At 48.6% G+C, this 121,896-nt stretch overlaps 2 protein-coding genes and 1 long non-coding RNA gene across 6 annotated transcripts; 2 read left to right on the top strand and 1 right to left on the bottom strand.

Moving 5' to 3' along the window:
• Positions 1-3,230: 3,230 nt before the first annotated feature.
• Positions 3,231-5,268, bottom strand: C1QL2 (complement C1q like 2). Its single transcript, XM_077151920.1, has 2 exons — positions 4,585-5,268; positions 3,231-3,960 (listed from the first exon to the last, which is right to left on the bottom strand). Exons 1-2 carry the CDS (start codon positions 5,266-5,268, stop codon positions 3,781-3,783), a joined length of 864 nt encoding a protein of 287 aa, XP_077008035.1. The 3' UTR covers positions 3,231-3,780.
• Positions 5,269-6,085: 817 nt separating this feature from the next.
• On the top strand, positions 6,086-13,710 carry LOC143676244 (uncharacterized). Its single transcript, XR_013171949.1, has 4 exons — positions 6,086-6,196; positions 6,998-7,060; positions 7,306-7,388; positions 13,510-13,710. It is a non-coding gene; the product is annotated as an uncharacterized LOC143676244 (long non-coding RNA).
• Positions 13,711-56,623: 42,913 nt separating this feature from the next.
• Positions 56,624-109,520, top strand: STEAP3 (STEAP3 metalloreductase). Of its 4 annotated transcripts, none has more exons than XR_013172655.1 (6): positions 56,624-56,780; positions 90,671-91,170; positions 92,778-93,305; positions 99,704-99,868; positions 103,810-104,024; positions 106,722-106,835. XR_013172655.1 is itself a non-coding variant. In XM_077153554.1 (6 exons), exons 2-6 carry the CDS (start codon positions 72,936-72,938, stop codon positions 107,001-107,003), a joined length of 1,497 nt encoding a protein of 498 aa, XP_077009669.1. In that variant the 5' UTR covers positions 66,997-67,086; positions 72,798-72,935; the 3' UTR covers positions 107,004-109,520. The 4 variants fall into 4 exon arrangements, 3 of the variants coding, with proteins under 3 accessions (XP_077009668.1, XP_077009670.1, XP_077009669.1); XM_077153554.1 differs by lacking the exons at positions 56,624-56,780; positions 103,810-104,024 and adding exons at positions 66,997-67,086; positions 72,798-72,957 and having other exon boundaries at positions 106,722-109,520; XM_077153553.1 differs by lacking the exon at positions 103,810-104,024 and having other exon boundaries at positions 56,625-56,780; positions 106,722-109,520.
• The last annotated feature ends 12,376 nt before the right edge of the window (positions 109,521-121,896 follow it).

The raw sequence follows: 121,896 nt of genomic DNA on the forward strand, positions 1-121,896 counted from the left end.
CACGTTCACTCTCCTGCTTGCTCCAAGGGTCCCCGGGAAAGAGCCTGCCCTCACCAGCCCATCCTGATTCCACAAGTTCAATGTCAAAATCAAAGTCTTCAAAATGGGGTATATGGAGAAAATACCAGGACATCATTTTTTTAATCTAAAAAAAATCTAATCTTAAAAATATATTGTCAAGCATTACTAACAAAAATATAGACCGAACTGTGAACTGTATACGCCAAGAATCAAAGTTCACAGGCTTCCCTGTGACTCATAAAAGGACAGGTTTCTGTGAAAAATTCTAGAAAAATGGCAAATTGAAGAGAAAAACATGAATTAACCCTTATTTCTTTCTTTCTTTTTTTTTTTGTTCCCAATGAGAGGAGGCCTATTTCCAAACTGTTGATCAACCAGCTGGAATAGAGCTTCTGACATGTTGGTGTAGATCCTTTGATGAATACAAATACAGAAAGATGGAAATTTTTTAAAGTATGGATCGGCGATAGTACACATAAATTATTCATAAATAAAATGCACTGATCGGGTGTGAGTGCTCAAAATGGTTAACCCACAGGACTGCGTGGTCAGGGAAGTTTGAGCAGCCACCCCCCCATGGGTTGTGTCACTATGGCCTGATGCAGAGGTGGGTTTTCTTCATGGGTGCCCAAGCGAACCATCCACTCGGATAACAGGGAAATGCAGCAGGGGGCAGACCTTCCATTCGAATTGCTGCAGCCAGGTGTATTTCATGCATTCACAGGGTCCTGCAAATATTCAGGCCTGCAGACACCCAACTAGGAAGGAGGAAAGATCCCTCCCACCATCCAGGGACAGCTAAAGCTCTGTGCCCTCTGCACCTGCAGACCCACTGCCCAAAGCGAGAAAGGGAGCTCTTGCAACAGAAGGCAGCCAGTGGGCTCTTAGAAATGGAGCCCAAAGCAATTAGGGAATTTAAGCAGTGCTTTATAATTACAACTGATGCGAATTCCCTACTCAACTAGAGACAAGAAGGATGAGGGTCTGGACCAAAGTATTTCTTGCAGCCCACACCCACCCCCAAACTTAAGGCATTGACACCCCAAAGGTGGTCATGGCAGAAAGCCTGGTTTCCCCATTCTGCCCTGATCCCCCCTTTTCAAGGAGTCCTCCAGAGAGAAAATGAGAACATGGGCCTGGGTGGAAGATGACGGCCTCCCTGGGACATGGAGAGTGCACGGACAGACAAGGAGATTGCTCCGGGGCTGGCGAGCTCCTGCCCAGGCCATGCCTCCCGCCCATCGCCTCATCCATCCATCATCCTCTTAGCAGCTGACAACTCCCTGCAGCCCGGGCACTAGAAGTGCAAGAAACCTGGCTGCAGTGGGGAATACAGATGGAGGAATCTCGGATTCAGGTTTGTGTAAGTACAGTGAACAGCCAGACCCCCAAGCCAGGCACCTACCTCTACTGCCCTTCTGCCATGGGGAGTGGCGGGGGTTTGGTTAGAAGTACAAATTGCTTCTTAATGCGGAGGATAAAGCCGGGCCGGGGCATCTCCTTAGAAATACCTCCCGCTCCCAGGAAGGCCACCGCTGCATGTCAATTTTAATTTTTGAAATTTAAACCGAGGGCTTTGTGTCTAAGCTCCATCTCATCGGAGGAAGGGGAGGAATAAGTCAAAAAGGATTACGGGCCTGCTGGGAATTGCGGATCCATAGCAATTAGACTTCATTTGGGTCTCAGACATTTGGTTTTAATTGCATTTCTGGATGATACAATCGACAAGGCATCAGAAATTGATACGTGGATAAGGGGGAACGGGTCCCACCTCTGCCCTCCCTGGCTCCTGGGCCCAGCTGGGTTTGGGCTCCATGATTAGCACCGGGATGGGGGGAGAGCACATGGGTTTGGTTTGGATCTGGCACAGGGGGAGGGTAATTTGAACATATATATATACTTTTTCCCTAGCTTTCTTTGAGCACAATACCCCTGGACTCAAAGCAAATGCAATCATTGCTTATATTAAAGCAAATGACAGTAAGCATTATTCAAATAAAATAAGAGCATAAAGAAGAAGAGCCATAGAATTGAGGCAGGGGGTATAATTGTCCTCCAAATGGGAATCGCAGCTTTCAGCACCCCTCAGGAACTACCGTCGAGCAGAAGGCAATTCGCCCGTAGACATGCAGCCATGAACATCGTCACACACAACCCTGGCATGTACCTATGCATTTGTGTGTGTGTGCACATGAGAATACACGCAATGACAACCACAAGAGGACATCTACATGGGGTGCATATATACCCAGCTTTACACACACATGTGCACACACACACACACATTTCTTTTCAAACTACGGGTCAAAATGAGCTCAGAAAGCACTAACAAGTTGCTAACTGGGGGTTCTGTAGATAATTCAGACTGTCGGAAGTCAGTGGTCTAACATCAAAAATAAACAAATAAAATGAAGAACATCAAAACCATTTTGGGGGATTCCTAGCTTGTGTGTGTACACCATGGAAGGAAAACCAAAGAGAGGAGACAGAATGAACACATGTTAAGTTCAGAGCAGGAACTCAAATCACAGGCAGGTAATACCCAAAGTGATCGGTGTCCCTCCTGGTGGAAGTGGGGGTAGGGCTAGGGTCTAACTCACTTATCTCATGCTCCTGGATGGATTCAAGAAGCTGGTTGAGCCACAGAATTGCCTCAGGTTACCTGCTCTTCTGAGAGATGTGGCTGGTGTGGGAGTGAGTGAGCATGTGCCTGACTGGCGAGGCGGGGGTGAGTTGAGAGAAAGCTTTGCAGGGCTTCTGTACTTTGTTTTAAAGCCAAACACCCACAGATCACCACTCTGCAAGGGCCTCCTGAAGCCTCTCATTTTGCAGAAATGTTCATTTCCCATTTCCTTTAAACTTTCCCCTTTGAACTGTTCTCACAGCTGGGAGGACAAAGTCACTCAATTTACCAAATTTCTCTCCTGTCACTCTCTAACACCCCCCACCCCCAAGGTTAAGGGTGCAACTCTGGGGAGACCCTCCTGGAAAGAGTGGGATGCTGCTTCCTCATCTCTCTACATCTTTTCACCCACCCCAGGTTGGCAGGGACAAGCCACAAGCCAATGGCTGGCAAGTGGGGCGTTGCTGGGGCTAGGTTAGGCCGGATTAAGGTCTTTAAGGGGGAATGTCTGGAGCCCCAGACCAGGGACCACCCAAGAGAGACATCTGAGCCAATGGTCTAAAAACATAATTTAATGCATCGCGGTGGAACTGAGTTAGGAGAGCAGTGTGGAGAGATGACCTTTCCAATGCCTGGGATTCTGCTGCGGGTGGGTTTTCTGTTTGTTTGTTTGTTTTGCAAGTGGACAGGGAAATTTGCACAAGTATTTCAGGTCACAAAGAAGGACGCCCCAGGGAACCCGTGCTTACTGCTGCCTACCTCCCTGGCCAGAGCCACGGCCCTGCCTGGGGCCCTGGGAGCAGGATAGCTGGAAGAGAGCAGGTGCCCCCTTCTTCCCCTCGCTCTGTCCAGTCCGATCAGGTTTGCGAAGTGTGTGCCGCCGCTGGGATCGGGTTCACGCTCAGCAAGTCACTTGGAGGTCGCGGTCTCCCTCCCCGGGATGGGGACAGGAGTGGGGGCATAGCCCAGGTCGCAGTGAACCGGGGGCAGGGCAGGGAGGACAGCAGGGATGTGTCTTTTCCAACAGAGATGTCAGGAAGTATGAAGCCAGAGTGGCCCTTGCCAAGGAGCCGTGCGCCCCCTCCCCCGGGGACCGGGTGGCCTACAGACAACCCACCCTCGCGGTCCCCGCGCCCCTAGTCCGGGTACAGAAGAAAGCCAGAGAATGTGCTGTACTTGTTGTTATTGCCTCCGTGCGCCTTGCCGCCGTCCAGCTTCACGTACACCTCGTCCCCTGAGTCGAGGTGCAGCACCACGCTGTTGCTGGCGTAGTCGTAGTTCTGGTCCGCGTCCTGAGCGATGGCGCTGGCTCGGACCTGGGGGCGAGCAGCGGGACCGGGTGGGCCGGGGCACCTCTGCCTGGGGCTTGCCCGGCCCCCACCTGGCAAGTCCCCGGCTGGCCATCTTCCCGCCCCGCCCGCCTGGACGCTCCCACCCCGGCTCCACGCCGTCTCTCTAAGTTGGTCCCCTCCTTCCCTTTCCCCTCCCCCTCCTCTCCGCAGCCGGCGAGTTTGGGGGGAGGGGGGAGGGTGATGCCGCTGATCCAGCGGAGAAGGGCACAGAGGAAAGGAGGCTGAAGGGCAAAGGGGCGACCAGGGCTCACAGGAGAAGGTAAAAAAAACAAGGTTTCCGAGGAAGCACGAGAGGTCGCGGACACGCTGGCGAGTTCCAGGTCGCTGGGTGTGTAGTTTAGATAGCAGGGTCTCAGGACTTTCGGGGCCCAGTTTCCGGCGCGGCGCTAGGCTACTGTGAGCGCGGCCACAGCGCTCTGGGAAGCGGTTTGCATGGGCACCGCGGCGCGCTGTTCAGGTCCGCGCCGGCTCAGGCGCTCGCGGTTGGGGAGAAAAGGGTCTGGGTTCCCCCCGCGAGGACAAGGGCGCGGGGCGGGAGAGAGGGTCTGCGAGGGTCTGCGGGAAACGGCGGGGCTGGGGGTCACTAACCTGTCCGTTCTTGCAGAGGTCTGCCCACATGCTGGTTCCGTCGCCGCCGCGCATGAGGATGTGGTAGGTGAAGAAGTAGATGCCGCGCACCTGGCAGGTGAACTTGCCCGTGGTGGGGTCGTAGTGATTGCCGAGGTTGGTGACCACGTCGTCGAACTTGAGTACCTCGTACCCTTCGTGGGGGCTCTTGAGACCCACGTAGAAGGCGATCTTGGGGCCGCTGAAGGCGGCGCTCAGCGCGCCGGTAACCTCGCCCTCGGAGTCGCCGCCGCCCCCAGCTCCACCGCCCGCCACCCCGACGCCGCCCGCCGCGCCTGCCGTCAACTGCAGCCCGGGCAGCCCAGGCCGCCCCGAGTCGCCCTTCTCCCCCGGGGGGCCCCGGGGCCCAGGGGGACCGGGCTCTCCAGGAGGCCCCCGAGGTCCCGGTTTGCCAGGTCGCCCCGGGTCTCCCTTGGGTCCCTGGATGAAAGGGGGTGGAGGGTTGGCGCTGAGGTCCTGCATGACTTCCAGGGCGGCCGTGCTGGGTCCCGGCGGCGGTGCCTTGGCGCCCGCGGGCACCCCGCCGGGTGCGGCGCTGTATGGATCGCAGATCATGCGGCAGGTGCCCATCATCTCATAGTGCGCGGCGCCGGGGGGTGCCGCCTGCAGCAGCAGCGGTACCGCGATGAGCAGCCCGAGAGCCATGGCCAGAAGCACGCCGACGGCCGCCAGGCAGGCGCGCCGCCGCCGCTGCCACAGCCTTGAGGCGACCGCCACCAGCTCCTCCTTGCCTCCCGGAGAGGTAATGGTGGTGCGGCGCGGGTCGTCCCGCTCTCCGTGCTCCGGAGACAACTCCGCGGGTCCTGGCCGCGTCCCCGACGTGGCGACCTCCTGCCCCAGCCGCCCGATTACTTCAGCTAGAGGCGCCCCGGCCGGGACTCTGGTGCCCGCCGCGCTGATGCTGCTCGGGGAAGCCGCGGAGCCCGGCGCGCATGGCTGGAAGCGCGCGGCACAAGCCCGGCGCCCCACGGGTGCTGGCGGCGGCAGTGGCCGGTAGACCCGTCCAGGTGCGGCGTCCGGCGCGGGCTCCGCGGCACTCGCTCCCTGTCCGCTCCGCACGCCGGCACTCGGCGGCGGCCCGCGCGCAATGAAGGCGCCCGGGCTCCGCCGCGCGCTCTGCGTTGCTCTCCCGGCTGCTCGCTGGCTCCCGAGCGGAGGGGGGACCCAGCTACCCTGACGTAAGGAGTCCGGGGCTGAGCGGCGGAGGCGGCGAGGCAGAGCGCGCTGCCATCACTCGGGAGACGGCGCCCTCATGTCATCAGCCTTCCGTCCTCCTATCCCGCGGCGTCCGGGGTAAAGGCGGCAAAGGCGCGGTTCCGCCTGGCGGCGCAGGGAAGCCACAAGTGGGCGCAGCGGGCGCATCCCTCGGTCCGGGCGCTTCAGACACACCCACCGGCTGCCTCTCTCACGCACCGCCCACTGACCGCGCGCACAAACGCCCTCGCGCGTACTAACCGGGCGCACTCGGACTCTTACGGCCACCAAGGCGCCCAGAATCCTGGTGGCAGCAAGGTCCTTCGGAGGTCACCTAGTCCACTCCGCTGCCTGCCACGCCAAGGAGAACCACTGTCCTGTAAGGATGCCCCCGGGAAGGACTTCCCGAAAGCTTCCTCGGATACTTTTTCAGAATTAAACACAGAAAGGAAGGCCTTTCTGTCACCTGGCCAAAGTACTCCGAGCTGTTAAATGGGCTCTTACATACAATCACAAACAACTCTGAAGATTTCTTATGAAGTCCAAAATTCCAGACACAAGAATCTATTAGTCTTAGGGTTGGCCCCTTTCCTCTGCTTAAAATCCATTTAGAGGGTAGGCTCCGGTGGCTCAGCAGGCAAGAATGCTTGCCTGCCATGCCAGAGGACCCGGGTTCGTTTCCCGGTGCCTGACCATGTTAAAAAAAAAAATCCGTTTAGAAACACAAATGCTTGACACCCAGCTCTCCCTGGCTTCCTGTGTGCACCCAACAGCCACTCAGACCCCTGCCCCTGCCAGGCAGATCCAAACTCAACCCCTTGGACATGCTTAGTGCCCTCCTCCTGTGAGGTGGGTTAAGTTATTTGAAAATAGATAATAATCCCAAAACATAGTGAACCGAAGTCTTGAATAAGCCAGGCCACCAGACTTGCAGAACTGTCTGTCTGCAAAGCAACACTGGAGGATAAAACAGGGATGGGAGATGCCCTCGGCTGTTAGGAAGACCTCCAGGTCAGAGTGTGCTGGTTCTGCCCTTGTCATAAGGGTCTGCGTGCCTCTGGGCAGGTCGATCCCCTCTCCCAAAGGCTGGCTACTGATCCAGAACTCTGATGTGGAAGAGGCCCCAGGCCTAGTGGGTAGGGAGGAGATTCTTTTAAGGACCGAGGTCACTGTTTTGCAGAGCACCCACGTCTTGGGAAAAATAATGCAGGCTATTGCTTTGAAGAGGATGTTCATTTCTCAGGTATCTTTTTTGTTGCCCTCTGGTCCCTGCAAACCATTTTCCCACCCCAGCTCTTCCTTCATCTCTTTGTTTCCCCGGGCATAGCAAAAGATCCAACCCACAGGAGGTCCTTATACATATTTGTGGAAAGAATGACCAGTCCTAGCCCAAAGCAGACTGTACCCAGGAGAGAAAGTTATATTTTTTGAACACTTTATTATGTATCAGGCACTTTACACAGTTCCTTTGTTCACTCTTCATGACAGCCCATCACCCAGATGGGGAAAAAAAGGCTTGGAACATGTAAAGTGCTTATCCAGTGGAATCTTCCTTCCCTCTCCAGACCAAGGTGGGTGAACTGGCAATGCAGACAGCATCGACAGCTAGCTCTTGGGTACATTCTTCCCTGGTTTCCTGGATGGGGGAACCCCTCCCCTCCTTTCCCAAGGGCATCCATAGAACACTGTACCATAGGGATTCCAGGAGCCACACTGCCTGGTTCCCATCCTAGCTCTGCTGTTTCCTGTTTGTGTGACCTTGTGTAAATGACTTCACCTCTCTGAGCCTCAGTCTCCACGTATGTAGAATGGGGCTGACGAAAGTACTCAGCTCAGAGTTATCATGAGGATTAAATGAATTAATTGATGCAAAGGCCCTAGGACAATATCTGCCCTATGATAAGTGCTCAGTAGAAGGTCACCTATTATTATTAAGTAATAACAATATAAGTTAATAATAATCACTAATTATTATTAAAGACTCTGCTTTAGGCCTCTGCCATCATTTACATATGACTGCTAAGGTGAGACCTATGGACAGAAGGCAGGGTGGGGGTGGCAGGAGTGTGACTGAAAAGAGAGGGAGATCCAAAGATCACCCTCACACTCTATCCTCCTACCTCTTCCATGTTCCCCTCAGACTGCCCTGCTGTGGCTTTCCATCCTCCAACAAAGCTCCAGACAAATGTCCAGAACATTTCTCATCACCAGTTCCACCTGGAGAAATATTTTTCAGGTGGACACGAACTCAGTTTGAATTCCCTAGCCCTGCAGACGGCATCCCAGAGTCCAGGTGGGTTTGCTGCTGTAGGATCTGGGCAAGGAAGAAATGAGAATGAGTTGGAAGCTGGCGACCCTGGTCTTTACCCACATAGACCTCAGGCAGAGAACACCTTTCCTGGGGCTCCATATTCCTCATTTCTTACAGCCTTGCAGGCAGGAGGGCTTCCTCCCAAGGCCAGTCCCCCATCAGGTGGTGGGGACAGCAGGACCTAGAGTGGGCAGAGAGAAGGCAGCCTCCTGCTCAGCAGCTGCATGGATCCCAAGGTCCTCCCCCTGTCCGCCTTCCCTCCCACGTTGACAGGACCAAACTGAGTGGCCCTGCTGGAGTGGTTGGCATATCTCTTCTTCTGCCTGGCTACTTCTTCCCCTGAGTGATCCACGTCATTGTTGACTGTCTTCTCATCAATATTAATTATGGCCTTTGTTAGCATCTTGCTTTCCATTCAGACTGTGATTTTACATTTTAAGACCCAGTCAAGACTTCGGTCTGCCCTAAACTGTCCTTAGTAACCCAGCTTGCGTTCCTACTTCCACCATCCATGGACCCCCTATTTACTAACTGGTCATCTCCACTTTCACAACTCAAAATGCCCTTGCTGTCCAGAATATATAGATTGACCACACGCTGCTTAGGCTGATTCTCTAACGGCTCCCCCATCAGCAATGGGCTTCACTCCCCCTTTTTCTGCACTGTGATTTCTTCATGTCCCACCACTCATGTCTAGGTGCTCATTCCTAATTGTCCTTCATAACCCAGCTAAGTGTCATCTCATCATCAAAAGTCTTTGCTGACCCTTCTCCCAGCAGCGTTCACTATTCCTGCCCATGATCTCTAGAGTCCCTTGTATGCAAACACCTCTGACATCATATATTATACATACAAGTATTTGGTTACTCGTCAGCCTGCCCCGTTAGGCTAAGAGCTTCAGAAAAGCAAGAATCATGTCATTCATTCATTCATGCATGCATTGTATCAGTCATTTGTTCAATAATTATTTACTGACCCCTATCGTATGCCAGACACCATGCTAAGCACCAATTATACAATGGTGAACTATATAGACACAGTCCAAGGCTTCCTCTACCTCTCTCTATCCAGATCTCTTGAGTTTGCACCTAAACATTTGTGTGATGAGTGAAGATAAGTAGAGAAGCAGAGACAGAGAGATCAGTTGGAAGGCAAAATATAATGGTGCCTTAGTTTTGGGATAGTCAAAGGGAAGTGTATTTTGAGCATAGAATCTATGAATTTTGCTGATAGATTCAAGATAGAAGTTAACAGAGGAGAGGAAATCAAGGTTATCTATTAAGATTTGGTTTCAGCAACTGAGTGAGTAAATATGCAAAGGGGAATATTGAGGGAGGAGCAATCTATTGTGGGAGGTGGAAGAAATCATGAGCTCAGTTTGGGGAATAAATTTGAAATGCCAGTAAAAGATCCAAATAAGACATTAGATGGGCATGAGTCTAGTACTTAGAAGTAAGGCAAAAAAAAAAAAAAAAAAAAAGGAAGGAGATAAACACAAGGGAGTCTTCAGGATACAGATGGAGTGTGTACTCATGGGACTGGAAAGAGAGAATAAGAGCAAGGAGAGAGACAGGAGAGAAAGAGGGGAGGGGACTCCTGATGAACACACACACATCAGCCATTTAGGGATTGGGTAGAGAAGGAGAAGGGGAGATCTGTGATGGAGACTGAGATGCAGCAGCCAGACTAAGGAAGAAATCCAGGAGATGGGATATTACAGAAAGGAAGAGAAGAGCGTTTCAAGGAGGACGATGTGGCCAATTCTTTGGAAACCTGCCAAGAGGCAGAATAAAATGAATAAGGTGTTCACTGGGTGTGTTATTCGGACTGAGGCACTGATAATTTTGTCTGTTTACAAGATCATTTCCTTTACCTCTTGGGCAGAGCCAAACTCTATTTCCCAGGTTCTCCTTCAGAATGGGGAGTTCATGTACCTGAGCTCACAGTGGAATGTGAGTAGAAGAAACATATGCCACTTTCAGGCTTGGACCTTAAAACTTGCCGTGTAGTCTTCCAAGCTCTCTATTCCTTCTTCTGGCAGCTAGACACAGAGGACTCTGAGGTCCCAGAGTCAAGGGAGCCTGTGGATAAGTAGCTCAGAGCCTGGGTCTCTGAATGGGGGTGGGGACAGCTGGAGTGCAGGGTGTTGAAGAGTGAAGAGGTGAGGAAATGGAGACATTGTATGTAGACAATTCTTGAGATGTTTGAGTAGGACAGAGACCAGGGGATCAAAGATGGGAGAGACTTGAGTGTGTTTACTTACTAACAAAAATGATACATTATGAAGGGGAAAGACCAATATCAAGAAATCTCAGATGATCCTGTACCTGAAGTTCTTAGTAGCTGATTCAAAATAAAAGTCCAATTGACATCTTTAGCCACAATTACCCTAATAGGTAATACTTATCAAGCCCTGACCGTGTCCCAGGCGCTATGCCAAGAGTTTTAGATACATTACTTCTTCAATACAACAACCTTATGAAGTACGGGTCCCTGTTGTACAGAGAAGAAAACCAGAAATAAATCTCTGTATTTGCGAATGCCTCTATTGTATGTAATTTCCCCAATTGTTGCTTCATGTGATCCCGGAATCTCAGAAGTGTGACTCTCCACATCTGGAGCTCCCTGCCCATGCCACTGAAAGCTTCCTTGTGTGTTACTCTTATCTCCCAATTCAACTCTAAACCTTTTGAGGGCAGGAACTCTCATGAGGGCCATAGGAAGAGCTCAATACATATTTTACAATGACTTGATTATTTTATATTGCTCAAAATTTTCACAACTATTAATCTTATAAGGTTAAACAAATAGTCTTTGTGGTGAAAGAGTGAGAAAGAAGGGCAAAGAAAGCGCACCAACCTTGCCAACTATGCAGATTCCTTGTTAGCCTTTGCAAAATCCATGTTGGTTTTCCTTTGTCCCTCTCTCTTTCCTACTTTCCCTCCTTCTTACTTTCCTTCCTTCCTTCCTTCCTGCCTGCCTTCTTTCCTTCCTTCCTTCCTATACTTTTATTTTTATGTTAGAATTTTCATCATGGTTATACATGTGTATGGTGTAGAAAACAACTAGTTTTATAAGGCTTGCTAGGAAAAACAGTAATCTTAGGCCCTTCAAAAGTTGGATGAAAACACCCATCTCCTCTTTTCTGGAGGATGTTCAAACTATTTAACTGTTATCAATTACCTCCCCTATCTCTAAATACCGTGCTTGGAGGGCTAGTTCTTTTTTTTTTAAGTGATGATTATGAGTTTATTAGGCTAACAGTTTAAAATTTGGGCTATGATGATAGAATCAAAATCTAAATTCCAGCACTATTTTTGAAGAATTAGAAAAGCCTATTCTCATATTCACACAGAATTGTAAAGTGCTCCAAATAGTATTAACAATTTTGAAAAAGTAACAAAGTCAGAGGACTCACACTTACTGATTTGGAAATGTACTACCAAGTACGGACAACCAAAGTGTGGGGTACTGGCATCAGGACAGATAAAAATATCAATAAATAGGATCGAAAGTCCAGAAATAGACCCGCGTCCATATCCCACTGATTTTTTTTTTTTTACTTTAACACTTAGGGCTAGTTCTTGATTTTTCAGTTCAACCGTTATCCATTAATTTCCTACCACAGAAGATGAAAGTTTACCTCACTTTCCTTTTTCTCTTGCCTGAGCGCACACACACACACACACACACACACACCACATGCACACTCACGGACACATATCCACCTCCATCCCCTGCCCTCCCTCTCCCTCCCTCCTTTCTTCTCTTCTCTTCCTTCCATCTTTCTTTCCCTTATTCATTCATTTATTTACTCACTCATTCCCTCAATAGGAATCTTCCTGGCACCTACCATGTGCTGTGCGAGGCACTGAGGTGGGCATGAGGGGAAGGATTCAAGGTGATGTTCTTTCTAAAGAGCTTAGGGTCTGGTTGGAGGAACAGGAGTGAACCAGAAAGCAGGTAAGCAACCATGTAAGGGATCTCTTTAGATGTTGTGGGTGTAGATACATGGTAAAGCAGCAAGGGGTTGCTCAAAGCAAGTCTTTCTGGCCACAGCACTTGAGGAAATGCATCCCAGGATGAAGAGCCGGAGCGCAGCCTTGGAAGGCTAGTGACAGGGCTGAGTGGAGGGCAGAAGGGGTGATGTGCAAGGTGTTGGGAGCACAGGAAGCAGTCAGCCTGCACAGACTGGTGTGGACAGTAGGCTGCACGGGCCACCTTCCCCACCCAACCTATCCCATGACCCCCATCCACAAATATTCATTCCCCTCTCCCCCAGCTCTGTTTTCCTTCTGCATCACTTTTGGATTTTGGGTAATGTTACGGGAAGCCTTGACCCATGCTTCTCTTCATATACCCATCCCCTGACCCCTCAGCCTTCCACAGGTATTTACTGAGTGATCACTTTGAAAGAAAAGCAAGGGAAATAATAGTCTCTGTTTTGCACTGCGTGTGAGGCTGGGTGCCCCTTCGGGCAGGAACAAGTAGCCTGAACTGCAGTTCAGAGGATGGGCCAGCTGAGCACACAGGCATCCGCTCTCCTGACAGTCTCGGCCACCGTGACCCAAGGGCCTGTTTGATGTGAGATGTTCCCAGCTGAAGGTGATGGGGGATGAATGTGCAATCCTCAGCCCCCAAAGATAATGCAGCTGGCCTGCTCATGGGCCAATGAGGAAGTGGCTGCTGGGCCCATTAGCCCAAAAGCAGCAGTCACACCTTGCAGTTGAGAGGGTCAGCGAGCCCCTGAAAATCCTCACCAGCCCTCTTGGAGCTGCAGTGGGAAGCCTTAATTATCTCTCCTCTGAGGAGCTGGCCCTGCCTGGGTCTGCACAAAGTCGCTGGTTTTCTTTCTGTCCCTGGGTCTCCTTCTCCCCAGGCCCAATTTCCCCTCACCACCCCCAAACCCAAAGCAAGAGTGATTAAAGCTGATCCTTCCCCACAAGCCAGCCTATTCCCTCATATGCTGGCCAGAAAGCCTGCCATTCAGGCCACGCTGCCCACCTCTGCTTTTCTCAGTTCTCTAGGAGGCAGGGTGGTATTTTATCAGTTCATCCAGGCAGCAAGTATTTATCAAGTGCCTACTACCTGCATGGGGGAACCAGCTGAAAGCAGAAGTACTCTGCTCCCCACTAGCTGAGCCAGGCTAGGCTGTTGACTCTTCCAACCTCCTCCTTTTCCCTTCCTGCGGAGAGCATCTTCTAAAACAGACTTTGCTTCACCCCAGCCACCTATGCCCCAGGGATGCGGTGTCGCAGGTGGCTTGTGGCAATTTCAGATGGCCTGAGCAGTACCCTGCCTTCTCTGAGGGGTTTTTCCCTCGAAGCCACTGTATATTCTCCTGGCAAAGACCCTGTCATTTTGTCTTCTCATCCCTGCAGGGCTGGCTCTGAGACTGGACACTCAATATGCATTTGTGGGATGGAGCAAAATGCGATGGGAAAGCCCAGTATTGGACATGTTACCCCCCCTAGGCAGCACAGCAAAGCCCCAGCATCCGGAGAGGCCACCAGAGGGGTGTATCTATCTTTTGCTTCTTCTTAGAAGACTTGTACCAACCATGGACTATTAGTAAAGCAAATTTCCACATCCTGAAAACAGACCTTTTGATTGCTGGGGGAAGCAGACTTTTGATTCAAAAGTTTATTCGAGAACCTGATGGATTTCCCTTGGAGTGAGACTCAGCCTCTGGTTCACACACATGTAGAACTTGGCCATAGAGGAGGGCTCATCCAACCCAGCACCCACATTAATTGGTCAGCTACTCTGAGCTAAGGAAGCCCTGCAGGGACACCGGGCCCTGAAGATGCTGCAATGGAAGTGAGGAAGCAGATGGCAGGGGTGGGGGTGGAAATCAAGTAGTACAGTGCCGCAGTGTTTCTGGGGACTGTGTCCCTGTGCATTCCTGGAGACATCTGCCAATATCACCACTCTCACCTTGTCGCCATCCCTGTGTCCATTTGATGGGACAGGGGAGGGATGAATGACAGTGAGCCCAGATAAAACCCCATCTACACAGTGTTAAAAAACAAAACAAACAAACAAACAACAAAACCCTGTGATCCTACTGAAACTGAGTCTCACCAGTTGCAGGGAATCCATGCAGCCACCGCACGTCTGTGTTTGCCCATTCCTTCCCCAGGGCCCTCTGGCCGGCCTGTCGCTGTCCATGGTGCTAATGGCCGTGGCTGGAGAACTTCCCTTGGCAGGAAGGGATTGAGTTTCAGGAATCCAAGAATTAGCTCCTGTTCCCGGGCTTTGATGGGAGGCCAGAGCTCTGGGTGGAAATGCTGAACACTCTTTATGTGGCCTCCCGCTCCTGACCCCACCCAACATAGAGGACATCCCGCCTGGCTGATCAGCAGAGCCAAAGGCTGGGTCTTTCCTCTCTGGTTCACTACTTTCCTGTCTCATGCTGCCTACCCACTCCGCCATGCTCACAGATGTGCAACCATCCCCCCCCACACACACAGACACTCCCTCACACGCTCATATATTCCCTCATTCATGCATACACACTCACACACTGCCTTTCTCTCCCTCCCTCCCTCTCTTTCTCTCTCTCTCTCACACACACAACATGCACACATGTCCTGGGTAACACAGCTGTAATGAGGCAACCACCAACCCTCTTCAACAGTCAGCTTTCTCCCTAGCAAAGAGAGAGAGAAATCAAGCGTGAGGCTAAAAATGGAGGCTGATAACTTCAAAAGTGCTTCCTCCAAACTCTAACCATAGTTTCTTATTGTCTTCGTTTTTGAAGTATGTGGAAGGAGCCCATGATCCCCACAGATTCAGCCGCTAGGACCTGCACTCCACGGGAAAGCAGCCACCTAGAAGGCCCAATTTTGGGGTCATTAGGATTCAGAAGGGTCGTCCAGCCCCCAACTCCCAGCCAGAGTCTGGCCTCCATTGGAGTCACTCTTGGGAACATGGCAGCCATTTCCAAAGACTTTCCATAAAATTCATTCTTGAAGGAAAAAAGCGTTCCTAGGTAATTTGGTTTGGAAAACTCTGAATCAAATTTTTTGCAGGTTTGTTTACTTTACTGATGCACTTCTCAGAACATTTACTATGCCAATAGTCACCTTGAACAAGTCACTTACACCTTAATCTGAATTAGCATACTAGACTAAACTATACTGTTCCCAAACAATATAAGATGCTCTGCATTGGCCAGAGCCAGGTACCAGGGATTACCAAGAATCATAATAGAGAAAAGTAGTAAATGACATGGACAGAGAATGGGTCTTGGTGCCAGAGGTAGGTTCAGATTCTGGTTGTGCTGGTGACAGCTCTGGGTGACAAAATCTGAGCAGGAACTTCTGCACCTGCCAACTTACTGTCATAGTAGCACTACCAGGTACTGGAGAGGCACAAATGAGAGTGTTCTAAGTGCCTGGCATGTAATAGGCACTTGGGATACTTTAGTTCCCTGTGTACTTCCTTCTTCAGTGAGGGAAGAGACAAGAAGGTGGGAAGGGAGCAGATAAGGGCATGAGGCTGAGCTTGAGATCCAGCTGCGGCTCTGGGAGATTTATTTTCTTCAGGGCTGGCCTCATATTGTTGTGGTGGGGAGGCTGCTGTGCTTGAGGCCCCCCTGAAGGCCCAATGGCAGGCACATCAGCCTACCTCTTGGGCCTGGCCCCCGCCAAGCTCTCCTGTCATCCTGGGAACCAGCAGGCAAAGCCACTCTATATGCAGGAAGGCGAGCCAGCTGGCGGAGCACATGGCCCATGTTGACACAAACACGGAGAGGGTCTGTGGGGAACACGAGGTGGCCTTGGCCTGTGTCCCCAAGAGGAACAGTGAGGGCACTGCAGGGACGGAGTCTAAATGACACTTCAGACGTGTGGGGAATGCCAGCAGGCTCAGGCCCAGAGCTGGCCGTCCCAGAGAGGGGCCGAGCAGTCAAAGGGTCGGGTGGCTGAGCGCTTCACCATCCCAACCGGGCTCGGGGCTGAGACAGGCCCAGGCACCCCTGCACCCATCACTGCTCTTGCTCACCTGAGTCTCAGGGTGGAGAGGGAAAAGGGTGATTGCTGTGTGCTGTGTGCATACTGAGCACCTTCTGTGCGCCCACTGTGTGCTTTCACTGTGCCTACTATGTGCCCTGTATACCTAATATATGCACTCTGAATGCTTCTGTGTGCTTTTCTGTAACTCTTGTGTAATAACTGTGTGCCTTTTGTGTGTCCTCTGTGTGTCTGCTGTGTGCCCTTTGTGCAACCTCTGTATGCCCACTGTGCGCCTGCTGTGTCCTCTGTGTGCCCACTGTGTGCCTTTTGTGTGCTGACTATGTGCCTACTGTGTGCCCTCTGTGTGTCCACTGTGTACCTGCTGTGTGCCTTCTGTGTGCCCACTGTGTGCTCACTGTGTGCTTGCTGTGTGCTCACTGTGTGCCTCCTGTGTGTTCACTGTGTGCCCGCTGTGTGCCCTCTGTGTGCCTCTGTTGGCCCATAGGCCTTAAGGATAGCTGAGAAGCTCCTCTACCTTCTCATTCCCTCAGTTCACAGTGCCCTTGGGATGACAGAGTTCCCAGCATCTTGGAGCTGAGATGGACCGCCCTCCTTGGGACAGTTGCCTTCACTGAATTTGAAGTCACAGCATCATGGCATTGTGTCATTGGCTCCTTCCTTCACTGCACAGCCAAATTCACCACGGGCCATGCCCACACAGTGCCTGGAGCCCAATGAGTGCCAGATCGAGACTGCTGTATCCCTCTGATTCTTCCTCCCCTCTCCAAGTGCAAAGGAGCTTTCTCAGCCCACCTGTGCCAGCCAGGCTTCCACCAAGGAACCAGAACCAGTAAGAGATAGGTCTTAAAAGATTTATTGAAAGGAGGAGGCTTATGAGATCATTGGAGCTGGCAGGGCCAGGGCATGAGCTGAACTTGTAGGCCACAGGCAGAATTTCTTCTTGAAGCCATCCTCAGCTCTGCCCCAAGGTCTTCCAACTGATTGGATCAGGCCGACCCAGGTGATGGAAGCTACTCTTCCTAAGAGTCAACCGATTATAGGCATTAATCACATCTACAAAATATCTTCAGAGCTCGCTTAGCGTTTAATTGAATAACTGGGAGCTAGAGCCCAGCCAAGTTGACACATAAAGCCGATGTCACATTTCATCCAAATGGGGAGACATTCAGGTCCTGGAGAGGTTCATGGAGAGAGGGGAGGGTCAACGTGGACCCCCAGCGCCCGTAATGACCAGCTCACCCTCTCATTCGGAGCCCGGCCCCCTCACCTCTCCTTCGTGGGGAACGGCCGTGTTCCTGCAGCATGCCCAGCCCTGTGCTCTGCACTGAGCAGACTCAGATGCAGTGGAAAGATGTGGACTGCTGGTTGAGGAGGCAAGACACTGAAACACAAGGCTCACAAGCACATCAAGGGAACAAGCGGTCTGTGGAAAGCGTGGGGAGTTCTGAGGGCCCTTGATGCAGCATTTCCAGGACACCCATTAATGTCAGTCCTCATCTGGGGACCCCAGGGCAAGCAAGATGCCATCTGTTCCCTAAGAGGGCGCCGCTGTTGAGAGTGGCAGGCAAAGGGGACAAGGGATCCTCAGAGGTACACACAAGGGTAGGGATCACGTAACAAAGGAGATCCAGTGGGATTCGGGGCTCCTGGGGAAGGAATCTTAGGAGCAGTCTGCTGGCTTCATCTGGCCCACTCTGGACCAGAATCTCAATTTTAATCGCCAAGAAGACTTTCCCCTATCAAGGTGTTCATGTGAATGTGGAAGGGCCCCTCAGCTGCTGACGTCACGAAGCCGCAAATGTGCGTTTTAAGCATCACTGGCCTCCTGTCTCTACTGAGAAATCAGGCTAAGACCCGACAGGCCACAGGTCCCCAGGAGGGCACTCCCAGGGGCAGCCGCCGCCTCCCATTCCTCTCGGGGAAGAACCCGTGTGAACCCACATATGGGGCTGCCAGGGTCCCAGCTGCTGTCTTGAGGGGTCTTTCTGGGATGCTGCTCCCCGCTCTGAACCTTGTCGTTAAGTCCACAGCTCTGCCTCGACCCAAAAGCCCCTAGCCTCTGCCTCTCTGCACGCGAGCCATGGCAACCCCTGGTGGTAGCAGCTGAGGGCAGCCTCTGTGGACACTCTGACTGCTGTCCCTGGGCTCCGAGGCTCCGTGCACGCTGAAGCAAGGGTCACTTGCTGCTTGGGGTGCAAACCGGCACCAGCCCCTACACCGCCTGCATAGCCTGCCCCCTGGTGGCAGCTGGCCGTTGTTGCTGGCTAAATCATCTTGCCCAAATTCACTGGGTCAGACACAGCGGGGAGGCACGGGGTGTGGGAGTGGTGTGACTGCCTGGGGAGGCCAGGTAGGAATTTCCCGAGAAAAGGGAACTCTTATCTGGATTTTATAAACTAGATGATAAAGAAAGGAAGGGCACACTGAGCCTCAGAAAACCACTTGCAGAAGCCTGAGGGCACAGAGAGGGCTCTTGAATCCCAAAGGATGGGAAAATATGGGGAGGCAGAAGGGAAAGGGGGGTGGGGGCATATTCCCAGCAGGTAGAAATAAAGTAGGAACAAGGTGGGGTGCAAGGCAGTGAGGCCAGCCAGTGCCCTGAGAGAGCCGGTCAGCACTGCTGAGTCTGGGCCCTCGTTAACTGGGAAAATGGAGAATTGGGTCCTCTAAAGACTGGAAGTTTTTCATCTAAAAGACCCGGTGCCAGGTCCCCATTTATCTGACCCATAAAGTCTTCCAGCAGAGGGAAATTTGCTCCCCAGGAACAGAAGGGCTCTGGTACCAGAAGACGACTGGGTTGCACCCCCCACCCCATCACCCAGGTCCATAAGGCAATTCCTTGATCCGCTTCTCACTGCTGCATCTCCCCATTTCACAGTTCAGAAAACTGAGCCTGGCCCGGGACCTCCTCCTCAGGGGTAGGGAGGAGGAGCGTGATGGGAAAGGCAGGAGGTGATAACCAAAAGGTGGTGGTGCAAATGGACCTTGCTTTAAGCACGTCCAGGTGATGAAAACACTCCGTTCTCCTTCTGCATGGACTCTCCATGCCTCTGGGCACATTTTTTCCTCTCCCTGCTCTGCTACATCATCTGTGAAACAAGAGAGTTGATGAGAAGACCTTTAAGATACCATCAAGCTCAAACGTTCTCTTTAAACTCAGCATGGGTATAACAGGTGACACTCCTTCCGTAACAGAATTCGTGGTCCCAGCCCCTTAACAATGAGCTCCCTGGTGCGTTTCAAAGACAATCCGATTCCCACCTTTTTTCCAGGTTCATACGAAGGACACCGATGAGGGCAATGATCTGACACTCCTGGGGACCGAGCCCGTCCCCAGCACGGACTGGGCACTGGCTGGGGGAGGGCGCTCCTGACCCATCCTTCAGTCCCTGTCCTCCACCCACCACCCTAGAAGGAGAATGAAACGTGCTTCCGGTTGGAGTAGAAAGTGCCTGAGATTGAAGTCGGAGCCTAGCGGGGCTCTGACCTGGGAAACCTTGGACAAGAGATGGCAGTGAAACTTCCTCTCTGCGCAGTCTGCCCAGCAGTCTGCAGCGGCCACGCCCTCCCCACCCAGGACCCACTGCCACCTTCCCTCCTTTCCTGAGCTGCAGCCAGTGCCCCCTGGAGGCCAGAGCCTGCTCTACACCCTTCTGTTGTGCACAGGGGGCCTGGGGTGGCTATTCCGCAGGAAGGGGCCTGGGATAGAAACACTCCCACTGCCACTCCCTTCCAAACCCACAGTTGAGACGTGTGTACCACCCCTTTCCCATCTCTGTCTCACTTCCCCCACTCCCTTACTGGTGTCTTCTGAAATTACCTCCTGTATCGGCTCCCCCACCCACCTACCCCCCAAATATATATATCCACACACTATTTCCTTGGAATCTGTGAATGTAACCTTATTTGGAAAAAGTGTCTTTGCAGATGTAATTTAGTTAAAGACCTTAGTTAAAGAACTTGCAATGAGGATTATCCAGATGGGCCCTAAATCCGATGGCAGTGGCCTTGTAAGTGACACTGACAGAAGAGGAGCAGGACGACCCCAGAGCCAGAGATGGGACCTGTGTGGGCTCAAGCCAAGGAACGCTGGCAGCTCGTGGAAGGTGGAAGAGGCAAGGAGTGATTCTCTCTAGGGCCTCCAGGGGACGCCTGCCCTGCCAACACTTTGATTTTTGGATTCTGGCCTCCAGGGCTGTGAGAGAACACATTTCTGTTGTTTGTGGTGATTCTTTTAGGGCAAATGAACCCTGTCCACTTGCATCCTTGTCTCAGGCTCTGTCTTCTATGGTGCAGGAGGATGGCATGAGATTGTGTGCGTGCATTCCCTGCTGATCGTGGTAAGCACCCCAAAACCTGACTGTTATTTGTGGGTCATGGTGAAGGGGATAGAAAATGTATGATGATTATTACAATTACTTTAAGGCCAGGAATTTGCATCTTCTCTGTCCTCTGAGATTCCCAGGAGAATGGGGAGACCCCAGCTCCCCCACGTCCCCTCTTTAAGTCCTCAGGAATGTCCCAGGCTCTCTGAGCACACTCAGAAGTGGAATTCAAGCCCTTACCCAGTTTCCCCACCCTGTCACTTCACCCCTGTGCTGAAGCGGGGTTGGGGGACAGGAGAGACGGCGGGCAATGGCCCCTGACTAGGACTCCATTAGCATACCAGCTGCCTGCCCCCGCCTCCCCCCGGACATCCCCAAAGACCCAGTGACTGAGCGCTTCCTTGTCTTGCTCCTTTAGACCCCATTCACAACCCAGATACAAGTGGTGGAGACATATCCCGGGATGCTAGGCTGAGCCTGCCTCCCTCTTCTATACAGCCATCTTCTGTCTGGCAGTACCACCCCACTGCCTCCTTCCACCCCAGGCCCCATTCACCTCCCCAGCCCAGGTGACCTCCATGGCCTGGGATCCTTTCTTGAGAAAAGGTCTTGGAGGCACTTTTGCAAGAATTGTGAATTTGCAATTTTTTTTCCCAAGAGGCTATAGAGAGCAAAACTCCAACCAGGGGGTGGGCCATTAATTGTGGCGTCCCAGCATTGTTACTCCAATGCCAAAGGGGCGGGGTTCTACCCCGTGACCCCTCCCCGCTATCTTGCACCCCCAGAACCCAAACTCAGGCCAATCTGATACCAAAGCATGCAGGCTTTTTTGTGAGAGTTGCAGCTCAACCTAAGAATAGGCATGGAAATGGGAGGAAACACAGGAGGCCCCCCTCTCTCAACTGTGCCTCAGGGCTGGGAACAGCTCAGAGACAGGAATCTCCTTTCTCCCTCTCCCCAGAGCTCTGGCTCTGTCCCTGGGGCTGAGCTCTGCCTGCAGGACCCAGGGCTCCAAGGGAGTGTGTCCTCCCCCCCACCAGCTGCAATAGCCAGAGAGCCCTAGCCAGCCGCCTGCCCATCCTGGGCCCTGCTCAGAGGACAGGGCTGAACTGATTCTGTCAGGAAGGGTTAGCCTTGTCTCCGGGGCTGGCTGGATGCAAGGGGATGAGACAAATGCATTCGGACAGGCTGGATCTGGAGTACTATCTGTCAAACATGCTGGCCACTCTCGAGCGGGCAGCACTCTCCCCAGGGAAACCATGCAGACTCCATTTGGTCCTTTTCTGAAAAGCCTGGTGTTGGGGGCCAAAGGCTAAGGGGAGGAGACAGGAAGAAGCCGGGTACCTGTAAGCTGAGCGCCTTCGGGAACTGAGTGTCAGGACCTGCCTTCTCTACCAACGTGGAAACCGATTGGCACCTGCTTCCTGGATATTCATGCAGCATAAGCACTCACCTGGCCTGACAATGGCTACATGGCCAGGCTTTCACCCTGCCCGAGACGTGGCTCAGTTGGACGGATGAAAGGGTGGTTGATCACAATAAAGGCCTTGCAGAGAGAAAGTTCTAGATTGTTTCCCAAGGAGGCTTTCCCGGGCCCCTCACATCCTACACGGACAAACTGGCATTGCAGCTGGTAGCAGGTATGGATGATGGAGGGCCGAGAATCAAATCCACAAGCCCAGTCCCAGCCTCAACCTCCACTTCACTGAGCTCTCCTGTCTGTCCTCCCCTCCTTTCAAGAAGCCTCTTAGGCAAGGCTGGGACAGGAATTTGGCTTGAGCACATGGTCTGGGCCAGGCACTGCCAGGAGCTTTCTGCCTAAGCTGGTTGAATCTGCCAAAAAAAAAAACCCGTGAAGCAGGTGTTCTTGCTACCTCAGCTTTTCGGAGGAAGAGACCAAGGCTCACAGAAGTGAAGGCACTTGCCTTAGTCCCTCTTGTCACACAGTGTTCGTGGAACCAACATCCATACCTGGGTGAGGGGACCCCGCCCTGTTCTGGATCTGGGGGCAGGTGAGGTTGCAGCCCTATACCCCAACCTCTCTCCCTTATGAAGCTGCCCAGAGCACCTGACACTGAGTCTCAAGGAACTCTCTAGACACAGTCGTGCCCACTGCAGATGGGTGAGGCTGAGGCACAGCATTCATAATAGCTGGCTGGCGTTCAGACATTTCTGACCTGCAGGTGTTTCCCAGGTGGGAGACAGGTCAGGTGTCCTGGGCAACCTGTGCAGGACCAGGGCCCCCGAATCCTACGGGGAGATGACCTTGCCCAATGCCATATGTTAACAGTGGCTGGAAATAAGATGCTAATATAAGAAGATTCAATGTAAAAAAAAAAAATCGATTCATCGTTAGGCGGGACCCTATTTGGAAAAAAATAATCTCTTCCATCTTAAATTGGGAGGGGAAGGGAGGTCATATGGAAAAACAAAGCAAAAGTCAGCAAGGCCATCGTGTAGCTCCTGATAGCAAGGACAGGAACTGGGTCTGCCAGATGAGCTTGAGACTGTCTCAATCAGAATGTGACTCCCCTGGGGACTGGCATGGCCAAGTAGACAGCACTAAAAGAGCTGCCATCTTCCTTGATAAGGTCCCTACAGAGAGAGAGAGAGAAATCTCTGTCTCTCCATTTGCTTTGGGGAAGAAAATAAGAAAAATCCCCTGCATCCGGGTGATTCTAATAAAATTCTTAGCACTCTCTGTACCAGGGATTCTGTGTCTCTTATGATGAGGTGCAGGGGCCTCTGAGCTGAAATCCAAATGTTGGCCCCTAGAACAAATTACCTATGGATGATTCATCTTTCTACACCCAGAACCAGGTCAGGAATTCGGGAAATATTGACCAAATTGAAAGAAACCCAGTAGCAAAAAACCCTGGCCGGCTTCCCCAAAGGGAGCCTGCTTGGCTCTCAAACTCCCTGGAAAATGCCCTCTTCTCCACTTGACTCTGGAAGCCCAGGCGTGGGTGGCCTGGAGGCTTGTCACTTCATTGGCACTTTATTCTGGTGCTGAAATCGAATTCTACAAAGATAATTCTTCTCCAGCACAATTAGAAATCTGGAGGCAAGTGACTCTGGGCAAGTGGCTTCCCTCCCCTGATTCCCGGTTGCCTCGATTCTAAAACACGTGAATTAGACGAGGTAAGGGGTTCTCTAACACTTTTTATTGTTAAGAAGCAGATCGTTCTTTGCCCAAAGATTTCAGCGACCACTGAAAAGTGACGGTGAGAGTCCATCGGACTCAGGCAGATGGATTCCAGGTTCTCCCCATCCTTGCAAGAAAGAAAAGACAGTACTCAGGAAGAGGTGGCCAAATTGACTTTTGTATCCTATGGACCCTCCTCAAGCCTTTGAGCCTACCCCCTCCCCATCCCACCCAGGGTGAGTTTGCGATGTGGAGCTCAGGTTGCTGAACAGCCCCCAGTAACCCTCAGCCTGTGGGCAGCTCCCACTCGGGAGGTCACCCCTTAGCACCAGCCTTCGGGCAGCTTCTCCTGCTCCCCTGCCAAATACAAGAATTGACAAGTCACTGTGATGATGGGAATCCATTGATAGGAATCTTCAGGCATTGGGCCCTCTCGAGGGAACAAAAGCTCTGTTCAGAAGAGGGCTGCATATTTCTTGTTTATTTGCTTGGTTGGGTGGAGGCTGCTGCTGTGAAAGTGGTGGCCATGGGGTCTGAAAAGCAGCGAGTTAGAGGAGGAACTTTTGCTTCCAGCCGTGGTTCCCGGCCCTGCCAGCCTCTAACTAGCTGTGTGGTTTTGGGCAAGCAACAGAGCCTCTCTGAGGCTCAGTTCCCCTGTTTGTCTATTTCGTCCCAAAAGACAACTTGGGAGAAGCTGGGGCCAGCTTTTGTTTCAGGAGCACCTGCTGTGGGCCCGGGTTTTTCTAGGTTCTTGGGCTACAGTGAACAAAGCAGACAAAATGCTGTGCCTTCTAAGAGTTCGTGTTTCCCGTGGGTGTGCAATAGACACATTTGTTTGACTCATGAATATAATCAGAATGCCTCTGGAACTTGCCACCTGTAGGTCCTTCTCGGGGTAGCAACTTCGATGAGCCGATACCTACTACAGAAGGTGGGCCTGCCTCAGCATGGATTTCTGACCATGAAGCATCAGGATAGCACAGGGCTGCGTGCTGGGCCTCACAGTGTAGACCCCTTAGGGCTGGCACCTGTCAGCTGTAGGCACTAGAGGGCCTTGGGGTTTTTCTTGGTCTTTTTAATCAAGTGCTTCCTTCAGATAGAGACCCTCCAAGGCCAGCATTGGCAGGAGACTCTGCTATATGGGGGCTGTGGAACAAAGGGCAAGGACCTCTGGTCACATTTTATCAACAGCCTCCTACCATGCTGGCCTTGGGGGGTGCTGCTCCCCCATAAAACTGGCCTAAGAGCAGACCCAAGACCCTTTCCTGAATCCCCACCCCCATGACACAAGATAGTAATACTAGGAGCTTCAGGCAAGACCTGATAAAAGCTGGGGAATAGGGCCGGCCACGGTGGCTCAGCAAGCAGAGTTCTTGCCTGCCATGCCAGAGATCCCGGTTCAATTCCTGGTGCCTGCCCATGCAAATAAAATAAAATTAAAATAAAAAAATTTAAAAGCTGGGGAACAGGAGAGGGTAAGGAATTAGCCCAGAAAGATCCCTGAGCCTTTATGGTCTTGCTTTCAAAAATGTGGCTCTCTCCTTGTCAACTTCTTGCCTATTGCAAGAGCTCTGCCTGGCCTAGGCCAGCCTCCCATGCACAGACTGAGCTCCTACCCCCGGACCACCAGACCCTACCAAGTCCAGGCTCAAGAAGACAAAGTCAGACGCTCTGTCCTCTTCCCACTATCTGAGGTCTATCCTCAGACGTAGCTCACTCAAGGAGGGCCCAGCCGCTATCAACAGATGGATGGCCCCACTGCCAGGACGCAGCAGGGAGAACATAGCTTGGCACAGTACAACGACTCCACTCCCAGGAGGAGTCCAACACAGCATCACAGGGCCTGGGGGGTGGGGGGAGGTGCAGCAAGGGGAACTCCTTCTGTGTTGTCTTGAAGTTATGTAGCCCAAGAAAACATGGTCTTAATCCTAATCCATCCCTGAGGGTGTGAACCCATTGTAAACAGGACCTTTTAGTGAAGCTACTTCAGTTAAGTCATGGCCCAGATGAATCAGGATGGGACTTGATTACTGGAGGCCTTATAGAGAAGGCCATAGAGAGAGAAGCAAGAAGCTGGGAGTCAACAGAACCCCAGGAGAAAGGAGACAGCACAGCCATGTGCACTGCTATGGGACAGAAAACTCAAGGGATCCCAAAGACTGCCAGCCAGGCAGAAGTTACTCATCCCAGGGGGAGCAAGCATTGCAGCCTCTGAAACCATGAGCCAATAAATTCCTGTTGTTAAGCCGACCCATTGTATGGTATTTGTTTTAGCAGCTGGGAAACTAAAACAGTTTTTGAGACCAGAAAGGGGGCGTCTGCTAGGACAAATTAAAAAAAAAAGAGGAAACGACTTCGGAATTGGATAATGGGTAGAAGCTGGAGGAATTGTGAGGTCCTTGATAGAAAAGGCCTAGATTGCTTTAAAGAGACTATTGGTAGAAATAGGTGCATTAAAGATACTTCTGATGAGACAAAGAAATAATGACTGCTTTATTGGAAATTGAAAGGATAGTGATCCTTGTTATAAGGTCGCAGAGAACTTGGCACAATGTCCAGAAATGAACTTGGACATTTAGCTGAGATTTTCAAGCTAAGTATAAAAGATGCAGCCTGGTTTTTCCTTGCAGCTTCTAGTAAAATGTGAGAGGAAAGGGACAAGCCAAGAGTTAACTCCCAAGCATGAAGAAATCAGAATTGATGACTTGGAAAATTCTCAGCCCGTCCAGGTGAGTGTGCTCTAAGGCCAGCCCCTGAAGCAGCTCTATCAGGGACCTCCCTGAGCTTCCAGGAAGTGAGTCCCAGAGGACAGAGTTCCATGTGTGTTGAACTGAACACCCTTTGCTGCAGACGTGTGGCTGAACATGGATCCAGTCAGCCATTCCCATGGAAGGCAGGATTGGAAGTGCAGTTAACCAGAAAGAATGTGTAGAAAGTTGTATCGTCTGATTTTTTCGACCCACTTGAACTACACCCAAAGCCATCAAAGTTTTTGCCAAATTTGTATGAGCAGAACCACCGTCATCCTGGACTAAAAAGAACAGAGACAGAGAAGAGATAAATTGAAGGAAGAATAACTTCAAAGGCAGAACTTTGGAAGCAAAGGTCTGGACCCAAAAGATCTCAGGCCAAGAGAGGGGGCCCACCCATGCATGTGGAAAGGGGGAACCCACCTCAGCACTAGGAGGGGATGGGTCGTCTACCCTGGCATTTGGAGGGGGTGGGCCTTGTGGCTCATTGTTTAGGGACAGTGGCATCACCCCAGCGCTCAGAGATGCTGGAACTTGTGCCTCAACTTTCATGGAAAGCCTGGCTGCCATTCTGATACTTGGAGAAGGCAGAACCTTCACCCAGAGTTAGAGAGAGCATGGCTGCTGGACAAGCACTTGGAAAAGATGAGGCTTACACTCCAGCAGGTCCTAAGGACAAAACATCCATCCACCAATGGCTCTCAGATCTTGAAATCTAATGGAGATTGCCCTGCTCGGTTTCAGACTTGTTTAGGACCCAGGACACCTGTTTTCCTTCCAATGTCACCCTTCCAGAATGAGAATGTTTATTCTATACCTGTCCCTCCATTGTATATTGTAAGCAGACAACTTATTTTCTACGTTTCACAGCTCCACAGAGAGAAAATTCTGCCTGAAGATGGACCATGCCCATAAATGATTTAGAAAAGACTGTACTTAGCATTGTTCTAAAATGGCTTAAAGGCTTTGGAGATGTTGTGATGGAATGAATTTTGCATGTGGGAAGCACCTATCTTAGAGGTCTGGAGGGTGGACTGTGGTGGCTTGGAGTTATGTATCCCACGATCAATGTCTTAATCCATTGCTGAGGGTGTAAATCCATTGTAAATAGAACATTTTGAGGAAGTTACTTCAGTTAAGGGATGGTTCAGCTGAATCAGGATGGGTCTTTGTGCCAGTTTGAAAGGATTTATGCACCCTAGAAAAGCCATGTTTTGATCCTGATCCAATCTTGTGGGAGCAAGTTTCTTTAATCCCTATTCAATAATGTTGGTTGGAATCTTTCAATTAGATTATCTCCATAGAGATGTGACTTGCCTAACTGTGGGTACTAATCTTGGATTAGAGGGAGATGTGACTCCACCCATCCATGTAGGTCTTGATTGGTTTGCTGGAATCCTTTAAAAGAAGCAAGCTTTTTTTTTTTGAGCCACCATTGCACTGCCCAACTGTCATTGCACCACCCTAAAAGAAGTAAGCAATTTTGAAAGAGCCACAAAACAGAGAGCCCATACCACCAGAGACCTTTGGAGACGGAGAAGGAATGTGTGCCTGACAGGGCTTCATGAAACAAGAAACCTGGAGAGAAAGCCAGCAGACATTGCCATGTTCGCCATGTGCCTTTCCAGTTGAGAGAGAAACCCTGAACTTCATCAGCGTTTCCTGAGTGAAGGTAATCACTTGTTGGTGCCTTAATTTGGACATTTTCATAGACTTGCTTTAACTGGAACATTTTCATGGCCTTAGAACTGTAAACTAGCATCTTGGTAAATTTCCCTTTTCAAAAGCTGTTCTGTTTCTAGTACATTGCATTTCGGCAGGTAGCAAACCAGAACAGTCTTCATCCTGTTACTGGAGAACCTATAGAGAAGGTCACAGAAAGAAAGCTGTGAGAAGAGCAAGAGACCAGAAGCCAATGGAACCCTGAGGAGAAAAGAGAACACACCACCATGTGCATTGCCATGTGATGGAAAAGCTAAGGAACCTCGAAGATTGCCAGCCGACCAGAAGATACACCAAGGAGAAAGCAAGCCTTCTGACCTCTGAAACCATGCACCAGCCAAGTGCATAGTATTTGTTTTAACAGCAGGCAATCTAAAAACCTTTCATCTGTACAGGTTTGACAGGAGTGGTGAACAAGATTAGTTAGATGGTTCTAACCTCTGCCCACAAGGCTGAATTGAAGCCTGGCCTGAAATTGTTCCACCTGCACTGCCTGGAAAGTTCTGCTTCCCCAGGACCCGCCAAGGACCTCAAGAGGATGATTTAGTAGCTGTTTCTTTATTAAACCAAATATGTTTGCCGTGTCTCCTAATAAAATGCAAAGACTGTCTGAGAAGTTCCAGCCCCCTCATTTAGCCCTGAGGTGTAATTAATACATAAATTAAGCTCCTGCAGACTCACAAATGCCCAGGAAAAAAAAAATGTAATTAGTTTGCACAAATGACTCCATCTGTCAGCTCTGAGCACCACACCGGAGCAGACCTGAGGGCTGGGGAAGGGGCTCTCTCTGGCACTGCAGGGGGCTGTGCTCTGGATGGAGAGTGGCGTCCTGACAGCGGGGGCAGGGGATGTCTCTGGATGATGCCCACTGTAGACAAGCAGTGGATTGGCCAGAGACCTGGGGGTGTGGTGAGGGCAGTGACATGGAATTTTCATATGCGTCTTCCAGTTTTGTCCTCTGTGGGAGGGAAGGGGGGTAGCAGGACAGAGAACTGCACTTCGATCTGAGACTCATCCTTCTCCGCCAAACGGTCACCTCTCAACAGAAGAAGAAAGCTGGAACGGGCGACGGAACTGGGGGTAAGGGGGAGGACGAGAAGGGCAGCGGTGGGAGGGAGGCCCCTGGCAAGGGTGAGGGCACTGAGGCCAATGTCAAGGGCAGGGCTGGAATTGACAAGTACATACTCTACGTGGGCACGGGATGGTTACGCACACCGTGTGCCTCTTCATTTTCAGCAATCTGTAGAACGGACAAACAAATGGGGATTTTTTTTGCCTTCCCCAAAGTGTTCTTATTGCAAAATCAATGCGTGCTTGTTTGCGTTTAAATAAGAAATGAGAGTACGAAGTGACAAGCCACCCCCAAATACTTCTTCCCACTGTTCCGTATGCCCAGGGAGTAATCATTACTCATGAATAATTTGGTGTGTGTCTTTACAGACTTTTTCAGTGCATTCATAATCCGTACAGTAATTATCAAAAAGGGGATTGTGCTGTGCATGCAGTTTGGCCACTTCTGAGTTCACTCCTGGTTATGCTACACACACCTTTCTATGTTTGTACACACATGGCTTATTCTTTTTAAGAGATGCATGCATAGAAAAGAGTTTATATATATATATATACTTTATTTATATTTACTCCATAATTCATGGAGCCAGTCCCCAGTTGATAGATATCTGACATTTCTAAACTTTTACTGTTATAAATAATGCTGAGGAAATATTTAGGGCTCATGCTATTTTTCTTCTTTTTACAGATGGGAATAAAACAAGATTTAGCCAGAGCAAGTGACTTCCTTGGGGGTCACACAACTCAAAGTGGCAAAAATAACCTTGGATCCCCATCTCTTAATCTCCATTTTCATCGAGCCATGCTGGAAGGTAGGGAAGGAGAGAGGAGAGAAAGGGGGGGAAAAGAAGGAGGAGGGGGAAAGGAGAGGAAGGTTCAGGAAAAGAGAAGCAAAGAAATCAAGGAGATGCTGGGGTGGATTAAGAGGGGCAGCAAAGAGTTATTTAAAAAAATGCCTTTAAAGGTATGAATCTTATACAAAGAGTGTATATTATCAGGGTATGGGGGAAACTGCTATTGCATGCTATAGGCTATGTTTTACAGGAAGATGTGAGCAGTGCCACAGCAATAGCAGGGGTAAATAATGGGGGAGGAACAAGAGATAAGCAGAGGCTTGGATATTCTGTTGGTGAGTGTGTGTTTATCGGTTATTTTTCTCCTGGGAGCAATGAAAATTGTCTAAAATTGAGAGTGTTGATGGACTGCTGACTTTGGCCATTATACATGGTGCCCAATGGATGGAGGTGACTGAAGGATGCATTGACCAGGAAGTCGACTGGCCAACGGTATGCACACGTGTAATTGAATATTGTGCTGCTACAGAAAGGCACGAAGTTGTGAGATATGCAACATTTATCCAGAACTTAGTGCATGAATTTGTGGGACATTTTGTGATGCAGAATAAATCAGGAACAAAAGAGCAAATATTGTATAGTCTCATCTAGAAAACACTTATAAGATAATCGGGGCCTTATTATAAATGTGAGCTCTTATAGCACTCACATTTAGTCTGGAGTGGTAATTGCTATTTCTAGATTTTGAGAGGCTGTGCTATGTGTGCATAACCTAGTATTTCCCTGGAACTTTCGGTACCTGTGTGACACCTAAGACTCAGAGTAAGAGTTCTGCAGTTCTGAGGGTCAGCATTGCCACATGCAATAACTGTTAAACAAATTGAAAAGGAGATCGGGATTTAGATAGAGATAAGAACAAAACCAATCAAGCTAGGATTAAGATAATTCCGAGAAGAGGGTAAAGGAAGACATATATTTTAGAACCTCCCCTAGTCTATGACACCAAAGGAAGAAGGTTTATTTTGTCCAGAACCTAAATTTTCTGTAGCACATAATCGAACTCAACCTGTCTGGATAGATCTTTTAAACAACCCAAAGTCAGGAAGCCCTGAATGGGAACGAGGGCCTGTAATTCTGTATAGCTTAATGTAATAAGATACATCCCAGAGTATCTTAAGCAGATAATTAAAAAAGTATTGGCACATGTAGGAGACCCGGATTTGATTCCTGGAATAGCACATGCCAAAAATAGAAAGAAAAAAAAAGTATTGGCAAAGTCTCTTGAAGGAGGGGAGAAAAAATATGGAACTATTAAACATTACCACCAGGGAAATCCTTGATACTGTGTCAAACATTAGGGACACCCAAGTAAATAGGCCAAGCCCTTGATTTTGAGGCTTACTCTTGTGAAGTTTATGTAGGTAGTGGTAGGTAGTTAGCTTACCTATAGGCATGCCTAAGAGTTACTTCTGGAGGACCTCTTTTGTTGCTCAGATGTGGCCTCACTCTCTCTAAGCCCAACTCTGCAAGTGATATCATTGCCCTCCCCCCTACATGGGACATGACATCCAGGGGTGAGAGTCTCCCTGGCAACATGGAAGATGACTCCTAGGTATGAGTCTGGTCTTGGCATTGTGGGATTGAAATGCCATCCTGACCAAAAGAGGGAAAATTGTAACAAAAAGGCATCAGAGGCTGAGAGAGTTCAAATAGAGTTGAGAGGCTTCTCTGGAGGTCACTCTATGCAAACTTCAGTTAGACCTTTCTACTACCATAACTCGCCAAAACCATTCCTGCCAACCCTAAAGAACACCTAGGGCTTTATCTGAGATTCTACAAAGGTTCCATGCTCTATGATTACTTTCCATAAAACCACAACCTCCAGTTGGGTTACTAAGCCAGATAAATCGTGAAACCCAGAGGGCCCAGCCTCTCCACGACATCAGCTAGCTCCATCCCCCTATCCCATATTATCAATAGCCCTTTCCAACATGAAAAAGTTAGAATGGGCATAGCCCAAATACTCCTAAAGAATGGGAGAAAGATGAAAGGTGGTGGTGAAATTATAAAGAGAAGATAGGGTTTAACAAATGAGTATGATTGCTGAATCACTATACCGTTATATCTTTTGGTCACCAGTGTCTTGGAGCATCTAGAAGTAAACACTTAAAATCGTAGAATTGTAACCCATGCCAAACTCTGAAATCTATTCTACAACTAATTGTTGTGGTGTGCTTTGAAAATTATTGCTTTTTTGTATATATATTACTTTTCACAATTAAAAAATGCCTCACAATTTTATTTTAATTTTTTTATTAGAGAAGTTGTAGGTTTACAGAAAAAACATGCAAAAAATATAGAGTTCCATATATCCCCCCCCGACATTAACACCTTGCATTAGCATGGTACATTTGTTACAATTCATGAAAGAATATTATTAAAATTATACTGTTTACTATAGTCCATGGATTACGTTAGTGTTCACTGATCATGTTATACAGTCATATGCTTTATTTTTAATCTTTATTCTGGTAACAGATATACAACCTAAAATTTCCCCTTTATACCATATTCAAATATATAACACAGTGTTGTTAATTACAGTCACAACAATGTGCTCCCATCACCAACATCCATTCCTTCAAACTTTTCCATCATCCCAAATAGAAACTGTGCAATTTAAGCATCAACTCTCTATTTCCTACAAAAAAATCCCTGCAAGCTCCATCCCTTAAGGCAGTCCCTTGCAATGTTGTGCATAATTATGAGCTCGAACCCATGTGAGCATCCAGAGAGGTCGGGGAGGTCAAGTTGTGAGTGTAGACAAGCCCCAGGTGTGCTGCAGGGAGTCTAATTGGATAAAATACTTTCAGATATGTGTATATGACTGGGCGAATGAACACGGTGGATGTATTTGTGAGATGAGCCTCCTAGCTGTGATTTTTTTGCTCCATCATAGTTTCCTTTTCTGTGGCCAGGAAGCATCTTTACATGCCCTCAGCACCCCCTGTAAGGACCCCTAACCACAACACCCCCGCCAGGGACAACTCTGGCAGGATTTGTAGAGCCCAGAGCAGAGGCTGAGGTGAGAAGGAAGAGACAGAAGCTTCTCCTCTCCAGGATCATCTGTGTAACTGGGAAAGGGGTGGGTGTTTAACTTACCTAGGCCATTGGGATTTACCCTTCCCTTGTGAATCGGCCCCCTTCCAACTCTCAGGTGAATGCAGGTGCGGGTCCTAGGGGCTCCCTTCACTGCCCACACAAACAACGAAGTCCAGTGGCCAGAATCCAAGGGAAATGGGTGAAGATAGAAGTGGCTGCACGTTCAGGGGCATAAGAGGAGTTCTGAAATGAAGCAGGGGACCCAGCCCTAGGTGTGCTGGTGGGAAGGGGCAGCCGGAGGACAGCACAGGACTCTTCCAGAAGGTTCCCGATTCTTGCCACTTGTACTAATTTTCACTTAATGTTTAAGTCAACTCCCTTTCTAATTAAAATGATTTTACTATTGAAAAGACCCCTGTGCTAGTCTGCAAACTGCTGGAAAGCGATATACCTGGACGGCAACGGCTTTTAGAAAGGAGAATTTAATAAGTTACAAGTTTATAGTTCTAAGCCTATGAAGATGTCCAAACTAAGGCACACAGGGAATGATACCCTAATTCAAGGAAGGCCAATGGGTCTAGAACACTTATGTCAGCTCGGTGGTCATGTACTGGCGTTTGTGGTCCCTTGTTCCTGGGCTCTGTTGCTTTCAGCCTCTGTTCCTGTGGGGGTGCCTCACTTTGCTTTTCAGGTCTGGTTTTCATCTCTTGGCTTCCCTTGGCTCTCTCCAGGTCCTGGCTTGCTTTACATCTCATGATATCATCTGCTCGGCTCCAAGCATCTCCAAACACTGTCTCTGGGCTCTGAAGTTTCTGTCGCCTCTGTCACTTCTGACTCTTTGCAAAGTGTTTCTTCTTTTAAAGGATTCCAGTAAACCAGTCAAGACCCACCTGGAATGAGTGGAGTCACATCTCCATCTATTCGAAGTTCACACCCACAATTGGGAGTGTTACATCTCCATGAAGATAATCCAGTCAAAGATTTCCAACCTATAGTTTTGAATCAGGATTAATACATGGCTTTTCTGGGGTACGTAATTCTTTCAAATCGGCACAATCCCCATCATACATGGAAAACTGATGCAAACGTGTTAAAAGGAAAAACATTCTCCCATAATCTCCTCATGCATCTCCAGCAACTTGGACACCATGCTTTGGGAATTACTGGTGAAATGAGAAGTATAGGGAGGGGGTTTGGAACCTGGGATGCCCGGGCTCAGGTTTCAATCCCGTGGTCTTGGAGCTGCATGCCTCGGGGCAGGTGCGGACATCTCTAGGGAGCATTTCAGTGTCATGAGCAAACCCATGGTTTTCTCTTTTTCCTTCATATCATTTCCAAACTATGCCCCACTTGTGATGGCTGCACCCATCATATTGGGGCACAGGCCCCATGAGTCTTTTGAAGTAAGGGTGGCCCCCCATTCCCTGCCCAGACCAGATCTGCTGCCCCCTGGCCTGACCTCCCCTCTAAGACAGGGAAGCTCAGATGCACCGAGTGCTTTCCCACAAGCACCAGCCGGCCCTGGGGCTCCTGACCCTTGACACCATGGAAACAGCTCCTACCAAGATCCTGTGGCCTCCAAGGAAACCAAACCCAGCACTGCGCCTCCAGCCCCCAGGCTCCCAGGAATGGTGCACCCCAACTTTTCCATCCCATGGCTCACTAGGATCAATGGACAGGGCCGCCCTCAATGGAGGTGACCTGCCCAGACTGTGAGTGTCCCAGCACCTCCTCCTAGGTTGGAGTGGATGAGCAGCTCAGCCCACTGGGTGCCTAAAAGAATCACCAGGTGGGACACTGGGTGGGGACCACATACCGGGGGCCAACTGCCACCCCCTTCTTGAAGCGCTTCCTTCTGGGATGCTGGCGGCCCCAGGCTTCCCTGCCTTTCCCAGCAAGGCAGGACCATGCCGTTAGGGCAGAGACGTCCAGCCTTTAGTCATCATAACCCTTCTCAGCACACCACCGATGTGTGCAAATTCACTTACTTTTCTATAAATCAGATACACAAACTGGGGCATGAATACATCACATACGTTATCAAGCAGTCACACAATTACGCATTAAAAGAGGAAGACGTAATGATGAAATAAATAGTATTTGCAAGATCGGGCTTTCATTATGTTGGTTAATGGTGCCCAAGAAAAGCCTTTGATGGTGTCACTAAAAGATATTAATACCGGTGTTGTTCGTGAGAGCAATGTGATTGAAAATGTCAGATCTGATTACTGAGTCACTTCTTTTTCCCCTTCGAGCATCTACAAAGAGCTCATCTCAGGAGCAGAATGTCAGCGCTCACGTGTGCACTCCCAATGGGTGTCTTCACGTCCTTGTGACTGTGTAGGATTCTCTCGAAGCCTCATGTCTACTTTGGAAGGTTTGTTTGGCTACGTCTCAATGGCATCAACGGTAAATATGCCTATTTGGGCTCCTGTAAACTGCATATGTCCCAAGCAGGCTGACAAGCGAGTGAGTGGGGGCTTCACTCGCCCCCCTGGACTAGGCAACCCCCTTCCTGGAGGACACCTCCCCGTGGGGATGTTTGTGGGCCCCCACGGTGGGGGGCTGGCTTCTCCCAGAGCAATTAATGCAAGACGCCAAGGCACAGCCCGCAACGCCTTTCCTGTCCCAGCCTCAGAAGTCACAGAGCCTCACCTCCGGCCTCTCTGTGGCTGCACAGGCTGGTCCTGATTTGCTGTGGGAGGGAACTGCACACACCTGCATGACCACCTGGAGGCAGGGGTCTCTGGGGCCACAGAGCCAGGCCACCACAGCCCTTACTAGCTGTGTAACCTCAGGCAGGCGTCTCAGCCGCTCTGTGCCTCGTGTTCCCTGTCTTTGAAAGGAGGGAAATGATATCTTGGAGCAAGTTTATTAAGCAGACTAAACCTCGCTGGGTTTATTTTCTCAGACTCCATGTCTTAAAGTCTCCTAGGGCTGCCATAACAAACTACCACAAGCTGGGTGACTTAAAACAACACAGGGCGTGGGTGCACGGGTCGTTCAGGGATAGAAGGCGCGCCTTCTATGCAATATCCGGACCATGCATCAAACAACAGCCCCAACAGAAAACACCGCGAGGGAGGCTGAGGTCCAAAATCAAGGTATCTGCAGGGCCCGGCTCCCTCGGAAACCTGGAAGGGAGGTTCCTTCCTGGCATCTTCTAGCTTCTGGTGGTTGCTGCTCTCCTAGGCTTATAGCTGCAGCACTCCATCTTCAGACTCTCTGCTGTCTGCCTGTAGGTCCAAACTTCCTCTTCTTCTAAGGGCACCAGTCATACTGGATTTGGGTCCACGGTCACCTTGTTCGGTCTCATCTCAACCAATCACTTCTTCAAAGACCCAGTTTCCAAATAAGGTCCCATTGCATGGAAGAGGGGGTTAGGACATGAACATGTCCTTTTGGGAGTCATAATTCAACCCATAACAGCTTGTCTTCAGTTGTCTGTCCCCCATCTCTTAATGGTATCCCAGACAGGCGTCCAGTCCAGTTTAAAGCATCAGTCTCAAATCCAATTATTCGCTCATTTCTTCCTGCCTTCCACAGACCCAAACAGGCCTCTGGGCCTTACAGAGGGATGGGACAGGGTCTGTCATTTCACCCCCTTTCCCCTCGTTCTGGTGAGTTCCGTGCTCTGTGAGGTGTTGAACTAGGAGGACGGGGTGGGGGCCGCCATGCCCTCTCTCAGCTATCACTGCCCTCTGGCAGCCTTCTGTGCAGCGAATGCCCTCCCCCCACTCTCTGAGACATGGCGGATCCTTTGCAGAGGTTTTGTGAGAGCTGGGTGGCTGCAGAGTTCCCTGGCAATACACACCATGAGCCCTCTTCCGCAGCCCCTGCTCAGCATTCCCTCCCAGCGTGGGCACCACCTGTCAACTCAAGCCCAGCTCCCTTCTGTGGCCTCCAGGCCAGGCCAAACACAGCAGGCTGCCCCCCACCCCATCACTCCCCCCGGCCAGCTCCCTTCCACCTGCCTCTCCTCCTACTCGGGCATGAGATGCCAGCCTCCCCTTCTCGCAGGCACCCCCAGTTGCTGAGAGGGCTTCTCTTGGGGCTCCTCCAAGGCACTCACCAGGTGGCTTCTCCCTATCTCCAGAACCTGCTTATATAGTTTGGAGACAGCTAACAAAACAAGTTTGGCCCTTGCAATTAAGCCCTGGAGGGGGTCTGGTGCCGCCCTTGTTTTCTGCTGTTTTTAGAATATGGAGCACCTGATGGCTCTTTGTCTTCAGCTCTGCTTTCCAGCAGCCTTTTCTAGGGTGAGCGTGCTGGAGAGACTAGCACGTGAGATGGCTGGGAACAGCGTGTCATCTGCAGTCGTCCCACCCGGGCCTTTCTTTGACCCTTAATATTGTGTTCCCCAGAGCCTGCGTGCCCTTCTCACTTTCTCACTCTGAACTTTCGCTCTCCAAACTCTCAATGTCTGAACCCGTCCTCTCCGATCCGTCTTCCAGGGTAACCTTTCCAAAATGGAAATCTGATCGTGCCACTCATCTGCTTCAAATGGTGCCCTTCAGGTTAAATGCAAGCCCCAAAGCGTGGATTTCCGGGGCCCCCACGTGTGGAGAGGGGACAGGGTTAGCGGCCGAATGACCCTGCTGGGCTGGCCTGGTGACGATCCAGCCGGTGCTGCTGGTCCCCCGACCCCAGCCGGAGGGCCTGCCTGTGACCTCAGCTTGCCTTTTGGTTGTTGGATGCTGAGCTGCTCTTAGGGAGCTCACCAAAAGGGAGAGCAGCGGGGGCCACGGGTCCCTCTCCGGGAACACAGCCTCTTCCCAGAGCAAGGGCACCGAGTCTTTGTTGGTTCCTCTGCCTGTGAGCCTAAGCATGCTGGAGATGCTGCTATGGTTTGCCCTTTTCTCACCTCCCCCCTCCCCCCCATTCTCTTACATTCTTCTCTGCACCCAACAGTCTTGCACACATGCTACCCCCCTGTCACAGCAAACTGCTATGAGCCACGCTCTTCCCCTGGGTGCAGAGTTTTCCCCATGGGTCCCTACAGTCATGGCTTCTGCTCCCTTGAGGATTCAAGTGCAGCTGCCACAGAGCACTCTCACCGGGTAGAGGGCACAGGACTGCAGAGAACACCTGGTCCCCCTCAAGGAGCCCCCAGGTTTGTAGAAGACACCAACGAGTAAAGGAGGCAGTGGGATGGTGCAAGCTAGGATTGCCGTAGGTCACTGCTGTGCAAGAACAGCTGGACCTGCTGTCCAGAAGCGGCCCTGGGTCTCTCCCCAACCAACCGGTGGTCCCTGCTGGCGTGGCCACGGTGGCCCCAGGGGATGCTGCTTTCCTCTTGCAGGGTGGCCTGGGCCATGTCCTGTGATCGCTGTGCACAGCTAAGGCTGGAGCATTCAAGTAAGTCTCTACTAAAGACGGCTGGAAGGAAGGCAGGAGGGACAAAATAACAATAATAATAAAAATAATAATACAAGTTTTATTAGGTGTCTACTGTGCTCCGGGCATTTCTACATTTACTTCGTAAATAGTAACTAATCAGTTGTCACTATTCACGCTCCCATGTTGTCATCCGCATTTTACAGATGAGAAAACTGAGGTTCAAAGAGATTAGGGAATTAGCCCAGAGTGTGGTATGAGTGAACCCAGTCAGTCTGGTCCTGTACCCCCACTTTTTAACTTTTTAAACTTTTTGTTGATTCAAACATATATAAAATAGGGTGGTGAAATGGTGGCTCAGTGGCAGAATTCTTGTCTACCATGCCAGAGACCCAGGTTCGATTCCCGGAGCCTGCCCAGGCAAAAAAAATAAAAAAATAAAACATATGTAAAATAGACAGAATAAATCACAAAACCTCCTGTGCCTTTCACCCAGCTTCAATAAATATCAACACATGGCCAATTCTGTTTTATACATACCTCCGCCCCTTTCACCCTTCCCTTGCTGTTTTGATGTAAATCCCAGATATTATATCCGTCATGAATATTTCAAAAACATATCGTAAAAGATAAAGACTGTTTTTTTGATATAACCGCAATATCCTTACCTTGCCCCCCAAATTAATAATAATTGCTTAATATCATCAAATATTTAGCCAAACTGTTCAAATTTCCCATTGTCTCACAAATTTCATGTTATCTTTACAGTCTGTTTGTTTGAATCAGGATCCGATTAAGATTCATGCACTACCACTGGATACTGTATTTTTTAAGCTTCTCTTTAACCGTTTAATTTGGAATAATTTCAAACTTACAGGGCATCTGCAAAAAGTAATACCAACCCAACAAGGAGAATTCCAGCAGATACCCAGATGCAACAACTTTTAATGTTTTGCTACATTTGCCTTATTCTACGCATCTACCCATCTAACTTTATCTAATTTATCTCAAGTTTCTTTTAAGCTGTGGGTTCTCCCAAACTTCTCTCTCCCAGTCCCGTGATTTAATTGTGGAACACACGGGGTTGGTTTCCTTTTAAATTTCCCAGAGTCTAGATTTTGCTGATTATAGCCCCATGGCATACATTACTCTCTCCTCTGTCCTCTGAATTTCCATAAATTAGTAGATGACTCTTGGTCAGATCTGGATTAGATGTTTTGACAAGACTATTTCAAAGGTGGTGTGGTAGTTTCCCTTGGGAAGGCATAGTATTCCTAATTGTCTTCTTCCATGATGATAGCAGTTGGTGGTACTCAATGTCTAATTCATCATTAGGGGTTAAAAGAGTGATATTTTGATTCTCTCATTCCTTCTTGCTTTTATGAAGAGACAGTTCCCTCACCTAATCATTGGTTACCCAGTGGTACAACTTATTTGGAAAGACAGATATGTGTTTTTTCCTTTCCCTTTATTCATCAGTTTTAAGAAGAATGAATTAGTTTAATAGCATCCTTTAAAGTGCTTAATTAGACTTGAGTTCCTTGGGAGTTATGTTTGTTTTCATAATATTTTTAACTCATGGATTTGAGTCTATCTGATGGTTTGCAATTCACTGTAGCTGTTGGGATGAATAATGCTCAAATTATTCCATCTTTGGGCCAGAGGGAGCCTCTTGAAGTTGCCTGTTGAGGTCTTGTGACAGGATCCTGGGAGCATTTGGGGGGCGCCCTTGCTCTCTGGCATGATGAGATGTTCCAGGCCCCCAGATCCCTCTCCTAATCATGGCTCACAAGGATCAGTGTCAGCCTCTCTACAGCTCTTGACATCTAAGGGGTTCATTCATCACATGTGTTCTCCTCTTGGCAGAGCACAAAGGTGAGTCATGCCCCGGGACACTGGCCATGTAGCATTTCCCAGGGCAGCACCCGATCTTCCATGCCTCGCTGTCCCCTTCCACTCTGACATTCCCTCCACCTGTAGAGCCAACCTCCACACCTCAGCCCCTCCTACATCCCATAATTATGGTTGTCTCTGTCAATCCTAAGAAAGCTCACCTGAACAGGGACTTCCTAAGTCCATTGGATCGGTGGCACCACAAGCCAGGTGGCAGACCTCCTTTCTCCTGAGTCCCAGCAAGGGTTTGGTCTCACTCAGAACTTCTGCCCCTGCCCTCACCACCTGCCTGCGCCTCCGTCAGCCTTCATTCTGCTCCTCACCCAAAGGTCCATCTATGCCTGTCCCCTACACTACTGACATACCTCTAGGTTGTCTACTTAGAGGGACTGTTCACCCTTGACCCCCACACTTGACCTGCCTGTGGGGTCTCCCTGTCGATGGCTCTGGATCTTGTCACCTCTTCATGGTAGAGTCTCAGTAGAGGTGGAGGTGGGGCTAACTCTGGTCTTTGATGACCCTTGGGGAGCCTGGCTTCCAGCCATCACCTCTCAGATGCCTTTAAGTCCTGACAACACCTGCCTGTCCCCTTTCTGTTTCATGCCTGCTCCCCTGCAGGGGACCCAGTGGCCTGCCGGGTATCTTAGGCTGCCATCTTGGTCAACCAGAATCTTGTTGTGTACAGACATATCTGCTTTGCAAGAAGTGGCTGAAGTGAGTACAAGTCTACCGACATCCATGAGACCTTGGGACTCTGTTTCTATCTAGAGATGGGAAAAGAGGGGGTCAGCCTCAGGTATGTGACTGACGTTTGAGAAGTTTCATTATTTAGGCTGCTCCTGATTTGTTTTTGGAGAAAGCTTTTTAAACACCAGTGGGTGCCTGCCACAGTGTTGGCTGACACAACATCACCCAGGAGATAGCACAGGTCCTGCTTGGGCACATTTTGCAGTGGAATGTGGGGAGGGGTCCAGGGTGGGAGTTTGGGTTGGATGCTCCTGAGTGCTGCAGGGCTGAGCAGTTAAGGCTGCAGACCAGCTCTGCAGCAGATTGTGCTATCTCAAAATTCACATGGGTATTTCGAGACAGCACGATGAGGGTGCTTTGTAAAGGATCTGGGGGGAGGGGGGATGCATGATGGGGAACAGGGAGGGGGTGTTTCCCACCCAACCACCCCACTCCCCCTTCACCAGAAAACTAGTTCTTTCTCCCAGGCTGCATCTTGAACAGTGATGACCTCAACTTCCTGCCCAGCAGGGCCCAAGGAGGAGGGCTGGTTTGATGGGTGTGCTGAGGTTGGAGTGTAAGGATGAAAATGACAGGGGGCAAGGGACAAATGGACTTGCAGGACAAAGCTCCGGCTCTTCACCCAAACACCTTCCCATCTCACAGCCTTAGTGTTCCTCTCCCAGTCCATGAGCAGCCAGTGATTGTCCTTCCCGCCCCCCTCCCATCTCCTCCACCCCCAGAGAATATGCAGGGTCTGATTTCTTCCGCCTCTGTTCTGCAGACAAAGGCTCTGCCACCTGCCACTGTCATGGGTAATTTCGGGCTCTTTTCAAGGCAGAGTTTCTCATCACATCTAAGCCTGACTTCCTTACTCGGCTGGCTCAGGCAGATTACTCAGAGAGCAGGGCACGGACAATAGCACTGGGAAAAATTCCACTCTTCCGTTCAGGGATCCATTTTCCAATTACTTCTTTATCCCATTTACTTAATGACCAAATCCAGTGTCATTCCGCATTTTACGACCATGATCAGAACCCATTTGGAGGGGACTGATGAAAAGGGGGCCTTATGTCCATTGAACTGGCTCCTCGGTCTATAGGGACCTGGGAGTGTTTCCAGGCTCTCCCCTCTATCTGCTCACCGGCTACCAACTCCAGGATCAGTTCCCGTTCCCATTTTGAATCTTCAGCTCTCCTCATGTCTGGGTCTTCCCCTTGGTCAGCAAACCCTAGCTGAGTGTCCCCAGCCCTACAAAGCCCTCCTTGGCCTTGCCCCCATTGCAGTTTGAAGCTGCACGTACCCCAGAAAAACATGTTCTTAAATCTAATCCACTCCTGTGGGTGTGGAGTCATTATAAGTAGAACCTTCTGATGAGGTTACTTCAGTTAACATGTGACCCATCTCATTTGGGATAGGACTTAATCCTGTTACTGGAGCCCTTTATAAATGGAATGAATATAAGAGAAAGCCATGGAAGCAAGCAGCTTAAATCAATGGAACCCAGAAGAGAAGGATGAGACCATATGCCCTGCCATGTGACAGAGGAGCTAAGATCGCTGGCAGCTAGTCTTCAGGAAGAAAGCATCGCTTTGACGATGCCTTGATTCAGACACTTCCCTGCTCTCAAACTGGAAGCTAATAAGTCCCCATAGTCGGAGCCAAGCCATGGTATTTGCTGGAGCAGCCGAGGAAGTTAAGTATCCCCATTCAAGCATCACTGCCCCTCTGTGAGGCAGCCTTTCCCTCACCTCCCACCCCCATAGTCTGCCTATCTATCTCCTACAAGGATGTCTGTTGATGTGGTCACCAGGTGTGCACCACAGCATGATGCTATACCTGGCATTTTTCCAGTGTGTCCTTTAACCCCTACCACCAACACATTTCACAGAGACCAGAGAGGTTAAATGATTTCCCCAAAGTTACACAGGCAACAGGTAAAAGGGCTGCAACTCTAACCCAGCTCTGATTCTAAAACCCATGCTCTCGTTCCTGCCCTGTTCAGACCCCCAAAGGCCAGAGGCCCCCTGAAAGCAAGCCCAGGCCTTCTCTTGGCCTTGGCCTATTTCTTCTCCAAGCAAGATGTGACCCCAGTGAGTGCTCCCTCCCTGTCCACACACAAACCCGAATTCTGCAACCTCCTGGCTCTCCCTCTCTGGGATTGCTCTTTCTTTTCTCTTTTGCCTTCCCTTGACCATCAGTGCCCCTGTCCCAGGACTGGTTTTCAGTCCTCTCCTCTCACTCTGTGTTATCCAGTTGGCTTCTCATAGTTTCAATTCTTGCCCTTACTCCCATGCTTGTCAAATCCGTGTGTCCAGCTCTCTCCAAACTTCTCCTCAGCTCCAGACCTGTGTTGCAAAGGCTTCACCCATCCTCCCTCCTCTACCCTCCTACAGAAAGTCAGTTCTTCCTACTGCAGCTGTGTCTTGAATAATTCTGCCCCAACCTTCCTGCCCACTCATGCTGAAGACTTCAGAGTCAGCTTTGCCTCCTTCCTCTCTGCCATACTCTGCAGGGACAGAATTGACTGTCCACACCTCACTCTCTGAGAATTATCATCCTTCATGCTGCAGCTCACGGGGTGTTCCCCTGTGGGATATTGGGAGCTTGTGATCACCATCTTCTTCAGGGACCTGCAGCCTCCTAATGGAAAGCATTCATTGAGCCTTACCCAAGAGCCGAGCCCTGGACATCAACTTAATACACACAGGGCCAGGATTAGCATCAGCCCAGTAGTCACCTCCACCCAAAGCTCCTCATATCTGCATGCTTTCTCCTCTAGGTTCCAACAGTACCTGGATTTACCTTAGTAGTCTGTGCTGTTCTGTTTTCGGTGCTGGAGACAAGGGTAAGGGGGACACATGTCTCATACTCCCAAGAAGTTTCCCAGTTGTATTGAAGGATCCAAAGTATTTAAATGCATAAGGTGTGTCTTAGATCACGTTCCCTGGAAACAGACTCCAACATGAAGATTTGCACACAAGAGGTTTTTTGGAGAGGAAGTTCAGGAACAACACTTGAAAGGAGTTTCAGAAGCAAGACTGGGGAGACAGAGAAGTTAAGCTGAGATGTAGTCACAAGAGGGAACTCAGCCAATTCCACAAGGAACTCTGGAACTGTCCCAAATTGAAGCCAGAGGACTGGCCTTTACCCTCCACCCACCCCCATCCACCATTGGACATGGGGTGCTACCAGAAAGGGCATGACCTTAGGCAATGCATCTGTCTTCAGCCACAGGCAATTCCCAGAGAGACATTCAGCTATGAACCATCAGCAGCCAAATACTCAGGGCAGCTGGAGTACCAGGCAGGTGGCTGGATCTGGGCAGTACACTTCAGTGTCCACTACAGAGTGCAGGGAGTCCCAAGGATGGGGCTGGAGAATTCTAGGTTGAGGGGAAAAGAAACAGGAGGAAAGCCAGGAGATCTCCTTTGGCTTGGATCTTGAAATACATTTAGATGTTTGTTAAGCAGACAATCCAAACAGCTTCAGATCTTCAAAGTCCAGCTCAAAAGTCACTGGCTCTATCAAATCTCTCCCTCATTTCCCTTTGAGAGACCAAGTACCCAATGTTTGTTCTCAAGAGAACAAGCAGCCCTGGGGCACACCTGCCAGGACAAGGTCCCCTTGGAGGTTCTAGCTCCAACTGAGCCCACAGCTTCAGGGACATGTGGCTGTGGATTAATCCTACGGATTAAGTGAGGTCACTTCCCTTACTTCAGACTTGGGTTTTGCTAGTACCTCAAGGTAGCATTAATTTAATCTAGGGCAGGTGAGACAAACCAGAACCTCCCTGCACTTGAGGTTGAACCACCAGTCTCTCTCACCTGTGCCCTGGAAAAAGGTCTTTCCTTCACCTGGGTTGGGGCAGTTGATCATTGGGTCAATTCAAATGAGACAAAGGCTGGATGAGTTGGGGGATCATTCTACTGTGAAACTCAGCTTTGAAATAAGAAGCTGAGTGGGTGCCTGGCAGGAGTGAATGGTCATTTGTCCTCAATGTCGTAAATGGATAAGGGAGTAGAGAGAGCAGGACAGGGAATGTGAGGAAGCCAAGCAGGCCAAGCCTCAGCTGGATAGCACTTAGAATGTCTTATCTAGAGGCAAGGCAGCTGGGCTTCCAGACCCAACCATAGTCAGCCCTTGTCTAAAGACTGCACCAGAAAAAGCTCCTCCCTTTACCCACAGCTAAAAGCGGCCTCTAGAATCACAGGTGCAAGCTGTTAGACATGAAGCGCTCAGAAACCACAGGACGGATGCTTAGGCACAGTGAAAGGGACCCAATTGGATTAGAAGGAATCAGTGGTGTCTCCTGCATGGGTATAGACTTTGGGTCCTCTGGGTTATTACCTGTTTTGTGCTGCTCAGCCAGCTACAATCAGAAGTTGCCAAGGCACCAGGAAGGTGATGCCCACCAAGGATTTTGTTATCAAAAACCTGGGCTCATGAAATTACAGAGCTGGGTTTCTCCAGAAGAAAAGGACTCCATGGTTTGGAAGTATTGGAACCCACGGAGGAAAGAAGCTTTGGAGTCTTTCCTGGGACCCAGAAAATAAAATTTAGAGATTTATGGTGTCTCAAAGATGGGAAGAACCTATATTTCCATCTGAACATCTTCTCAAGGAAATGGCAAACCTCATAAAGGAAGGTGCCTAGTGGGGTTGACCTTAAATCCTGAAGCTCCCAGTCTTGATAAAGACCCCTAACCTTCAGCCTGGCATGGAAGCAGAAGGAGTACACCTGCTAGGGAGAGGAATTTATCAGCATAACCAAGGACAAGACCAGAGGGCTTTTCCATGAACTTCACCAGGACGAGCCCTGCCCCAAACATGATAGACATGGATTCTCATCTATTTTGACAATTGGGGGCTTGCAGCCAGTTTAATTTTACTTAAAGCAAATAAAATAATGTGATACTCTGCCTCCACCTACAAGAACTAATCCCCTTCTTTGCTGCTCCTACTACATGGAATATGTTTCCCTGATGTTGGTTGTTGGCATGACTCTCCTTCCTCCTCATGAGACCTGATGTCCTTAGGCTAGAGATGGTGTTTCCTTTATTTCCACATTTGTCTTAGTTTCCCAACTCCTAAAACAAATACCATATAGTAGGTTGGCCTAAACAATGGGAATGTATTAGCTCACGGTTTTGAGCTGAGAGAGATCCAAAATTGAGGTGTCAGCAAGGCGAAGCTTTCTCCCTGTGGACTATGTCATTCTGGGGCTGGCTGCTGGTTGATCCTTGGGGTTCCTTGGCTTTTCTGTCATACGGTAATGCACACAGTGATGTCCTCTCTTTTCAAGTTCCTTCACCTTCTGACTTCTTCTGTGCGTTTCTCTCTCTGTCTGAATTTCATTGTGCTTATAAAGGACTCCAGTTGTCTGGATTAAAACCCAACCTGATACTGCTGGCCACAGTTTAACTAAAAATAACAGTGTCCAAAGGTCCTGTTTACAATGGGTTATCCACAGGAATGGATTAAGATTAAGCACATATTTTTCTGGGGTACATACTTCAATCTGCCAAAACATCCCTTGGGCCTAGCAAGGGCCCAGCATACTGTGGTTCTGCAATAAATGGTTTCATATTATTGTTCATTGTTTGCATTTCTGCATCCCCTCTTTCTCTCTCTACCCCACAAAATCCTCAGCTCTCCAAGCATGTAGGAGAGTGCCAAGTCCAGAGCATGTGCTCATGAATATTGCATGAAAGAAGGGATGGGTGGATGGAAGAATGGACTGACAGACAGATGGACAGATGGACGGGCAAATGGGACTAGTGAGCAAACGGAGGAATGCTTGTTCCAGAGTGATCTGTTTGGGCCACTGCCATTTCCTGTTGGCTGAGCAATGAGCATGCCACAGGGCTAATCAGCTCTAAATGCAAGAGAGTTTGTGGCCAGAGGAAAGACCCCTGCTGTCTCTCCTCCACCCTGACAGCTATCACCCCAAGGGCCAACAGTTACCCTGGAGACCAATTCTGCCATAAGAAAGGAAAAGCCTAGGCAAAACACTTTGCATTCAGAAAATTAACATTCATAACCAAGCCAGAGAACTACAAAAACATCTACCAGCCAAGCACTGGGCAACAGCCATCTTGGGAGGCTCTGATGAACACCAGCAAATGAGCTTGTACCTTTTCTATCTCCCCCACATTACAAGACCCCTACGTGGACGGAGCCTTCTCATTCTTGCTGTTGTGAGTACACATGATACAGCCTCTACTAGAGGTTAGCAAGGGGATCCTTGACATTCTTTCCAGCTCTGCCACCATCATGAACTGATAAGCAGTTGTGGAGCTGGGTTATGTAACTGTCCTATGAACTCACTGATATTTGGGGTCCTATCTATCTTTTCCTAGCCAGATCAGTATATGTCTGAGGGTAGGTATTGTGTCGATACTCCCCAGGTGTGAGTGAGTAAATGTCCATGGTGGTGTGTGTGGTGGGGATCTCCCTGCTAGCCCCTCGTGGTATCAGATGCTTCTAGTGCCCCACCTTACCCCCACCCTTGGCCACCCTGACACCTCCAGCTTGCCTCCTGCTCCAGATCTTCTCTGACACTGTGACATAAGTCACTTGGAGAGCCTGCCCTGCAAATGGGCAGAGCCCAGAAGCACAGGGCAGTGAGGGAGCTCTGGAGACCTTGTCATCAAGGGATGCCAGTGTATGCACTCCTCCAAGCACTCAGTAGATGGAGCCCAAGCAGCCCCGAGTGGGATCAACCCAACAAGGCAACCTGCACTTGACCGTTCCCCCTTCTCTTTTTCATGCTCCCAGTGCTTCACTCTGTTTCCTGAACTCCCCTCCCAAATAAACTACTGGCATGTATGCTCTGGTTTGGTCTTTGTTCTTGATGAAAATCTGGGCTGAGACATTTGACCCTGAGCCAGGAGAAAGGAGGAGGCTGCAGGGCTTGGCAGTGCGCCACAGCCAAAGAGTCAGAGAATTCTGAGATGCCAAGTGGGGTCCCTGGCAGGAAAGAGGGCATCTAACATGTGAGACGTTGAGAAAACACAAGGGCAAGAATCACCAAACAAGAGGATTTCTCTCCAACAGATTTAGAAATGGCTTGATTAATCTTGGGGTTCTCAATCTATCAACATTTTTGGCCAAATAATTCATCCTGGTGGGTACTGTCCTCTGCATTGCAGGATGCTGAGCAATCCCAGACTCTACTCACTGGGTGCCAGTAGCATGCTCCCCCAATTGTGGTAACCCAAAATGTCTCCAAATATTGACAAATATCCTTTGGGGGAGGAGGGTGGGGAATTGGCCCTGTTGGAACTGCATTAATCAGAGATGTTTCAGGAAACAAACCCCGTTGGGCAGTTTGAGAGCTGTTCACAAGAGAGAGCATACGGGAGTAGTTAATCCTGTGGCATTTAGAAGTGCCTCGGTTTCCTCATCCATAAAATGGGGGAGATGGCAATGGAACCCACCTTATAGATTTGCCTTAAGTACTTGCATGGGGTTGAATAGTGTCCCTCAAAATTCATGTCCACCTGGAACCTCAAAATGGGACCTTGTATGTTGAAATAAGGTCTTTACAGAGGTAAAGTTCAGGTCATCCTGGATTAGTGACCCTTCTAAGAAGAGAAGATCCACACAGAAAGAAGGCCACGTGATGATGGAGGCAGAGAATGGAGCATCATGTCTATAAGCCAAGGAACAGCCATCAGGACCCAGAAGAGAGGGATGGAACTGATTCTTCCTCAGAGACTCCAGAAAGAACTCACCTAGTCAACACCTTGATTTCAGACTTCTAGCCTCCAGGATGGCAAAAGAGTAAATACGTTGTTGGTGAAAGCCACCAAGTGCATGGTACTGTCACGGCAGCCCTGGAAAGCTAACACGGGACTCAGTGAGATCATACACATCAGGTACTTACAACAGAGCCCGGAATGGTATGGGTTTTGGAAATGCAATCTCCCATTATTTGTCTCTGGAGGGGAAGAAAGGACTAGAAGGGAAACTAGGAGAGTGGATGTTTCTTTTGGGGGACATCTTGGCTTTTCCTGCCTGGTTTCTCGGCCAAAAGAAAACCACGTGGGTAGAGCAAGCAAACACTCAACAAAGAGCAAGGCTGGGCTAGTCTGTGGGTGGCAGCTAGAGGCCCCTTCTGCAAGTCTGGCTGTGAAGCGCAGTGGTCTACCACCCACATGTTCCAGGACCAGCATCTCTGTGGGTGCTCGGGGGCCCACGTTTCCCTGGCCAGTCCACACTGCAGCCTGTGCCCAGCCTTTGTCAGCTTCATGGCTCAGTGTCCATATCTCCAGGCTCCTGGTGGGGACACAGGCCCACTTCCTTCTCCGAGGCCCTAAAGCAGGCTAACGACATTCAAGACAAGCGCTCACTCAGGGCTGTAAGCAAAGGACCCTGATTAGTGGGTCCATTGTGGGCTAAACAACTCCTAATGGCGTGTCCTACTGTTCTTTGGGAACTACCCCCTTCAGATCCTCGCTCCTACCTGGCTCTGAGCTCCAGCCCTCCTCACTGATCTCTCCCTCTCAGGCTGCCTGAAATTAAAAATTCCTGTCATTTTAAAATTCTGGACAATTTATGTCCCATGTATCCAGTCCTGCTGCCCCCCAAGTGTGGGTGAGGGATTCGAGGGGAGCATGCCTTTCATAGCTAAATGGATCCATAAAGGTGCTTTTCTAGAAGAGCAATTTTCTCTGCCGCCCTCTCCCCACCCCCCACCCCTGCACCACCATCTCCTCCTCTCTGTCCCTTTCTCTTTCTCTCTCTCCCAGAGGAATTCTGCCTTCTTCCCAGGCAAAGTGGCTCAAATGGCAGCCCGTCATTTTAAAATGGCATTGGTTTTCTCCTCATTAAAGAAATATCTGCAGGTACCAGTACAAAAGAGAGGGAATGATGGCTAAGTCAGGAAGGGCTGGGAGAGGAGCAGGCTCTGAGGCTGGGCTGCTGCTCGCAGCTGTGTCATCTCCAGGCTCTGCATTTCCATGCGCTGGATGCTGACACCGGAAGGGGTGGAGGAGGCCCGACCAGGTGGGGCTGGCTGGCGGTTCCCCGGCAGTGAGGCCCCATACCTACCAAGCCCCCACCGAGTCCCCAGGGCTCCAACACACCTACCTGTCCTGTTCCCCAGGCACCCTCTTTCCAAGCCCCTCTCCCTCTGCCCACAGGCCCTCCCTGACCTCTCTGCAGCACTGCCTGCTCCGGGAGCTTGCCCATCCCGGGCTCCGGTCTCTAACTGGGCAGGACTTTGCAGGCTCAGAAGAAGAGTGGGAAGCATTAAGAAAGAAGGACATTGAGTTCAAATTGGGGCAATCCTGGAATGTCCAAGCTGGAAAGGTCGTGGACCTTGTCTCGGTTTCTTAGGGCTGCCGGATTCAAGACCGGCAAACGGCGTGACTTAAACAACAGGAATTTAATCTCTTGCAGTTCTGGAGGCCAGAAGTCTGAGATCGAGGTGTGGGCAGGGCCGGGATCCCTCTGACCCGGTAGACACGAGTCTGATCGTGCCCCCTCCTGGCTTCTGGGTGGTGGCTGGCAACCCCTGGCTTCCTCAGCTGGCGGCGTCACGCAGGCTCTGCCTCTGTCACCATGTGGCTTCCCTGCGTCTGTCTGTGTCTCCTCTCCCCTCCTTGTAAGGACACCTGTCACTATGCATGAGGGCCCACCCAAATCCAGTTGGGCCACATCATAAAAAAATGACATATTCAAAGACCCTATTTCCAGTTAAGGGCACAGGTAGGGGTTAGGACTGGAACATTCATTCTTTGGCGGGGTGGGGGTGGGGGTGGGACACATGATTCAACCCATAACCTAGGTTACCAGCTACAATTTTTCAGTGCTCAGATTAAGAAAAGAGACCCTTGAGGGAATCCTCGTACCCTACAAGATGCAAAGTGGACGCTTCGGCCCTCAGCGGCACCCTCGGGGTACGCGCTCAACGAGGGTGGTGCCCCAGCTGAGTTTCTCACTTCCGTGGGCCTGAAGGGCTCCAGGCCAGCCCGAGGGCAAGCATGGTGCACTCGGCACTGCACTCTGACCCCGCACACCGCCCTGACCCTGTGTACAGGTCCTGACCCCACCCACACATCTTCCAGCCAGTGTTTGCAGACTCCAGTTTGTGCCTTTATTAGGTCACAACCACATTTTTCTGTAATGAAAGCGAATGAAATGAAGTAAAATGGTTAAATACATCAGATGTTATCACACGTGGGAAGGATAAGTTTTGTCTCCTAACCCTGATGTTTCGGTTACTGATGTAGCATTTGTTTGTGTGGGTCCTGGGGTAGGGTGCAACCATGGGAAAAAGTTTGTGCAACCAAGCCATGTGAAAAAGTTTGAAAGCCATTGCCTTCTGCCCGGTTCACAAATCAACCTCCTGACCAAGGATTTCAAATATGAACATGTGCCAACTGAAAGGAAAGACCCTAAACCCGAGAGAAAATCCAACACTGAGGGAAAGCCTGTCCCAGCCAGAAAGGAGCTGAGGCAGAACTCCTCATCCTTGCCCTCCGATTTGCTGTTCTTACCACACAATCTATGCCTCCCCTTTATATAGGTCACACTTCTAGGAAGATCCATATTCCCAGCTGACAAGTGGGTATGAGAAGAGGCTTCCTAGAAGGGAGGCTGAAGGTGCCACACATAATGAATAAGAAGAGTCCTGCTCCCAGGAGCTGCTTTATAAACAAATGGCCAGAGTCAGACAGGGCAGAAGCAGGGTCTTCTGTCCCCTCACCAAAGCTCACTCTCCTGCCTTTGCTCATGGAGAATCTCCACCCAGGAGTGTTTAAGGCCAGGCTTCTGCCTCAGTTGCAGAAGGCCAGCAAGTCTTTTTGGGCTAATGTGGAGAATGTGGCCCTGTTTTCAGAGGGTGCCAGGTGGGAGGTCCTAGAGGTGAGAGGGCCTTGGAGAAGAGTTAGGGATATTCTCCTAGACCTGAGGCTCAAGCACGGACTGCACAAGTGAGTCACTGCCTCGAACACACTCGACAATGTTCGGATTCTTGGAGCAGATGTTTTTCTCCTCTCTCTTCTTTTCCAAAAGACAGATGAGCCATTGTCCGCCTCGTGCCCAGCTCTCTGTCCACATCCAGCTATTTGAGTAACCAAAGGGTTGCTCCTCTCCAAAGTGCATTACTGAGGCCTGTGGTTAATTTTTCAGCAGCTGCTCGCCTCACTAATGGTCCCGGGAAACAGACTGGGCCTCCATCCCCGCCTAAGTGCTCAAGTGTCCCCCACCTCTGTCCTGCCTGGGCAAGGAGCCTGGTGCTGCCCCCGTGACTGGCTCACCACACAGCCATTGGCTTCTGTTTGTCCTCTGCCAAGGACTCGGGCCTCTGATGTGGGGGTTGGCATTGGCATCTTATTTTACCCATAATTGTCCCTGGTCATTGTGTGATGATCCTGGGGAAGTAAAAAGTTGTATCTTATTTCACTTTGGGGATCCAGTCAAATTCAGCAGTCACGGCTGCTTGGGAAGAAATTCCAGCCTCTGCTGTTGACAAGGGAAGAAGACTGATCCCTAGGAGTTACACGGTCTCTGGGATTCTCTGGCCCTGGCCTCCTGTGACCTTCCTCCTGTCACCACACACTGGTCTCAGTGAGTACTGCTCTGCCACCATTTTCCTGGCTGGTCCACAAGCCAGAGACCAGGCTGGGACATATGGGTCTCTGAAACCACCAGACTGCAGCTCCCAGAGAGAATATTCTTGCTTTTTAGACTGAAATCATTATAACACCATCCCCTACCACCAGTTACTGAGAAATTCACCCCCTCTCAAATTACATTGGCCTTTCTGCCTGCCCTTCCCCCTTCCCATTAGTTCTAAGTATTTCCCAGAAAACTGTCTCCAAGGGCTCCCGAATGAGGTCGTCCATACAGACCCCTGGTTTGGTCACCATGTTGCTGGCAATGATCACGTGAGCTGGCCTACTGGTAGGGCACTGGCCTCTCCACCGAGGACCTCTGGGCCCCACTTCCTTTGTCAAGGGAACATGGAATTAATCCAAAACCAGCACCCTTAGGTCACATGACCTCAGCCTGACCTTAGACCCCAGGGATTCCCTGGGAATCGAGGATAGACTGTGGATGGGGGTGGAAGGAGGAGACTGCAGCTTAACTTCTATCAGCAGGAATTTTACCCCCTCAACACTTGAATGCTCAAGCCAGCTCTTTCCCAGGCCCAAAAGGACCTCCTTCCCCAAGTCTGAGGTTAGCCCCATTTCCCACCCCAAGATGAATTACTCTCCCAGATGATAGGCTTATACTCTCTGCAGTAAGAAAACTCCATCCACCACCACCCATGGAGTTGTAGTTGGCCTGGACAAGGCTGACTTCCAAGAGCTGGAATGGACTTGGACTGTCTTAATGATGAGCTTTAACAAAAATGATTAGTGACCCCCTACCAAGCACCAGGCACCCAGGCCTGGGAAAGGAGAGGTGATCGATGCTACCATGTTAGGTTGGCTTGGATCCCACTGTAGAGGTGAGAAGCTGTTAAAGGGGCTTCAAGGCTCTATGCAACTCTATTTCCAAATGTATACACACATCCTGGACACATTATTTATTTACAGGGTGGCATGGTCTTGCAGCAACAGCCATCCTGAAGGGTATAGAATCAGAATCAGGCAATCTTGGATGGAATTCCAGTTCTCTCACCCCTAGCTGTGTGACCAAAGAACTCCACCATTCCATTCCAAGAACCACTTTTCTTTTCATTGGCCTGAACCAGACCATCTATGCCAAGCCAGAGAGGGGCCTATAATCTTCCTCTCTGGTGTTATGGTGCATTCATGCAAGGTGGGACCTACCTACAGATACTCGTTGTGTCCTGCTGGAGACTACAGAAAAGCAACCATTGGAGGGAAGGCCTAATAGACCTCTCCCTTGAAATTCTCATAGGCCTGTAAAGCAAAGTCAGAAATATAAAAGGGTGGGTACTCCATCCCCAGCCAGCTGCTATCCCAAGGTGCCAGCCAAAGGCCAATTATTTTTGCATGTATTTGCATACATTTGCATAAACATTGCATTCTAAGTGCATCCTACAGCGGATTATTTCATTCAGGCAGCATTGCCTTCCAGGAAGGGGCACAGTAAAGAAGTAGTCTCCTGGGCTTCCCGTCCAGAGGGCACCCAAAGCCACCCCCAGCAGAAAATGAATCCCCCTTGGCCTGCCCCAGGCTACTCTAAACCCCACTCAGCAGTTACTGTCCAACACCTTTGGCTGCTGTAAATAGAAACTCTAATGAACTAGAAGGTAGGGTATTGTACCTGCAAACCACTTCTGTCCAGCAGCCCTGATCCTGTCGAGATAACCTTGATGCTACCTTGCATGTGCGAGGTCAACTTCACCCCAATTTATGCCTCACCTGACCCCACTTTATGACCACAAACAGTTCAGTAGGGAATCCTCAGGTGCCACAGAGCGTTGAACACTTCTCCATTTTGTTTATGGAGGTCACAGCAGCTACAGCAGACCTGGAACCAGAGCTCAGACAAGCCAGTGTCCCGTTTGTCCCAACCTGTTTGGTGAAGATGTTGAGCTACACTGAGCAGCTTCTTGAAACAGAGTAGCCAGCTGGGAAGGGTCTTCCCCTACCTTGCCCCCCCAGGATGAGGGCTTCCTGGGCTTCTGGAAAGAGTGTGAGAGGGCTGGGCACAGAGGGAGAGGCAGGGGGCTATTGCGATAGAGATAAACACTCTGACCAAAAGATCAGCAAGTGTCGCAAGAGTTAGGCATTAGAGGATTTTCTTTTTCTAGAAAGCAAATAACTCAGTGTAGGGAGGTAGGATGAAAGGTTAACATGATCAGACAGTAGGTCTGAGAATAGTTTACACTGAAGCACCCTATTTTCTGGGAGGTTTGGAGGAAGGCAAAAAGCTTAACCAAAGTTTGATTGATCAGCGGGGACAAGCAGTTCAGCTACTCATTTATGAGGTAAAGAATAGGAATTTGGAGGGTCTGTGCCTGGCCTTGTCTTAGGGAAACCAGGGAGCATCCACAATGAGTCTTATCTGAGTCATATGAGGAGGGGTGTTTCTTAACAGTAAGCCTTTTTCCATAATGTAAAGCCGGAGGTGGGGTGACCGGGGATGCAATAAGTTTCTTAACCTTTGCTGTTTTCTAGACTCTCTTGGGGCTCAGGTCAAATTTAACATTGTCGCTATTACTATAACCTCCCCCTCTTAAATCTTCTTTGCTCCCCATGGTTGGTATGGTGAAGCCTGAAGGCAAACCAGCCCCTTTTTGTCTTCCCCCCAGCCCTCCCCTGCCCCATCTCCGGCAGTGCCTCTCAGGACCCCCATCCCACGCCCAGAGCAGGGCCCTTTCCCACCAACCCTCCCAGCCATGGGGGAGGTTTCTGGTACTGAGATCTCAGACACCTGGGGTGGGCAGGAGATAGAGACCCAGCAATAACAGACCTCACAAGCTGGTCAGCCAATGGGGCAGGGCAGGGCAGGGCAGGTTCCCTGATTTCAGATGAAGGTGCCCAAAGCACCCAGTGACCATGAGGGGCACGGAGAGATTGGGAGGCTGGACCACTGGCCTCCACTGCCCACCTAGGGCTCCTGGCGTCTGGGGTGTGTTCCCTGCAGACTTGTCTGAGGTTGGGGTTAGATGGCCACAGGGCACCCTTTCTGAGTGGGAGGAGAGGGGCCTGCCCTGCAGGTATATTTCCACTTGGAGCTGGTGTTTTTAATCACCGGGCTTCCTCTTCCTGTCTGACTGTCCTTTAATGAACACCTACCATGTGCCAGGCACTTTAATGCCAATATCTCACTTGACTCTCACAACTCATGGAGGTACATGCTGCTCTTACTGCGATAACTGAGGCTCAGTGGAGAGGCTGCATGTGAACCCAGGACCACACGGCACATTCTCACCCTTATCCTGACTGGCAGGAAAGCAGGGACTTGGTACCCTGCCCTCTCCAGTGGCCAGTTAATGGCTGAAGATTGCTCTGAGGATGATGATTCTCTGATGTGGGTGTTGATGAAATCAGGTGGCTGTCTAGTACACCATCTAGAAATCAGGCTGTCGACTTCTTACATGCCATACCACTGGCCTTGCACAGACCTCAGGTGGCCACAGAGCACCAAACTGTGCCTCTCTAGGAGGCCATGATGGCTGGAGGGGCTTCTCCCAGATGGGCCAGGAGGCATTGTGAGGAATGTTCAGGAGAGAAGCCCGCCACCTCTATCCCTGCCCTACCTCCACTCAGCTGGCCCCCGCCATCTGCACGCAGGGGCTCACCAAAGCTGCACAGAGCACGGCCGTGGGAACCCTCCTCCTAGCGAAGCAGAGGGAGTGGAATGATCTGAGGGGCATATGGGCCTGGTTTAGACCCCAGTCCTGCTCTACCCCTAAAAAGTCACTTTCCTCATATGAAACTGAGGCTGCTCCCACTTACCTTGGGAGGGGGGCTAAAGAGGGGCGACCTAACCAAAGCACAGGCAGGGACTTCTGCAATGTCACTTCCCTTCCAGGGCCTCCCTTGTGAGCCAAGATCTAGGAAGTTGAGAATGAGGTTGCAGTGCACACAGCCCTAGAGAGAGGGCTTATCTTGGCTGCTGGCCCTGAGGCCAGTGGCCTCTGCTCTGCTGGGCTGTGACCCTCCTACCCGCTTCCCTGGGTGGGGCTTTGGACCGCATCGTATCCACCACCCACACTGTGCTGACTGCACTCCAGCCAGTCCAGCCTGAGGTCCCAGCACGCAGGGAGATGGCAGCCAGAGCCTCTGCTGGCCAGAGCCCCCACCTCACCGGCCCTGATCTGGACTGTGGAGAACCCCCCAACACTGCGGGCTATGCATTGCACCCCACATCCGGTGAGATGGGTTCTGGTGGTCAGGAAGGAAGGAGGGGGCTACGTTTTGTCTGTCACTATTTCTTCCCAAGGGACCCCAGCTGGCTGAGTTTTCTTATCTCAGTGACACCTGGCAGAAGCCCAAGGACATGCTTCTCCCAACCCACGAAAGGGTGCCAGCAGTTAAGGGAAAAGGGAGGATTTGCCGCTGTAGCACAAAGGTGTTCTCTATTTATTTTCCAAGTTTGCTCCCACAATTGACTCTTTCCAAAGGTAACTTGGCATGGCTAACAATGAAAAGCTTAATAATAAGGCAGATAATAAACTGGGTACAGAAAATCATGGCCTGGGGAGAAATATATAGAACTTAATGATAATGTAGTTGTAAACAGGGTCTGAGCTTCCTAGCCACCATGGTAAAAAAGGAAATATGATGAGTCATGGGAAAGGAGTGGGCAGATGGGTCTTGTATTTTGTTCTTGGAGCTTTGTATAATAGACCTTGTTGGGCATTTACTCCATGTTTACAGAAACTCAAAAGCAGAATAAATAAGGCTCTTTGGTTCACAAAGGTCTTAGAGAAAGCAGAGAATATGATATTAAAGAACAGGCTGGTTAAGGTGAGTGATTAATCTACAGGTTTCTGAGGATCTGCCTTGCCCCAGGCACCGAGGAATTGTCGGTTACCTCTTTTGTACTGTAGATATGTGCTTCTGGAACGTTCTTGTGGGCAAAGACCTCCTGCGGGTCTTGTTATAATGAGAGTCTCTGAATCAAGTCTGGGGGGGCCTGCCTGTGAGACTCTGCAATTCTAAAATCTTCCCACAGGCTCTAAATGCGCCCAGTGAGGAGCAGCAAGGAGGAAAAACACAGACTTCTCTGGTTGTGTGCCTTTCCAAGCTCTGCCCCCACCCCCGCCGGAACAGCAATGCAATTTTATCAAAACACACACAGACCCGGCCCCTGGACTCCACACAAGGCATCCTGGCCATGCTGACCAGCTTCCCCACTCACCTGTTGGGCACCTAGAGTCTAGATCAGAAGCCAAGCCAAGACTCGGCATTCCCTCTAACACTAAGGTTTATTAGGTACCTACTAAGTGCCAGGGAGCTCCTTTAGAAACCTGATCAGTCCTGACTACCCCAACCCAGATCTCTAGCCACCCACCTCTTTCAGCACCTGCCTTTGGAATCTCCTTGGCTTTTTTGTGCCACCCTCTGTTAACCGCTCAGCCGGTACCCAGCTTCTCAGTACAGGGAGCTCAGAGAGCTTTCTTCTCTGGAGAGCTCAGCCTATAACAGAGGGCTGGAAGAAGCGCAATTTTATGCCAAAGTAGAGTACCAAGCCCTGGTGTTGCGGGGACAATGGGTTATAAGAGGAGACTTCCAATGCCCCACTAGTCAGGCCTTATAATGACATAGGATACCAGGTCATGCTAAGTGCCCTGTGAAAACTGAGTCTGTAAGCTGAAATTCCAGGTCCCAAGGGCAATTGTACCAGCTTGTCTCCCTCTCAGTGCAGGGCTCCCTTGGGGACCATTCCCAGTCCTCAGGGCTCTCTTAGATCCTCAAGATGACAGAGATTCTATTTGAATCACTCTCAGGACACCCCCAGCCCCAATTCCAGCCTCTTTCCCTCACTCCATTGCTCAGGAACTTGAAGGAGTCCCACCACTCTGAGAGGAGAGCTTGGTGAGAAAGAAAGATCCCCTGGGGCCACAGCAATTGGCCTATCTCATGGGCTGGGGCTGTTAGAGTATATCAGGCACATGGCTTCACCTGGCCATCTCATTTCTGTTGTTTTATTAGAGGAGTTGTGCATTTACAGAAATAACGTGCACAAAATACAGGGCTCCCCCCTATTATGAACATATTGCATTCGTGTGGAATATTTGTTACGATTGATGAACAAACCTTTTTATAACTATACTATTAACTATAGCCCATGGTTGAGCTTAGGGTTTATTGTTTGTATTGTATTGTACAGTTCCAAGGATGTTTTCTTCATTTTTTATTTTTTGTATCCTGTATGACAGGTTCACATTTCATTATTTTTCCAAGGATGCTTTTTAAATTTGTATTCTAGTAACATATATACAACCTAAAATTTCCCCTTTTTAACCACATTCAAATATATAATTCAGAGCTGTTAATTACACTCATAATGCTTGCTATCATCATCACTATCCATTACCAAAATTTTTCCATCATCCAAAATGCAGATTTTGTACATTTTAAACCCTCCCCATTTCCTACCCCTGATAACGTATATTCTAGATTCTGATTCTATGAGTTTACTTACTCTAATTTTTTCATATCAGTGAAATCATGCAATATTTGTCCTTTCGCTTATTTCACTCAACATGATGTCTTCAAGGTTGTTGTTGCATGTATCAGGACTTCATTTCTATTTAGAGCTGAATAATATTCCATCATATATATATACGCAGCATATTGTTTATCCATTCATCAGTGTATTGTTTATCCGCTCATCAGCGGATGGACACAGGTTGCTTCCATCTTTTGGCGATTGTGAATGCTGCTGCTGTAAATATCAGTGTGCGAATATCCATTCCAGTTCCTGCTTTCAATTCTTATGGGTCTATCTAGAAGTGGAATTGCTGGGTTGTAAGGGAATTCTATAATTAGCTTCCTGAGAAACTGCCGAACTGTTTTCCACAGTAGCTGTATCATTTTACATTCCCACCAACAATAACCAAGTGTTCCTATATCTCCACATCCTGTCCAACACTTATTTTTATTTTCCATTTTTTAAAATTAGTAGCCTTTCTAGTGGGTGTGAAATGGTACTTCACTATGGTTTTGATTTATATTTCCCTAATAGCTAATGATGTTGAGCATCTTTTTATGTGCTTTTTGGCCATTTGTATGTCTTCTTTGGAGAAATGTCTACTCAAGTCTTTTGCTCATTATTTTAATTGGGTGGCTTGTCTTTTTGCTATTGAGTTGAATATTCTAGATATTAAACCCTTATCAGATATGTAGCTTCCAAATATTTCCTCCAATTGCATAGGTTGTCACTTTACTTTCATGATAAAGGCATTTGATAAACAAAAGTTTTAAAATTGCATTTATCTACTTTTTCTTTACTTCATTGTGCTTTGGGTATAAAATCCAAGAAACTATTGCCTAACACAAGGCCTTGAAGATGCTTCCCTAGGTTTGCTTCTAGAAGTTTTATAGTTCTGGCCCTTATATTTAGGTCTTTGATCCATTTTGAGTAAATTATATGATGTGAGGTGGGGGTCTACCTTCATTCTTTTGCATACAAATATCCGGTTTTCCCAGCACCATTTGTTGAAGAGACTATTCCTTCCCAATCAAGTGGACTTGGCATGTGTTGTATTTGTTAGCTGCTGGAATGCAATATACCAGAAATGGAATGGCTTTTAAAAAGAGGAATTTAATAAGTTGCTAGTTTACGGTTCTAAAGCCATGAAAATGTCCAAATTAAAGCAAGGATATAGAAATGTCCAATCTAAGGCATCTAAGGAAAACTACCTTGGTTACAGAAGGCCGATGACATTCAGGGTTTCTCTCTTAACTGGAAAGGTACGTGCCAAACATGGCTACTTCTCCTAGTGTTCACTCCAGGCTTCTTGTTTCATGAAGTTCTCCCAGAGGCATTCTCCTTCCTCTCCAAAGGTCGCTGGGTGATGGACTCTGTAGTTTTCATGTCTTCTGCTGTTCTCATCATTCTCAAGCTTTCTCCAAAATGCTTCCTCTTTTAAAGGATCCCAGAAAGTAATCAAGACCCACCTAGAATGGATGGAGTCATATCTCCTTCAATTCAAAAGTGAGATTCACCCACAATTGGGTGAGTCACATCTCCATGGAGATAACCTAATCAAGTTTCCAATTTATGGTACTGAATGAGGATTAGAAGAAATGGTTGCTCCCACAAGACTGATTAGGATTAAAGCATGGCTTTTCTAGGGTTCATAAATCCTTTCAAACTGGCACAGCATGCTTGTCAAAAATTACTTAGCCATAGATGTGAAGGTATATTGCTGAACTCTCAGTTCCAAATAATCAGACTATGTGTCTGTGCTTGTGCCAGTACCATACTGTTTTGATTACTATAACGTTGTAAAAAGTTTTAAAATCCACGTGTGTGAGTCCTCCAATTCACGGAAAAAGAAAATTCATTTTTTTTCTACTTTGGCCATTCAGGGCCTTTCTCCCTTCTATATAATTTGAGATTGGAGTTTCCATTTCTGCACAGAAGGCTGTTAGAAGATTGATTGGATTGCATTGACCCTATATGACACTTTAGGTAGAACTGACATCTTAATATTTAGTCTTCAAATCCATTAACATAGTATGTCCTTCCATTATTTATATCTCCTTTGACTTCTTTTAGCAAAGGTTTGTAGTTTTGGTTAAATTTATTTCTAAATATCTGATTATTTTAGTTGCTGTTGTAAATGGAATTTTTTCTTGGTTTTCACTTCAGATTGTTGCTTACTAATTATGCCCATTTGAAAGGATTATGTACCCTAGAAAAGCCATGTTTTAATTCTGATCCATCTTGTGGAGGCAGCCATTTCTTTTAATTCCTATTCAGCAATGTTGGTTGGAAACTTGATTAGATTATCTCCACAGGGATGTGAAACACCCAATTGTGGGCATTAACCTTTGATTAGATGGAGATGTGACTTGACCTATTCCAGGTGGGTCTTGATTAGTTTAGTGGAAACTTTTAAAAGCAGAAACATTTTGGAAAAAACTTCAGAGCCAGGAATGCCACAGAGCCCAGGCAGCCAGAGACCTTTGGAGATAAAGACAGAATATGCCCCCAGGGGAACATCACGAAACCAGAAGCCTGGAGAGAAAGCTAACAGATGCTGTCATGTTTGCCATGTGCCTTTCCAGTTGAGAGAAAAACCCTGAACATCATTGGCTTTCTTGAACCAAGTTATCATTCCCTAGATGCTTAGACTGGACATTTTTATAGACTTGCTTTAATTTGGGCATGTTCACAGCCTTAAAACTGTAAACTTGCAACTTAATAAATTCCCCCTTTTAAAAGCCACTCTGTTTCTGGTATATCGCATTTCAGCAATCAGCTAACTAGAACAAACCTTGGTACCAGGAGTGGTGTTACTGTGGTTTGCAAATACCAAACATGTTGGAACAGCTTTTTAAATGGATAAGGGGAAGATTCTGGAAGAGTTGTGAGGAACTTGATAGAGGAGGCCTAAAATGCTTTGATGAGACTGTTCATAGAAATGTGGACTCTAAAGATACCTCTGACAAGTCTCGAGACAGAAATGAGGAGTGTATTATTGCAAACTGGAAGAAAGGTAATCCTTATTTTAAAATGGAAGAGAATCTGGCAAAATTGAGTAGTGGCTTTGGCTGGAAGGCAGATTTTTAAGAACCATGAACTTGGATATTTAGCAGAAGGGATTCCCAAGTTAAATGTGGAAAGTGCAGCCTGGTTTCTCCTTGCAGCTTATAGTGAAATGTGACAAGAAAGAGATAAGCTGAGAACTTGAATTCTTGGGTACAAAGAAACCAGAAGTTGGTGCTCTGAAAAATTCTGGGCCTCCAGGAATGGAGACCCCAGAGAATAGTGCCCCATGTGAGGATTTAACCAAATGTAGAACCAATCAGCCATTTCAGAAAAAGCCAGAATTTAGAGATGGAGATATCCAGGAAGGATTTGTGGAAACTCCTCCTATCTGATGGGCATGATCCTTACTTACTACATAAAAAGCCAACAAGAGTGCTGTGGGACTTGTATAAATGGAACCACTGCCAGTCTGGACTAAAAGACTCATGAGAGGGACAAAGTGAAAGTAGGATGTCTTCAGAGACAGAACCATGGAGGCTAAAGTCTGAGGTCAGGAGACCTTGGGCTAGGAGATCAGACCCACTCAAGTACTTGGAGAGAGTGAGTTTGTCCTGAAGGCAGAGGATGGGCCTTCCACCTTGTTGCAGTAGAAGAGTTGTGCTGCCTTGGGCCTTGGAGAGGGTGGAGCACATTCCTTGAGGATTGGGGAGAGCCATTGTTTTGGAAAGGTTGAGTGTGTGCCCTAGAGATGGCAGAGAGCACAGGTGCCCCACCAATGCTTGGAAAGGATAGAGCCGAGAAAAAGGTGGTCTCACCAATGTCCCCCAAGGTTACATTCAGAGAGAAGTGGGCCACTGCATAGGCCCTTGGAAAGGGTGGGACTACTGCTTTCTAAAGCCCCAAAGATAAATGACTCTCAGACTCTAAAATCTAATGGAGTTTGCCCTGCAGGTTTTTTAAACTGCTTGGGTCTGGTGACCCCTGTGTTCCTTCTAATTTCTCCCCACAGAAATGGAAACATGTATTCTATAACCGTCTTCCTTTGTATATTGGTAGAAGATAACTTGTTCTGAGTTTTTAAAGGTCCAGAGCCAGAGGAGAATTTTGCCTTAGAACAGACTATGCCTGTAGCTGACTTTGATGACACTTTGTACTAGTTTGAAACTTGTATTGTATTTGCATTGTTACTGAAATGGTTTAAGCCTTTCATGATATTGTGATGGAGTGAATTATTTTGGGTATGGGAAAAATAGCCTTTTTTAGGGTCCAGAGGGTAGAATGTGCCAGTTTGAAAGGACTATGTACCCTAGAAAGCCATGTTTTAATCCGGATCCATCTTGTGGAGGCAGCTGTTTCCTTTAATCCCTATTCAGTAGGTTGGACACTTGATTAGATTATCTCCACAGAGATGTGATGTGCCCAGCTGTGGGTATTATGTGATTCCACCCATTCCAGGTGGTTCTTGATTATTTTATTGGAATTGTTTAAAAGAGGAAACATTTTGGAAAAAGCTTCATAGCCATGAGAGCCACAAAGCCCACACAACCAGAGACTTTTGGAGATGAAGACAGAATACATCCCTGGGGGAGCGTCATGAAACAAGAATCTTGGAGAGAAAGCCAGCAGACATTGCCATGTTTGCCATGTGCCTTTCCATTTGAGAGAAAAACCTTAAATATTATTAGCCTTCTTGAATCCTGGATGTTTTAGACTGGACATTTTAATAGAGTTGTTTTAATTTGGACATTTCACAGCCTTAGAAATGCAAACTTGCAACTTAATAAATTCCTCCTTTTAAAAGCCATTCTGCTTCTGGTATATTGCATTCTGACAGCTAGCAAACTAGAATACTAATGTATACAAACACTGCTAAATTTTCTGTGGGGATCTTGTATCCCTGCCACTTCACTTATTTGTTTATTAGCTCTGGTAGCCTCTTTGTAAATTTTTATTTATTTATTTTTTATTACACGGGCAGGCACCGGGAAATAAACCTGGGTTACTGGCACGGCAGGCGAGAATTCTGCCCATGAGCCATCATCTCACTGCTCTTCTGATAGCATTTTTGTGGAATTTTCAGGATTTAATGTATGTAGGATCATGTCACCTGCAAATAGGGAAAGTTCTACTCCTTCCTTTTTCAATGTGGATGCCTTTTATTTCTTTTTCTTGACTGATTGCTCTGACTAGAACTTCTAGCAAAATGTTGAATAACAGTTGTAACAGAGGGCATCCTTGTCTTGTTCCTGATATCAGAGAGAAAGTTTCACTCTCTCCCATTGAGTATGATGTTAGCTGTGCATTTTCCTATATCCCCGTAGCAAGTTGAAGGATTTCCTTCTATTCCTAGTTCTTTAAGTATTTTAATCAGGAAATGGTGCTGGATTTTGTCAAATGCACTTTCTGCATCAACTGAGATGACCATGTATTTTTCCCTTCTCTTTGTTGATTTGGTGTATTACACTAACTGACTTTCTTATGTAGAAGCACCCTTGCTTACCTGTGATAAATCCTACAGATCATGGTGTATAATTACTTTAATGGCTATTGGATTCAGTTGCCTGGTATTTTGTTGAAAATTTTTGCATGTATATTCATAAGGGATATTGGATAGTACATTTATTTTCTCGTGGAAAGTTTACCAGGCTCTGGTATTAGGGTGATGATGACCCCCTTAAAATGAATTTGGAAGTTTCCTCTCTTCAATTTTTTGTAGTAAGAATTTATGCAGGATTGGTGTTAATTCTTGGAATTTTGGGTAAAATTCACCAGTGAAGCCATCTTTGTTGGCATTTTTAAATAAATGATTCAATCTCTGTACTTGTTATTGGTTTATTGAGATCTATTTTTTTCTTGAGTCAGTGTGGGTAGTTTGTGCATTTCTAGAAATTTGTCTATTCCACCTAGATTATCTAATTGTTGACGTAGAGTTGTTCAGTGTATTCTCTTATAGTTCTTTTTATTTCAGTGGGGTCAGTAGTAATGTCTCCCTTTTCATTTATATTTTAGCTATTTGCAACCACTCCCTTTTTTTCTCCGTCAGTCTAGCTAAAGGTTTGTGAATTTTACTGACCTTTTCAAAGCAAGCTCACACTCAAGGCACTCTCAGGCCAGGGGCAAACGGACATGCAAAGCATCACTGGCTAATAGCATGGGTAAATGCTGCCCACCAAGGTGTATGGCCTTTGCAGGAGATTCACTTTTACCTAACACCCTGTGCCTTCCAGACACCTCTGTTACTCCTGCAGAAGTTCTTGCTCCCTTCCAAACAGGCCTCTACAGGCCTCTACTGACTCATCCTCAGAGCTCTCTCTCTAACTCATTGGGACCCCCATGAGGAGGTGTACTGAGTCCCAAGGATGCTGGGAAACCTCCCAGAGCCCCATTTCCCAAACTTGATGTCAGGACACCCACTGAATTTGCAGGGAGAATGCTGAGATCCCATCAAGCCAGAGCAGATATTTAAAAAGAAGCTACTATGAGCAGGGTCTCATGCTCAGGCACTGAAGAGACTGAGAACCATTTACTATGCTCCCCAAATTTATATCATACAGCAGAAGCACCTTGCCAGAGCTAGCCTGGCACCGATGGGCTGTATGAGTATTGAGTGTTGAAGGATCATTAAGAACCGCCCAAAGACCCAGAGAGGGTGCTGCCCTAAGCAGAGTGGGTCAGGAGGGACCTTGAAGGAGGCAGGAGAAGGTCTTAGGTGAATCTAATGAGGGAGTAGGGGTGGAGATGACCCACCCAGCAGCATTCCCACCACAGGGTGGGGGACAGAACTCTGCCTCTTCACCTCTGCTCTGTCCTTCGTGTTCCAGTTGTGAGGTGATTCTTAAGACCCAGCACCACCTCCCGCCTCTGGTCTCACTCCCCAGATAACCTCTCCCTAGGGCTTTATCTTCCAATGCAGGTCAGGAGTCTGGGAAGTAAGATTTTTAGACTTCTGAAGGGCAATCTGAAGCTCCTTCGTGGGGAGGGGAGTCTGGTGGAATAGGTTCATCTCCCCCCCACCCCCTCTAGGAACATTCTAGAAAAAGTCTCAGAAGCTAAGTGGCCTCCAACATCCTCTTAACTTTGCCTGTAAACGGAAGGGAATAACTGAGAGCAGTAAGTTTGGCCATAGGGGAGAAAGGACTTCAGATGAGCACCCACCCATAAAGGGCAACTCAAAGAGATTCTCTCCTTATACCCCACCTAAGGACAGGGCTGTGATTCCATTGCACTGGGGGAGGGAAAGACTGTGGGCAGAGTCCCAGAGTACAGGCTGCCTTTCTCAGGGGCAGGGCAGCTTTCTGGAGCCTAGAAATTCTAGACAAGGAGGGGTGCTCTAGAGACCCCAGCACCTTCTGGAGCGCAAAGGGGAAGGCCCCATCAGTTCCCAGGCCTTGAAATCCTGCCTTAAAGGTGGGCAAGGGATATTGAGGTGATTGAAACACTAGGCTGCCTGGAAACCCCGTTGGGGGAGAGGCGGGTCTCTCCTGCTCTTATTTCCTTTGCACGGGAGAAAAGGGATCAGAATTCAATCTCGTGCCTGGGCCTGTTACCACCTGTACAGCCCTGGCCAGTCATCTAACCTCGATTATAAAATAGACGTGAATTTGAGACTTCCACAAGAGCCCACACAACCCCACAACTGGCATATCGGGGCGGCTCAAACTCCTGTCTCCTGCTAGAAGGCGGACACCGGGTTCGACTCCCTTTAACCGCGTGCCTGGGCGCAGCCCAGGAAGCCGCGACGTTGGCCCCGAACTTCGGGTCCCAGGGCCTCCTTTACTGTTGCCAGGGCTGCCGGTTCTGGTAGCAGCGAGGGCCCTGGGGCCGGGCGATTGTGACACCGCGAGAGGTGGCCGCGCCAGATAAGCGGCGGCGGGCTGGCGGGCGGCCACCTCCCCGCCCAGGTCTGCCCCCGCGGGCGGGGCGCGCGGGGAGGAGGAGCCTCCGGGCCAGCTACCGCGTCCGCCGCGGACCGTCAGTTGCCGCCGCTGCTCGGAGCGGCGGGCCAGAGAGGTAAGTGACCCTCTCCCGGGTCGCCGAGGGCTGTGGCTGCGCCCCGCCCTGGGACCCGCACCCCATGGCACATTGCGCCTTTGCCGCGCGGAGGCCGGGAGCCGTGACAGGTCCGGAGGCGACTCCCGTCCCGGGGCACTGAGCCACGTGCGCCTGGCAGCCGATAAGCCACCCCTGTTCCCTTCCTTCCCCCGCGCGCCTTCCTTCCCTAAGGACCCAAGACGCGTGCGCAGGGCCTGGGGCGGGGCTCGGGAGTATGATGGGTGGCGGGGCGGGGGGTCGTGAGCAAGAGAAGGGCGCCCGGGGTGCCGGTGGAGGCACCCTGCCCGCCGACCCTCCCCAGCCCACAGCTCCCGCGTGCGCCGCAGCTCTAGCCAGTCTGTCCCAGCGGAAGAGCGGGAGCCGGGGACGTCCGACCCCCGGCCTGAAAAGGCCAGGCTCTCCCAACGCCTGCCATTGCCGGTGGAGCTCCTGCCTGCCAAAGTTCCCCGTTCTTCCCACTTCCCGGAAATCTGAAGGCAGGCTGCCCAGAGAAGTGTGGTTGGAACTTTGGTCATTCTAGGCAAGGGGAGGGTGTGCCAGTTAAATGTTGTGGCGATTGATGGGGAAAATGCAGGCAGTTCCTTCTGGAGTGCAGCCAGAGGGCACCCAGAAGCCTCTCCAGAAAGTGGGCGTTCTGGAACTGCCCTAGGGAGGATATGTCTGCTCATCTGAGTGCACTGATGATATGATTAATAGCCAATTTTTATTGCCCCTTTATAGGGCCAGGTGTCTTGCTAAGGGTTTTGCACGCAGTATTCCAGCTAATCCTCACGACTGGAAGGCACCATTATCTTCTCGGTGTTACAGAAGGGGAAACAGCCTCAGAGAGCTTGGGTATTTTTCAAGGATATATGGGAGGCAAGTTGCAAAAGTAGGATTTGAACTCAGATGTATCTGACCTGGGGCCCAGAGGATCCTGTTCGTGGGCGAGCCAGGTCATGTCTTCAGGGGATTCAGGCAGCCCAGAAAATCCTCAGGGCCACAACACCAAAGCATCTCACCTAGGTGTGCCCCTCAGTTATCTGCAAGGTTTGTTAAAAAATACTGCTGCTCAGGTCCCACCCACAGCTGACCAAATCAGCTGAGAGGGTGCACTGCCCTGCCCACAGTTTATTCCAGTCTGTCCCCAGTGGCCTGCTACCAGAGGGACCAGCCAAGGGCTGGCATGGAGTACGTGCTTAATGTCTGCTGATTGAATGGACTTTGTGGGTGGAGGGTGGAGGTAAGCGAAGGCTTCTTGAAGGAGACCTTGAATGGTAGACAGGTAGCCTCAGCCAAACAACCTAGGAGGAGGCATGAAGTTGGCATGGGGCAGACAGAAGCTGTGAGCAGCCTTGCCGAGTGATGCTGACCTCAGAGCCAGCAGGGACACAGCAAGCCCAAAGTCTCCTCAGTTTCCCAGGTCCTGATCTGGGCACACTGGGGTCACAGGTGTGCCCTCCCCAGCCTGGAGATTCCAGACAAGTGGATTCCTCTCCCATTCAGCCTTCCTGTCCTGGTCCTGTGGCCCTTCCCTCCCTAGCCTTATCAGAGCAGAGTGCTGGGCAGGGCTCAGGCAGTTAGAGAGTAAAAGTTTTTTATGGAATTCCAAAGCCGCTCACCTGGGCTCTGGGGAGAGCCGTGTCCGGGAGGCAGTTGGGTGCAGGGGAGAGAGCACTAGCTTTGGAGGCAGAAGGGACCTGAGTTTGAATCTCAGCCCTTCACCATGTGATCCTGGCTAAGTCCTTAGCCCTTTTCATCTGTAAATTCTTGCTAAGGACATTGCACACACTTCCCATAGAATAGGGACAAGCTTACCCGCCTGGGGGGTTAAGCATGTAAATTGTTAAGCACATATTAGAAGTGCAGTAATATCAAATCCCTCTGCCTACCTCCAGGGTCAGTGAGGGGTCTTTGAGGCCCATTGCTCCTCTAGTCTGCCCCCTGAGTTCACTCGAGAAGGTAACCTGCAAAGTCACCTTCTCAGCGGTAGAGTCTGGTCCCTTTGGGGCTCCCCACTCAGGGTCTCCTCCAGTGCCTCCCAGACGTGGCATGTTCTGCTGCTTGTGCCATTCCCTGTCTTCCTCCCCTCCTGCAAATGACAGTCTCAGGGGACCTCAGGCAGGCAGGGGTGGACGCAGGGAGGCAGTGTGAGCAAGAATGGCCTGACCCACCCTTTCCTGCCCTCCAGACGGTACCTGGCAGCCATCTGGCCTTTCTGGGCTGGGCATTCCCCAGCTGAGTATGTCCAGTGTTCCATGCAATCCCTTTCTAGCATCCAGACCAGAAACGGGCCTCTTATTTAAAACGAGGAAATGTGTCGGCTTAAGCATTTATTAAAACCTAAGGCCGGGCTGGCTCTTTTCCTCCCTCCTGGGAAATGGGGGTGTATGTGCTTCCTTTTCAACTCCTGCCCCACCCCCACCAGTCCTGGCTGAATTCAGGAACGCGGAGAGATGAAGGCACAGGGTGAGCACAGGGCCGGCTAGGGGATCTGCAGACAGGCGGCTACAGAAGTCTTGGTCACTCCCATCCACCTTTTAAACCTTCCTCTCCCAGCCACCTTCTCCCGAGGCTCTGTACATCGTAATGAGTCAACCTTCCCCTTCCTTTTTTCTTAGCATGGGCAGGCACTGGGAATCGAACCCAGGTCTCTGGCATTGTAGGTGAGAACTGTGCCACTGAGCCACCATTGCCTGCCCCTTCCCCCTCCCTTTGAATGCCATCAGTACCATCTCTGTTACACCTGAAACAGCAATCCTCATTGGCACTGGACACCAGCTTCCCACGTGCCAGGCCCTGGCCCAAGGATATTGTGTGTATAAGTCCATGTGGGCCTCACAACCCTTCGGAGGCATGTAATATTAGTCTTCCAGCCCCGTAACTCCCCCAAGCTGGTAGTGGTGATCCAAGGAAGCCTGCTGTCAGGCCCTCATCAGCGGCTGCTGGTGAATCATAAACTTCTGCATCAACCCAGGGGAACGAAGTTTCCCTTCCCAAGTACGCCTGGCTCCCCGTAAGCGCAGATTACAGCAGACCAGGGTTCCGTTGCTTCAGAAACCTCTGAGCACATTTCTGGAGAACTGCCACATGCTGAACTCTTCCCAATCAGCCTGTCCTCATCAATCCCGGAAGCCACAATAGTCACCTGCCACAAAGTAGCAGCAGGTGAGCAGAATTGTTCAGCAATCAGGCAGTCCCTTGTGCTTCCGGAGAGCCAGGTGGGATCAACAGCACACTTTTAAGCCTTCATGAGCTGTCAAACTAGGAAATTGAACTGTAAAAAAAAAAAAAAAGTTTTTTAAAGCCCCAAGACGATAAAATTAATCACAGGTAAATGTACAGGAATTTGGGGATTTGTGGACGAGACTCCTCGGCCATGTGTTTTGAGATGGGCATTGCCCCCCATCCCAGGATGCAGGTAGACAGCGTTCCCAAAGTACGAGCATTGGAGTCTGTGACAAAATAACCGTCCCTTGTTGTAGGCGTGTGGCTCAGTTGTGGCGGACAGGCTGTGTGAAGTGGGGAGAGAGGGTTGTGATTTGGCTGCAGGGCCTGGGAAGGGGACAGCTTGCCTGCTGTCAGAATGAGGGGCTCACGTGAAGGGTGGAGGGTGTCCAGGAGGGAGCTCAGGTGGCTGTGAGATGGGTCCTTCCTGCAAGGACTGGCGCGAAAACAAGGATGGCCATCTATAGCACCTAGCGAGTGCTTTGAAACCTGGAGGCTTCTGGTGGGACTAGTCAGGTCTGCAGTGGGTAGGGTGCAGTGGACACGGCGGTTGGGGGTCAGTCACTACTTTCCAGCGAATCGGTGATGAGGTGGGTGTGAAGCCCAGGCGGCGAGCAGTAGGAGGGAGAGGGAGGCCATTTGTGGCTGGTCCCTGGGCCTGGCCTAAACTGGGAGGTGGGGACAGGCTCACATTTGGCTGGCAGCCAGGGCTTGTGATGGGAGTGGGGGTTCCCGTCCAGGAAAGCCCCACCCACCTCCCTGGGATCCTGAATGGGAAGGAAAGCTGGAAGTTGGGGACAGGACTGCACTCTGCTCTCGTGAGTTCTGGCACGGCTGCTCTTTGCCCTCCCATAACCTTTACTAAAACTTCTCCTGAACACTCTGATTTTCCTTGGCTGTGTGCCGAGTCCCCAGAGAAGAGGGGGTTCCCAAGATCAGGGGAAGCTAGAGGGTGCAGCTAAGGTCTTGGTGGGAACACCAGGGGAGAGGGAACCCCAGCTGGCTTGCCTGTCTCTAGGAGCCATGGGGGTTCTGGCAGGGCGCCCCTGTGCCTTCCTAAGGAAGTGTGGCTTCCTCACAGTAGGCTTCTACAAGATCTTGAGCCGTCCCTGAACAGAACCCCTGAGGGTGGGGCTGCCCAGAGACCTGCAGCTTAAGTCCAGGCTATTCTGGTGTTCACTGAAGTTTGAAACCATGGCAGTGGGCAGAGTGAATATTCGGGGCTGTGCACCCAGGGTGTGCAGCAACCTTCCCTAAGGGAACGGGCTGGCTAACAAGGAAGCTGAGAGTACACTGCAGAGGAAGAGGTGCTTGGGGAGTATGAGAAAGGAGAAGATGTGTGTTGGGGGCTGTGGAAGATTCCTTAAATGCTATAGGGGATTTGGATGGGCTGGGAGGAGGTCAGGACTTAAAGTGGAGGTCATGGGGCTGGGGTGGGGGGGGTGGCGGATGGGGAGGGAGGCAGTGGAGGCAGATAGTGGGAGATGCCCAGGCAGGGACACAGGAGCGAGTGTGTGCTGGCCTGCCGGACTCTGGGGAGACTAGAGTGCACCCTGCCCACAAGGAGGCTTCACCCCAGGAGAGCTGACAGTCAGAGAACCAGTTGGGAATGATAGAGTTGACCTGCCTGGAACCCGTGGTGTGTGCTCCAGTTATTCACATACCCCAGTTACTCAGCTACCATTTGCCAAGATCATCATTTTTCAAAGAAGTTGAAAGCAATTGAATATATTTGTCCCTAAGATTGAACTGGGTCGTCATTTACTTCAGTGATACAGAAACCTGTCATGGGACCTCCAGAGCCAACTGGAAAAGCCATCAGTGAGCGGGCAGGCAGGCAGATGTGTCCTCTTCAACTTGAGAGTGTGTCTGCCTGTGGCAGGGCCCTCTTTTATGTGTGGGTCTTTCTGTCTCTCCATCTTTCCACCTGGGGCACTGATCGGCAAGTTAAGAGAATAGCCAAGCCTTTGCAAGCACAAAATGCTAAGAGAATTATCACTGAGCCAGTGACAGCCCTGGAGATTGCAATAAATTTTACCCCTGTAGCAATTGATCAATTGCCACTTTCTGCAGCCATTATGTTTAGCTTTGTATCCTGAAGAGTAAGTGCCTTTCTTTCTCTCTCTCTCTCTCTCTCTCTCTCTCTCTCTCTCTCACACACACACACACACACACACACACACACATGCACACACACATTCTTACAGGGTGGCATCTCATTTGATGCATCCTGGGCTCTCCTGGCCATCCTGCCTCAGTTCCTGTAGCAGAGAGATGGAGTCTGAGCTGCTAATTATCACTAGTGAGGTTTCCTCCCCAAACAGGAAGCATCAGGCCAGGAGCCCTCTCCAGTGCAGTCCCTAACCGATCAGTCATGCCGGGAGCTGGAGTGCAGGCTGGGGTCGGGGGGTGGGGCAGCCTGGCTGCTCCATTCTTTCTGAGTCCTGACTTCAAACCCAAAGGCAGGCTGCAGACAAGTCAGAGATCTGCGAAGAAAGGGTGTGCAGCAACCTACCCTAAGGGAACAGACTGGCTAACACCAACCCTGCTCATGGTTGGTGTCAAGGCCCTGGGGTGCCCCGGACCCCCACCTCGGCCAGATGCCACATCAACCTGTTGGTGGTAAGTGTGATTGGGGGGCAGGCCTCTTCCACCAGCCCCTCGGGGAAGTCCAAAGAACTCCTCATCCTCTCGTAGAACTGCACTGTTTGGGAACTGGCAGCAGAGTTTGGTGTTCTGAGGTTCTTGCCAGAAGAAAGCGAGAAATATTATGATCTGCAAATTTTCGTGGCATCCTCTTTGAGTGAGGGGAGTCCAGGCTATAAAGTCAGGAGCCTTTTCGAAGTAAAAGATTCAAGGCTTCTCATTGACACTGAGATAGGGAGAGCAAGGGAGGTGTGGATTCTGGTGTGCTAAAAAAAATAAGATGTTAATGTTTGTGATGCGTTTCTGTGGAATGCAGGCCCATCAAGAATTGTAAATTCCACTTATTGGTAACCATTTCTGGGTTGGTTTGTCGTGGAACTGCAACTGCAAGTAATTGAACGGGATTTTTTCTAGAATGATTCTAAAGCCTCGATGTTTGTCTAAAGCCCTATAAATTATTCATTCCCTTTTATTTTGCAAAGTGGGATGACGATAAACTTCTCTTTTCTGTCAGACCAAACTTGCACGCATGCGTATATGTGTATTTGTGTGTGTGTCTGTGCCCAAGCTTTTTATATTTTCTTTTGTAGGAACTGCTCAGCCTTCCTTTAAAAAAATATAATGATTTTATTATGATGTCTAAATAATGATTCCGGGCAGTAATACAAGAAATATAATAGTAAAATGTTGGTAAGAGGCCATCAGAAAGTGAAAATGCCCACAAAAAAAAGAAGAAATGCACCAATTAAGATATGTGTGGCTATAAATCAGCTTTTAACCCTGATTTGAGATTGCTTATGGGTAGGGGTGGAAGCAGGGACAGCACCTAGAGGTGGAGGGAGAGGGCCTAGTGCCTCTGTCTTGCCTACTAGACCCCTGAGCCCATGAGGCAGGGAGGGACTGAGAAAGGCAGGTCCTGGAGACCACCCAGCCTGGGGTGGTTTGGTGTCTGGGGAAGCTGGCAGCCCTGGATTTGCAGAATCGGCCCCAGAATGGGAGGCTGGAAAGTGGGAGTGAGGGCAAGTCAGCAGGGAAAAGGAAGAGAGTGGACAACAACCCCAGCCCCCGATATCAACCGATGAGTGAGCAGCTGTTCCACATGGAAGCAGCTGGAAGGCAAGGATTGGATGGGCCAAAGACAACAGATGCAGGTCTGGCCAGAGCTAGCTCTGGGGCCTTGAGGAAGCCCCTGACCCTGCCCGGGCCTCAGTTTTCCCATCTGGGAAATGGATGTAGTAACAGTCACGGCCCAGGGAATGGTTAGGTTAAGCCCTTCTGCACAAACTGTTTGTACAAAGCACTGGCCACCATCTCTCCTCGGCATGTGAGTCTAGCCTTGCCCCACCGTGTGCCTTCTTGATCGACTTCTGATGGTTGTAGGAGCATTGTGTTCCAGGGGCCCAGGTACTGGGAAGTCGCTGCCCAGGCACCTCTGGTTGGGGAGGGCTGACCTTCCAGCCCCAGGGGAAGCCTGGAATTTCTACATATGTGTGACTTCAGGGCAGTCATGTGGCTGGAAAGGGGAAGTAAGGGACTTCCCGGGGAAACTGTTCCTATTTGCATGCCAAGTGTCCTGCTTTTTACTAGGGTTGTACATTACAGGTCCATACAAGTTGAATTAATTTGTTTCATTTTACCTAAGACTAGGAAAATGTAAATAATCTGCAACCAAGTGTATTGGTGTTAATATTAGCATTAGCATGTGGGGAGGGGTGGTGGAGATTCGGGAGGGCCAAGGGGTCCCACAACCATCCATGCCTTTGAACCACTAAGGAAAAGTACACGCCATCTGTAATAATGTGTTAAATGCTGCCGGAGTGCAATATACCAGAAATGCAATGGCTTTTATAAAGCGAATTTATTAAGTTACATGGTTATAGTTCTAAAGCCATAAACATGTCCAAACTAAGGCATCCAGATAATGATACCTTGACTCAATAAAGGCGGATGTGTCACTTGGGAAGGCATATGGCTAGTGTCTGCTGGTCCTTTGGCTTCTGGTTTCAAACAGCTTCCCCTGGGGCGTTTTCTTTCTGTATCTCCAAATGTCTGGGTCTCCTGTTGACTGTCAGATCTGAGGCTCTTTCCAAAATGGTTCCCCCTTCAGTTAGGACTCTAGTAAGCCGCCCACCTTGAATGAGTGGAGATACATCTCCATGGACACCACCTAATCAAAAGGTCCCTCCTACGACTGGTTGGGTCACATCTTTGTGGAAACAACTTAGTCAAAAGATTCCACCCTACGATATTGAATACGGATTAAAGAACATGGCTTTTCTGGGGTACACAGCGGTTTCAAACCAGCACACCTACGTATGCTACTTTGGCCCATGTTACCTTCTACACAGAGCCCAAGGGACCAGGAGGAGGTGGGATGAATTCTGCCTCAAAGAGGAGATGACATTTCTGCTGGACTCTGAAACTTGACAGTCAGAGGGAAGGGGAGTTCCAGGCTAAAAGGTTAAATATACGAGCTGAGCAGGAAAAAGCAGATACCTGTGTGAGGTGCCAGGTGGGGCATGGCCTGAGATGAGGCTGCAGGCCACGCAGGCCCTGTTGGCAGGGTCCCAGTAGGCGCCCAGTTTGCCAGTGACTACTGTTGGCCTTGCCAGCCCCTGGACATCTCCTTCACCCCTGCTTAATGGAGACTGACTGGGCAGACCCCCTCTAAATGGTCACTACCCCCTGGCCCTGGACCATTGACCCAGCAGCTCTGAAACCTGGTTTCCTGTACGTCCACATACTAACTACCCTCCAGTGCACACCACATCTGGGGTTTGATTTTTTATTTCCGCTAGAGCTGCAGGAGCCTATTGGTGTTTTATATTTACTTGCAGTGTTGATGCTAACCCATGCTGATGTCTTTCTGTGTTATTGAGTTTGTCAACTAGAGAGATGCTTGGCCAGGTCTAATGGTATCACCAGGCTGTAGTAAAGATTAGAAATTTGTGGTGTTAATTATTAGGGAATTAAATAATTCATGCTGTTGTTATTTAGTCAACACTGTTTGCAGGAGGGCCCTCCTGCTAGGTCCTGGGGAATCACAGGCACTCCCTGCCCTCAGGTACAGAAGCTGGTATTATGTCTTTGAAACTACAATTGAGCACCTGCTGGATGCCAGGGCCCTGAGTTGGGTGCTAGAGACACAGAGATAAGTAAGAGATGGCCCCAAATTTGGTGGGTGACAGATAAGCCACTGTGCACAGCCAGTGGTAACAGGGCAGCAGTGTATACAGAGAGAGCAAGTTCCCCTCTCTGCCTTAGGGACCCAGGGAGATGCCTGGTCTAGCCTTTTGAGTACTCGGGGACTCATGCAAAAGTTGGCACCCTGCACATGGCACTTGTGGCAGGCAGGTGGGACATGGTTGCAGGCAGAAGAGTGGAATCTGACTGCCTGTACCCTGGGAGTCTGGAAGCAGCTGAGGTTCGGGGAGGTCTCCAGAAGCTTCCTGGAACAGGCAGTGCTATGGCTGGGCAAGTTGGGGGAAGTACGTGTCCCCAGGCCTGGGAATTGCGCCACATGAGACAGGACCAGCTTCCTTGGCAGAAGCCCCTGGAGCTACTTCTGTGTGCTTTGGCTGCCTCTGCATCTTTCCCTCCCTCCTCCTGCTCAGGAATCCCTGATTCTGCAACCCCTACAACATGGAAAGGAGGGGGTGTGCAGCCACAGTCCATGCCACCCACTTGGCCCCAAGGTTTGTAGCTTCAGGTCTCCCTGTAGAGCCAGAAACCACCCAACCTCAGACGCTGAGGCTGCAGGCTTAATTGCTGCTGCCTGGTGGCCTCCTGCCTGGTTGGATTAACCAGCCCCGGGGAGCTGACTAGCCCTGCCTGCCATCTCCCTGACCTTGCTGGGCAAGGCAGGCCACGCTTCTCCGGCTCCCACAGCGCCTGAGCCATCATCTGAACCCCTTCTGCTTGCTGCAGTGTGTAGCAGCCTTTCTCCTAAGAACCCCAAGAGGGCAGGCCCCCTGGTCCCTGTCAGGGCCCTGTGGCCCTACTCCCTGCTGGGCACAGTTGGTACTCACAGAATAATGAATGGGAGGATTTCTTGGAGGAGGCTGGTATAAAACTGCACTGACTGTGCACAGCACAACTCTAGAGGGCACTATTCACATGGAGTTGTACAGCCTGGTGGCCCTGGGGCTGGAGCATCCCCCTCTGCTGTCCACCTAGCTTTCCTCCTTCCTCTCCCAGCCAGCGCCAATCACCATCCTGCTCGTCTACGGCGGGTGATAATGAAACACTCATGGGGCAGGTCTTCCAGGCAGGGCTGTCTAACACAACAGTGAAGGGGAGAGTCCTGAATGTGGAGTCAGCCATCTGGATTCTCAGCCAGCCAGGAAGTCCGCCTGCTGGGAAGATCTCCCCAGTCAAGGTGTCTGTGGGGGGCACCTGGGTCCCCAGGATCTGTAGTTGTACCCCAGTACTGCCTCCCATCCCCAGTCACAGTGGGCTTGGAGAGGGACACGTGGGGAGGGAAGGGGCCATGGGCTTGCTCCGTAGGCTCAGCTAATAAAGCCCCCGTGGCTCTAACTGCCTTCTCCTTGCAAGGAAGCCCTGCCCCGGGGTAGGTTAGGGCTCCTGCACCTGACCCTCCAGCCCAGAGGAGATGGGATACCCCGGGCGCCCTGATACCAGGGGTTACTGTGGTCAGAGTAGGCTCTGCGTACCAGGCGTTTGGAACTGGGCCTGCCTGCAAGAAACCCGGTAGCAGTGGATCTTGCATGCGAGTGCTTCGTTGATTCATGCAACCCTTGCACAAATTTTATTGGGTGCCTGCTGAGGTGGTTTTCAAAGTGTAGTCCTGGGAGCTGCGGCACAGAAATTCTAGGGATGCAGTCCGGCCATCTCCGCATCTCCCTTCGGGTTTCTGACGCTGCTTAGGCTTGAACATCACTGACCTAGAGTGTGCTGGACACAGGCCCAAGTGCTGGGCTGCGGAGAGCGCCATGCGGCTCCCGCCCCTGAGGAGCTTGGAGCCTGGGCGAGACACAGCCAGTAAAGGAAGAAATCTGTCCAGAAAAGAGGGGTGAGGAGACCGTGGGGCAGCCAGTGTGTAGGCAGCCAGGGGTCAGAGATTCTGGCCCAGGGACCCCAAGGCATGAGGCCCCACTCCGACCAGGGAGCCGATGTTGGGAGGAGCCGCCCCCTAGAGGGAGCCGGATATATTTTTGTACTTATAAGGGAACCTTATAAACATAACATTTTTCTCCGCTAAAACCCAGACTGAGAGGGAAACAGATGTTGGGGCTACCTTCCAGCCCTCCCAGGGGGAGCTGGATGTTGGGACTAGCCATTCCTAGAGGACACGGGGAGCACAACGCTCCTTCCCCTCCCACCCTGGCCCCTTGCCTCCCCATCAACCCTTCCCGACTCCACCCTCCAACCTCCCACCCCTTCTTTTCCAGACTCCCTGTATCCCAAACAGCAGCAGCTCCTTTCCTGCCATTGTCCTGGAGAGAAACGTGCCTAGCCAGGCCATTATCTCAGAGCACATTTTTAGAAAATCTTAGAGAAAGTTTTTCCATTCGGCAGAGAACAAGGTATATTGATTCAGGTGCATCTGTTTCTGCTCTACACAAACAAAAGGTTTTTAAAAAAAACATCCTAGAGAGAGGAGAGGGGGAAGAAAGGAAAACTGAGTGAATGAGTGAATGTGATGGGCTCAGAGCAGGGGGACTTTAGTTATCTCATAGAATCCTTACTGCAACCTCATTAGTCTCAATCACCACCCCATTTTATAGATGAGGATACTGGGGCCCCAGTTGCCCCCCAGCACTGTGCTGTGCCAGCCTGCCTTGTTGAAAGGACTGGTCCTGAATAAACCCAGACTATCTGTCCTGATGGCTGCATTTGGGGATGTTTTAGTTTGTTAAAGCTGCTGGAAATGCAATATACCAGAACTGGAATGGCTTTTATACAGGGAATTGATTGAGTTACAAGTTCACAGTTATAAAGCCATAAAAATGTCCAAACTAAGGCATCCAGAGAGGGATACTTTGACTCAAAAAAGGCCGTTGTGTCACATGAGAAGGCGCATGGCTGGTGTAGTCTCCTCCTTTGGTGTCTGGTTTCAAATAGCTTCCCCAGGGACTTTTTTTTTTAACTTTTTTTAATTGTGAAAAATAACTGCTCTAAATTAGTAGCTGCTGGAATGCAATATACCAGAAACAGAATGGCTTTTAAAAAGGGGAATATAATAAGTTGCTAGTTTACAGTTCTAAGGCCAAGAAATGTCCCGATTAAAACAAGTCTATAGAAATGTCCAATCTAAGGCCCCCAGAGAGAGATGCCTTGGTTCAAGAAGGCCAATGAAGTTCAGGGTTTCTCTGTCAAGTGAGAAGGTACACGGCGAACACAGTCGCAGTTTCTCTTTCAGCTGCACGGGCAATGGCGAGCATGGCGTCATCTGCTAGCTTTCTCTCCTGGCTTCCTGTTTCATGAAGCTCCCTGGAAGGCATCTTCCTTCTTCATCTCCAAAGCACTGGCTTGTGGACTCTCTGCTTCATGGTGCTGAAACATTCTCTGCTCTCTCTGAATCTCCAGCTTTCTCCAAAATGTTTCCTCTTTTATAGGATTCCAGTAAACTAATCAAGACCCACCCAAGTGGGTGGAGACACGTCTCTATCTAATCCAGTTTAACAACCACTCTTGATTGAGTCACATCTCCAGGGAGATGATCTAATTACAGATTCAAACATACAGTACTGAATAGGGATTAGAAGAAATGGCTGCCTGTAAAAAATGGGATTAAGATTAAAACATGGCTTTTCTAGGGTACATACATCCTTTCAAACCAGCACAATAACGTATATATATATAAAAGCAATACATTTCCAAGTATACTTTTTTTTAACTGTCAGATGATTTTTTTAATATGTAAACTCATCCAAAACTTGAAAATACCATAGGGAATCTTAGGGATCCCAATAATCAGTGAGTAGGATAACTATATCTCCATAACATTCATAGGCTAATTACATGTCCACTCAGAATTCTTCAAATGGGACCAAGTATATTTTAACGATTGTATAATTGTATAATGTATACATTGTAAACTGTGGTTACAGTTCCATGATTTTTCATTTTTTCTTCTAGCTGCTGCAAGACACTGGAGGCTAAAAGAAATATTAATCTGTTGATTCAGCAGTCATACTCATTTGTTAAATCCTGTCTTCTCTATTGTACTCTTCCTTCTCTCTTTTTTGTGAAAAATAATATATATACCAAAAAGCAGTAAATTTCAAAGTACATTGCAACGATTAGTTGTAGAACAAATTTCAGAGTTTGGTATGGGTTACAATTCCACAATTTTAGGTTTTTATTTCTAGCTGCTCTAAGGTACTGGAGACTAAAAGAAATATCGATATACTGATTCAGTACTCATACTCATTTGTTAAACCCTACCTTCTGAGTATAACTCCACCATCACCCTTGATCTTTTTTTCACTCTTTAGGGATATTTGGGCTACGGCCATTCTAACTTTTTCATATTGGAAGGGGCTGACGTTAATATGGGATAGGGGGAGGGAACTATGTTCTGGAGAGGCTGGCCCCTCCACATTTCAAGAATTATCTGGCCCAGGGACCCATCTGGAGGTTGTAGGTTTCAGGAAAGTTACATGGGACCTTTGTAGAATCTTACATATTGCCGTAGGTGTTCTTTAGGATTGGCAGGAATGGTTTTGGTTGGGGTTTGGCAAGTAATGATAGGTAGCAATGTCTAACTGAAGCATATGTAAGAGCAACCTCCAGAGTAGTCTCTTGACTCTACTTGAACTCTCTCAGCCACTGATACTTTATTTGTTACACTTCTTTTCCCCCTTTTGGTCAGAATGGCATTGTTGATCCCACTCCAGGGGCGTTTTCTTTCTGCATCTCCACATGTCTCTCTCTATGATGGCTCTGAAACTTTTCCCAAAATGGTTCCCTCTTGAAGGACTTCAGTAATGACCTACCTTGAGTGGGTGGAGACACGTCTCCAAGAAAACCACCTATCGATGGGTCCCACCCACAATTGGGTGGGTCACATCTCCATGGAAACAACTTAATCAGAAAGAAAGATCCCACCCAACAACATAGACTTGAGATTAAAGATGGCTTTACTGGGGAGCACAATAGCCTCAAGCGAGCACAGTGGGGAAGGGGGTGCAGACAGGCCCGGCAGGGGCCAGCTCCTGATGATGGATTGTTAAATCCTGTCTTCTCTATTATACTCTTCCTTCTCTCTTTTTTCTTTTTTGTGAAAAATAGTATATCTACCAAAAGGCAATAAATTTCAAAGTACATTCATGGGCAGGATGTGGCTTTATCCTCTCCCTAATGAGAGAAGGGACCAGGGTGGGGGCAGGGGAGACTAATAGGACTCAACAGTCCACCCTGGCAGATTTGCAGCTGGATGCCAATTTGCAGCTGCACCTCCTTTATGAACCCTTGAGCATTTGGGTGAATAGCAGAGTGTGCCTCTGTTGCCACCTAACCACGTCTGCCCTGCCACGGACCCAGCCTGGAGCTGGAGGGTGGGCTTCAGCCTGTGGCAGTCCTCCCACACCACCACCCCACATGGCCACAGACAGGCTATCTGCTTGCAGGGAGGAGGACAGAGAAGTAGCTGGGCAGGGAAAAGCCGTGGGGTCCCTGGAGACTGTTTCAGTTTGCTAAAGCTGCCAGAATGCCATGGACCAGAAATGGGTCGGCTTTTACAATGGGGGATTTATTAACTGACAATTTGCAGTTCTTGGGCCATGAAAGTTCCCAATTAGGACATCAACAGAATGATCCCTGGACTCTGAAGACAGGCTGCTGACATCTGAAACACCTCGTCACATGGGAAGGCACATGGCTGGCATCTGGTCCTTTGCTCCCAGTTCTGTTACTTCCAGCTTCTGGTTCCAGTGGTTTTCCCTCTGAGCATCTTTGGGTCCATTCTTAGCATCTTGGGGGCTTTTCTCCCTCTGTGTGCTCTCCTTCTGGGTATTTCCCTCTCCGAGCTCTCTTCTCTTTTCCTGTCATTTATCCTCTCATAAAGGACGCCAGTAAAAAAGGATTAAGACCCAGCTTGAACTGGGTGGGCCACATCTGAATTGAAATAACTTAATCAAAAGGTCCCACCCACAGTAGGTCTGCACCCACAGGAGTGGATTAAAAGAACATGGCCTTTTCTGGGGTACGTAACACAGAGACCAAGAGGGCTGTTGGGCTCGTGAGACCATATCCCCTGTGACATCAACAGTAACAGGTTTAATTACAGCCTTACTTACCTACAGGCCACAGGACTTAGAAAGCTCAACCAGAGGGTTTCAGAGCTGCCAGCAGTAATGTCACAAAACCCATGTGTTAAGCTCATGGGAGAGCCCTTAAGCTCTCACCAAAGCACACTGGCTGTTAGTTTATACACACTAATAACAGGCTGCAGTATCTGACATTTCTTTTTCTTTTTCTAATAACAGCTTTATGGAGATACAATTACATGCACTCCACCCACTTAAAGTATATGTACAAGTCACTGTTTTTTAATATGTTCATGAAGTTGTACAAGCATTATCACAACTTGAGGACATTTTCGTCACCCCAAATGAAAATGTGTATCCATTAGAACACACTCTCCATTTTCCCCCAGTGCCTGGGAACCATTCATCTATTTTCTGTCTCTATGAATTTGGCTATGTTGGACATTTCATATAAATGAAACCTTATAATATGTGACTTTTGTGACTTCAAGGTTCATCTGCTTTGTAGTGTGAATCTTTCTTCCTTTTTATTGCTGAATAATACTCCACTGTATGGATGTACCCTGTTTTGTTTATCCATTCATAAGTTTTGGACATCTGATTGTTTCCACTTTTGGGCTTCTATGGGCAATGCAGCTATGTATATTATGTATGAATTTCTTTGTGGAAATACATTTTCATTTATCTTGCAGTATATTATCTAGGAGTGAAATTGCTGGGTCATGTTGTAAACTCTATGTTTAACCTTTTAAGGAAATGCAAGAATCATTTTCACTCAAAAACTGTTTTCCCATTGTGTCTGCAGCATTTTACATTCCGTTCAGCAGTGTATAAAGGTTCCAGTTTCTCCACATCCTCACCAATACTCGTTATTTTCTGTTTTTGATTCTAGCCACCCTCGTGGGTATAAGGTGGTCTCTCATTGTGGTTTGATTTACAATTCTCTATTGACTAATGATGTTGAGCATCTTTTCATGGGCTAGTTGGCCTTTGGTATATTATCTTTGGTGGAGAAATGTCCATTTAGAGCCTTTGTCTATTTTTATATGGGTCTTTATATTTTATTATTGAGTAGTAATAGTTCATTATGTATTCTAGAAACAGGACCCTTATCAGATATACGATTTACAAATATTTTCTCCCATTCATTGGGTTGCTTTTCGCTTTCTTGTTGGTGTGATCCCTGGATTTCTTGTCCAAATTAGCGGCACCTGGGTAGAGGCAACCAGGCAGACAGACAGCTGTGACCATGAACGGACAACAAAGAAGGAGACCAAGAGCCTATAGAAAGGGGACATGAGGATGCCCAAGGCCAAGCCCTTTTGCAACTCAGGGTGATCCCTGGGGTCGTGGGTGAGGATCTGCCTCCTCTTAAAATGTGCATTGCAGTTGAGAAGGATTTATGCCCCCAAAGGATGAATAGATTTTAAGTTTTGCAGCCATGCGCTCCAGTGGTATGTGCGCTCGGTCAGACATAAGCCTGGAGCGCCTGCAATGTGTGGGGCAAAGCCAGGGGGAAGTGAGAAGAAGGGCCATGCGCCCTGGGACAGGAGACAAGCTCCCCCCTACCCCCAGGAGTCCCCAGCCACAGAGCAGTGCCCGTTCCCTCAGCCATCCCTGCCTGGTAGGGAAGCGGGGCAGCTGTGTGTTTCCATTTTACAGATGAAGACACTGAGACCCAGAGAGAGGAAGTGGTTCACCTAATATCTCCCAGTGAGGAAAGAGTCAAGATAGAACCCAAGGTTGTAGCCTCCTAGACCTGTCCTCTTTCCAGCTCTCTACTTTTTAGGTTTAAAAAGAGAATACTGTGCAAAAATGTGTATTTGTGCCTATGCCTCACTAAGCTTCTGGTGCTGGCTGTGGGCACAGGACTGGCGTTGTTGGAGGGTCTCTGCAAACTGTGCCATTTCGTGCCCACCCCCATCCCCCACTGCAGCCTGCCTTTCCTCACCCAAGCCCCTCTTTTTTCTGGGGACTCACTTTCTTCAAGGCTCAGCTCGGGCCACCTCCTGCAGGAAGCCTCCCAGCGAGTACTATGAGGTCACTGCCCTCTTCCAAGAAAGCCTGTCACTCCCTATGGGGCAGCGGTCTCCAGGATGGGCGTCCCGGGTGAGGTCCCCAGGACTGGCAAAGGATCCTTCATTGGCAGCAGGAAAAAAACTTAGAGGTCCTATTTGGATTTAATTTTTAGCCTTATCCCTTTAAATTTATATTTTTTATGTATATAACATTTCTTTATCTGTACATAATTTATCAGTAGTTAACGTTTATCATAATTTATCTGTGCATACCATTACTGTGCAGTGGTGCAAACATGTAAACCATTCTTAATGGATCTAACTTGGAAAGAAACATAGCGGCAGTAGGGATGCATCTCCCAAATTTACTTTGACTGATGGGTTAAAATTAGAAAATAAAAAGTTTGCAGATGACTGTGGGCCTCTTGAGGACAAGAACTGTGCCATGTCCATTTCACACCAAGGCTGGCCTGCGATCGAAATGTCTGCTCAGTCGCGCATGGGAGGGGGTGGGGGCACCCACAGTCTGTCTGCTGGCGCCCCTCCTCCACCCAGCCGCAGGTGGCCACTGCTGGCCTCTGACTACCGGATAGCTCAGGTGCCCACCTAATCCCACGGTGACCCCTGCGTGGCCCGCAGCCTTCCCGGGCCACCCCATGTCTGAGGTTTCCACAGAAGCTGTGGGGCCCCCCACGGTGCCGGGCCTGCCCGGGAGCAATAGGAGTTGCTGGCAGGCAGGCCTGTGGGCCGGGCGTGGCTCCTGGCCCCAAATTCCACCCAGGCCTGGCCCTGCGGGGAAGAGGGAGGGGGCCAAGAGCCTGGGTGGACCCTTAGGGCGCCGGGGCCCCCCCGGCCTGTGCCAGCTCCTGTGTGTCCCAGCTTCCATGCTATTTTGCAGCATGGTGGTGACAGCAGCCTGGGGTGGGGAGGAGGCAGTGGGTGGTCTGAAGGCAGCCTACAGCCTCAGCCCCCCGGGATTCTGTAATTTGAGCCTCTCCCTCCTCCCTCACCCTGAAACCTGCAAATAGGAACCACCGGGAGCCAGCCGCGAACTGGCTTCTGGAGGCGCAGTGGACCTGTCCCATCCTCCACCCTGCTGGCCTTAGACCAGCAGCAGACGGGTGCTCAGCGCTGGGAGGCCAGTAAGAATATTGAGACTTGGCCACTGCCCATAGGGAGCTTCGGAGAAAAGCGTGGACACCCACACTTAACACACTCACATACACACATGCACACACACTGATAAATGCACACATAGGCACCTACACAAAAAACATACACACACACATACAGACATATACACACATACATAATGCATTCAGACACATATATACACAACACACACACACTGATTTACACACACATACAGTTGTATATATGCATATGCAGGCATATATATGGATATACATAACACACATACAATCATATATACACACACATGTAACACATACACACCTTATCAGAAGACAAGTCTCGGAGCTCTAACACATGTTAACTCAATTAACCTCCGACAACGCTCGGACAGAGGGACAATTCGTGCTCTATTTTAAAGGAGAGGAGACGAAGCACAGAGAAGTTAAGTAACTTGCCCAAAGGCTCCCAGCTAGTAAGTGGGGAAGGGGAGACTAGGAGGCATTACAACGTGGCATTTCCTGCCCTGAGACCGAAGCACTTTAGAGCACTTTAGAGGTGCTTTATGCTTAGTTTCCATCCAGCCTGTGGTCAAAAGCAGAGTCGCTTAAAGGACGCCTGGATTGCCGGGACTGGACAGGGCTCGGAGGTGGCCGGTGCAGCCCAGAGAGGCCCAGGATGCCCCGGCATCCCAGGGCCCAGGGCCCAGCATCCGAGCCCTGGCCACGCGCTCTCCTCGGCTACAGCCACCTCCATCTCGGCTTCCCACGAGGGGAAGCAAGCAGTCAGGCCTGGAACGTGAGCCTCGAGAGCCACCCCCAAACCCTTCCGCCTCACCTTATGACTTGGGTCTCTGGTTAAAGCTTGGCACGATTCAAATTCCAAGTTTGGTTACCTTTTTATCCTTTTGGTAAGCCGTTTGGGATTCAGACCCTCAAATGCCTGCCCCTGGCTTCCCCATTGGAAATGGTGACTGCTCCCTGGGGCTCCATCCTGCTGCCCTGTGGCCAGTGCCATGGCGGGGGTGTTCTACCCACCCCCACCTCCTCCTGCTAGATTGTAAACCACCCGAGAGTGGGGCCTGTGTCTCTTTCGCCTTTGTACTCTTAAGATTGTTTTGCATAGAGCAGCTACACAGGAGATGGGAAGGAGACAGAAGAGGAGAGCAGAGATGGTGAAGAGGCCTTGGTCCAGGAAGGAATCATCCAAAACACTAGCAAATGTACAAACAGCCACCTGGAGTCCCCAGCGTAGCTACTCCGGGGCACAGTGGGCTGGGGTCTCCAGGTGGCTGAGAGCAGCCCCAGGGGTATCTGCCTTGAATGGCCCCCAGGAAAGCCTCCGGAACCCTGGAGCCCCTGAGGAGGGGGTTGCATTCACCTGTCCCCCCAAATCACGCAGAGGCTGCCTGCAGAGCTCCCGTCCCACTCACCTCTCCCCACCCTGGTAGGTCCTCCCCACCCCTTCCTTTGCCCTCTCCCTGCTGCCCCTATGGCCCCAGCATTTTTTTAACGCACTGAGCCACATTGTCCCTGAGCAGCTTTACACATATTAACTTATTCACTCCCACAGCAGTCGGTAAGGAAGCTACCGCTGATGTCTAAATATGACAGCTGTGGAAACTGAGGCACCCACAGGCCCACGGTCGCACAGCTAGCAAGTAGCAGTCAGAATGAGGGCCTGGCAGTTTGGCTTCAGAGCAGCCCTAAGTGAGGGGCCTAGCGTATGACCCCAGCCAAGGACAGACACCCCCAGAACCAAGCGAATAAATGCTTCCATCAGGTGGGAAGGGAGGGGCACCCCTTCAGGACCCATGATAGAGTCTAAGCACAGGCACGGGGTGCTGGCTGGTGCAGGGATGATGCATGGTCCTCAAAAAATGACCCCACATGGCTAAGCTCAGCCCTCGCCCGGTATTGTGTAAGAGAGACAGAGAGATGCTTCGGAATCTCGAGAAAGACCAGTGGGAGGTTAAGAGAGTTGCCAGCACCTTGGGGCAGGAATGTGTCCCCTTCCACGCCTCCTCTCAGCTCTGCCACTTGCTGGGGCATCTCCAGCAGGTCACTGTCCTTTGTCTGGACTATAAACCAGTGGTCATGTTAGCACTAGGTACATGCAGCATGCGGAGGCTGGCAGACCCGCGTTCCATCCTTCCCTCATTCACCTGCTGTGCCACATTAGCAAGTTACTCAACCTCTCTGAGCCCCCGTTGTTGTGAGGACTAGATGACAGTTATTGGTGTAATGATCTTAGACCATTAAGTTATGGGGCACAGGAAATACCCCATAAAAAAGGAGCTACTAATGCCTTTTAAAATGCCTGTGTTACAGTTTTTGAAACTTAAAGGTTGCATTATTTGTCATCTCAGAACAGAGCTTGTGATCTCTACTTACAAAGGTGGAAGTGGAGACTCAGAGAGGCAAAAGGACTAGTTTAAGGGCACACAGCTGGTTCTTGCCGAGCAAGCTCATGGCCTCCTGGTGGCCCCCTCCACCGTGTACCCTTCCCCATCCTAATCGGATGTTGAGACACTGGGACGGTGGGGCAAGGCAGCTTCTGTGCAGGCCTATTGGAAGCCATTGGTTTCCACTGGTTTGAGGAGGGGGTTCTTTAACCCTTCTGTGCCAAGGACCCCCACAAGTCCATGGGATGGTGAAGCCCATGGACTTCTGCTCAGAATACTGCTCTTCAAAGCATGAAATAAAATAACATGGGGTTATAGAGGAAGTCAACTGGAAACCAGTTACTAAACTATGTTTAAAACATGCTGTAGTGTGATACACGCATATGCCATAAAACATGCCGTAGTAATATACATTCAATAACAAGGTCTAGTGGGGGGGATCTAATACTTTAATTTTAAATTGGGGATGAATTTAAATAATATCTGGAAAACGTTTTCACAATTAAATTAGTGATGTGATATCCGATAGTGTCTCAATCTCCTAGAGCTGCCCTAGCAAAGTACCATGAACTGAGGGGCTGGAAAAAAAAAAACGAAACACACATACACACAGATGCTTATCCTGTGAATCATATTCACAGTTCTGGAGGCCAGAAGTTCAAAATCAAAGAGTGGGCAGTGCTGTAAGGAATGTGTTGCGTGCCCCTGTCTGGGCCCCTGGAGGTGGCCAGTCAGCAAGCCACGTGGTGCGTTGTGTAACCCCTTCTGTGTTCAAGGACCACAGTCATACTGGATTAAGGGCCCACCTACTCCGTATGATCTCACTTTTAACTTACCTCATTCTGTTTTATCTGTACCTGTAACAACCCCCCTTCTAAATGTGCTCATATTCTGAGGTTCTGGGGTGAGGCATTGAACCCATCTTTTGGGGAGCACAATTCAACCCATACTGGGGACAAACTCACAGGTCCTGTAAACATTACCGAGGTTAGTTGCTTACTTCATACTTGAAGGAAACAGCGATTTTAGTTACAGTCTGGTGAAAATTAGACTTTTCCCTTCTCCTTGTACCGTGGGCCCCCAGCCACACGTCCAGGGATTCCTTCCTGCCCACTCATGTGAAAGAGTCCATCTCAGGCCCCCACTTGCTTGTCAAGTCCCAATCCAGCTCTTCCCGGCAGGTCGGTGTCCATTCATTCATTCAGCAGACACTGAGCATCAGCTGTGGGGCCTGGGCCTGTGCACGGTGTGAGATTCCGAGTCAGATTAGATGAGGTCCCTGCCTTCAGCTGTTCAACATCTACTTGAGGAAGGGTCCAGAAACAGAATATAAACAAAAGCAGGGAGCATGCCTGCCCTTCCTGGTAATCAAAGAATGCAAATTAAAACCACTGGAATGCACATTTATGCCTTTAATATTATAATTGCAAAATGGCATGATAGCACCCAGCCAATGGTGAAGTTGGGGATAGATACATGGTCACTCCTGGCTGGTAACCCTGTCCATTGCAGAGTCCCTTTTTTTAGCCTTTTATTTTATTTTTTATCTTTAAACTTTTTTTTTAATTGTATAATATACTATATATACAAAGCAAAGACCAAAGAAAGAAAAAAGCAATAGTTTTCAAAGCACTGTTCAAAAAATCATTACAGGATCCCAGGGTTTGTCACAGGCTACCATACCATGCTCCAAAATATTGGAGGTTAAAAGGAATATATATATATCCAATATATATATATTGGCATGGGCAGGCTCCGGGAATCGAACCTGGGTCTCCGGCATGGGAGGTGAGAATTCTGCCACTGAACCGCCGTTGCACTGCCCTAGAAGGAATATATATATTTTTATCATCACTTTTTTTCTTTTTCTTTTTTTTGTGAAAAATATACAAAAAAGCAATAAATTTCAACACACAGTGGAACAATTAGTTGAATAACAGATTTCAGAGTTTGGTATGGATTACAATGCCACAATTTTAGCTTTTCACTTTTAGCTGCTCTAAGATACTGGAGATTAAAAGAAATATTAGTTTAATGATTCAGCAATCATATTTGTTTGTTAAACTCTATCTTCTCTGTATAATTCCACCATCACCTTTGATCTTTCTCTCACTCTTTAGGGGTATTTGGGCTATGACCATTCTAACTTTTTCATGTTGGAAGGGGCTGGCAATAATATGGGGTAGGGAGATGGAACTAGCTGGTGTTCTGGAAAAGCTGGCCCCTCTAGATTTCAGGACTTATCTGGTCCAGGGACATATCTGGAGGTTGTAGGTTTCTGAAAAATTAACCTCATGCATGGAACCTTTGTAAAATCTTATATATTGCCCTTGGTGTTCTTTAGGATTGGCTGGAATGGTTTTGGTTGGGGTTTGGGAAGTTAAGATAGGTAGCAATGTCCAACTGAAGTTTGCATTAGAGTGACCTCCAGAGTAGCCTCTGGACTCTATTTGAACTCTCTCAGCCACTGATACCTTATTTGTTACACTTCTTTTCCCCTTTTTGGTGAGGATGGCATTGTTGAACCCATGGTGACAGGTCCCATTGCAGAGTCCTTTAGAAAAGAGGTGTGGCACTGCAGAGCAGTGAGCATTGACATCTCATACCCTTCCTTCCCAGGACCCTCAGTCCTGGGAATTTGTCCCAAGGAAATAATTCTGCAAGAAGGACAAAGGGTAGAGGACAGAGAGGTTCTTCTCTCTCCTGAGTCTGAGCACTCCTCGGAGCAGGCACTGCCTCTTGCTCAGCTTGTCCTCTCAGTGCTGGCCCATGGTGGACATTCAGCAAACATGTTGGGGAACGTTTGCCCATTGTACAGTTAAACGACGAACAAGAGGAGCGGGTGTGGTGGGAGGGGCAGTCTGAGTACCCTCCCCTGACCAACATCCTGCCTTCTGTTTCAGCCACCAAAATGTCAGGAGAGATGGACAAGCCGCTGATCAGCCACCACCTGATGGAGAGTGACAGCAGCCTTGCCGAGATCCCCAGCCAGGCCTTCAAAGTGGGCATCCTGGGCAGTGGGGACTTTGCCCGCTCCCTGGCCACCCGGCTAGTGGGCTCTGGCTTCAGCGTGGTGGTGGGGAGCCGCCACCCCAAACGTGCAGCCGGGCTGTTCCCCTCGGGGGCCCAGGTAACCTTCCAGGAGGAGGCAGTGAGCTCCCCGGACATCATCTTCGTGGCCGTGTTCCGGGAGCACTACTCCTCTCTGTGTGGTCTCAGTGACCCGCTGGCCGGCAAGATTCTGGTGGACGTGAGCAACCCCACCGAGCAGGAGCACTTCCAGCATCGCAAGTCCAATGCGGAATACCTTGCTTCCCTCTTCCCTACCTGCACAGTGGTCAAGGCCTTCAATGTCATCTCCGCCTGGACCCTGCAGGCGGGCCCGAGGGACGGGAACAGGCAGGTAGGTTTGGGGTGGATAACAGCCATCATAACAATAAATATAAATGGCTAACTTTCACCGAGGGCCCTAACTGTGCCAGGCTCTTTATGGACATTCACTGTTAATCTCAGAACATGGCAAAGTTCCATTTTTACAGAGGAGGATACCGAGGCACAGAGAATTTAATGAACTTACTTAAAGTCCCACCACTGATGAGTTGGGATTTGAACCCAGTTCATAGGAGTCCAAAGTCCATACTCTTTCTACTTTGGGAATGGGGGTTTCTGCAGGACAAAAAGGAAAAGGTCGGTAACTTTCTTTTTGTTACTTTCAGTTGAGAAGGAAAGACTTTGCTTTCAGAATTGGATTCAGAAAGAAGGAAAGACCATACTGATGGGCCAGGCCCTGAGGATGGCAGGCATACTCCAAACTTTATTTCTTACGAGGGCTTCTAAGAACTGAGTGGATTTCTCAGAATAGCCACTGGCAGAATAGCCACTGGGAAAATGGATCCCCAGATCAGCCAGAGCCATATACATTTCTTGGCAGGAGGAGCTCTTACCAAGACAGGGTAGTTTTCCATTCAGGAGGTCACCAGCATGCCAACCTCTACATGCAAGTGAGAACACCCACCACTGAGTACAGCCAAAGGCTGCTCCCATTCCTGTGCACAGCTCCCTTATGGGAGAGCCCAAGGGTGTGCAGCCACCCCAACTGCAGGCCTTTTGTGCCAGCTGTTTGGTGGTGCTGCCATGTGTGGAGTGGCCAAACAGTGGAGGACATGTGGCTGGCAAGGCCTGGAGGGAGCAGAGGGGTGGGCTAGTGGGAGGAGACCCTGTGGTACGCCTTGACCTGTGGAGGAGGGGGCCATCCAGGCTAAGCAGACAGTTTGGCAAAGGCACAGAGATGGAAAATGAGGTGCCCATGTGAGAAATGGGGCTAATGCAACCCTCCTGCAGCAGGCTCAGGGTCAGGCTGAGGGGTTATGGCTATGAGGCTCAGCACATAGGAGGTTCTCAGTCAGTGCTGGTGGACATGACTCACTATAGCAACATCACACAGGTCCAGGGGGGTTGGGGGACCTGATGAACCAACGTACCGAGAGGGGGGTGTATGGTGGGGAGCAGTGGACTACAAGGCTGAGGGCCCTGGGGAAGCCAAGGGACATCATTGAAGGACCCTTCTGGATAGAGGGAGGCAGTGACAGCCACAGTTGCACATGTGGACCACATGCAAACCATTGCGGAAAGGGCAGGCCACAGGCCTCAAGCCTATTCTAAGGGCCTGGGGCCACCTAGAAGGGTGTTCTGTGCTCAGTGACCTGGGCGAACTTTCCATTCTTAGGTTAAGCCCAGACTGCTCTCTTGGTAGCGGTCATCTCTGGCAGGTGGGGCCAGAGGCCAGGAGGCTACCAGAGGCGGAGGACAGACCTGGGCCTGCAAGTCAGAGCTGCCTTGTGCTCTTGGCTCCCCATTAACTCCCAGTGCACTTGGACAAGGACCTGCCAGTCTGGGCCTCAGTTACGTTAGCTGCCCAGGGAAGAGTTCAGTCGAGATGTTCCCAAGGCCCTGCCCACTCTCAGGGCAAGTGCCCGGGTCTGATTGGCCTCCCGTCCCCACCTCCCACAGGTGCCCATCTGCAGCGACCAGCCTGAAGCCAAGCACACGGTCTCAGAGCTGGCACACGCCATGGGCTTCACACCGGTGGACATGGGCCCCCTGGCATCGGCCCGGGAGCTGGAGGCCATGCCCTTGCGCCTCTTCCCTAGCTGGAAGGTCCCCGCCCTCCTGGCCCTGGGGCTCTTCGTCTGCTTCTTCCTCTACAACTTCGTCCGAGACGTGCTTCAGCCCTACGTGCGGGAGGACAAGAACAAGTTCTACAAGCTGCCTGTGTCGGTGGTCAACACGACGCTGCCGTGCGTGGCCTACGTGCTGCTGTCGCTGGTGTACCTGCCCGGCGTGCTGGCTGCCGCCCTGCAGCTGCGGCGTGGCACCAAGTACCGCCGCTTCCCGGACTGGCTGGACCACTGGCTGCAGCACCGCAAGCAGATCGGCCTGCTCAGCTTCTTCTGCGCCGCCCTGCACGCGCTCTACAGCTTCTGCCTGCCGCTGCGCCGCTCCCACCGCTACGATCTGGTCAACCTCGCAGTGAAGCAGGTAGCCCCGCCCACACAGCCGTCTCCCTCCCCCAAGCAGGTGGCCCCGCCCCTTCCTCAAATTGGTAGCCCCGCCCACATCCTTTACCACCACGACCACCCCAGCAGGTACCCAACCACACCCACTTTCTTTCCTTGAGCAGGTAGCCCCACCCGCCCACCCCATCCCTACCCCTATCCCCCCACCCCCGCCTCCCTTCCTAGATCGCCTACTGTATGACCAGGTGCAGCTGGCACTGTTGGTCCAGCCTTGCCCCTGCATCTCTGCGGACTTGTCAGTGCCTGTGTCCTACTATCCAAGATTTTTAAAATCCGTGAACAGAACAGGGACAAGTCCCTGCCCTCAGGCGCAGCCTAATCGTGGACTTAAAGCAAAGAAGTACCTTATACAGGATATTTGGAGGTCATGAGTACAAAGGAGGAAAATAAAGCAGGGGAGAGGGATGGGGTGCAATTTTAAAGAAGGCGGGGGAAGGCCCTGCTGAGCAGGGGGGTGCCACATTGCATGCCCAGGAAGAAGCAGGAACAGAAGCCCCTAGGGTGTCTGGCATGTTGGAGGCACTGTACCCATGTGGCTGGAGCAAAGGGAGCCAGAGGAGGGTGTAGACAGAAGAGGAGATTAGAGAGAGTGAGGACAGTTCAGGGAGGGCCTTGAAGGCTGAAAAAAGACTTTAGCCTTTGACTCTGAGTGAAATGGAGAAAAATGAAAGGTTTTGCACAGAAGGGTAGTGGATCCAACTGAGGTTTTAACCAGCTCACTCCGGCTGCTAGGCAGAGATCAGACAATAGGGAGTCCAGTTAGGAGATTAGGAAGCTGTGCTGGAATGCAGAAGAGGGAAGATGGAAGCGTGATGGATGTGGGACCTGGGTTTGTGGGAGGATGGAGTTGCAATGGGCTGACATGGGAAACGCTGCAGGAAGAATTTGGAGGTGGGGTTGATTCATTTGTTTGGTAAACCACATGGTGCTCCTTTGCAGCAGAAGTCCTAGAATGTGGAGGGTCCAAGAGCCAGGCCAGGTGGGAACAGCATCAGCTGGCACCTGCACCCACAGAAACAGGCCCCCTGAGTCGCCACTCTGGGCTTACAGGCTGAGAGGCCTGATTCTTAGTCCCGAACTCAGGCGTGTGGGAAATACCGCCTTTCTTTATTTTCCCAAACAGACTTAATTTCACCTTCAGTACCCCAGCCCTGTGTGCATGGGGTCTCCTCATTCCAGGACATACCTAGCAGAGTCTGGCCCAGATGCCAGTGAGAACATTCTCATCCAGCCCTCATTCCAGGCCAGGTGGCCCCTACATGTTCCAGTTCTTGCTGGGGATGCAGGGACCTTGGTGAGGCAGGGCCATCCAAGGTGCTTTTACCAGGCAGTCTCCCTTTGAGGCTGGGCCACCTGCCAGAGCAGGACATGGAGGCAAGGCTGGGCTGCTGCCTGGGAACCAAAGACCTCAGCCCCAGCTCACTGTCAGGGTCCCTGCTTCCTTGCCAGCAGCTTCTCACAGGCCTTTGTCCTTCCCCTACCCACGGACACCTGGCATCATTGCGTCTGTGGGCTTAGGCTTTCACAAGAAAAAGGAAGAAACCTCAGGCTGCAGGCAAAGAAGTAGGCTGTTTGCTGGAAAAACAGAGGAAAGGAAAAAATAATAGTCACAGTTACAAATCCTTACAAAGAGCTTGCTTTGTTCCAGGTACTGTACTAAGGGTTTTACATGTGCGGTGTAAATTCATTTAACCCTTATCTCAGGCTTGTAAGGCAAATCTATGTCATTCTCATTTTACAAATAAGAAAACTGAGGTACAGAGAGGTTAAGTAACCTGGCCGAGGTCACACAGCCAGTAAGTAGGACAGAGTGGGATTCAGGTCCCATCGTTCTACTCCAGATCCATGCAGAGCTCCAGATTGAACAAAAACGACCTTGGCCTTGAGCAAGTCACAGCCCCTCTTATGTCCTCAGGGCTCTGATATATAAGATGAATGCCCCGCTTCATGCTCATGTTTCTGATGTGCTTTGATGCTATTTTCCTACCCACTTCTAAAAAAATGAGGCAGCCCACTTGGCAGGAGGCTCTGTGTGGCTCCCCAGGCGTCTTTTGGGACTGCAACAATGACTGCTGCCCAGGATGGGACGGAGCTGGGTGTCACAGGTCCCAGACTTGCTCCACCTACAGCTGGCAGGTGTTTTGGGCAGTGAGTGGGGAAGAAGGCCGCACACGTACACACACACACACACACACACACACACACGCACATGCACTCGTATACACCTTTCCAGGGCCAAGCAAATCACTGCTCCCTCCCATCCCCTGCCACCCTGGCTGCCTTTCTAAACGCTCTGCCCTACCAAGGTGCTTCTTGCTGTTTAGGTTAGTCCAATTTTGCCATAAAGCAAATACCAAGGCACAGAAAGGCACGTGCAAGGTAATTTTCCCTGAGTTGTGAAGCCCTTTAGGGATGCAGGCCCTCGTTGAGGTTGCTAGGCAACCATTACACCCAGGAGAAGAGATGACTCTCGGAGACACTAAACGGCTGTCACACAAAGGGGCTTAAACTTGTTCTGCAGGACCAGCGCTTGTGTGTGTTTATGTGTGTGTGTGTGTGTGTGTTGGGGTGGGATTAGAGCAGCCCATAAATGGGTTGGCAGCCTAGAAGGGGTGAGCGGCTCAAATCTGGAGGTGTTCAAGCAGACGCTGGATGGCTGCTGGCTGCCAGATAGTCTACAGGTCAGCCATGCCCTCGGGTTCTGAGTGTTTGGGCACCTGGGGCTGGTCAGAGTTCAGCCCCATCATAGCAGGGCCTTCGGTGGCAGTTCATGCCTGGTGTGACTTCCCCCACCTGCCCTTGGACTTCCACAGAGCTTTCAGGCAGGTGCCTGACACCCTGGTCAGTGTCCTGGACCTTCTCGGTAAAGTGAACTCGTGAGCCTGGGTGCAGGAAGTTCTTTCTCCAAAAGCTTCCTTAAAGCCCCCGAGTCTGCAGATTTAGAGCAAAAGCTATTTCCCAACTGCAGAGAAAACCTTTGAGACTGTTTATTAGCAATAATTATCACCAACAATAACTAATATTTGCCTGGCACTTTCTGATTTGCTTGTGTGGTTCTCTAGGAATACATTTCAGTTGGAAATCCAAGATCAAGATCAAAGGCGATGCCTAACTACATGCTAGTTTCCCTTCCCCTTGCCCCAAGCCTAATCTGCACGTGGCTGCCAGGGGAAATGATCTAAACCTTGCATCAGTCCACGTCTCTGCTTTGAAAAGTGTTGAGTGCCTCCCCATTGTCCCCAGGATAACAGACCCTTCACACCACTCTCCCCATCTCCTCTGTAACACACCACACTCGGCTCCCATGCTGGCCCCTGACTGAGTGAAAATCTCTGTTCAGGCTGTCCTGGGCCCGAATCCCCACCCTGGGACCCCTTGGCAGCCTGGCAAACTCTTCTTCCACCTTCAAAGCACAGCGTCTGCTAAGCGTCTCCTATTTGCCCCCCTCCCCTCCCCCACCTCCATCATCTGATGGATTCTGTTCGCACTCCTGTTATTTTTCTTAGACGCCAGTTCACAATCACTTATTGATATGTCTGTCTCCTCCTCCTGACTCAGTTCCGTGAAGGCAGGGAGGGGTTTCCCACACCTTGAGGTCTGTGGCTCCTGACGCAGTCTCCGTGCATGGCTAGTGCGGGACCAATTGTTAACTTGGCCCCCGCAGAGCTGACAGCTGTCACCTCTTAAGAGTACGCTTAGCCGTGCTCCAAACAGAGCTTGGGGTAAGAACTGGTCTAACTCCTCCTCCACCCCCTGCCCAGCTGCCACTGAGAACAACAGGAACGGCCATTTATTAAGCACCTGCTGTGTGCCAGGCGCATGTTACTGGTTTCCCTGACATCATCCTTTTAGTCCTTGTAGTAACACAGCAAGAGGGCAGTAGTGCCATTAGCTGGGGCAGGGGCTGCCCAGGGTCTCAGGGCTACCCCCCAGTGGCAGAGTGGGCATTGGAATCCAGCCTTGAGAGATACAAAGCTCTGTTCTCTCTACTCTTGTAGGCTGTCCCCTTCACTGGGTTTGGCTGGTGATCTGCATTGCTCTCTTCTCCCCTCTGCCTGCTCTGGGCTCATGCTGCAGCCACACTGGTCCCCCTGCCCCTGGTCCTGCAGCATCTAACCTGCAACTTAAAGAGAAAGGAAACGGCACACACCAAGGCCACCTTGCATGTCTTGTTGATGACTACTCGCCTCGTTGTTCCCGCAGGCGGCCAATATGATTAGCTCCAGATACAGGAGAATTACTAGAGGAAAGAGAGCTGTCCAGTTAACTGTGACACTGGTCACGGAGGTCCCTGGGCTCAGCACTGTCATTTGCTGAGTTGGTGAACAGCCCACAGATGGTCAGAAGATGGCAGGATCCAGACCCTTGGACAAGCTCCACACCATCCATGGCTCCCCTACCCACCTCGCCCCACCCCTTCCTGGAATCACTGCAGAGTGGAAGTATTAGCCGGGGAAAAAAGCCAAGACATTTTGCCAGCCAACGTGTGTATGTGTGTAATCAGCCAAACTCTGACATGTGACATTAACTGCCTGGTCTTACCAAAATACAGAAAGGATGACTAATGAAGTGTATTACAAGAACAAATAACTTGCAACAGGGAGCTGACTTGTTTGGCAGCAGTTGCTAACCCCACGAAGGTGTGAGTAAGGCTCCTTGGGCACAGTGATGGGGAAACTTTCTGCTCTTTGCAAAATAGTATCAGCCACCCCCACCCCCACCTTCCTGGCTAATAGGAACTTTGGTCCCAGCAGGTACATGGCAAAATCATAAAATTCTAGACATGACCTCATCCAGCTCTCGCAGGTGGAGAGACTGAGGCCCTAAAGAGTGAGTTGCCCAGAGTCATGCAGATGCATGGTCAGGTCGGAGAAGTTGGATCTCCTGATGCCTGGTCCTTTTCCAGCTTAAAGAGAGAGAGAGAGGACGGGAGTGAGCCGGCCTGCCCTAAAATAGAACAGAGGCAAGCTTTTCTCTCCAATTCAGGCAAAGTACCCAGTGGATGGCATTTTCTCAGTTTCTTTAAGTTTGCTCTTGTAAACTTTTCAACCGTTTTTGCTCAGCCTGCCAGAATTCACTGTTAATATTATATCTGGTAACAGGTTTCTGTTATTTGTTTTCGTGCTGAAAGAGTTTTTCAAAAGCCTGTATGAGTCACTGTTTTGTGAGGCAGGGACCAGCCTACCTCAGGCACAGTCACATTTTCTAGTGGAAACACTGTTCCTTGTTTCACTGGTAGAATTAAAGCATGAGTATTTGGTAGTGTTTCTCAGAGAACACTGTGACTTCCGGGTACTCTACTCCCTGTCTCCTTGGGAGATGATGGCTGTACCAGGACTTAGATGAAGCGTGAGTGAGTATCAGGCCAGAGCTAGGAGAAGGCATGGCTGCAAGGGGCTCGCTAGAGGGTACAGGTGTATGGTTCAGCCTTTGGGTCTACAAAGCCCCCTGATTTGAGTTCCTGGAGTTAAGGGGGTGGGGACGGGGGGAATGACAGAGTTCCACGAGGACAGGTATCCTTTCTGCAGCCTAGGCCTGCACACAATAGGTGCTTTATAAGTACTCATGGAGCTGATTGGTAAACAGAGGTCAGTCTCTGTTGTGTGGTGATGGTTGAGCCAAAGCTCTGTGCCTCCAGTGAGAAATGGGGACCTGGGCGGGGAAAGACCAGGATTCTGGGGCCCTCGAGTCAGGAAGCGTCGAGGGGTTGGCAGGCTATGTGCATTTGTGTGTGTGTGTCCTGAGTGGGAGCCTGTGATGGGGCAGCATGGGGGACTAGTAAGACAGAGGGTCCAGGCGGGACAGGCTGGAAGGTGAGCCAGCCGGCAGAGACCTCAGCCCACTCCCAAATTTGGGCTGAGGGGATTCAGAGTCAGGATAGCACTTTGCTTCTTTCCTGGGACTCAGGGACCAGGAAACTGTGTAATAGAGTCATGCTTGAAGGGTCTGTGTTGCTTGTTTATGTTTCTGAATCCTGCTCACAGTTCACATGAACACTCTGGGTTGCTTCTTCTCCTCCTACCCCCAGCAGATGCATGAAAGTCCTGGGGTGGGGGAGAGGAAAGAGCAGGATGTGTCTTTGGAGCCAGACTGCCTGGGTTCTAATCCTAGCTCCCCCAACTACCTGCTGTGTGATTTTGGGAAAGTGTCTTGATCTCTCTGTGCCTCATTTTCTCCATCTGTAAAATAGGATTTATAATGATCTCTACCTCCCAGGGTGGTTGTCAGGATTAAATGAGCTTACAATACAGCCAGGGGCAGTGAGTGTGGTGTTGCTGTAAGGTGCTGTTGATGTTCACAGTCCTAACACCCCAGGAGTACAGAGTTTGGTGTTCATGGTTTTCCTTCCATCTGTGTCAGGTCTTGGCCAACAAGAGTCACCTGTGGATTGAGGAGGAAGTCTGGCGAATGGAGATATACCTCTCCCTGGGAGTCCTGGCTCTCGGCACGCTGTCCCTGCTGGCCGTCACCTCACTGCCATCCATTGCAAACTCACTTAGCTGGCGGGAGTTCAGTTTCATTCAGGTAAGGCAGGCCCAGTCCTCTGCTAGGGAACACTCAGCCTGGTCCTGGCCAGGGACCAGATTATCAAGCCGCTCAGTTATTAGGCCAAGTGACTTGATGGCCTGTATGACAGGCTCAATCCAACACCAGGGCCTTCTTGGGCTCAAGGGCCAATCTGGGTTTCCTGATAAAGGTGTGGCTGGGAAGCAGCCTGTTGTCTTCATAGCTGGGTAAACAAGAGAGAGATATGTGAAGAAAGCAGAAAACAGAACACTGAACCCCTGGGTTAAGCATTTCAGTTTCTACAGTTCTTGAGCCTCCTGAACAAAGACCCCTGGCCCACGGGCACTGGATGTTGTGCAGGGAGTGGCTGAGCTACTGAGTGAGTCTGGCCATCAGCACCCTCATGTCAAGCCAGCTCTGCTGTCACCTCGAACCATGTGACTGACTCAGAGCAGATGTGAGGTGAGCACAAGGACAGCCAGTTTATTGGGGATGAACCCGAAGAAGCCATATCTGGTAGCACAGGATTCCATTCCCACCAGAAAATCCAGAAGAAAGGAGGTCTGTGATCAAATAAATCTGAGAAGTGGTCTACTTTCCCCTAAGAGACTGACAATGAACTTTGGCCCATCAAAGATTCTATTCAAGTTTTTGGCAAACAAATCTAATCACCAATCCCATCTCCCACCTCCTTTATATATATATATATATATGATAGTTATGAGAATCCCACAAAACAAGATTGGGCGAATGCTGCTAGGAACAAAATGTTTTTTATGCATTTGTTCATTCAACAAACATTTATTGAGCACTTAACTGCAGGCCAGGCACTGGCCTTTAAAGAGAGCTGAGACAGGGACATTGCTTGCCCGGCTTTGTCATCTCCCACTGTTCTCCACACCAAGAATGTGGCTGGCTCCTAAATGTTAGTGGATTAATTCATCCCCTCCCAGGGACGGGAGCTGACTAATACTGAATCCTGCCATCGTATTGTATCAGGGCAGAGAACAGCTATAATATCCACCCCCACTGTCAACAAAAATCTGTTGAGTCCTTTCTCTGGGCAGGAAGGGACCCAGCACAGGATACAAAAGGGGAGACTGATGATATAATGCTCTTATGCAATTGTATTAGTCAGGGTTCTCGAGAGAAACAGGATCAAAAGGATACATGTGTGTATGTGCATAACTATTAAGAGATTTATTATAGGAATTGGCAAGTCCAAATTCCGTAGGGCAAGTCGCAAGTTGGGAACTCAACGGTGACACTGAGTGACAGTTGGGAACTCTGATGAAGGTGATAATGAGAAGGAGAAGCTGGCTGAAGTAGAGATAGAAGTTCTTCTTCCTGACTGCTGAGATCCTCAGGTCTCCCTTTACGGTCTTCAACTGATTGGATGAACCATCTCTCACTGCTGAAGCCTGCTTCCTTAGTTGATTGTAGATGTCATCAGCTGACTGGATATGATCAACTGACTGATGACTTAAATCCATGAAATACCCTCACAGTAGCAGTCAGGTCAGTGCTTGCTTGACCAGACAAGGGGACACCAGAACCCAGCCAAGTTGACACATGAAATCAATCATCATTGTAATTCAAATGAATTGTTCCTGATTGGTGACACTGAGCATACCTTAGACCAAAACAGAGTTGCGGATTTTTCTTAAAAGAGTGTATCTGCTTTTGAAACTCTTTCATTCTGCTCATCTCAGAAGGTCCCTGGAGGACATCTAAGGCTGACATATACCGGCATCAGCACCAGAGGGGGAAAAAGACAGAGTTTTATTTATCTTCCACTAATCTTCCTGTGTCTCACACCCAAATCTAGGATTTTTCTGTTCCCGCCTGGAGTATCCTGGCATGCATGTTTATCCACAATTAAAACGGACTGCAGGCTGCTCCTCTCACCCAAAAGTTGCTCCGTTAAGCAGCCAAAGATTACATGGCCTGCCTCTGGCTGCTGGGGAAAGCCAGAGGATTTGATTTTGTTAGCAAAACCTCAGCAGCCGGCTCTGCTTTACATATTGAAAAGTCAAAATACAAATATGAAAGTCCTTCTGCCATGGCAAGAGCGGGGGAACTGCAGGTCAGCAAGATGGGGAGAAAGGCAGGATTTTACTTGTGGAAATCAAATGCCCACGATCCATCCACGCAAACCAGCTGCTCTCCCTCCTGGAAATGCTGATACGGGGGGAGGTGAGGGGAGAACTGTCAGCACCTGGGAAGCCCAGTTCCAAGCTCGACTCCAACAGGTCCCAGCTCAGTAAACTTGGGCAGATGGCAGCAGCTCCCTAAGCCTCAGTTAATACTCCTGTAAAATGGAATGAATGCTCTACAGAGACTTGGTGAGCCCTAGTGAGAGATTATGGTGCGAGAAATATAAAAGGCATTTTGCTGTTTCTATTAGGGTATTCGGCCATAATCCCATTATCTCTGACAAAGCTTCCCACCACCCATTTCTGAGCCTGGTAGGAAGCAGCGAGACAGAGGCCAGAGGCTCTAAACTCATTAGTGGGCCATGAAATCAATGCAGTGAGTGGCAACACGCATTTTTTAAATGAGACAGAATAGAATGAAAAAGAAAATAATAGAGTGCTTTTCGTGTTGTGTGGATGGATGATTTTTCGGGTGTTACATTGATTCAGAAGCCCATATACATATGTGGTACGCCTGGCTTGTATACTGAGCAGTAATGTAAACTGTGATTCTGACTGTGAGCCATCATCAAAATGTTTCAAGTTCCAGAGTACTCTTGGAAGAATACAGATTCCAGCCCTAACTCTGCCCCTGCAACCTCAGACCCAGCCTCTTTCCAGGCAGATCAGGAAGTCTGCATTTCGCCCACTCACTGGGTGACTCTTGAGTGTACACAGTGCAACACGCAGAGACCTCCTGCACGGTGGCAGGACCACAGGCTGTGGGGCCAGCACACCTGGGTTTGGGCCCCAAGACCACCACCTGCCAGCCCTGCACCATGAGATGAGTTTCTTGGCCCTCAGAGCTTGTATATCTCACCTGTATCTGGGGTGGCCTGGAGTTGAGATCATGTGAGATACACAACAAATGTGGTCAGTGATGGGATTAAGATCTGGGAGGTAAACTGCAACCTTCTGTAAAAACCAGACCTCGCTGCCTTCCCCGGCCACCCCAACCCCAAGGCCCCACTGCTATCCCCAAATGCCATAGGAAGGTGAGAACAGCCATAAATGGGCCCGGGCTGGCCCCTGGGTCTCTGTCTAATGAATTCTTTAATGAAAAGCCATTGAAATAGTGTGTTGATTCCATACAGAAAGGACCCTTTTGTTCCCTAGGCTGTTTTCAAAGTTTTTTTTTTTTTTCTAATTTTGTTTTGTTTGGGATTTTTCTGTTGATGTTTTGGTTTGGTTTGGGCTACATTGAGCGTTTCTAATTAAGCCAGCTAAACATCATTAGATTGCAAAATACCCAAGGAGGTGCAGCTCACCTGAACAGAGAAATTAGGGTTCAGTGCTTAGCACCTAAGTTCTGTCCCAAAGTTAGAGGAACTTCCAGCAACCTTGCCCACTCCAGCAACCTGCCTTAGATAATGACAGAGACCGGCTCTGACCCCAGATTCATGAGCGATTGTCCAAAGCCCCTTCAGGCCACTAATTGAGCACCAGCAGAAGCCACCCAACGACCCTAGGCTGTTTCTTCTTTGCTAACAAGCTTACAGATAATAAAAATGGTCTGAGTTTAGGGGTGTTATTAATTGCCCCATGACAATCCCTCCCTTCTTTTGGTCTTCGGCCATTCTGGGATTTTAAAATTGTTCCCAAGGAGAGAGGGTTTTAGGGCAACAAAATAGATGGAATCACCCCCTTTTCCCCTTGGGATTTGAAAGTCAAAAGGCCCTCTGTGATTGACTGGTCTTTGAGCATCAGACTTGGCTATGGAACCATTAGCCTGAGGCTGGGGCTTCCTGCCATCTGTCACTACAGGATTTGGGATGACAAAGGAACAGGAATGTGTGACTGGGAGAACCAGCCTGCTGCAAGTGGTCCTGGGAGCAGCGTCTGGGCACTCTCCTTGTGCAGCATCCACATGCTGGGCATAAGCCATCACTCTCCAAATTAGAGGCCTCTCGGATCAAATGCTCAGGAACTACAGGCGTACCACCAAGAAGAGATGCTGAGACCTCACTGGGGCCCCCAGGGTAGGTTGCTAGGCATGGGTGGACTGGCATATTCCTGCACCACTTGGGGAGGCCCCATGATACAGCAGCGTGGTCACATCCAAGGCCCTTAGCGGGTCTTTGTTGAAGGAACAGAAACGTTCAGGCCCCTCCCCAGTCAAATGGCCTTCTGGGTAAAGGGACCCTTGTGTTCTCAACCTGAATTACAAGGGCTTGGAAAAGGCATGTTGTAATTCTACATGTTGCTGACTGCACATAAGAATCGTCTACTTATAAAAACCACAGAGCCCCACCCCAAACCAGTTTCATCAGAATTTCACATTTGGTGTATGTGTGTATGGAATTAATATTTACTCCAAGCTCTCCAAGTGATTTTAACTTGCAGTCAGGCTTGAAAACTAGTTTCAGACTCATCAACTGTAGGGATAAAAAGGCACTTCCCAGCCATCTCAGCAAACACCAGCAACGCCGCAGCAAGTAGGGAAGCAGCGGACTGAGGCAGGGCACCAGGGTGGGCCTCTCGGGAGGCCTGTGCACTGTGTGCTGCAGTGCTGGGGACCCTTTTAACCCCAGTCTCCAGTAGCAGCCGATCGGGACTTAGAAAAAGGTTGGTGTGGGTCTGAAGTTGGTGCTGGTAAGGTATGGAGTTCTGGAAATGAAAGGGATTTGGTTCCATGTGACACCCAGCCTAAGGGCCTTCCATTTGGGGGCTGACCGTTTTTAAACGACATATGAATGAACAGTAGGTGAAAGCAGGGAGCCAACCACTGGCTTCCCAAAGAGCTGTGTGGAGCCAGGAAACTGGTGAGGATGGGAGAGGAGCCCTGGCATGGCCACAAAGCCCAGAAGAAACCAGAGATGGTTGGGAAGGATAGAGACTGGGGTGCTCTTGGCAGCAAAGAATTATATTTGGGGTCAAAATGCTGTACCTGGGAACCTGCCTATGAAATTATCATAGGGTACCACTAGATATTTAGTTATTTATCTTAATTAAAAGCAGTTCTTCCAAACCATATGCTTTCACTTACTGGATGAAATAAGGGTGTTTGTGCTGAACTGGTAAAATTCACACCAGGGAGGGACAAGAACGAGGCACAGGAGCAGCATCAGTCCACTTAGAAACGGGTCTGAGGGGAGCACAAACAGGACAGCACCTCTTCGCTGAGCTCAGATCGATCCTGATAAGCTGGGCTAAAAGGAAATCCAGGAGGCCCAATTGCACCTTCTCTGTGGACAGCTCAAAGCCACTCTATAAAGAACACCAAAGTTATCAGCATGCCGCCACGTCCTTAAATCCTTGCAGTGTTTTGGTGGAGAAGCTGTGTTTGTGTTAATTGCTTGATGGGTCACTGTTGTTTTCATTTCTAATGTAATAGCCCAGGTCTCCTGCCCCAAATCTCTCAGTGACTTGTTGCTTAGAGAATTTGGTCCAAAGGGCCCATAAACCTCACCTGCAGGCCCCATCTGAAGCCCTAATCCTAACCCTCCACTACTCTGAGACCAAAGAAACTGCATCTGCCAAGCTCTTAGGCTTGTTTGCGGGTTCCCCACACCTGCTCTGATTTTAGATGCTGGAATCACTTTTCACTGAGGCTGATTAAATGACTTGCCCAGGGACAACAGTAAAATCTGGAAGTTCTCATTGGTATTCCCTGAGAAACCTTCCATGCAGAAACTTCACAGAGCTGAGACTGGGGCTCTAGGGTAGCATTTCCCAACCATTTTCACATCACAGGTCATGCTGAAGATCAGGTGTGTAGCACTTGGGTAATGGAAGAGAAACTTCTCTCGCCTGGAAGTGACCTACAAAAACCACACCAGCTTCCCAGCGGGTGGGACTGTTTTAAGATGGCTCAGAACAGTGTCTATATGGATATGTGATGGGATTGGTCTCCCAAGGAGTTTCCACTTGGGTTGCTCATAATTCAGAGGGTGGGGGCATGCACTCAGGGGCCAGCAGGCTCAGAATGCAGTCATTGGGTCTCTATACAGTCAGGGTCTCCCAAAGGGCAAGCTCCCATGAGACACCTTCACCATTTGTGCCACCTGTAAATTAGTCACAACATATAGCTTTAAGTCAACTTCAAATCAATTCACTTTTTTATCTGGCCTCCTCTTCAGCCAAATAATACCTCTGAAATTGTGGTTTTGACACACACAAAACCACATTTGACCAGGTACATGCATAATGTATATAAGAATAATATTATTATTTTTTTTTTGCTTGGGCAGGCATCGAGAATCAAACCCGGGTCTCCGGCATGGCAGGCAAGGACTCCACCTGCTAAGCCACTGTGGCCCACCCAATATTATTCTTATATACATTAAAATATGCACGAAACTGGTAAAATGTTTTAAAACTTCTTTGAACTTAATTCTATCCAGACTCATGTGGCAGCCACCACAGAGGGCCATTATGATTTTTTTCCCTTTGGAAAAAGCATTGCTACTGAATCCTCATCAATCAGTCAACCCTTACACACCTTCAAGGCAGAAGCCATATCCCCATTCTTCTACTGGGAAAACTGAGGCTCACAGAGTTTAAGCTGTGATCGTGCAGCCTGTGAGCAAACAGGACTTGGATTTGAAACCCAGAGCCTGGATCAGTAAAGAGCCCGCCTCCCCCTTTTGCCCAGAAGGTGGGGGAGCAATTGGTGGATCACCCTGGCCCCCATTTCAGCCTCTAGCCACCTTCAAAGCCTTCTTTTCCCTCCGCAGTCCACGCTAGGCTTCGTGGCCCTGGTGCTAAGCACGGGGCACACCCTCACCTACGGCTGGACGCGCGCCTTCGAGGAGAGCTTCTACAAGTTCTACCTGCCTCCCACCTTCACGCTCACGCTGCTGGTGCCCTGCGTGGTCATCTTAGCCAAAGGCCTGTTCCTCCTGCCCTGCTTCAGCCGCAGACTCGCCCAAATCCGCAGGGGCTGGGAGAGGGAAGGCGCCTTCCAGCGCGTGCTGCCGGCCGACTGCGCCCTCACGGAGAAGACCAGCCACGTGTGAAAAGCGCCTGCGCGCTCGGGAACCCGGCGCCCCGCCTGGAGGGGGCGCTCCTGGTCTTGGTTAAAAGTATGTTGTGATTGTGTGCAGTTTGGTGGCGTGAGGTCCAGGTTTTACGCAGTAATATTCAGAAGAAGAGGCACACGTGTGTGTAATATATACATACATGTATTTCATATACAAAACAGGATTTGCCATTATAATGACTTAGGTTAAAAAGCTGAGTCCCTGAGAGTTCAACTTGGAGATTTTAAAGTTAGTGCAGGAGGGTGGGTCACATTGGCTCAGTGGCAGAGTTCTCGCCTGCCATGCTGGAGACCTGGGTTCGGTTCCCATGCGCCTGCCCATGTTTTTAAAAAAAAAAAAAGTAAGCGCGGGATATTAGAAGAGCAAACTGCCAACACTCTTGTGATGTTTGTAGGGATGTGCAGCACGCTTCTTGCACCGAAGAGGCAATTGATAGACCTGTACCTTGGTGAATTGGATTTGCACCCACTGCCCCCTACCCCCTCCACTTTTGTTACTTTCCGAAGGTACTTACAGCGCTGGGTTGTAAGGGGGTGTGTGTGGAAGGGACCACTTCTCCCCAGAGCAGATTCAAACTTTGAAGAGAAACCAGTGAGCAGGTGGCAGGCCCCTCCGGGCCCACATTCTGGCAGGGGGTGCCTCCTTCTGGAGGTCCCCAGCAGGAGTGAGCTCGCGGTCTGCACCCAGCCAGCTACCTGAATGTCCATCCTTTGCTGGGTGGGGGAGGGGTGGAAAGGGGGGCACTGAAGCTGCTTCAACTACTCCCTGAGTTGGGGAAAATTTTTGTTAAAAGTCAGAAGTGACCCCTGGTGGCTGCAAATTGATTCTCCTGCAGGAAGATAAGTTGCCTCCTTGCCAGAGGCTCTAATGAACCCCATCTTAAGAACAAGTGTAATTTCTTTCTTCCCTTTAAGTTGGTGATGACCGCTGTTTAAACCAGTGTACCTTCTCACCTTTGCCATCATTAGTTTGAATTTCCCCCAGGAAGGCCTTGAACAGACCCCTCTAGAAATCAGTCTGAGATTGAGAGGAACAAACACTTAAGAACTCACTCAACTCCAAAGTTGAACTCTTTCTTGGGACCCAGCCCAGGGGGCTGCAGGATTGTGTTTCTGACATTGGTCCTATGGGAAAAAATACAGGGGACCCCTTAAAATGGCCTCTGCTGCTGCTAGGTGGAGAACCTACTTTCTGAGCACTCAGGATACAACACTGTCTCCAAGGCCCTGCTGATAGAGTGTTTCACCCCAAAACAGCTGGGAGGGTCTCTTCCATCGAAGTTCCAAACTTGAAACGCTGCTGCCCTAAATCACAGGTGGCTAGACCAGGCTAGAGTCGCCAGCTGTTTGTCCTCAAGTCACACGCTGCCCCTCACCAGAACCGTTCTTACGTCCCCAGGAGAGAACAGGTGTTCTTGGATGAGTCCCCAACCCCGGGCAAAACCTGAGGGATCGCTTAGCTGCAAACAGAAAAAAATAATTGAAGACTTCAGGGAAACTGTATGGGGGATTCTTGGTCGTGCTTGTGTTTCTTGGGTCTCCTGGACCAGAAGGCATCTGGGAACAAGGAAAGTAGGGCCTGCAAGTCTGAACGGCTGGTACTGTAAGAGGAGACCCCTGCTGTCCCCAGGGAGGCATCATGAGCTCATGTCTGTGGAACACATTAGGGCCCTTTAGTGAAAAGGAAAAGAAGAAGCCAAGTGCAGGAATACCTCATTAGACCGGTGACTGATGGAGGGAGGGAGTGCAGGGGAAGCTGACTGCTTCCTGCCAAGGCAGAGTGGCAGGACCTTGGCTCATAAATTGGCCCTGATGGAACATCAGCTGTGGCCCGCTAAGAGGCTCACTGGAAAGGGGGCAGGCAAAGTGGAGATTTTTGCCCATGCTTGGCAAAATGAGCACCCAGCAATTTCCCACCAATGGGAAGCAGAAAGGACATGGAACACTGTAACTCAGCCATGGTCCCCAAATCCCACTCTGTCTCAGCTGCCTTCCTTCTTGGGCCTCCATGGGGCTAGGGATTATTCTTTCTCCCAAAGATGCTGGCACATAGCTAAGTCCAGTGTGCTCCATCCTCTTCCGCCTCCAACCTGCTGCGGGCAATCATTGGGAGTGAAATGCTTCCAGAGTGAGTGGCGGGAGGGGGCCAGTGAAGTAGAGGGTCTCGTGTCTGCCAACTGGATAATCAGTCTCTGAAAGACAGGGCAGGCCGTGGGCTGAGCCTTGATCTTGTGTCCCTGCTGCTCTTCCCTACCTCACCAGGCAGCTGGCAACAGCGTCCCCACGAAAGCGAGTCCCTTACAGCCTGGCCTATTCTATGTGCCTCTGGTACAAAAGTGCCTGAACCAGCGTGCTCTGGCAATCCTAAATGCCACAGGCTGAGGTTGATGTTCCAAATCTATGTCATTGAAAGAGTCCGTGTATTTTGATTGTACCTTGTACAGCTTGCCTAAGAAGCAGTGGTAATAAACAACTAACCTTCCGTGAATTTCAAGCTTTTATTTCTGTCCTGCTGATTGTCTATCTGCTCATTGGGTCATTGACTCAAGGAGCATTCTGATTGGAGATTGCTCTGAGTCAGGTGGCGTTTAAGTTTCTTGGCTCCTAAGGCAAATGCCATGCAATGGGTTGGCTTACACAATGGGAATTTACCACGAGGACGGTTTTGAGGACGAGGAGAAGTCCAAAATCAAGGCTCCAGCAAGATGATGCTTTCTCCCAGAGGACTGCAGCATTCCCAGGCTGGTTGCTGGCAATCCCTGGTGCTTGGTTCCTCTGTGACATGATAACTTACATAGTGGTCTCTCCTGGCTTCTCAGTTCCACTGACTTCCAGATTCTGGCTGCTCACTGTGGCTTTCTCACTGTCTCTAAACTCCCTTATAAGTTCTTCAGTAACAGCGTTAGGACCCATCCTGATGCAGCAGGGCCGCACCTTAACTCAAGTGCCTCACCAAAGGAAGGTTTATACAAGTTCACACCCACAGGGATGGATTAAGTTTAAGAACATGATTTTCTGGGGTACATAGCTCCAAGCCACCACAGGCAATGTGCAGGGTGTTGGGGCCACCAAGGGGAGCACAGCATAATCTGTGCAGGATTCTCCTCATAGAGGAAGGGCGGACACACAAAATTACAGGGATAGGCCAGTAAGGAAACAACCAGGCTGCAGGTGACAAGGTGGAAGATGCGGATTGGGGGTGGGGGCAGGCTGCCCGGAGGGACTAGGGTCTGCGCTGTGGTCTGGGGCTGAGGAACATGGGCCACAGATGTACTGCTTGAGCTACCATGTGCAAGTGGATTACACAGGGGTCTTGTTTCAAATGCAGGTTCTGATTCCTGGGTCTGGGGTGAAGCCCGGGAGTTGGCCTTTCTAGTGAGCTCCTGGATGACATGTTAGTGGTGTTCCCTGGACACTGAGTACCAAGGGCTGAGATGGCTTCCTTTGCTTCTGCTGTACTGTAGTCTGGGGCACAAAAACCCATGCCTGCAGGATTTCTCCACCATGGCTCTGGCTGTCCTGGGGAGAGATGTGCCTCTGCACACAGCTACTGCTGCCACCAAGCCCTTGTTCTCTTAGAGGCAGAGGGAAACCACGCCATCCCTAGGGCCTTGGCATTGCACTTTGTCTTCTGCATCTAGGATGGAGTTGTGCAATGCATTGGCTCTGGATCCATCAGGAAAACATTTCTCTTTAGATACCACCCACCTACGACGCCACCATGCTTTTCCACGAAGCTACCAGAATTGACTTAGTGTTTAGGGAGAAAAAAAAAGAAAGGCACATGCACAAAACATGTCTAGTGGTGAAAAAAACATTTTCTGGGAACAATAACCAAAAGATGACCTTGCTATTTTGAGTCCATAAGTATTTTCCAGAGAACCATGATCAGAAAACAATGTCCCTACAAATCATTTTTGAGGGAAGAAAAATCTGTGCTTAAATGTTTGCTTTGCTTCTCTATGTCCTCTCACACATAATGCTAGGAGAGTTATGTTTAAGAAGAAGTAATAAAAGAGATGAAAACTCTCCACTATTCAGGTAACTGACACAAAACTAAGGAACAACCAAAATAACTCATGAATTAAAGAAATCAGGTTCTCCTTCAGCTGTTTCAAAAGTGGAATCTTTTCCAAAAGCAATGAAGTTGGTCCTTCTGGGTATAGAAGTTCTGCTGCCCTAGGTCAATTCTAAGGTCTCCACAAAGAGAGGAAGTTGGCATTACTGGAGCAGAAAAATCTCAATCTCATCAGACTAGCACCAACATTTCTAACAAATATTTCAAAACTTCCTTTTAACTAACTGGAAGTGAAATTGAGAAATAATATAACCTACCTGTATATATAATTTTTAAAAAGTAATTTAAGACCTTAAATGAAATATAAAATAGAAGTAAGGACAAAGTAATTTACACTAAAATATTATACCTGTACTAGTTTTTATAGTACTTAAAATGAATTATTATTCCTAGCACATCTTATAATAAATAACTTGGTTTTAAAATGATTGCAATGATATTCAACTAAACATTGTTGACCCTCATTCTTTATACTGGACATTTGAAAATAAAGACTAAAGAAGGGTTTGCGTGTGTGTGTGCATGTGTGTGTGTGTGTGCATGCGTGTGTTCATTGTGAGTGTTTGACGCTGTGTTTAATGCTATGGGGACCTCAATTAGGGTGATGATCGATAAATGTCCAGAGGATTTCAAAATATGGGAACTTTAGTGTGAGAATTTCAATGGAATGTTTGGGCTAAAATTCAGATTGGGAATGAGTGAGAATGAAAGAAATGAAGACTGTAGTTCTTGGCAACTCTTCTGAGAAATCTGTGAAGTGGGAGGGTGGGAAGAGGACAATAAATGGGGGATATGGGAAGGTCAAAGGAGAGTTGGTTATTTTTATCTTGGTTCTGACCTGAACATGTTTAAATATCTCTGGAAAAGAGCTAGGCAAACAGGAGTGGTTGATGACACAGGAGAAAGCGAGAGAGAGAGAGAGAGAATATCACAGTCCTAGAGGGTATGGGTAGAGGGCACGGGAAGAAGGGAGGCCCAGAGCACAGGCGGCTTTACAGCAGAGGGGCAGTTTGTTCTTTAAAATTATGAGGGAAGGAGGAAAGGATTGGAACAGATGAAGGGAGGGTTTGGCTTTAGTGGTGGGCCAGGTGGAGAGTTAGTTCTCTATCTGATGGTGTTGATACCCAGTCGGTTCCTTCCGCAGAATGTGATAGAGAAGGAAGAGGGTGTAGCCCTCATGGTTGAAGAGTGAAGAGAAGGTTAAAAATAATTGTTGGGTAGCTCCACCCTGATCACGATGGCGGGGTGAGAAGCTTCAGGGCTCTGTCCCCCCACAGACGCTTTTAACAATCAGCAGGAACTGGCAGAAACATCTTTCTCAAAGTTCCAGAAGACAGTTAAAGGGCTGCACTAAGAGGGCAAGCACTGAATCAAGTAAAACCAACTTCAGTAAAAGCAGTCTGATCTTGTGGTACCCTGAGTGGTTCCTCCCCCCACTCCTCCCAGATCAGCGTGGAGTTGGCCTGTGCTCCCAGTGCCAGTCCAACCTGTGTTTCCTGGGAAGTGTGCAAAGTGGATTCACCCCACTAATTTCTGTAATAAAAGAAGCCCTAGCAAATGCAAAAGAATAAATAAATAAAAGATATATGGAACAGGAGAAGAAGACACAAAACTATCACTGTGTACAGATAACATCATTGCCTATATTGGAAACTCAAAAGAAACTACAAATTATTGTAAATAATGAGAGGTTAGCTAGAAAGCTGCTTATACAATATGAAGAATCAACTGAATCCTTATACGCAAGTAATGGATAGTAAGAAAACATCATTTTTTTAAAGACCACTTACAATGATCTATAACAAACTATAAGATTCCCTATGGAATCTGTGGGAGGCCTATAAAGAGAAAATTATATAATTATATTGAAGAGTTAAAGAAGATCAAGATATAAACCTTGTTCATAGAGGATAAAACTCAGTGCTTAAAACTATCTGTTGTCTCTAAATTGATCTATAGATCTGCTGCAATTAAAACCAAACAAGTTTTTTATTTTTTAAAATAAGATTGGTTATTCCAAAATTTCTGTGGAAAAACAAAGTCCCAAGAAGAGGAACAAAAGGTGTGGAAATTTGCCATACCAAATTTCAAGATGTATTTTAAAGTTATAATAATTAACACAATTGGATATAAGTATAGGGATAGGTAGACCTAAGAGCCTAGAAACAGACCTACAGAGATATGGAAACGCAATACATCATATTTTATTGATTAAAAAATACACATTTTTCACATTTTAATATCTTTGAAATTAGAGTGCATCATACAATCAAGAACATCTTAGAGTCAGCATTGGCCAGGTAGTATATCCTAGCAATGAACAATCCAAAATTGATATAGAGAAAACAATTCCATTTATAATATCATCAAAAAGCCTAAAACATTAGGAATAAAATTTAAGAAAAATGTAAGAGTTTATACTGAAAACTATAAAATAATGTTGAAAGAAATTAAAGAAGACCTAAGTAAATAGAAAGATACCCTCTCTTTGTCAATCAGAAGACTTAATATTGTTAAAATAATAATACTCTCCAAATCGATTTATAGTTTCAATGGTGATTTTTATAAAAAAAAAAAAAAAAGTCCAGCTGGTTTTTCTGTAGATATTGAGAAAGTGATGCTAAAATTCATATGGAAATAAAAAGGACCCACAATAGCCAAAACAGTATTGAAAACATAAGCAAAGCTGAAGAACACAATTCCCAATTCCAAAACTTACTACAAAGCTATGACAAAGTAATTAAGATTGGCATAAGAAAAGACATATAGATCAACAGAATAGGATGAGAGTCTAGAAATAAACCCATACATTTATGGTTAATTTATTTACAACAAAGGTGCCAAGAAAACTCAATGGTGGGGGGATAGCCTTTTTAAGAAATAGTGCTGGGACAATTAGATAGCCATATGCAAAAGAATGAAGTTGGACCTCTACCCTCACACCATATACAAAAATTAACTCAAAATAGATGAATGACCTAAACATAGGAGGTAAAATTATAACGCTTTTAGAAGAAATTATAGACTTATGGCTTCATGAATTAAGCAATGGTTTTGTATATATGCTCTCCAAGGCACACACAACAAAAGAAAAAATGTACAAATTGGACTTGATCAAGATCAAAACTTTTGCATTCTAAAGGCCACCATCATAATGTAAAAAAACAACCACAGAATGGGAAAACATATTTGCAAATCATTTATCTGATGAGGAGCTTTTATCCAGAATATATGAGAACTCTTACAAACCTAAACAAATAACTCAATTAAAAAATGGGCAAAGCGGGGGTCATGGTGGCTCAGCAGGCAGAGTTCTTGCCTGCCATGCCAGAGACCTGGGTTCACTTCCTGGTGCCTGCCCATGCAAAAGAAAAAAATGAAATGGGTGAAAGTAAGAGAGGGATCAAAAGAGGGAGGAGATATAACAGAGAACTAGGATTTAACAAATGATTATGATTACTGAATCATTATATTGATATTCTTTTTAGTCTCTAGTGTATTAGAATAGCTAGAAGGAAATACCTGAAATCATGGAACTGTAGCCCATACCATACTTTGAAATTTGCTCTATAACTATTTGTTAAAACATACTTCGAAATTTATCACTTTTCTGCATATATATTTCACAATAAAAAATGTTTTTTAAAAATGGGCAAAGGATCTGAATATGTATTTCTCCAAAAAAAAAAAAAAAGACATGCAAATGGCCAAGAAGCACATTTAAAAGATGCTCAACATAATTAGTCATTAGGGAAATGCATATCAAAATCACATACCACTTCACACTCACCAGGATGTATATAATAAAAAAGATGGACAGTAACAAGGACTGGAGGAAGAAGTCAAGAAATTGGAAACCTCATACATTGTTGTGGGAATGTAAAATGGTGTTATCAACTTTGGAATACAGCCTGGCAGTTCCTCAATCAGAATATAACCAACAAATGGTGGTCAACAGTTCCATACTCCTAGGTCTATGCCCAAGAGAAATGAAAATATATGTCCATGCAAAAACCGGTAAAAGAATGTTAATAGCAGTATTATTCATAATAGCCAAAAGGTAGGAATAACCCAAATGTTCTTCAACTGAGTGGATAATAAAAGGTGGCATATCATACAAGGGAATTGTACTTGGCCATAAAAAGGAATGACATGGTGATTCATGCTACAGCATAGCAATCAACCTTGAAAACATGCTAAGTGAAAGAAGCCAATCACAAAAGTCTACATATTATAATATTTACATGGAATGTGCAGAATGGGCAAATTCAAAGACAGAAAACAGATTAGTGGTTACCAGGAGATGAGGGGTGGTGGGAAGAGGGGGGAATGAGGAATGACTGTTAATGGCAGTGAGTTTTTTTTCCAGAGGTGATAAGAATGTTCTGGAATTGGGCATTGGTGATGATTACACAATCCTGTAAATGTACTAAGGCTAATGTATTGTAATACATTACAATAATGTAATGGGTGAGTTTTATGATATTTAAATTATATTTCAATAAAAAAATGACTCAGAAGAATTGGATTCCAAATGTGAAGAAACTTTAGGAACATTTTGACCAATTTAATTCAGGTATATTTTCTTATATGGATGTATAAGAGCGATAGATGATAAAAGTTTTCCTAATAAGAATTAAGGAAACATGTTGAGTGATAAGAAAGCATCATCCCATCATTTAATTTGCATTAATTTCTCTTTCTTGGTTGCCCTAAAATAATGTTGCATCTTGCAAAGATGGCTCTCTAGATCAATAAAATATCATATGACAGAGCTGGGGTTGCAGATCACTGGGGAAAAAAAGGAGGTACTAGTCAATAAGTGGTGCTCAAAAAGTTGGCTACACATATGGGAAAAACTGAATTCTACTTCATGCCATTTGTTAAAAATAATTCCAGATAAAGACCTAAGTTTGAACATTAATATCTTAGAAGAAAGAACATACTGTATTTATGATGAAAGCGCAGGTAAGGATTTTTTAACCATTCAAGACACAAAGGCATTAAGCATAAAATAATGATATATTCAACTATTTTTAAATTAAAGCCACTGGATTGTACACTTTAAAATTATTAAAATGGTGGGTTCTATTCTATGTGAATTTTACCTCAGAAAACAATAACTCATGTTTATCAAAAGGCACCGTAAATAACATGAAATAGAAACCACAAACAGAAAATATATCTTGCAAGACCTAAAATCAATTTTGAAATGAAAAGCAACTAAGTAGAAAACTGGGTGTACCAGTTTGAATCTTTTGTACTCCAGAAAAGCCATGCCCTTTAGTCCTCATTCCATATTGCTAGGTGAGAGCTTTTTTATTATTTCCATGGAGATGTGGCCCACCCAACTGTGGGTGATTAGATGGTTTCCATGGAGATGTGTAGCCACCCATTCAAGGTGGGGTTGCTTTTGGAACCCTTTAAGAGGGAACCATTTTGGAAAAAGTTTGAGAGCCAACAGAACGGACCGAGCCCTGGGAAAACCATTGAAGAAGTCTTATGAGGAGAGAAAGCTAGCAAACATCACCATATCCCTTTGCAGCTGAGAGAGAAACCCTGAACTTCATTGGCCCTTTCTTTGGAGTTAAGGTACCTTTCCTTTGATGCCTTAATTTGGATATTTCCATGGCCTGAGAACTGTTAACTTGCAACTTAATAAATTCCACTTTTTAAAAGCCATTCTGTTTCTGATACAGTGCATTCTAGCAGTTTGCAAACTAGATCAGATTTTGGTACCAGAGAAGTGGTTTGCAAATATCAAATATGTTGGAATGGTTTTTTAAATGGATAAAGGGAAGATTCTGGAAGAGTTATGAGTTGCTGATAGAGAAGGCCTAGAATGCTTTGAAGGGACTTGGTAGAAATGTGGACTTCAAAGATACTTCTGCTAAGGCCTTAGACAGATAAGATGCATGTGTTATTGCAAACTAGAAGGAAGGTGATCCTTGTTTTAAAGTGCCAAAAAATATGGCAAAACTAACTGGCTTTGGATGGAAGGCAGATTTTAAAAGCCACGAACTTGGATATTTGGCAGAAGAGATTTTCAAATTAAATGTGGAAAGTGCAACCTGGTTTCTTCTTGCAGCTTATAGTGAAATGTGACAGGAAAGAGATAAGCTGAGAACTAAACTCTTGGATAGAAAGAGACCAGAAATTGATGATCTGGAAAATTCTGGGCTACCAGAAAGGGAGAGCTCAGAGAATAGTGCCCCATGTGAGTATTTAACCAAATGTGGAACCAGTCAGCCATTACAGAAAAAGCCACGATTGGAGATGGAGTTATCCAGGAAGGATTCGTAGAGACTCCTTTTGTCTGATGGGCATGACCCAAACATATTGCATAGAAAACCAACAAGAGTGCTGTAGGATCTATGTAAATGGAACCGCTGCCAATCTGGACTAAAAGGCTCAGAAAAGGCACAAAGAAGGTAAAATGTCTTCAGAAGCAGAACCATGGAGGCTAAAGTCTGAAATCGAGACATCAGCTAAGAGAATGGACCCACCCAAGTACTTGGAGAGGGTGAATTTGCCTGGAAGGCAGAGGGTGGACCTTCCACCTTGTTGCAGTAGAAGTGTTGTGCTGCCTCAGGCCTTCGAGAGGGTGGAGCATATTCCTTGGGGATTGGGGAGAGCCTGGCTGCCACTCCATTGTTTTGGAGGGGTTGAGCCTGTGCCCTGGAGATGGCAGAGAGCCTGGGTGCAGCCCCATGCTTGGAAAGGCTGGATCCAGGGAAAAAGTGGTCTTTTCACATGTCCCCAAGGCTGCGTTTGGAGACAGGCAGGCTGCTGAGTGGGGCCTTGGTAAGGGTGGGACTGCCACTTTCTAAAGCCCCTGAATCACAGACTTTGAAATCTAATGGAGTTTGCCCTGCAGGTTTTTGGGAGTCAGGCGACCCCTGTGTTCCTTCCAATTTCTCCCTATGAAAATGGGACTGTGTATCCTATGGCTGTTCCTCCTTTGTGTATTAACAGCAGACAACTTGTTCTGAGCTTTACAGGTCCAGAGTCAGAGGAGAGTTTTGCCTTAGGGCTGACCGTGACTGTAGCTGACTTTGATGAAATTTTGTTCTTACTTTGTGTTGTATTTGTGTTGTTACTGAAATGCTTTAAGGCTTTCTGATATTGTAATGGATTGAATGTATTTTGCACTTGGAAAGAACATGTCTTTTTGGGGACCAAAGGGTGAAATGTAACTGTTTGAATCTGCTGTGGATCCCAGAAAAGCCATGTCCTTTGTTCCTCATTCAGTATTGCTGGGTGGAACCTTTCTGATTGTTTTCATGGAGATGTGAGCCACCCAATTGTGGGTGGTAACTTTTTATTAGATGGTTTCCATGGAGATGCATCTCTACCCATTCAAGGTAAGGTTGCTTACTGGAGCCCTTTAAGAGGGAACCATTTTGGAAAAAGCTTGAGAGCCACCAGAAGAGCCCATAGAATGGACAGAGCCCTGGGGAAGCCATTGAAGAAGTCTTATGAAGTGAGGAAAGAAAACTAGCAGACATCACCATCTTTCTTTCCAGCTGAGAAAGAAATCCTGAACTTTATTGGCCCTTTCTTTGGCATTAAGGAATCCTTCCCTTGATGCCTTAATTTGGACATTTTCATGACCTTAGAACTAGAAACTTGGAACTTAACAAATTCCCCTTTTTGAAAGCCATTCCGTTTCTGGTATATAGCATTCCAGCACCGTGCAAACTAGAACACTGGGTAAATTATAGAAAAGGAAATATGGAGAGAAAATTAACATATGAAAAGATGTTTGACCTCTGTAGCAAGCAGGAGAATGCAAACGAAGACAACAATGATACAACCATTTCCATCTTCCAGATTTGGAAAAGTAAGCCTGACAATACCAAGCTTTCATGTACTGCTGATGATAATATAAACTGGCACAACCACTTCAGAAAACAGTTTAGTATTTTCTTGTTATGTTGAACCTTCACATATCCTCAGGCCCTATAATTACTCTCCTAGGTATATTTAGAAAAATTCTTGTATGCAACAGTAAACATACATAAAAATACTCCTGGGGACTCTGGAAAGTGGTAAACTAGTGGTATGATTTTTTTTCTCTCTCCAAATCCCACAATAAAAACACACAGAGAAGCTAGGATCACAAAACCAAAAACCCATGGGTAATAGCTATAACTAACAGATGACATGGTGTTCTAGTTTGCTAGCTGCCAGAATGCAACACCAGAGATGGATTTATTTCTTTGGTTCTTCAGAGGAAAGACATAACTTTCAACTGAGGTTCTTTCTTATGTGGGAAGTCACAGGATGGTCTCTGCTGGCCTTCTCTCCAGGCCTCTGGGTTCCAACAACTTTCCCTGGGGTGATTTCTTTCTGCATCTCTAAAGGCCTGGGCTGAGCTACAAGTGCTGAGATGAGGTATGCTGAGCTGCTTGAGCTGTGCCACGTTGAGCTGTCTCATTTAAGCACCAGCCAGTTAAACATCATTCATTACAGCAGGCAGCCTCTTAGCTGACTGCAGATTAATGAGCAACAGATGAGGTTCACTACCATTGGCTCATGTCCACAGCAACAGAACTAGATACCTTCACTTGGCCAAGTTGACAACCGAATCTAACTACCACACATGGTATCCCTACAAAACCTGAAATACTCATGGGTGGAAATAAACCTACGAAACTTGCATGGTGCCAGCATCTGTGCGAGAGGAAGCAGAAGGAGGCAGTGGAGATCTGGCAGAACTAAGTACTTCAAAATAAACAAATAATGTCCTTGTAAAGCTCAACTGACCAACTTGATAATAGCAGCTGAGAAGGGCAGGGATGGGATCTATATACTTCAAAAGAACGTGAGTACGAGGAGTAAAGTCTGGATGGGGCCCTGGGAGATTAAGCCCAATAAACATTCGAAACTAACCAGCTGAAGCTTCCATCCAGGATAAAACCCCAACTAAGTAGTAATAGCTGAGACTAGAATCCAACTTGAGCAGGTCAGGAGCAATAGAGAAAGGAAAAAAAAAAGAGGATCCAGATAAAAGTAGGGAAGGGAAACAGAATCAGAAGCTCTCCTGAAGGAAGTTGCCACATTTTTATAGAACACTTGACAAAAAGCAACACAACAGAAGGGGGTGCTCTAAAACCATGAACTCAGAAAAACTCTTTAAATTATGCCTCCCTTCTAAAAGTCCAGGAAATCTAATCTCATATTTACATAAGTAACAGAAAAGTATTGAAGTCAAATCCCAAAGTTATTCAAATTAAAAATAAGGAGCAGAATAACATCCCTGCAGATGCATGTCTGAGAAGCACACTGACAAAATAGATGAAAACTATAGCCTCGTATTTTAAAATGGCAAGGGGTGGGGGATAGAAAAGAGAACCTATACATTAAAGGAAACCTAAAAGGCATTTAAAAAAAGAAAAGAAAAAATAAGCAAAGCTAAACTATAGTGTTTAGAAATAGGTGACACAACACTGCTAGAATGTAAGGAGTGAATTTGCACAAACATCAGGCTACTGGTTACTCTTAGAGGAGGGAAGGGATTAGGGAAGGTAAAATGGCAGGCTTATGGGTTAGATTCAGACCCCTTTTCATGGAGGTATCAATTTTACTTTATGCTTCCATGGATACACAGAGATAGACAGACAGATGGGTGGATATAAAATTTTATTTAATAATGAAAATATTTTTAAAGAATGCTCATAGCAGCATTGTACAGAATTGTCCCCAAATTCCTACTAACATGAGAGTGCATAACTAAATTGTACTGTTCCGATGATGGTCTGTTATTCAGCTATGAAAATAAATGACCAGTGAAACTCAGAAACATGATATGGAGTGAAAAAGGCAAGAAGCAGAAAATTTCATGTGGTACAGTACAATTTTTGTAAAGCTCAGAAACCAAGCAAAAGCTAAACAACACATTGTTCGGGATGCATGCACATGCGATTAAATAAACTATATTCTAATGAAGCAAGGGAAGCAAGGGACAGACTACATACTATATGATACCATTTTTATTATGCCCAGAAACAAGGAAAAACTAAGCAATATTGTTTAGAAACACATACATGCTTGCTTTTTTTTTTTCTTTTTTGCATGGGCAGGCACCGGGAATCAAACCAGGTCCTCTGGCATGGCAAGTGAGAACTCTGCCTGCTGAGCCATCGTGGCCCACATGCTTGCTTTTTAAGTCTGCACTTTAAAAAAAGGCAAGAGAATGATAAACCCAAAATTCAAGATAGTTTTTAATCTCTAGAGATGCAAAGAGAATTGGGATAGGGGAGGTGCATATAAATTTCGTCTTAAGTTGGTCAATGGATTAACAGTGTACATGTTATGATGTTTCATAATTTACAAGTGGGGGTTATATTAACAGTTTATCAGATCTTCACCACAAGAATACAATGAAATGCTTTACATTTCAAATTTTTATTTCATCAGCCCTCCATTCATTTATTCACTCACTCAACAAATAGTGATTGTGTGCCCTTTGTATGCCTGAGCTAGGTGCTCATATGGAGCAGGGAACAAGATATTACAGCTCACAATGTCTTAGGACTTGTTATGCCACTGGAGATGGTTCTGAGCATGAAGAGGCTTTTTAAAAATCTGCAGAAAGTAAGAGCCGGAACAACGAACAAACAGACAGTTTCAGGATAACTGAGTGTTACCTTCAAATCCCTTTTTGGCATCACTTCAAAGAGGTCATTTTTAAATTGAGGTAATTAAGGCAGCTAGCAATAGACAGGGGATAGCACTCCAGGACAGACTGCCAAACACTGCCCATTTGTGTTCACCAAGAAGTTTTAAT

This window comes from Tamandua tetradactyla, chromosome 3 (genome assembly GCF_023851605.1).
Source record: "Tamandua tetradactyla isolate mTamTet1 chromosome 3, mTamTet1.pri, whole genome shotgun sequence".
Taxonomy (NCBI): domain Eukaryota; kingdom Metazoa; phylum Chordata; class Mammalia; order Pilosa; family Myrmecophagidae; genus Tamandua; species Tamandua tetradactyla.

What these genes read in the sequence shown, in the direction of transcription:
- C1QL2 (XM_077151920.1), bottom strand. Translation starts at nt 5,268, where the DNA reads ATGGCTCTCGGGCTGCTCATCGCGGTACCGCTGCTGCTGCAGGCGGCA. An exon ending in ACCTCTGCAAGAACGGACAG is followed by an intron (nt 3,961 to 4,584) that starts GTTAGTGACCCC and finishes GCTCGCCCCCAG; the next exon opens with GTCCGAGCCAGCGCCATCGC.
- STEAP3 (XM_077153553.1), top strand. Translation starts at nt 56,675, where the DNA reads ATGGCAGCCAGAGCCTCTGCTGGCCAGAGCCCCCACCTCACCGGCCCT. An exon ending in CGAGGGACGGGAACAGGCAG is followed by an intron (nt 91,171 to 92,777) that starts GTAGGTTTGGGG and finishes CACCTCCCACAG; the next exon opens with GTGCCCATCTGCAGCGACCA. An exon ending in TCAACCTCGCAGTGAAGCAG is followed by an intron (nt 93,306 to 99,703) that starts GTAGCCCCGCCC and finishes CATCTGTGTCAG; the next exon opens with GTCTTGGCCAACAAGAGTCA.